The 139,338-nt window shown below is 53.5% G+C and overlaps 5 protein-coding genes across 6 annotated transcripts; 3 read left to right on the top strand and 2 right to left on the bottom strand.

Moving 5' to 3' along the window:
* Positions 1-29,803: 29,803 nt before the first annotated feature.
* On the bottom strand, positions 29,804-76,468 carry CNGB1 (cyclic nucleotide gated channel subunit beta 1). The gene is made up of 32 exons (XM_087827419.1): positions 76,292-76,468; positions 75,299-75,356; positions 74,939-75,011; positions 74,055-74,172; positions 73,907-73,949; positions 73,679-73,715; positions 73,383-73,458; positions 73,090-73,129; positions 72,528-72,687; positions 68,794-68,869; positions 67,556-67,592; positions 63,834-63,981; positions 62,962-63,015; positions 58,813-58,900; positions 58,204-58,231; positions 53,619-53,781; positions 51,310-51,417; positions 49,757-49,914; positions 48,521-48,676; positions 47,342-47,550; positions 46,019-46,069; positions 45,674-45,760; positions 45,264-45,328; positions 44,394-44,516; positions 41,057-41,198; positions 40,210-40,369; positions 39,418-39,515; positions 39,241-39,324; positions 37,943-38,061; positions 37,525-37,671; positions 32,302-32,518; positions 29,804-30,046 (listed from the first exon to the last, which is right to left on the bottom strand). The coding sequence occupies exons 1-32, from the start codon at positions 76,466-76,468 to the stop codon at positions 29,804-29,806; spliced, it is 3,543 nt and encodes a 1,180-aa protein (XP_087683545.1).
* Positions 76,469-81,630: 5,162 nt separating this feature from the next.
* On the top strand, positions 81,631-85,819 carry SPMIP8 (sperm microtubule inner protein 8). Its single transcript, XM_087827219.1, has 7 exons — positions 81,631-81,855; positions 82,901-82,962; positions 83,232-83,406; positions 83,838-83,899; positions 84,138-84,202; positions 84,519-84,551; positions 85,656-85,819. Exons 1-7 carry the CDS (start codon positions 81,633-81,635, stop codon positions 85,684-85,686), a joined length of 651 nt encoding a protein of 216 aa, XP_087683345.1. The 5' UTR covers positions 81,631-81,632; the 3' UTR covers positions 85,687-85,819.
* A 2,653-nt stretch (positions 85,820-88,472) lies between these two features.
* On the bottom strand, positions 88,473-94,485 carry ZNF319 (zinc finger protein 319). Of its 2 annotated transcripts, none has more exons than XM_087827218.1 (2): positions 94,397-94,485; positions 88,473-92,427 (listed from the first exon to the last, which is right to left on the bottom strand). In XM_087827218.1, the coding sequence occupies exon 2, from the start codon at positions 92,172-92,174 to the stop codon at positions 90,417-90,419; it is 1,758 nt and encodes a 585-aa protein (XP_087683344.1). In that variant the 5' UTR covers positions 92,175-92,427; positions 94,397-94,485; the 3' UTR covers positions 88,473-90,416. The 2 variants fall into 2 exon arrangements, with proteins under 2 accessions (XP_087683344.1, XP_016062021.1); XM_016206535.2 differs by lacking the exon at positions 94,397-94,485 and adding an exon at positions 94,109-94,137.
* Positions 94,486-95,464: 979 nt separating this feature from the next.
* On the top strand, positions 95,465-104,168 carry USB1 (U6 snRNA biogenesis phosphodiesterase 1). Its single transcript, XM_087827217.1, has 7 exons — positions 95,465-95,568; positions 96,429-96,595; positions 97,674-97,857; positions 99,764-99,817; positions 101,465-101,570; positions 101,998-102,081; positions 103,106-104,168. Exons 1-7 carry the CDS (start codon positions 95,465-95,467, stop codon positions 103,208-103,210), a joined length of 804 nt encoding a protein of 267 aa, XP_087683343.1. The 3' UTR covers positions 103,211-104,168.
* An 8,435-nt stretch (positions 104,169-112,603) lies between these two features.
* MMP15 (matrix metallopeptidase 15) lies at positions 112,604-129,135 on the top strand. The gene is made up of 10 exons (XM_016206554.2): positions 112,604-112,765; positions 120,611-120,759; positions 121,378-121,503; positions 122,457-122,764; positions 123,087-123,248; positions 124,204-124,457; positions 124,839-124,977; positions 125,610-125,760; positions 125,892-126,007; positions 127,137-129,135. Exons 1-10 carry the CDS (start codon positions 112,604-112,606, stop codon positions 127,577-127,579), a joined length of 2,010 nt encoding a protein of 669 aa, XP_016062040.2. The 3' UTR covers positions 127,580-129,135.
* The last annotated feature ends 10,203 nt before the right edge of the window (positions 129,136-139,338 follow it).

Here is a 139,338-nt window from a genome sequence, read left to right as displayed (position 1 = left end):
ACGTCTCGGAATCGGAGGAAAGAATGTATGTAAGACAATCGCGTCCGATGTCACTGCTGTGCGTGTGAGTGTGTGTGGGTTTTGATTCGGTAACGATACAAGAAGCAAGCAGTTGGTTCCACTGACGGCCAGCGCAGCTCAGTTCAGGTTCCAGAAGCCAGATTCTCTACCACGCCCCACCCACCGGGGTACATACCTCACAGCCCTCGCGCCCCTGACGTCAGGTCCCCGGAGCGTGGCTGCTGAGCCGGAGTGCCAGGCCCGGGCTGCTCCTCACAGCAGCATGGACATGCTGGGACCCTGGGCCTGCTGGGGACCCTGCCTGCAGCTGCCGCCTGGGGACTGTGAAACCAGACCCTGCACCAAGAAGGCTCCAGAGCTCACACGCTCAGTTGGGTATTAATATTTTATGCCGCAGCCAATAAGGACTTGCGGTAACCAGAGTCCCTTCGGAGAGCACAGACCGCGGTGTCTCTCAGCCAGGGTCCGCAGCAGACTAAAGAGATTCCACGAAGGAAAAGCTGAAAGGAAACCTCTGTGAAGAGCCTGTGGCTGGTCAGTCTGGTGGCGACAGTGGGCTCAGGGTCTGACTTTGGTGCCCTTGGGAGCCAGGAGCTCCCCTTGGGTCCTGGCCGCAGGATGTGGTGTGCAGCTGGCTCTGAGTCCGAGGGCACTGCCCACAGTGAAGACATGGCAAGAGCTGAAGCCAGAGAGCCAAGGGCCCTGGCTGACCATCTACCAGGCCACTCACCTGATGGAGCCCCACGCAGGGCCATTTCCACCAGCCCCGAGCAGAGCCGAACAGCCACCTGGCACCTGGCACCTGGCACAGAGGAGAGACTCAACACCTGTCACCCTTCCCCTTCCTGCCCCCGTTCCCTCAAAGTTCCTGGAGCTCAGCTCTCTCCAGAGCCTCCTCTGCCTGCACGACACCTCACAGAGATTTTCAGGACCGCAGCCTCCCGGGTAACACGGCCGTTTTCTGAGGCCAAGGAGAAGCCATCAGCTTGGGCCTTAGCAACCACGAGGCCACCCCTGGTCAGACACTCCCCTCTGCCCCCGTAGCCACAAACCTTCCAGTGGGTAGAGAAGGTGTGGGTCACACTTCGGAGAGGCTGAAACTGAGAATCCCATTTCTGGAACCTCACATAAATTCTAGAAGGTTCCGTCCTGAAGGTGAAAGCTTGTGGACCAAGAAAAAAATACCTAATGGCTATTGTGCCTCCTTACAAGCCAGGTAGCAATGTAAGCATTTTAGAGGTGTGAGCTTATTTACTCCTGCTAACAAGCCATGCCGTAAGGGTGATCCCATTTGGATCTGTATCGCAGGCAGCCCCTGGAGCAGCTTCCTGGAGGAGAGTAAAGGAGGAAGCATCATCCTCATGATGGACCCCCCCGTGGGCCTCACTGAGCAGGTGCTTTATCTCATGTCACCTTCCGCTTGCCCCTTGGGGTGGGAGGGGTGGGCATGTCCCTTTCCCAGGCAAGGAAGCCAACGTGAAGCAACCTGCTAGCATCTCAGCGGTGGAGCCGGGACTCAGCCCGGGGCTGTGCCATCTTTAGAGGCCAGGCCCTCACCAGGCACTGACCGTGGCAGCCCCCATGCAGACGTGGCCATGAGGAAACGGAACGAGTCGGGGAAAGGCCAAGGGGGCAATGTGTGTGGTGGGAGGGAGGACCGTGGCCAAGTCTTGTTATGTCTTTGCCGAGAGGATCTGCTTGTAATTGTCTCCCTGTGGGTGGCACCCTTGAAGACACAGCTTGGGGTAGGGCCCTGGGGCTCTGGGCTGGGGTCCAAGCCTGGGTTCTTGTTCCCAGCTCTGCCCTGCTCTTCGCGGGCCTGGGCAGAGGGCAGGCTCTGCCCACTCTCTGGCTTTAATGCTTTGAGATGCAGCAGGGTCAACAGCATACATTTTACCCAGAATGGCAGCGCACTCTCCAGGGGAGGCGCTTGGCCTCCTTCTGCAGCAATTCTCTCACCCCTCAGCAGAGGGCCGTGATAGCAGCACCTCCGGCTGAGCACCAACTAGATGCCAGGCGCCATGGGGGCCGCTGCCTCTATGGGAGCCACTTGCTATGGATTAAAGCACACACTGTCACTACACCCATTTCATGCATGAGGAAACTGAGGCTCAAGAAAGTCAACCACCTGCTCAAGGTAATCACAAACCCAGTAAACACAAAGCCAACTCATCCAGTAGGTGCAGTAGGCCCTGTGCCCAAGGCCCACAGTACATTTAGGGGTCCACGGAAATGTTTTAACTTCACTTAAAATCAGAAGGCAAATAAACTTTCTGGGTGAAGAGCAGCATTTCTCAGACTGCACTGTGCACATGAATCACCTGGAATGTGATGAAAAATCTTTTAATAGAAGATATAATTTACATAATATAAATGTTTTATAAATAATATAAATATAGTTTAATATATTCATCTTTAATCCAATATAGCAGTAAAATATATTTTAGATTTTGCTTTTTAGAAAATTTTTTTTATTGATCTCAGAGAGAGGAAGGAAAGGAGAAAGAGAGTGAGAGAAAGATAGAGGGGAAGAGGGAAACCGATCAGGTGCCTCCTACACACACCCCAACTGGGGATTGAACCTGGATCCTGGGTACGTGCCCTGATGGGGAATTGAACCCCCCAACTTCTGGTGCACTGGACGATGCTCTAACTGAGAGTCACACCAGCCAGGGCACATTTTGCTTTTTAATGGAAAAAGGGGCCCACAAAGGCAAAAGTGCCTAGGGCCCATGAAAGTCATCACTCTCTGGCCTGAGTAAGCAAGGCTTGAACCCAGACCTGCTCTCCTCTGAAGACCAGGGCTGCCAGGGAAACGCCCAGCCTCTCCCCCAGTATCAAAGAAACAGCCAGGGCAATTCTGGGAGCTGAGTGTGCTCCTGTCCCTGGGAAGGCCACAGCCGCTCAGCTTTGGATACTTGGCCTACAGACCACTATCCCTGGTGAGCAAGCTGCGTGGGCTCAACTCCTGACCTTCTAAGGAGCCAGCTGTTGGAGCAGCCACCAAAGGCACCATAAATGAGGCCACACCATGAGGATGCCTCCTTCCCCCTCCAAGTCTTTGAAGAACACTTTAGATACGAGGTAGTGACCTTACTAATGGAAGGGGAGTGTCGCTTTTAATTAAGGCGTCACCAGAGTTAAAAATTCACACGTGAGCTTTGCAAGCTCAGGATTGCACAACCTGAGGCAGAAACTATGAAATGGGAGCAGAGGCCCGAGGGGTGAGCAGACCTGGGGTTCCTTCCAAGTGAGCAGCGCTGTTACCCAGCAGGTGAGCTGTCTGCCACCAGGCTCGGTGCCATAATTAGAACCACATCTGCTCACACCAGGGAGGCTGAACCCTGGGAACCAAAGAGGTGTGTTTCTCAGGGGGGTTCCATACGCACTGGGCAGGAGGCCACCTCCTCAGATAACAGCATTCCCAGCCCCTCCCCAGAGCAATGTTTTTTCAAACTGCACGGCCCACAGGAACTCAAGTGAAAATGCAGCTTAAGATTCTGCATCTCTGACAAGAGGCCTGGTGACACCAATGCAACTGGAGAGAAAAAGGACCTAGTCATCCCTCTGGTTCCACTGACACCTGGGGCTGCCCTTCACCAGGTAGACCAGGGAGCCCTGAGCAGTTTGCAGGCCAGGGCTTGGGTTTCAAGGAGCCAGCAGCACTATCATAAACTAGGTCCTTGTGGTTTCTTTTGGGGGAGGATGGGGGAGATGGGGTGCAAAATGAATTAAATGGGAATATTTGTGGCAGGATAATTTACTGAAAGGTTAGTCCCTGCCCCCCAGCATACCCACTTGCCCCCACACCCTTTTCAGGAAGCTAGCAAGACCCTTGGGTGCCGTTTGTCACAGAGATTTTTAAATTACAACTAATTGTAGCGGTCAGAGGCTGTCCTTTTGAAAACAGAAGGCTCTGGATAAAGTTGAGTCCTCTCCCATCACCTCTTCTCCTAACCCAGACCTTAGGAGCCCCCTGCTCATGCTTGTGGAAAAGTACTTTAAAAGAGGGATTTTTGCAAAATCATCTTGGAGTGGCTCTTTTTTTTTTTTTTTTGTCTTCTCCAAGGATATTTTTTTCCATTGATTTTAGAGAGAGTGGAAGGGAGGAAAAGGGAAAGAGAGAGAGAGAAACATCAATGTGAGAAAGACACATCCATTGGTTTCTTCCCATACTTGCCCTGACTGGGGCTGGGGGTCGAACCTGCAACCCAGGTAAGCAGGACCCAAAGGCTGGGACGCCCATGGTGCGAGCATCAGAGACAATGACACTGAAATGTGGAGACCCTACCCCTGGGCTTCCCCATTCTGGTGATAGCTGGAGAGGGGGACAATGTTATTGAAAGGTGGCCACCCCCCTGCAAGGAGCTTGGGGACAGAACTAGAGAGCACCAACAGTAATTTTTAAAGCGGTGTCATATCCACTGTATATACTTAGTTTAATGACATTCGATATTTAGGAAAGTATTTACCATTTTACTTTTAAAGTAATGCATGTGCTGTGCTTTAGGAACACATTATCAAATACATTTCTAAGCCCTGGCCTGCATGGCTAAGTGGTTGGAGTGTCGGCCTGTGCACTGAAGGGTCGAGGGTTTGATTCCTGGTCAAGGGCAGGTACCTGGGTTGCCGGTTCGATCCCCCAGCCCCAGTAGGGGCACGTGCGGAAGGCAACCAATCCATGTGTCTCTCACATTGATGTTTCTCTCTCTCCCTCTCCTTCCGTCCCTTCCACTCTCTAAAACTCAATGGAAAAAATATCCTTGGGTGAGAATTAATAACAACAAAAATACATTGATAAAAAATTGCCGAAGGTTACCATCTGTTAAAAAAAATCTTGGTGGGGAGCTCTCTTTGTTTCAACTGTTCCAGGCCTAGGAAACACCAGTTTCTCCCTGAGCAAACTGTGCTCCTTGACGTTATTTAAACACACACACACACACACGCATATCTTGCAAAGGTTATATACATTATACAGTTCATTCATTATTCAGTAAAATATTCACCTTGATCTCTTTTTTAAGTGTTAAAATTCTGATACGTCTATAAAATAATAATACCTTTAGATGCCATGTAGAATGGGTATCTCTCGGCCACCCCCCCCCCCAACTCTGCGGAGGCAGCAATGCCCGGGCAATGCTCAGGCCTTCTCTGTCACTGCTGCCTCTCGTTCCTCCCCAAGGACACAGATCTAGGGAACAGTGGGAGATACCGGTCTGGGATAGTAAAATTCAGAACATAGAAAGCCACCCAAAAGCTTCCTTCCTTCCATGTCCTCTCTGCCAAGACTGCCTGATCCCTGCAGGGACCCGCCCTGTGAGTAAGAACAGCGGCTGGCTCCTTCTTTGGCCTCGGCACCCGGTCATGGGAGAGAGACCGCCTCTTCCCCCAAGGCACTCCAGCCCCCGCATCTGAGCTGCTGATAGACGATTTCATCACCAGGTTTTGGCAATGGAAAAAAATAACTTTCACAAACAAACTCATAGTTACAGACACAGGATGGTGGTTACCAGAGGGGAAGGGGATGGGGGAAGGGTAACATGGGTAAAGGGGGCAAATCTATAATAACAGAAGGCAACTAGACTTTTGGTGAGGATACAGGTATTGAATTATCCTGTTGTGTGCAGAAAGTGTACATAATGTTATTAACCAGTGTTACCTCAATTTTAAAAATTAGATACAAAAATAATAAAAGAATTTAAAAAAAAATAAAACAGCCCTGGGACGGTGTTGCTCAGTGGTAGGGCATCAGCCCATGCACCGAAGGGGCGTGGGTTCGATTCCCGGTCAAGGGCATGTACTTGGGTTGAAGGTTCGTTCCCCAGCCCCAACCTGTGTGCAAGTCACTCCTCTCAGGGGACACAAAGGTCACGGGCATTTTTCTCATGGGTCTTTAGCAGACCCCGGGTAGGGCCAAGAGCATATTTTCACTTGATAAAGACCTAAGCCTCCTGCTCAAGAAGTTGGAGCTTATGCAAGCTTGAAAAGGGAATTAATGTTAGAGTTTTTCTGGTCTTGGGCTGAAAACTATCTGTATTTCATTAAACGACCCCAAAAAGTCACCCAAAAAACCCCCAAAACACAAAAATGTGTACTCTTGCCCTGAAAGCATTCTCTCAGCTTCCATCTCAGCCCTTTAAAGATGCATCATCTGCTGTTAGTCTTCACAAACTGGTGGGGATAGCGTGTGAGTGCCTGGGACTCTGTGAGTGTGCGTGTGTCTGTGTGTGCTTTGAAAGGGAGGCAGAGTTGGGGAAGGAGACAACAACTGAGGAATTCAATCAGCTCCATAGGGGAAAAGACAGCTAACACTGAAAATGTGGCAGCAAACAGGAGAGCGGGTTGCCATAGCAACCATTTAATTGACATTTTCATTTTCCCAGCATTTGTTCTGGGCAGGTGTGGGCAGACAGTGTCCCGGGGAAAGAGTGAGGATGAGGGTGAGTATGCCCATTGGCTGCTGTCATTGTTCATAATTGGGGGGTCCGGGACTGCCCCCAGATAAGGCCCTTGGAATTGGGGTCTGGGACAGTCAGCGCCCAGGGAACCCTGGGCCTCCGAGCACCCATGCCAGGCACAGCACCATCACAGTGTAACAGAGCTGGGGGGAGGAGGGGGTGCTATTCTGAACTTCCTCCTGGCGTGATGGGATACTGAGGCTCCGGTGCAGGGCCATGCGGGGCCACCGACTCCTAGTGGCCGATCCACACTGGCTTGCACAGGGTCAGGAAGGAGGGGCTGGGGGGAAATGAGGTGAGGAGGGAGCAGCGTAGCACAGCTTAACTCCACCCACAGAGCAGTGTAGGCCTTTATCTTCCAAAGGAGCAGTCACGTTCTGCACCAGACCACACACTGCCGGCGGATCTGCCGCCCGGGGACAGAAAACAGAGATCTGGGGGGAAGCATCACCCTCAAGCCCAGCGATCGGAGCTGAAATCCAATGCAGATTTACCTGCAGGAGCAGCTGATGTTTTAACTGCAGTCCTCTCCGAGCAGCCTCTGAGGTTGGGCATCAGTGTGCCCTGGGGCTGCCCGGCAGTCCTGGAGGCAGCCCTGGCTGGGCCCTGGCAGCCCTGATGCACGTGGAATGCCAAGCACAGCCCGGGGCTCCCGACACGGCCACCTGGCTGCGGCCCTGCCCGCGCTTGTCTGCAGCAATTTCCCTCAAAGGCGAGGCTCCGTGCGGATCTGTAGACAGGACAGTGTGTGGAAAGCGCAGCTCCGTGCAGGAAAATATGAGCCGTCAGCACACTGTTTTTTGTGGGGGCAGGAAATTGTGCTTTGATGTCTTCCCCAGGAGGAAAGAAGGGGCTGAAGTTGCTATAGGGTGGCAGCTTCCATTTTTTTAAAAAAAGCAAAATGCCTTCTGGAAGCCCATCGAGGTTAGATGGTATCATAACTTTGCTTAATTCATTTCTTTGCAGGTTTGGCGCTGTCACCTCTGCTCTGGAACCACGCCTGCGTCTTACCACAAACCTCGTCATAGAAAGATCTGTAGCGTCTGTGCACGTGAAAACCAAACAATAGGCACCGCTGCGAGCAGGTGCAGGACGCTCCTGGTGGCATGGTGACCTGGTTGACGTGGCCCCTGGGAAATGTGGGGGAAGCCTGAACAGTCCCATGTAAGCAAAACTCAGTGGGCCTTCTCCTAAAAACTGAAAACAGCATTCTGGGAAATAACCCATAAGGCTATCCTGCCCCCAAATAATAAATAGTATTTGTAATGGTCTCTGTAGCTGAGACTTAAAAAAAAAAAAAAATCCTACAAATTGGACTCTTCCCCCACTGTCATTCTCTTCATTTTATTTTAAATTCCATTGAAATTTATTTTAAAGCACTTCCCATGACTTGAAAATATAGACATTTTGGTTAATATTATTATTTCATGCTTTGTACTTATATGTAATATAAGTATCAGGTTTATTTACCCAAACTTCCTCAGGTCTAGGTTTTGGATTTTTTTTTTTCTGGATCTCAAATTCCATGATACCTGAACAATTCATATTTGCCAATTTGACTGTTTCTCTATTATTTTAAGCACTTTCCTTTTCATCGCCATCTTTTCCCGTGTATCATGCCACTCTTAGCTGTCTGATAGACTCCTCGAGTTGACTCCACCTGGATGGTCAGCTCCCTGGTCTGCTCCTCCCCAGCTTTTCCAGCCGCAGTAAATGGTCACAGTTGCCCAAGTCAAAATCCTAGAGCAAGCCTCTCACTCGTCAAACCCACACCCTGGCCGTTAGCAAGGCCAGAGGGCCTTCCTTACACGCGAGACGATGTAAAGCCTGACCACCTCCCACCACCCTCATCCTAGAGGGCTTCAGAAGTTGCCTCTAGGATCTCTGTGCCCCCATCCCACGCCCCCTCCATGAGGCATCCAGAGGGACCTAAAGAAGCATAACCTACAACATGTCACTTCATTCAGTCTTGCATTCAACAAATATTTGCACACTTACTCTGTGCCAGCACTGTTCTAGCACTTTCCAGACCTCGCATAAACAAAATTAGGGAATGAAGCGTACAGTGTTAGAGGATAAGAAGAGCTGCGATGAAATACAACCCAGAGACGGAGGACCTGGAGTATGGGGAGTGGCTGAATTCATTCCAGTTCTATAAATAGGGGGTACAGTGGTCCGGGAAAGCCTCACTGTAAGGGGGCTTCTGAGACCTGGAGGAGGTGGGAGAGAAAGCCATTCAATACCTGGGGAGGGAGGGACAACCCTCTGATGGCTCCTTGTCACATTAAAATAAAAACCTGAGCCCGGCCGGTGTGGCTCAGTGGGTGAGCATCAACCCATGAACCAAGAGGTCTCGGTTCGATTCCCGGTCAGGGCGCATGTCCAGGTTCCAGGCTCGACCCCCAGCAGGGGGCGGGCAGGAGGCAGCTGATCAATGACTCTCTCATCATTGATGTTTCTATCTCTCTCTCCCTCTCCTCTCCTCTCTCTGAAATCAATAAAAACATATTTAAAAATAAATAAGTAAATAATAAAACCTGAATTCCCTACCATTGCCCATGAGGTCCTCCTATAGGATCTGTGCCCTCGACCCCTCTGTTCTCAGCCACAGGAGCCTCTCTTGAGTCTGTCACCAGGCCAGGCTCTTTCCCATTTCAGGGTGCTCCCCGGTCTGGGGTACACCATTCATCCCTTCACACACACACCCTGTGAAAGGGTTTCAATCCGAAACAGAACCAGAGGGTATGAAATGGCGAATCTCATGCATGTGCTCTCAGAACGGGATTCAGGAACCGAGAGACCGATTTCCTGTAAATGCCCTATTACAGGAGGCCCAGGCTTCTCTCCTGACCAGGGAACATTCGCCAAGGATCCCTCCCCTCCTCAAGCCAATGCACTTACTGCTCGACTCTGGCTGGACTCCCCCTCTTTGCACTCCTTGCCCATAAATACAGCCCACCCCGAAGCCTGGATGGGCTCGCATGTAGCTTGCTATAAATGTTTCCCAAACTGCAGTTCCTCTGCTATTCGCAAGTAAACTCACTTTCTGGTCATTCAAGCCTGCCTCAGTTTACCTCTTTATTTAGATGGGCACCCCCATGCCCTGATCTCCTTTTCTCAAGGCTGGGAATTCCTGTCCCTCCTCAGATCTTAAAGATGTCACTTCCTCAGAGAAGCCTTCCCCCACCACCCCAGCCTCCTGTCACCTGCCCTCTTTCTGTGTTTTACTCTCATCACAGTTCTTATCACCATCTGAAATGATCTTGGTTTCTCTCTGCCTCCCCTGCCAGGGAATCCAAGCTCCGAGAGAGAGCCTCGTTGGCCTGTTCATGGCCTGGAACAGGGCTTGGTACAAGCAAACATCCGATACATATTTATTGAGCAAAGAAATCAATCAAGTAGAGCCAGATAATGAACTTGTAAATAATTAATGCAATCCAGGGCAGCCAAGTGGGAGTTGCTCAAAACCGAATCCACCTCCGTTTCAGGCTCTGCCGTGTTACCAACAATAGGAATGACAACAGCAATGAAAACAATTTAATAATAATTCAGTAATTTCATTTCATGATTCAATTCAGCAATACTCATAGCTCAGCAATACTCATAGCTTCGCCCCTGGCATTTACTATGTTTTCATCCTTGTGACAACACCACGAAACAGAGTCTGCTATCCCCATTTTAATAGATCCAACAACTGAGGTTTAGGAGATGATTTGTGACAGCCAGTGTGGGACAGAGTCAGGATCCTAACACAAGTCTACCCTATTATATTTAAATTCCTCTAAAGAAACCTCATGGAGCACTTATTGTGTGCAAGGAGCTGGTATAAGAGTTTCAAAACCACTGTCTTACAAGCAAATTGGGATGGTTCAGATCAAAGGATTTTTGATTAATTCTAAACTACAGTACTTGAAAGAGATCCAACCATAGGATCGTCAGAATGAAAATATGAACCACCATTTATTGAGCGCTCAGCGTCAACCACAGGCCCTGGGCTACACACTTTACATGCATTACCTCGTTACTATGTATTATCACACACCACGCCCTATTTACAAAGGAGGAAACTGAGGCACGGAGCAATTCAGCAACTTGCTCAAGATCCCACGGCCAGGAAGTGACAGAGCTGAGTACTGAGCTCAGCCCGGCTGCACACGCTCATCACAGGGAACCCAGCGTCCTGTGGGTCAGATCTGATCAGCTGGCAGAAGCTTCTGGGAGTGTAAGAGATGCTAGAAATGCCTAATTGGGAGACCTGCAGATGTATTTGCAGGACTTGAAGGCAAACACCCATTCTCCATCCTGCAGAAGGTTTTTTCCTTTATCTGAAGGCGCTGCGCACCCCTTGGGAAGGTCCCCTCCCTCTGCTCCTTACCTGTGAGCAATGGACCATTGTCTCTGAGACCAGGACGCTTCCCGGGGAAGGGGCTTGGAGCTTGGCATGAACAGCTCCATTGGAGGTGCCGGGGCCAAGCCAGTGACATCCAGGGGCCTCTGCCTGGCCTGTGCTGGGGTGTCTGTGCCACTCTCCTCTCTGTCCCCTCCACAGGGCCCAGCTGTTGGAGCTAAGCCGCACCAGGGCTGGAACCACAGTCATGGCAGCCATGGCTCAGCTCACCCCGTCAGGCTGTGGGAACAGGCTCTTCCCCGCAGGAGCCTGTAATAGCCTGTGCCCTGGAATTTTCTGCTTGGCTCACCAATTCCTAGCTGGACCAGCAGCGACTTTGGTGATGAACAAGGCCGGCGTTCAGCCTCAATCCAGCAATTAAAAGGCTTTGAGGACAAGATCTCCTTTAGTTTCCAGGGGGATGACACAGGTCACAAGCAAGGGTCTTGAAACAGTGTGTCCTCTGAATTTTCTGGCCGGCGTGTGTCCTCTGTGGTCCATACGGTCTTGAGAAGAACTTGAATTGTGATAGCAGGGGCCAGAGGGGGGCAAAAATAAAGTTAATTAGACCCCTGATATTCAAGTGGGAACCAAAATATCCAAAATTGAACCTTGATTTTCAGCCTTCCAGAATCCTACTTCACCCCCAGTCTTCTCATCCCAGCTAATAGCAACTGCACCCTTCCTGTGACTTAAGTGGAAACATTGCAGGCATCTGGGTCTCTAACTCTTTTCACACCTCACATCCTACCAATATCACCCAGAATCTGGCCTCTCTCACCCTTGACTCACTGTCCTTGCTTCTCAACCCAGCAACCAGAGCATCCTGTTAAAATCAAAGCAGGTCGCTCTCCTGCAAAGAGCCTTTGATGGCTCCGATAATCACTCCGCGTAAAAGCCCAGACCTGACAGCAGTCCTCGGGGCCTCTCAGCTTCAAACCTTTCCCTACTCTCCACTCTGGCCCTGGAATCCACCAGGCACCCTCAGGGCCTTTGCACGGGCTATGTCCTCTACCCAGATGTCCTTTCCCCAGATATCCATATGGCTCCCTCCCTCCCTGTCTTCAAACCTGCTCAGATGTCTTTTCCTCATGGGAGCTCATGCTCATTTATTGGAAATGACAGCTCATTCCTCACCCCTCACCTCCCACCTCTGCCCCCAGCCCTCCTGGGGCCCGCACCCTGCTCTGGTTTTTCTTTTTTCCTCTATGGCACTTAACACCTCTGATGTGTACTTATTTGTTGTGCCTATTGCTCACTATCTGTTTTCCCCTGTGAAGGGGAGAGAGCGTCCATGGTGTAGTTTGTCTCTTTTGTTTGCCAGTATTTCTCGGGCAGCTGTACAGACCCTGGCACGTGGAAGGGGGTCAGTAAAGGTTTGTGAAATGAGGGGGAGGCCTGGGATTTCTGTTGAACAAAGAGGAGAGAGAAAACAGAGGAAATGTTTTGTACTTTCCTGCTGGTAAGGAGATGAGCCGGGGGAGAGGGGGGAGAGGAGGGGCTGGAGACCCTGTAGGCACCCCGCTCACCCCGACACAGCCACTTGTAAGCTCATGCCCACCCCCACCCCGGCAGACAGAGGAGGTCCTTGACCTTTAGGGGCTGGTGGCCTGGTGGAAGGAGAGCTCCACTCCTGTCCCCCACCCACTGGGTCCTCACCTGCCCTGAGAGCACTTTGGGGCTCCTGACTCCAGGCCGGGAGAGGCAGACAGAGTGAGGGACACGTCTTTCCCTACCTGTGACCTCCCAGCGGCCTCCAACCTGGACGAGGGGCCTCCCGGGCACTTAGCTCTCTGAACAGAAACATGGATCGCCGAAAGAGAGCCGCAGCAAGTGATCCTAATAGAGGCTGGCGCGCTGGAGGTGCCGGGACGTGGCGTCCCGCTGGGAGATGTTGCCATCCAGGCTGAGAGGACACTGAGCAGCCCCGGCAGCGCAAACTCGCTTGTCCGACCACCAGGGCCGGCTCCCTATCGAATCTGGTCACAGACAGCCCGTCCCCTCCTCTGTCTCCCTCTTTATCTGGGTGTTAACGGGAAAAGCAGGTTAGAAGTGTCACTCCTGCAGCTGGTCCAGAGCCGCACCGCCGTCCACCTTCGTTCCATTCTGACCGCTCTGATTTCCTTCCCCAGACACACACTCGGGGTTGGGGTTTGGGGGAACATCCTACTTAAATAATTTCATGAGCTGGACTATGACCTGGGCTCAACTTTTAAGAGCAAGGCAGAGAAATGGCCAATAAAAAGCAGGCTGTTTTCCTTTGTGATTCCAAAGAGTCTGTGTGTCACACACACACAAAGTCACCCAATTTCCTGTGACAAGCTGGAGAGGCGAGTCCTATAAGGACATTTGCAGATGCCATGGTGTCTAAGAGAAGACTGAGACTTTTTTTCCTTCATCTCACTGTTCCAGAGTGTATACTTTTAGATGCTAGAACAGTTCTTTGCAAAGACAACTTGAAAATACTCCAAAAAGTTATTGTTGGGGCATCTTTGTTGTTAATTTAAAAAATACCTCGAGCCCGGCCAGAGTGGCTCAGCAGTTGAGCATCGACCTAGGATCCAGCAGATCAAGGTTTGATTCCCAATCAGGGCACATGCTCAGGTTGTGGGGCACGTCGATCCCCAGTTGGGGGGTGCAGGAGGCAGCCCATCAATCACTCATCATTGATGTTTCTCTCTCTCTCTCCCTCTCCCTCTCTGGAGCTTCCTCTCTCTGAAATCAATAAAGATATATTTTTAAAATATATATATACATAAAAATTAAAAAATAATTCAAGGGCTGAAGTTTTATCAAGTCATCCTTTTATATCAAATGCCTTGAAACTGCGCACACTTGGGGGAGCCCACTGAACCGAGAAGCTGGATCCGTCCACACGGACGATCGCCTGCTGTCCTGATGCCCTTGGGAATGGGACGCGCCCTGGCAGCACTGTTCCTTCATCATTGTTTCCTTTAGCGTGAAGCTGGAAGCAGCGAGGAGTGATTCACCAGCGGCGGGAGGGCCACCCAGGGCGCTGCACCTCAGCACCCGAGCCGAGGTCCTCAGAAGCCCGCTTTGGGCTCTGCGCGCACACCGCCGCAGGTCTCTCTCAACACAGCGGCCCTGGGGATGACCGCGTGACGTTTTTAACCCAAACGTTTACCGTGTCTTTGGATATTATGCTTGCGAGGCCTTCAGGCAGCCTTAAAGAAAATGGGTGAGGTTCAGACATACTGCTTCAAGGTCAAACAAATTCTGTTGGGGGGGGGGGGAATCTAATGACGTTAGATTCCCTGGAGGCAGTGACCTGAAACCTGTTTTGTTTTCAAGGGAGAGAAAGTGTTCACTGGAAATCAAGCTTTGTGAGAGGAGTCCTACGATGATTTAAATTTTGTCTCTCCTTTTCTCCCCTCCACGAAAGATTAAGCCTAGGATCCTAGCTAGATGTCAGGATAAGTAACTCACTTTTATGTGCTTTTTAACTGGCAGAAAACAACAGTACCCAGCGATCCGATGGGACCGGGATTAGCAGAGATGTTAGCAACAAGCTTTAGAGGCTTATACCTGCAGTCTGAAGTCAGGCCCCATTGTGGGGGACAAAAACCCCGTTAACCAGTTCAAGGCGACCAGCATGGCAGTTTCTTGGTAATTGGTGGTCTCAGTCTAAAGGGTCCGCGGTAGGGAAAGGAGCACAGCAAGGAAGCCCAGTTTTCACTCATCAGTTATTCCCTCCAGGCCAGCTTAATGGAGATAAATTACCCTGTAGATCGTGACAACACACACTTACACACACCCGCTCAATGGAGATAAACTTCTTCGGGTGAGTACCCGAGAAAGCACTGACTTCATCACTGCGGACGGACTCATTTTCAAGCCCTCGCACGGCCGCGCTGCTCCAGGAACGGGAAAGTCGGTGTGGTTTTCAAAGGGGGAAACTTGATGAAGGGAGAGAGAAGCTGCTTTTCCTTCACCGGGTGGTGAAAATCTCTGAGTAAAACGGACTGGAAGATACCTGGGGGTACCTGAGACACGTGACTCCTTGGAGAACGAGTCATTCATGATTCTGGGCACCGAGCAAGACATTTTCCATCTAGAACTTCGTGGGTTTCAGTTGTGGGTTTCTGTGTTATTTCTTTTCTTTCTTTTTTTAAAAAAATATATCTTTCTTGATTTCATAGAGAGGAAGGGAGAGGGAGAGAGAGGAACATCAATGATGAGAGTCACTGATCGACTGCCTCCTGCACGCCCCCTGCTGGGGATCGAGCCCGCAACCCAGGCCTGTGCCCTGACCGGGAATCGAACCCCGATCACCTGGATCCTAGGTCGATGCTCAACTGCTGAGCCACGCCCGGCCAGGCTGTGTTATTTCTTTGATAAATTTTTTCTCCCCTCCATTTTCTTGGTTCTCTTAAGAATTCTTTTGGGGTCTGTTTTGTGAATTCTTGATTTAAAGCTAAATTGCTTTTCTCTTCTCTTTTTCACCTCTCTCTTTTTGTTCCAGCTCCTGAGAAATTTCCTTAGCTTGATCTTCCAACCCACCTATTGATTTCCCCCCTCACGTGACATATTTAATTCCCCAGAGATTTTTCTTGTTTCTTGACCATTCATTTATCAATAGCATTTCAAGAGCGTGATTACATCTCATCTCTCTGGGACTATTAATTGTCGGGTTTGCTTTTTTCCTCTCTTGCTGCCTGAATTTTCTGTTTTTTCTCTCTCTTTTCCTGTATGTTTTTAAAAATTTATTCAGTTTATTTAAACTAAAACAAAAAAATAGTTCACTCATTTCTCCCATCCCCCACTTAGCATAATGTCCTTGAGGTCCATCCATGTTATGGTCCAACTGTGCACTGAGGTTTTCATTTTAATTTCCCCGATGACTAATGAAGTTGACCATCTTTTCATATGTCTAAAAGGCCAGTTTTCCTGTGTGTTTTGTTTTGGTCTCTACGTTTCACTTAGAGGCTTCGTGTTAGATTGTTCTTGACTTTCTGTTCAGATGTGAGGATGAAGCACTACAAAGTCAGCTGGAAACCGTAAGTGTGGGTAGAGCTTGTGTTTAGAGAACTCCCTGCAGGGTGATGGAGTGGGGACCCAGGCCTTTCATGGGAGAGGGGAAGGGGCCTCCATTGTCAGTTTTATTAGGTCTTTTCTCTTGAGCTGGTCAATTTGCCAGAAATGAAGAGTCCCGTCTCCTGCCTAGGTTGGGTATAATCCTGGCTGCCGTTTACTTTCTATTGTTCACTGATCCACCAGCATGCCAGTTTGTTTCCCCCCCCTCCCTTAGCGAATTTAAATGAAAACACCTCATTGAATTCTCAAAACCAATTTAATTCCACGTGTATCAAGACAGATGCATGCACAGAAAATATCCTATGATGTATTCTTTGGGTTTATGACAAAAGGAAGTAAACAAAAAGACACTTTGAGACTTTGCATTCTTAGTGTCTTAAAATAAAATATAGAGGACCATATCCACCTGCCTATTTCAGGAAAGTCTTAAACCGTTTCTATTCTGGAGGAGACAGAGTTGGATTTCCTTAAAGCTGGCTGCCCTACCACTTTCCGCTGTGGTGAGCAGCAAAGATAGTCTTAAAGGCCGGATCCCAAAGAGGAAAGAAAGCCCTCCCAGAAATGTGTATGCTAAAAACACTTCTTTTCCACACACCAAAAATAGATAGTTTACTAATGTATATTCTCTGCTTAGTTTCCCCGTTTCCACTTCCAAATTTAAGAAAAGGCTGCATTCCTCCCCTCCCCCCACCCGCAGTTTGGTTAGAGCAGTTCAAGTGGCATGAATGACTTCAGCTGGGAGTAAAAAGGGTGTTAAAGATACTAATTTCAACTGTTTTCAGAAACTCCACCAGGGGGCTCAGTCATTCCTGCTGAGCTGCCACAGACCCCGAGATTATGTTGTTTACATTGACCTTAGAAACTTCCCGAAGGGAAGCACCATTCTCCACCCCCCCACCCCCACTGCAAACAACCCCCCCCAAGACAGTTACACTGGGGAGGGCAACTGTGTAGGTAACTAAAAACTCTGAACTATCGGTTTCATTTCAAAACACATTGCCTGTAGAAACAAGAAAACATTAAAACAAGGGTGACAGATGAACATCTCTTTTTTTCATTTTTAGGGTGATTTTTACTAGATAATTGTCTATTGCTGTGTAAAAAAGTACCGCAAAACTTAGCTGCTTAAAACAATAAATATATATTATCTCACAATTTCTGAAGGTCAGGAATTGGAGTAGCTTAGCTGGATGGTTCTGGCTCAGGGTCTTCATGAGTTTGCAAGATGTCATCTGGGGCTGCAGTCATCTGAAAGCTTGACTGGGGCTTGAGGCTGAACTTCACATGGCTGTTGGCTGGAAACAATAGTTCCTCGTGGAAGCTAACTTCCCCCAGAGCAAGCAGTCAGCAGCTACAGGAAGGAAATTACATCAAGGCAGAGTAAAATTTAGAAAACCAAACTGCGCATTCAAATGAAATTATCTTATATTTTTTTCACTCAGCACCCCTATCAATCTCCTATTCCCTTTAATTCTATCTCTATGAAATTTTGGATCATTAATTTGCTGATCTCATAAATTGAAGGGGGTTGACCAGGGCAAGCGACGGATCTGAATGTTCTCAAGGAAACATGGCAGGTGGGCCAAGCAGCTGGCACTTTCCCAGCAGACACTCGTGACAGTGGTATTGAGGGGCAGGAGGGCAGACGGGTGCTGTGTGACCAAAATAACCTTCCCCTACAGGTAAAATATTTTCAAGCTCCAGGAGCAGGAGGACTAGTCTGTAAAGTGTATAGAGCATCAAAGAGAGGATGAGTTTCTGGGTGCAAAACTGGGCAGGGTGGGCTCACTCGCAGCAGCCTGGGCCTGGGAGCCCCTTTGTTCCTTAGATGGTGGCTCCTTCCCATCCTTCAGGTCTCAGCTCAAATGTCACCTTCTCAGAGAGGCCTCCCTTAACTTCCTCATCAAAACTAAGTACTTGCCCGGCCGGCGTGGCTCAGTGGTCGAGTGTCAGCCCCTGAACCAGGAGATGGCGGTTCGATTCCGGGTCAGGGCACATGCCCCAGTTTCAGGCTCAATCCCCAGTAGGGGGTGTGCAGCAGCCGATCAATGACTCTCCCTCATCATGGATGTTTCTCTCTCTCTCCCTCTCCCTTCCTCACTCTGAAATCAATAAAAACATATTTAAAGAACAAATAAAAAACCCTAAGTACTTATTTAATACACGCACCAATACAGAAACAGGGCCCACCGGCTGAGCTGCGGTTTCCTGCGCTGAGCCCCATGACTAGCTGGCACAGAGCAGGGCCCTGGAGGGGCAGGGGGAGCCAGGAGGCAGCTGAGCCAAACTTTCCTGGCAGCGGAGAACCCCGGAGGACTGGATACAAAATACTAAAACTGCCTGGCGCATGCTAAGCTCTCAATAAATAGAAGCTTTTATATCTCTTGAAGAAAACCCCAAACTTGGAAATCAATGCAGACAAAACAAAGAAATTATCATGTGTTTAAAACATTGAAAAGGGCTTCTTTTTACCCGGGACTTTGCTGTACCTCTTTGCACTCAGTCCCTGGACACATCTGCAGTACAACTCAGTTCGCAGAACTTTTCATTTGGGATGTCAGTGGACGTGAAGAGCAACCATACACGTAATTAGTGCTTGAGTGAGGCAAGGAAAACAGGATGGCTCTGGACTTGGAAATTCTTAAAACGACAAGGTCCTCAGGGGGAAGTGGCAGCTCAGAGGAGTCCCCCTCAACAGCCCCCCAAGTTCTGCTCTTCCAGCTCTGAGGAAAGGCCCCGCGCCACACCCAGCAGGCCACCCCAGGCTGGTTTCGGTGACAGGGTCCAGGAGCGAGAAATGATGTCCTCAGTCATCATCGGTGGAGGGGCCAGAAGCAGAGGGCTCTGGGAGACCAAGAATTTGGACAATTGGAAGGAAAACATCAGTGACATGTTCCAAAGAGGAAGGGGATGGGGAAGGTGCCAAGGAGAGGCCTGTTTCTTCTTAATCCTAAGGAGTCAGTGCCGAGGGCCGGGCCTGGGGAGGTGGGCTGGAGATCACGTGAGTGGTGGCGGGGTGGGGGCCTCTATTGGGAGATTTTATCTACTGCAACTTGTAATGCCATCAAATTACACTTTAAAAACAATTTCAAAGATGCTATCCAAGTAATGAGTACATTTAATTAAAACGTCATTTTTTTCAATGCTTTATAAGCGATTCAAGCACTGGAACTGTAACAACCCTCTGAGGACACTGGTTACAGTCCCAACCACTGTTTTTCAAAGAGAAGCCTGTTGCTTCCACTCCCGAAATCTCTCACCCGCTTGCCTTCCTCTCGGGTCCCCACAGCACCACCCCCACCTGGCACTGCTCTGTGCCTCCAGCCTCCAGCCCGAGCCTTCCTCGCCTGGGAGCCTCCACGCAGCCACCAGGGTGCTGTTTCTGAAAAGCCATCTGGCTGCCCCATTCTCTGAGAAATAGCACTTCTTCCTGGGCTGTCCCAGGGCCTTCAGAACAAAGGGCAAATTCTTAAGGGTAACACCTCTGTGAGACCTTCACAGTCTGCTCCCTTCTTCCAGATTGCCAGCCACTCCTTTGCCCTGTTTCTCACCCTGCCAGACCCCACGTCCTTTACCCTCTAATGCTATCTCACCGAAATCTCCCCTTTAAATGCCTCCTGCAGCTGGTTTCGAATTCCTCCAAGTGACCTGCATGTCCTATAATCAATCACCTCTATTGCGGCATCTTTGATTTAGGGTGTGATTTTTTTTTTTCATTTCTTTATTTCCTAAGAAAATGTGAGTTCCTAAGGCCCTTGCTTCCTTTGTTTTTGTTTTTTTATTTTCAGTGTCTAGCACAGTGCAAAGCAAAAAGTCCATATTTAATAACTGTTTGGATGGATGGATGGATGGATGGATGGATGGATGGATGGATGGGTGGATGGATGGATGGATGGAAGGGACCCTGCTGCTGCTAGAGAGTTCTTTCTGCAAAGCAAATCTGACTGCCACACTTGGAGCTGTGTTCCTTCCTGGGCTCCTTCTCACATGATGGGGTTACGCTGGGAGCTATTAACGAAGAAGATGAAAGAAGAAAAGAGTTGGAGGGGGAGGAGGAGAAGGAGCTGGAGAGGGGAGGGGAAAGTTCTATGGGATTCTAACAAATTACTTAATTGCACTGAGCCTGCTTCCTCATTTGTAAAACAAACGTGCTTGCTCAGCTGAGCTTTGCAGGGACCTTCAGGTTCCCAAATTCCTGAGCCTCTGGCAGCTATAAACCGAGTCTTGGCGCCATCTGGTGGCCAACAGGCAGAGCAGCAGTGGGGGGACTGGGGCGGTGAACAGGGAAAAGCCGGAGCTCAAACCTAGCAGGAGGCGCGGGAATTAGCTCAAAGGGAAGTTACACCAAGAGCCTAACTCCAGTGACTTTGAATCCTTTGCCCTCGTTATTAAACAGCTACTGAACCCCAGGGCATGCAGGAAGCAGCCAGTGAGGACGCCTGGAACGTGGAAAGCAAGCAGCAGCTCCTGAGGTCTGCGGCCCCCCTGTTCTCTGATCAATTTTCCGCTTGTTACCCTAATTAAATCGTTTCCTCCGGAGGAAATGCACCCTTGAAGGACCTGTGGCATAGAAATCTAATAATCCAACAAAAAAACACAGATTAAGTATTTAATTAAGGGTACATGTGTATTTTTCAAATTCCTTTTTTAAAACCTTCATCAGAGCGTGATAAGAAACGTTAAAAATCCACACAATTAACATGATGGCAAATTTTAAGGATGATGCAGAGAGAAACAGCAAAGCAGTCACAAAACACTCGCGTCTAGATAAGTTTCGTTAAAACTAACCTAAAATTTTTATTAACCTGATATTTGATTTCTATTAAAAAAATTTTTTTTAATATATCTTTATTGATTTCAGAGAGAGGAAAGGAAAGGGAGAGAGAGATAGAATCGTCAATGATGAGAGAGTCATTGATCAAGTCCGCAACCCGGCCATGTGCCCTGACCAGGAATCGAACCCCGATCGCCTGGATCCCAGGTCGATGCTCAACCACTGAGCCACGCCTGGCCAGGCTGATTTCTAAATTACTTTCTAATTGCCCAAAATAAGAATGAGCCCTCCAAATGAACAAATTTTTTAAAAAATTTTTTTTCATTGAACATTTACTGAAGGGGAATGGCACTGAGGTTTTGCCATAACCTGATCCCAAGGGCCATGCTCCTGAGGCCACTCTCTGGGCAAAGGGTAGGTACTAAATAGTCACTTAAGTAAATAAAACCTGTAAATAGGGAAAGGAGGCAAATCAGACCTACATATACACCATCGATGAAGGGAGATGTCATTGTAGTGCTTAATTCATTAGCCAACAATAGTGACCTGCATGGAGCACGTGGCTATATAAACCGGTTCTTACACAGCATACCTCCTTGGGGTCCCACAGGACCCCCGTAACTGTTTATCAGCTGAGGCCTTACATATGCAATCACCATTCCTGCGCGACCCCAGAAACACACAGAGCACAGCACTGAAACCGGGCCACTTCCCTGCGGGGACCGTATTTTCCAAACCAAATATTAGGCCACTTGTCTTGACAGGAATATGCACACAGAGACAAAGGGGACACCGAGGCTATCTGTATGTGTCGCCTCCAGATCCTCTCTGTCATGGGAAATGTATAATCTAGACGTGGTTGGAAAACAGCGGAGACTGCAGAAGGCAAACCAAATCAGCCCGTTTAAAGCTGGAATCAGAGCCCGGGGGAGCCCTGGAGGAAGGGGTGAGCCTCGGGGCGAAGGCGTTTCAGGCGTTAACAACCTTTAAGAATGTAGCCAGTTATGGGTGACAGACTCGAGAGGCAGGTCTGGGCCTGGTTTTTATACTTTACCTGCCAGGAGCGTCTGCCTCGACCTGTTAGCTTACTAGATGCACCTCTTTTATCCCGATACAGCTACATAAAGGGGGATATATCCTATCCAGATCAGCTCTATTTTATCTGACAAATTCAAAAAGAGTTGCAAACAGAGTTGAAAAACAAACATTCTTAAATTAAGTTCACTGGGGTGACACTGGTTAAGAAGATCATGTGGGTTTCCAGTGTACATTTCCACGATACGTGATCTGTATGTATATTGCATTGTGCGCCCACCACCCAAATCAAATCATCTTCCATCACCGTACCTTTGGCCTCCTTTTATTTATTGAACAAACTTTAAATAAATAAAAATTTTAAATTCTAATCAAGCTTCTATCAGTAACCAGAGCACTTGGGGAGAAGGTCCATTAGCCCAGCGCAAAGTCATCAGCTTCGTAATAAAAGCCAAGCCAGGAAAACACCTGCAATTAATTTCATGGCGATTTAAAATGTATTAGGTTATTGTGAAAAATTACCTTCTGGGTTGGCACCCATTGAAATGTAAATGTGTTCGTATTCTCCAAACCCCAACCACTCCACCGCCTTTTTTTTTGTCCTGAAATTCCATTTGGAAATTCTGTGTATCCATAGGTGTCACCATCATTACCTCTGTTTTGTTGATAAGTATGCCCTGCTTAGAGGTTCTCATAAGAGTTATTTTTCCTGTAATGAATTCTCAGCCAATGAAGCCTGTCTTTTCAGCTTGCTGGACGGAAATGTCCCTTGATTAATGGACCTGTCAACTCGATGAGCTGATATGACACAGCAAAGGCTCAGCTGAAAAAATGCCACTTCTTATCCGGGTTGTCCAACCACCTACCCGGTGTACCTAGTATTTCATTCTGGGTTTTTGCTTCATAACGAGAAAAGTTACATTAAAGCAGATCATTGAATTATTTAATTCAACAGGAATCATTTCTTTTGTTCAGATAATGTGTTTCACAGGTGGAATTTTTTTTTTCCTAATTTTTTTTTACTCTGTCAGCTGAACTCCTCAACCATCGAAATCAATGTATAGATCAATATAAACAACATTAATTTTTTTCTAGATTCTGCCTTGAGATAAAAGCCTTGCAAGAAGAGAGTTGTTTGAGAGGGGGAAAAATAAAATCCTTAAATGAAAAGATTTTGCTTTAGTAAGTCAAAGACATAGGATCCGTTCAAAGTTAGGGCTGGATGCTAAGACAGTCAATTGTTCTGCTGCCGAATGCCATTTCACTAGAACCCAAGTGCTCCAGTTATAAATGCACCGAATTAGGACCTACTCCAAGCTTCTAGATAGACAATATTCTTTTTTTTAAATTATTTTTTAGAGAGAAAGTCTGTGATTGAACAGACATCATTCTTTGTTTCAGTTCATTGTTTCCAGGGCCATTACTCATATCAGGAAGAATCCCCCCAGATCACACCTGAATCATACAAAGTTTCAAATCTGAGTCATACGAAGTTTCTAATCTCTTTTTCTAGTCGTCAAAATGTCAAAATTTTCTTCTCTCTAGTAGTCATGTAATGTTTCTCAGGGATAATTTGAAAAAGGATCTACCGACATTCTCAGCTCTATCCTTTCAGGTAAACTTAGATTCTGACAGAAGGCAAAGTATTATTTTGGGGGACCAATTTTTGTGGCCCATGCTCCTTCCTGGCAGCTTCTTTCCCTATGGGTGCTACTCGTTACAAATCTTCCAAAAATCATCCAATATGTTATCCGCCACGGAGTTGAGGTCAATCTGATTTTAAAACAGTTTACTTATGTTAGGCTTATATATGGGTGTTTACAGTATTACCTGAATTATTCTTTTCCTCCTGTCTGGAAACACTTCAAGTTCTTTCTTCCCTTTTTTCAAGGAGTAGAGCACTTTTGGTTTCAGAAATCTGGAAATGTGAAAAGTGGGTTCATCAGCATTCTGCATGCACATTTTTATGGAGACTGACTATGGGGAACACAGTGTTCCTGGATTTCTCAGGGTTCCAGGGGAAAGTCCAGCCTCCTGCCACTCTGCAGGGACTGTTATAATTAGATCTGTGGCCATTTGTCTAGTGAACAAAGCTCCTCTGATCTCCGAAGAGCGCCAAATGGCTGCAGCTGGGCCCAGGCCTCTAGGTGAGGCCCCAAGGAGTCAGAGGACTCCAACACTATCTCCCTGGGTACTGACATCAAAGGGGGTGAAGTCCCAGAACTTGGAGGCCCTACTAGGCGGTAATAGCAGAGCCACCTGCGGGTGTCTAGCTCCAGGAGAGATTATTTACATACCAAAGGGTGGGAGGTAGGTGTCAGGCCCATTAGGTTCCCACGCAGAGTCCTTCAGGAAGGGAGGGGCATAGCTACCTCCTTCCTTTTTAGAAGCAGACATTTGGTCCTTGGGGAAGGCCCGGGGGATGTGCGGGTGGGGTGATGTACTTATTTTTTACGTTAAGGTAATTAATAAGAAATCTGTCTCTGACGCAGAACGCCTCGTGTGTGCATCCAAGATAAAGTTAATAACAATGAATATTAAAAAACAGACACCAACACACAGACTGGGTGGGTCCTTTCTCTCCCCTCCACCAATCATGACGGGCTCTGGAGTAGGAGGCATCCAATCCAGAGCCTCTCCAGGCCGGGGAGTGCTGGAATGCCTCAGGGCCAAGGTCAGCAAGCAGGCTGCCACCCCAGCCCAGGAGAGGTGCCAGATAAAATACAAGACACCCATTTTAATGCGAATTTTGGATAAATAACAAATAATTTTTAGCATAAGTATATCCCAAATAGTGAACAGGCCATACTTATGCTTAACCAGAAAATCCCTCCATTCGTTATTTATCTGAAATCAAGGCTTCCCGTATTTTTATTTGCTAAATCGGGCACTCGACTATGGTGACCAGTGAAGGCCCCTTGCAGATGACACCTCATGCCCGTTGAAAGAATAAAATAAAAAGGGCACTCAGACCTCCTTTCTTTTCATTTCTGAAGGATGTTGGAGGAGATCCTACGCAGGATACTGAATTCAGGAAATATTGACATCCACAATGGTTATGAGTCATGGACCGAATGTGTCCCCCCGCCTCTCACATTCATACGTTAAAGCCTAACATAACTCCCAGTGTGGCTGTATTGGAAATGAGGCCTCCAAGGAAATAATTAAGGTTAAATGAGGTTATAAGGGTGGGGCCCAGATCCAATCGGATTAGTGACCTCATAAGAAGACCAGAGTACATGAGCACAGAAAGGCCTTGTGAGGAATAGAGAGAAGGAGCCATCAGCAAGCCAAGAAGAGCCCTCACCAGAAGCTGAACCTGTCATCCTGGGCTTTCTAGCTTCCAGAACTGGGAGAAAATAAATGTCTGTTGTTTCAGCCACCTAGTCTGTGGTGTTTTGTTATGGCAGCCCCAGCAAACTAAGACAATGTGGTCACAATTAGGTTATCAAGCATCCACTGAATCTTAAAACAACCCTTAAGCCCCTGCCGGGTGGCTCAGTTGGTTGGAGCCTCAGCCTGAACATCCAAAAGGCTTTGGGTTCAGCTCCTGGTCAGGGCACATGCCTAGGTTCCAGGTTCAGTCCCCAGCCTGGGGTGCATGGGAGGCAACCAATCAATGTTTCTCTCTCTCCCCCCCCCCTTCTTTCTCTAAAATCAATAAATATACCCTCGGGTAAGAATTGTAAAAAAATAACTGTTAAGATGGGATTGTATTATTCCTTCCAGCTAAAAGATGGAACTCCTGAGGCCCAGAAAGCAACTGGAACAGTGCTTGGCACATAGAAAGAACCTTTAAAAATATTTATGAAATGAATGAAAGTTACCCAGCTGAGGTTACACTGAGGCCTGTGGAGGGGGGTCTTTTCTCACCTCCTTTCTGCCGCTGGCCGAGGTGCCGAGTCCCCGGGGATGAATTGCCTGTCTCGGTTTGGATGTCTTCATCTCTAGTTTCGGTCTAATAATTCCCTTCCTGACCATCTCACAGCCGCGTGGTGGGTGAGACTAACTGAAAGGGGAAGCTCTCTGGAAACCAAAGCGCCGGTCACCTGTGTGTGCTCTTAGCACTTAATGGTGAAAGACAGGAGCGAGGGGCGCATCCCTTCAAGCGCTCCTCAGTGAGGGGTCTGTCCCAGGAACTCGGCCGAGGTGGCCCTCTCCGGACAGGGCGGGGGCTGGGAAGAGCCCGCTGGAAGGGAGGCTCGACGTGAGCTAAACCGCTCTCTCCCAGTCAGCTTGCTGTCCACGGAAAAGTATTTGAACTTGATCTTGGTCAAAACAGCCTCCTCCCTCCTCTGGTCCCTCCTCCCAGGATCTCCTCCTGGTGTTTGAATTTAGAAACCACAAGTGCCTGTGCCAGACCGAAATCACACCCAGAATGGGCGGCCTAGATCTTGAATTTTAAATAACGAGGAAACTCCCCAGAGTACCTTTGTCTGTGTCGGCGACGCTTCTGTCATCATGAGCAGCAGAAACCAACTCGGGCTGACTTAAGCCGAAGGTGGATTTTTTTCGAATATACGAGGGGGCTCGTGGAATTAGGGAAAAGCAGAAGACTAGACCAGATCGCACAGGAAGGACGGGAACACAGGGAGGTTGGGACCGGGTCAGAGGCCATCCCTGGACACAAGGAGGCCTGGGGAAGTGAGTGTCGGGCACAAGGGAACAGAAGAGCAGTGACTGGCTTCCACCGGGGCCTCATTCGGGGGCTGGGCCTGCGGCTGCCCCAAATCAGGGTTTCGTAAGCCAGGAAGACGGAGCGGTGGCCCTCAGCACCCGGTGCCCAGCAAAGAGGCCACCTGGATGGGAAAGTCGCGGACAGAGAGCCGATGGGCCTAGCTGGAGTCACCGTGTTTGAGTCACGGTGCACACTGAAAGGGAACGTTTCCCAAGGAAGCAGGATCCTGTGGCTGGAAGACGGGAGGTGGGGCTGAGTGTGAGAGACTCAGCTCTGCCTCCCTCTCCCACTGGCCTTTGCAGATGGCAGGTGCCATTCCAGGGGGGCGGTATCATTCACGGGGCCCAGTGCAAATAAAAATGCAGGACCCTGTTGTTCAAAAACTATCGAGAATTTAAAGGTGGTGACAGCAGAGCATTCAGCAAGCACGGGCCCCTCCGGAGCACAGGGCCACGTGCCACTGCGCAGGCCACGGGCCCATGAAGCCCACCCTGGCCTTGCCCAGAGCAGAGTGACTGTCCCAGGACAATAAGTCTCAGTGAAGTTGTCTTAGGGGCTTTGTTTTTGTATGAAATTGGATTAAATGCATTCGTGGATAGTGGGGAAAGCCGTGATCTGTATTGTTATAATTAACATGTGTCTAGGCCTTAGTACTAACTCTCAGTAAAAGAGCAGAGAAAGAGGCGATCAGCCTTTCCATGCACATAACCCAGAGAAGACAGAGTTCTGGGGGGGCTGGGGGATGGAAGTCACTTCCATCCTCATGCCCATTCAGACTGGTGACACCAGTCTATTATCTGATTGTCACAGTGGGCCTGTGAGGTGCACTGTATTACCACCATCTTATAGATGAGGTCGTTGGGGCTCAGAGAGGTTCAAGGTTATCCATGCAGCTTGGTCAAGCTGGGGTTGGAAGCCAGGCAGCCTGAACCGTGCTCGCGGCAGTCTGCGCCATTAAGTCTAATGGGGCTGGGGAAATGAGAAACAGTTGGCTTGGTGAGACCAGGAGGTGAGGCCAGATATAAAGGGGCTGGGTTTTTTTTTCAGCGGGTGGGGTTGTTGGTCTTTGAATCCAGGGCCCAGGGAGGTTTGATGAGGTATGTCGCAGGGATATCACTCAGCCACAGGAATGCAGGCTGGATGGCAGCCCCAAAGACGTCAACGGTGGATGAGCCAGGGGGCCTGAGCCAGGGAATAAATGTGATTTTTCTCACAAAGGTGTCTGTCATACATGACCAGTTTCTCAAACGAATCCACAAGCCAGGAACATCTGTTTAAATACTTTTAATTGAAATGCATTGTAATCGGATGAAAGCCAGGGTGTAAAAGGCAGTGTGCACATTTGCTAAGAAAACAGATGAAAATATTCCAGGTAGCTGAGCACATTTTGATAATGAAATTTTAAACAGCTTCTTGGTTTTAATGTTATTTTAAATGTTTATGTAGCTTTAAAAAATAGCTTGCTCTTCATTTTCTACCAAAATGCGGAACATGCTGAGACATTTTAAACAAGTAGAGATTCAACAGACATAAATGAAGGTCCTGGTTCAGCTCCGAATTACAGCATTTCTGAGCTGGCCCACCCATCCCTTGTGATCAGCCCGTCCGATTCTATTTGGGAAAGAATGCCAGCCTCAAATTCAAGGTATCTAACCTCCAGGTTCTGTGAAACTGTCAAGTTTAATGAGATAGCTCAGTGAAATTAAGACACTGTTCATCTCATCTCAAAATCAATTTTCTGTCCGGGACAATTCTTGGGAACCTCAAAAATCTCTCGCTTTATATAATAAGCAGTATACAGTCAAGGGGTGAGATCTAAAAGAATAAATACGTTCACGTTTTTAAAAATCCTTACAAAATAGGATCTCGCAGGGAGGGGGCCCTCGGAACATTTTGCCATCTACTGACGGGCAATACGCCTACTTTATTGATATGTCTGAAGTACTTGCAGTAGTATGTTAGCATTTGTGGGGGGGAAAGGAACGGAACGAGATGAATTTCTACATTTCCTCATGAAAGCGTCAAGGATCTCTATAAGAAACTCATTACAATAACGGTTGCTTCCAGGAAGGGGGCCTGGGAGGTTGGGCGCCAGGGCGAAGAGGGAGAATTTTTACTGGGTATCCTTTCATGCCCATGTAAATGTTACTACTTATTGAAATAAATTAACCCAAGCTTTTTTTAAAGGGCAAAACAATGTCACTCATCGTTCTATTTACTGTGATGACCACTCAGATCATGGGATATGTCATCAACTAGATAAATCTGTTCATTACCCTGGGATTTGGAAATGCTCAGACTGGCCTAAAAATGTTTAATTTTTTCATACGGGAAATGAAAGTTCTGCTTTTCGGTTGATGGATAAATGTGGGCCTTGGCAAGCCCTCAAAGGCCCTTTCAGCAGTTCACAATGTTCCAGTAATTTTACATAACATGGGCATTACCTACTGAAAATCCAGCCTTCTGTGTTCACTGCGGCCGGTGGGGACAGTGGCCCAGGACTAGCTTCTGATTTTCATCACCACTCGCCCAAGAACCATTCAGTATGCAAATCAAATCCTCTCAATAAACAGCCGCTGGCTGAATCACACACATATACTTTTTTTTTTAATCATAAAAGCAACATGAGGAGATCTGGAGAGACTTCGGGAAATTCAGTGTTATCGGTTGGGAGACTTCACCTTCCAGGACCCATTCGAGTTGCTGCCATCATCTCTCAGCAAGGACATCAAAAGCAAGTAGGAGGTTAATCCCTGCTGACGAGAGTTGGGGGGCTGGCCGAGGGGACATCAGAAACGCTCACAGCCCCTGGCCGTAAGTCCACTCCCGTTTTATCTGTCCTGAGATGCTGGCGTGGACGGGGGCTGACTATAGTCTGGGGGAGATAAGTGCTCAGTCCCCTGGGCACCGGGCTCCTAACGTGACTGCCCAGCAGACAGACAGCATCTGACACGGGTGACAGGGGCCTGACGCCAAGTGAGTCAAAGGGACGGTACAGCTGCCTGACTTTCTGCTGGACATTTCCTGTCCTTGAAATGTGAGGGACAGATTCCTGAAGGGAAACCCCAACATTTAAAACCCTTGGCACCTCCAACAAAGCGGCCATGGTGTTAGAGCCCCTTCCTATCCTCTGCCTGTGAACTTTCCAAATAGAAAACATTTTGTTCTTAAAAATAATAGTCAAGGGAGGTAGGGTTCTCAAGGGATGGTGGGAACTTGAGGACACTAGGAAATTTGGTGACGTCAAGACCGGCCCCAGGAGAAGCTGAAGGGGAGCAGGAATGTCGGCCAGCAGTTAGCTGAGACCATTGAGGTCACCACTGTGGACCAGCGTCTTGGCTGCTGGGCAGGCGCTCGGCTCAGGGTGGGGGTAGGAGGAGAGGGGCGCGGGCACCTCACTCTGCCTCTTTCCTCTCCTCGGGGATCTCCACCGACAGGATCTGTTCTCCAGGGTCTACACCCGGGCTCATGTGGATCCGCACCATGTGCTCCTCTGGACCAGCGGCCTCCTTCTCGGCGCGCCCTGGGGAGGCAGGTGGCTGAGAGCCTGGAGCCGGGGGGTCCCGGGGTTCCGGGGGTGCAGGCTGGTCAGGGGCAGCAGAGCCCTCCTCTCCCACGGCGTCTTCCGAGCTCTTGGCCTGGAATCCCAAAAGGGTTACCGGTGAGGCCGAGAACGTCCAAGGGATCTTGGACACCCCCCATTCCCCGTGTCAGACCCCAAGGAAGAGGAGATGGAGGCTCAGCGGGTGCAATCTAATGGGGGGCTTGGCGGAGCTGCCTCGGGGTTATTTGCAGACAATATGTTCTGGGGGACGTTTCCGGGTGGACAGTCCCGGCTGGATTTAGTGGCGGTCCTGGGGAGACAGCCGAGGTCTCTGCTGAGCCTCAGGGCTGAGCCCTCCCTGCCCACCCAGTTCCTGGGCTGCGCGCTCCGGGAGACGGGACAACCTCCAGGCGGACAAGAAGTCTGGGGAGGGCCACAGCAGCTGCAGCCCCACCACCTTTCTGGAAGGTCTGAAAGGGTGAGATCCCCAGGGGCCACTGGCCTTAGGCCGGGCTGAGCCCCATGTTTGGGGACTTGGTGGGTACCTCCAGCTTCCAGCCCGCGGGTTCCCCATGGATGCTGGCCACGGGCTGTGTATCAGTAGGGAATTGGTTGAAAACCCATGTGTTTGTGGGTACCCATGGCCCCTCCTGCCCTGTTGGACCCCATCTCTGCATGGAAGGTCACTGGGGAGGGAGCGGCCCCCAGACAAGGAGGCCCGGGGGTCCACGGATGTCCACGTCCCACTTGAAACAGTGGTGGTGAGTTAGTGAGAGCAGTCAGCATGCTTGCGAGGGATGGACACCCCTGAAGTTTGCTTGAATCATAAGGTATTGAAGGAAGGGGAGTTGGGGGTGGGGAACAAGATGCTCCTAGAACCCAGGGCCTCCTGGGAACTTGCCACTCTCTCTGTCCCAGTGTTTCTGGGTGTTTGTTAACCTGTTCCACCCTCCCCTGTCCACTCAAAACTCTTGACAATGCACTTCCAAGGCAGGATGCCCAGGTGGTGCCCACCGTGGGACTTCCTGACGCATCCTGCTATGAATGGAACCAGAAGGATCATAGAAAGGTTAGTCCAGGGCTTCATGACCTAAATGCTTTTATAAAAGGTATCCTGCTTTATCTCTGACACATCCATGTGGCAACCACGAGGAATCAGGGTCTCAGAAGGTTTGAGGACTTACACGGGGCACAGAGCTAGGGGTGACAGAGTTGGGATTTGGACCTGTGTCTTTGGATGGCTACCTAAGAGCTCCTTGCACTCGGCCATCCTGCCCTGGTTCTGAGTTGTAAGGAAAATGCCTTCAATTGGAACATTCATGCAAATTTTTTCCACATCTCCAAGCTGCCTCGGTGAAGAATTAACACGAGGAGCCCATTTCAGATAAAGCCTGTCCCTGTCCTGAAAATAGAGCTCACGCCTCAGACTCCTGCTGTCACACAGCTTCTGATGGGTTCCCTGGACTCTGACACCAGCCTGGATCGAGCCTGAGTTCACTGGGCAACTCCAAATTGTCTTATGTGGACTGCTGCCCCTCCCTGCCACCGAGCTCCTGCCTGACCCCACCCCCCTTTCCCGGCAGCCTCCCTCAAGGACAGTAATGAGCAGCCATAATTAATGCAATCACTCTAATTGGCATGCTGGGCATTAGTCACAGAAAGCAGTCCCAGAACTAATTTTAAAATTCCCTTTAGATTTATGGGGGCGGGGGCCCCTGGCACCGTGCCTGTCGGTTGCCTTTCCAAATCTTTTAAATTGTCAGACACAACATGAACTATGAGAGCATCACTTTTATCTGAGGGGGGACATTCCCTGCCCACACCAGGACCTCCCTTTGGGAAACCCACTCCACCCCCTCAGCACAGGGAGGGGCATGTGAGCCAGGCCTCTGCAGAGCATCCTACTGAATGGCTTGGGAAGTGACATGTGATCCACTTCTGTCCAATCACAGTGAGCCCTGGGGTTTTTGCTGGAATTACTGGGAAAGAAGTGCTTTCTTTCTGTTGGGGTTGCTAAACCAGGAGGGAGTAATCCTAGAGTTCTTGTGGCCAGTCTGGGAATGGAGTCAGCCCTGAGAAAAGCAGAGATGATAGACCTCATCCTATTGGCATCATTTGAGCTTTGGGATTCAGCCTTGCCTGAACTTTTAAACTACTCCATAAAATCCATTTTATCAAGTTAATATGAGCTTACACTGTCATTTGCAACCAAACAAGCCCTGACAGATAGAAAGAAAGGAAAGAATTCCCTAAAATTAAATGTGTGGTCCGCTCTCTGAGGTCCCCAGGCCTTCCTTCTTCCTGGCACATAGATGAAATGGATGGGTGCCTGGTTCCCAGCCGCATTACCTGTTCTAGCAACTGTTGCTGTTTCGCAGCCGCCTCCAGCGCAGCCAGCTCTTTGAGCCGAGCCCTGAGGTGGGCCAGCTTGCCGCCTTTTGCCCCCTGGACACCCATCTTTCCTGCAGCAGCCAGGGCAGCGTTGAAGAGCTTGGGGGTGCCGGCCCGGGGAGGAAGGATGAGCACGCTCTTCTCCTTGGGCTTGTTGTTATTTTTCAGCATGCGCCTGAAAGAAAGCAGCGTCCGCTGATTCAGAGCATGCTCTGGGGAAGAAGAGAGGCTCGTCTGGATAGCGCCCTCTGAGTTGGGCTCGTGTGATGGAGGTTGTTAGGTGAACCACCTCTGAGTGCATTTTCTGAGCCAAGCACAACATCTCACTAAGAGATCAGAACAACCAATGTGGGTCTTATCGTCTGCACCTTATAGATTGTTGTTTCACTTTATAGAGGAAATGGAGGCTCAGAGAGGTTGAGTAACTTTTCTGAGGTCACACAGGAAATCATGAAGGGTACTTCAGGATATGGAATCAGAAATAAGATGCCCACATGAAAAAGGACCCGAAGCCTTCTGCCTCTCTTTCTTTTGCTTCACTGTCATTTCCCCATCAGCACCATGGCCAGTCAGCACTTGCTGTGTCAGGCCCTGTGCTCAGTCCTCTCCAGGCACTCTTTGGTGGCCTCTGCAATCCCCCAGCCTACTGTTCACGCTTCGGTGTGATCCTCTCCCCTTGAGGGTGAGTGGCCCATGCGACTTACTTTTAACCAACAGAATACAGCATGGGTGATCAAATGTCACATCTGTGAACACGGGATTGCAATCTCTGTCTTGCAAGGACAAGTCTTTCTGGCCTTGACGAAGCAAGTGGCCCCATGGGGGCAGGTGATCTGGGAAGAACCTGAGGGCAGCCGTGGCCAACGAGGTAGGAACTGAGGCCCCCAGTCCTACAACCACAAGAACTCAATTCTGCCAACAACCATGTGACCTTGGAAGTAGGTCCTTTCCCACTTGAACTTGAGATGAAGCCCAGCTCTGGCCAGCGTCTTGATTACAGCCTTGTGCTGGGCCTGTCCCAGCTGTCCCCAGACTTCTGACCCATAGAAACTCTAAAAATAATAGTAAATATGTGTACTTTCAAGCTACTGAATTTGTGGTCATATATATTGCTATGCAGCGATAGATAACTGACAACACAGGTAGGTCCTATTATTTCCCCTCATTTCAAATGAGAATATGGAAGTCCAGAGGGGGTGAGTAACTTTTTGCCACACAGCTAGGGAGTGGCAGAGCTGGAATTCAGACCCATGCCTCTGACCCCAGCACGCCAGACCTTAATGATCACAAAGCAACATTACAATCATGCTCTTCTTGGATGCTGACAACACTCCTGTAACATGTAAAGGGCTGGGATTATTGTACCTGTGAGGGTTGGGGAAACTGAGGCTTAGAATGGGGGAGGACCCAAAGTTGCTAGCAAGTGACAGAGACAGAATAACAACCCAGACTAAATGCAAGATATCACCCAGCTTCTCTGAAGGATGACAGAATTTTCCATCTGACAGAGCCCCAGCCTTGTATAAAGAATTCTTCACGCCACACATTTGTGATAAGTGGTTTGGCTCAAGAACAAATGAATTTCGCCTGCAATCTAGCAGAGCCAAGACTGCTAATTGGCGAATTCATTCATCAGGCTCCCAGCAAAACTTGTTTGTTTAAAAATGAGGCCGTCGCTGGCTGTTTATCTAATCAGAGGCAGTGGATTTAAATTGTGCATATTGATATTAATTGCCCGAGACTTGCATTTTCTAGCTGGGGCTCCCCCAGGAGAACACAAGCATGATAATTCATCAGAGGCCCCTTCTGTGCCCGGCACTGTCACCCATGCTATTTGAGTCCATAATTCATCGTGCACCAGTCTGCAGGAAGGCTCAGCGTGACACTCAAATGACACAGAAGAACCATCTATAGGACCTTTGCTGATTGCTGGTGGCTGGTTCTGTTTTGAAACGTTGAGAGCACTTCTGGGACTTTTCCAGATTAAGGAAACCGAGCCTCATTTTCAGATGACATGCATTTCACTGCCATCAGCATCGATTATTGACCCCTGAAGGAAGTGGCATGCAAGAGATGTTTTTGCCCCATTTTTTTGGAGGGGCCAAGTCAAAGAGCGCCTCACTTCTTTGGGGCCTCAGGTCTCCCATACAGTGGGGAGATTAGACAGAATCCCACATGTGACTCTCACGAACTCAGACATCCCCAGGCCCTGTGTTCTCAGGCCACTTCTCTCTCTCTTTTGATGGGCAGGGCTCCTAGGTGACCCCTGGGTCCCTCCTCAAGTTTGTTGTCCAGAGAACCAGAATCAGCGCCTCTTCCTTCCTCCGGCTGCCCCACCGCAGGCAGGTGAGGAGTGGGGCCTCTGCAGGATCTGGCTGATCTGGCAGACCTTCACCTAACTGAGCCAGAGCAGTGGCTTTCCTGAGCAGCAGCGGGGAGGGAGGGAAAGAAAGGGAGGGCCCTGGAGCCAGTTCTCAGACATAAACAGTCAATTCCCATTATTTGGGTAAGTTCTGCAAAGTCCCTGCAAACACTGAATTAGTGACTACTGAACCGTCGCTGCTGGGGGACGTCGGATTAGGTCTCTGCGTGCCTCTCAGCACAGCATTTTCATTAGCCAATCGATACATAGCCTGTCTTGTGTGTGTGCGCGTGTGTGTGTTTCTCTTTAAAGACATCTCATTTAATGTATTGCTGATCCATTAACAATGACCCCAGGGACAGCAGCTCTATCACTCGGGCCAGAACGAAGGGCCTGAACAAAGGCACATCCCAGCCTTCTTTTTTTTTTTTTAAATCCTCACCTGAGGATATATTTCCATTGATTTTTTGAGAGAGAGTGGGAGAGGGGAAGGGGGAGAGACAGAAACATCGACGTGAGAGAGACACATTGGTCGGTTGCTTCCTGAATGCACGCCAACCAGGGCTAGGGACTGAACCTGCAACCGAGGTGCGTGCCCTTGACCGGGAATTGAATGCTGCAGGACACTCCGGTCCACTGGACGACGCTCTACCCACTGAGCCAAGCCGGCCAGGGCCATCCCAGCCTTCTTGCCCTTAGGAACCCGAGCCAGACTTCAGTACCACACTTGGGGGCCCTTTTAAGTAGCAAAATCACCAAAACTTCTTACAAAAATATAAAAACCGTGGCACATAACAGACCACCAAAGAAGACACCTGTTTACAGTAGGAGCTGGAACAAGAAGGCAGAGCGTCCCCTCGCTCCAGCTCAGCTTGGAACTCGCACTCCGGGCGACTCAAACTTCTCACCGCTCTGCGTGTGCCTGCGAATGCGCACAGATGCTCTGGTGTGCTGATTTGGGGTGTAAATAAATCTTAGCGAGGCGTGAATTGCAAATACAGGACCAGTGAATAATGAGTGTCGACCATATTCCTCGGTCCCCAGGGAGAGGAGAGGGAAGTGGGCAATTTTGTGGGGAAAGTTCAGGTCGACTGGGCCCAGTGCCTTTGAAAGGGCCCAGGGCCTTCTCTGAGAGCAGCTGGGGAAGGTGGGTTACAGGGCAGCTTCCTTCCCCTTGTGTGTATTATGCTTTAATATCTACACTATATCCACTTGCCTGGGAGCTGCCAAGGGGCCCTGTGAAAAGCTGTCACAATACGTCACCCTCTGTATAAAACCCTGCATACCTCCTGCCTCCCTCGGAGTTCATCGGGAGGCTTCGCCTAGAGGCCCCACCCAGGCTCAGCCCCTCGGCTCCTTCCAGCCCCTCCAAGCTCTGCTCCTTTCCTGCTGGTCTGCACACACGCTGAGCCTGCGCCTCCTTGGGGCCTTGGCACATGTTGTTTCCTCTGCCTGGCACGCTCTTCCTTGCAGACAGTGCCCCAGCTCAATCCTTTAGTCGGGTGCAGGTCTCAGTTGAAATGCCACCTCCTCAGAATGGCTTTTACTTCCCAACTGATCTCAAATAGCTTCCTTCATCAACTTGTCCCCTCATGTGGCTCTGTGTGTTCACAGAGCCCTTATCCCCAGCTGACACATCACATAATCATCCATTTCTCCATTGTTGGTCTCCCTGACTAGAATGGCAGCTTTGTTTGGTCCCTGCTGTGTCCTCAAGACCCCGAACTATGTACTCAATCAATAATTGTGCCGTACGAATAGATGTTGGTCTCTGTGCCCTTTATTTATGGTGTTATTTCAAAAACTTAAGTGGAAAGCAAGAATATGTGATAAAAGGCAACGGAGGGCAGAAACCAGATGTGTGAATTAAAAAGCATCCAATGGAAAAATTATGGAGGAAATTTAATGGATAAAGAGGAACAATTATTATTAATATTTTTATTGAGCTCTCCCACAGGCCAGGCATCCGTTGGACACTCACACACAGTATTGTATTTATGGTTAGCCTTAGTTTACAGGGGAGAAGACTGAGACCAGAAAAGTTAAGTAACTTTCCCAAGGTCACACAGCCAGTACCACACAAGGGCAAGATTTGAGCTCTATCAGCCTCCTGAGCCTACTGTGGGTTTTCTACATTACCAGTGGCCTCCATCACTCAATTTAAAACCCGATCTTAAGCAAACCCAGTTTGAAAGCAAAAATACGCTTTTCTAAGAAATTACCTACTCCCCAGCAATTCACAATACAGATGTACAGGTTCTTCATTGAAGCACTATTTCTATTACAAAATACTGAAAATAGCCTGAATGCTCCTCACAGGAATGGTTTGCAACTATCAGCAGGAATGAGCACACCGATTATGGGCTGACGGTGAACACTTTTCAGGGTTTGAGGTCATGTGCAAAAAAGCAAAGTGCAAAAGAGAACCTACGCTAGGCCACCTTCTGCGCAAGACAGAAACGGAGATCAGAAAACACAGATCTGCCTAGTTTTGCTAAAGGAAACACACGAAGCCACTACAGTTATGTAAGAGAAAGTCTTAGTCCTTCAGGAATGCACACTAGAGTATATATGAGCTTTGTTAAATAAATTGATTAAAATGTTGCCCAGCTGGCGTGGCTCGGTGGTTGAGCATCAACCTAGGATCCAGGGGATCATGGTTCAATTCCTGGTCCAGCACATGCCCGGGGTTGTGGGCTCGATCCCCAGTCAGGGGCGTGCAGGAGGCAGCGGATCAATGACTCTCATCATTGCTGTTTCTCTCTCTCTCTCCCTTCCTCTCTCTGAAATCAATAAAAACATATATTTTTTAAACGTACCTGGCCTTCTTCCGGAGTAACTTCTGAGACTCGGGGTAATGCACCAAAATTTCATTCAGGTCCTTCTTGTCCAGGATGAAGAGGTTGGTGAACCCGTGGGCCGCCACGTTGGCCGTGCGCCGATTCCCGCCCCCAGCAGCCAGCAAGCTGGGGTGAGACAGGAGGCAGGTGAGTCCTCCGGAGGCTGTGGTTCTGATCGCACTGAAGTCTCCATTTCCACCCGTGCGTGAGCACAGTAGCCGCACGCAGGTGAGGGCATGTCACCTGCATATGTCAGCAGGTGCCAGGGCTGCATCCACAGCAGCTCCCTCAGCCCCACCAAGGGCCCTTGAGGATGAGGTCTCACCCGCTGGGCCATCCCCCTGCCCTTCCACAGCCCTTGCCCAGGTCCCCTCCCTTCACCCCACACCCCTATGACCTTATTTCTCCAAATACAGATCCAGCTTTCAGTGTCACCAGCACGGACTTCCCATCAGGGCCACCCAAGACCTGCACCTGCCCCGCCTGGATGATGTACATCTCCCGGCCTATCTCTCCCTGAAACAGAGAAAGGGAAAGTCCCTCTGTCGTCGTCAAAAGCAACCCCAGAAGCAGCACGATGGGGCCCAGAGGCTGGAGGCACAGTGTGGGGGAATCTGCCCTGGGGTCCAGCCCGGCCACCAATTTTGTGGGGCCTCAATGTCTCCATCTGTAGAATGGGGAGAGTGCCCCCCCCCCCCCCCGCTTAGCCTGCATAATTGACAGGATTACGGTAGGTGGTGAATGGGGTGATGGAAAATGCTAGATGGAATGGGGCAGGTGAATTTCCTCTGCAAATTCCTGGTTTTACACAGCAATGAGGGCTCAGGGGCCTGGATAGTCTCGCAGTGCTTCAGACAATAAACTGATATCTATGCCCAGCTCATATCATGTGGAGCTCCGGGAGCATCTGCTAACTGAAACAGGAATGACAACAGTAAAAATGTCCAGCCACTGTTCTAAGGGCTTTATGTGTTTGAGCCTGTAGTCTGTGGGGCATGCTTGAATCCCAAAGAGTGGGAGTAGAAGGCCCCTAGACACTGTCTAGCCCTGGGACTCAAACCCAAATGTTTTCCAGGATCAGGTGGGTGGTGTGGGGCAGTGGGGAGTGGTGGGGCCTGCGGCATCAGGAGAGAGGACAATGTCTCCCTTGAGGGGCATCCCCTTCTCCATCCCAGCCGACTCTTGCTATTTGGAAAAGTGGGGCTCAGTCAGTGCTAGCAGATGTCCTGTTTTCAGCCAGAAATATGCATTTTTATGTAAAACCTTTCATTTTTAAGGTTGGGGACTAATGTAGCCTTTTTTCCCCTTCTCTTTCCTTATTTCCCCTACAGCAGGACCAAGACCCTGGAATCAGCTCCATCTGCACAGGTAAGGCCCTGCCCCTCTTTCCTTTTCTGTAAGTGGGTTCCTCTTCCCAGCCCCCATGGTCCCATGTCCAGGGAGCAGAGCCTGAGACACACCTGAGCTCCATGCCCGGACCTGGACAAAGCCTCCCGTGCCAGGCAACCCAAGCCCTGCAGCCGGCTGGCCAGCTCATGGAGCTCCGGCCACTCTTCTCTGTCCCCTCCAACCCCACTCTCCCTGCACCCTCAGACCTCCCTGAGCCCTCACAGCCACCCCTCCAGCCCCGCTCTCAACAGCCACGGGGGCAATAAATTCCAGCCGGCGGCACTGCGGCTGCCTCGGGCCCCTCACCTTCTTGCACACGTAGTCATTGGGCAGGTAGACAACAGAGCGCAGCCGCTTCAGCATGTCGAAGATCATTTGCCGGTCACAGCCCTGTCCCGGGGAGGAGCAGAAAGGAGGCCCGGCTTAGAAGGCATGGGCTCGGGGCCTCCCAGAGCCCGGAGGGTGAGGGTCTTGTGTGGGTACCTGGAAGAGCGCCACTTTGCTGACAATGTCGTAGTTCACGTCGATGGCCAAGTCCAGCCGCATCTTGTCTGGAAGCTGCACCATCAGCTCCGATTCGTCTGCAAACGAGACCATAGCAACAGTCAGAGGCCCAGCCAGGCTCCTCCCCAAGATGTGGGCTGAGTCTACACTGCACCTGGCCCCAGTCACACCACTTCTCTGCCGCCAGAACCACCGTAGACTGGAGAGTGCCCTCTCACTTTGCAGATGTCGCTCCCTTGTGTACACTATTCTGCTTAATTCCTACTCATTCTTCAGGAATCAGCACTAATGTCACCTCCTCCAGGAAGCCTTCCCTTGATACCTCCCCAGCTATGATGTCAGCAGTCCCTGTGCTGTGGCACCTATCACACCCTGTATTGCAATTGTTTGTTCATGATCTGTCCTTCCTCCTCACACTGTTACAACAACATTAGTAAGAATTCACGTGCTTGGAGCGAGCACTGTTTTGAAAGAGTGCTTCACAAAGATGTTTTCATTCACTCCTCCCAGCAACCCAAAAAGTACCAGGACTATAATCCCCACTTCACAGATGAGGAAGGGGTGACTCAGGGAGCTGTGACCTGCCCATGGCCACACAGCCCAGGGGGATAGACTTGGGTCCCAGCTCAGGGCACCTCACAGGCCTCCCTAGATCCCTCTCATGTAAGTGTCAGGACACAGCCAAGAGAGGTCACAGGGCTCCTGCCTCAGCTTCAGAGACACCGGATGAAGGCAGGGCCGGGAGGGCAGGGGCCCCAACAGGAGTCTTACCCAGCATGCCTTGGGAGTGCCAGGTGTACTCGTACCAGGTCTTGACGCGGTTCTGCACCGACCTGGGGATCTTGTAGAAGTTCATGTACTTCACAGTACTGTCCATGCAGCTGCGATAGTAGGTCTGCCCCGCCGTGGCGGCCCCCACCACATCTCTCATCTGGGGGCAAGGGAGGGGGCAAGGAAGCCGCTGGGTCAGAGTGGGGCCATTCCGTGGGCTTTGGGGACATGTGTCATGGGTGCATCTACTTCACACAGACCAAGGGTGCATGCTTGAGGCAGCTGGGGGATGAGAGAGAGGGAGGCCCATGTCCACACACAGAAAAGGTTCTGGACATGGGTGGCAGGGGAGGGGGGAGGGGCTGCTGGCCCCTTGGTGGTCTCGGGTCCCTGGGGCCACACAAGGAGGGAATGCCTCACTGGATTGGGCTGATCCTGGCACAACAGAGCCCCTTGGTGCCAGGGGCCACTTGGACCCCACACTTCAGGAAATATGCCCCATATAATGCTCCTCAGGGCGGGGAGTTACCCCCAAAGGTAACTCTGAGGACCGCTGATTGTCACCTCCTGCACTGACTAGAACATGAGACATGCCCCCAGCACATCCTTGGCCCAAATCCTCAGCCCAGCTCTCCCGGCTATCCCAAAGGAAGTGACATTTCAGATGGAAGCCACCTCACAGAGGGAATGGCCCCCTGAGCTCCAGCCTCCAGATTCTAGTTCAGGGCTCTTTCCCAGGCTTAGTCTAAAAGGCACAGGCACAGATGGGGACAATTCTGTCTGCAGCAGGAGGGAGAGGGGCCCTGCAGGCAGGTGGGTGGGAAGCCAGACTAAGTGAGCCAGCTACCTGTCCGATCATCACGGAGAAAGCAAAGACACCGGTGAAATAGTTCAGCAGCTGGAAGACAATCTCGAACAGCGTCTTGGGGTCGGGCAGCCCACCAATGGTGATGAGGGTCTTCACAGCCCAGTAGTAACAGCGAATGTAACTAGAGGGAGGAGAGGAAGGGAAGCTCAGTCATCACAGGCCCCACTCTGCCACCCTGGGTGGCCTGGCTCTGACAGATATGCATGTGCAAGGAAAAAACCCTTTATAGCTTAGAAATGCGAGAAAGACAACCCCCATGCCCGCAGAGCTCTCTGCAGTCTGTGGGGCATGCTTGCAGATGCTGGCTGGTTTGCTGTGGCTCAGCCCCAACCCTGCAGAGATATGTGCTCATCCCCATCTACAGATGTGGAAACTGAGGCTCCAGGAGATTGCTAGGAAGAGTGGGCAGGAGGACAGACCAGGGCCTTTCGACTCCGGATGTCTGGGCTCCCTCCACTTCCCTCAATATTCTGTTCATTTCCAGTCTTCCCTTTGCTATCTTATCATGTTGGTTCATGGAAAGCAAGAGCCCCATCACAGTGGGAATATATCTCGAGGACCACATTTCTGACCCTCTCCCTTGCCCACCCATTTTCCAGGTAGTAAAACTGAGCCCCCCTCCCCAAGGGAATATCCATGGTCACCAACTCTCAAGTTCCAGAGCTGGGATTAGAACCCAGGGTGTCATCTGCTTCTCTGATCTGTTGCCCCATCATCAGTAACCCTGTGACACATGCACGTGGACCACTGGGAAGAGAAATGTGAGTGATGGGCCCTGAGCTTGTCTTATTATCACAAAGCAGCAAGAGTCCCTCATATGCCTGCCCACACCTTCGGACTGTGCCCTCCCAGGGGTCACCGGGCAATCCCAGCCGGCTTTCCTGTGCCTTCCTTTCCTCCCACCAGGGCACACAGGAGCCATCCAGAGCCTGCCCTGGCTCCAGTGTCCTGATACACCCTGCGTCCAGGGTCCCTGCTCAGCTCTCCCAAATCTAGAACATCTCCTGGCTGCAAATCATCCCGTCAGAGAATGACCGCAAATCGGTCCTCCCCTGGGCACCATGCACCAGCTTTTTATGCAGTGTTGTAGTCGCAGCATGGGCTCTGGAGCCAGACTGTCTGGGTGCAAACCCAGCTCTGCCACCTTCTAGCTGCATAACCTGGACAAATGACTCAACTTCACCAAGCCTCTCCTAAAGTGGGCATAGCAGTAGAAACCCCCCTTCACAGGTGATCATGAGGACAAAAGGAGGTGCTAGAAGAACACCTGGCCCAGGGTGGGCTCTCAGTAAATGTCAGCTATCAGAGCCTTCACTGTGGCTGGTATCTGCCATGTGCCTGCAGCGATCACAAGACGCTCACCATCTAGTGGGGACAGGCAAGCAAACATGTAATGAATGGGGGGGAGGGGGGAGGGGGGAGAACAGAGATTGTTGGGAATTGTAGGTGAGGGGTCTCTGTCTCTGACTAGCTGGAGGCCTGGGGCAGGGCCTTGGGCCACCTCCTTGCCACCTGGCGCATGGAAATCTCAGGACAGCCCAGGCCTGCCGTTAAGCCCCCTGTCATACCAGATCTGGCCACCAGAGGGTGCCTGAAACAGCCTTTAGCAGGACTGAGCCGGATGCCGCCTGGGAGCTGCTGGGCCAACAGGAGGAAAACAGGAGTGATGTCCACAAACATCAGACTTTCCCCGCAACCCTTCCTGGTTGGAGGAACCTTCCACTGGCATGGCACAGCTTAGGGACCTCCCTGAAGTCCTTGTCTTTCATGCTCCTGGGTCTGGGGACCCTGCATGCCCGAGACTGGGCAGCACAGGATGAAGGACCCAGCTATGTAGGAACGTGGGTCCTTAAGCCCTGGCCCGTAGCAGACACTGAACAAATGGTCACTGTTTTTAAATTATTATTATTTTCCGTGGTATTGGACTTCTAGAGGAATCCTCCTTCACTACTTGTGCTTTGGGCATATATCAGGGTTCCCTGTAGGATTTCATTTGGAAAAGAGTAGTGTTGCCAAGAAAGGATACCCCTCCACTGATGAGCATCGATAGCTCCGGAGGGCCCTGAAGAAGGAAGCCCCAGACAGGACATCTGTCCCCTGTGTTCCCCTCCCTGCTGGCCACCCTTCCCCGTGACTGTGAAGGGTGTGCCAGCACCAGCCCCAGGACACGGGCTCTTAGCTTGTTGGGACACAGACTCCTTTGAGAATCTCAGGGAAGACAGGAGCTTCTCCTTAGAAAAGCCGGTGTGTCCCGCACATCTCAGTTGCACTTGTGTTTCAAGTGCTCAGTAGTGCATGTGGCCAGTGGCTACAGTACTGGACAGTGAAGGTCGAGAAGGTGAGGTTGGAACTGCTCCAGTGGAGGGGCTGCTTGGAAACCTGGCCCCGCCCACCTTCCCAGGTAATTTCACACACACCCCTTCAGGGACAAAAGACACACTCAGCCCCCTAATTCCATTTTTCTGCAACTCCGCACCTTCCTTCGTGTTGCTCCCTCCCCCCAGGGGTTCTCTGCCCCTTCTTTCCACCTGCCAAGGCCAAGGTCCAATGTAACCTTTCAGAATTGACCATCCCATGCCACCTCCACAGCACCGGGCAGATGGTGCAACATTCACGACTCTGTAGCAACTCCACCTGGTTTCAAATCCCAGCTCTCAGGCTTAGGAACAATGTGACCCTGGGAAGTCACTGCACATCTGGTACCTCATCTGTAAAATGGGAGTGATGAGGTACCTCTCTATGTGATTGTTTCTAAAGAGAATTAAGTGAGTGACTATGTTAGGTGCCTAGAACAGGGCTGGTGCATTATAACTGTTCGTCAGTGCTGGTTGCTATAATAATTATAATAATAATTATTATCATTGCCATCACCATCATCATCATCTTAATTTGAGCATGGCCCACAGTGTATGGCAGCTCTCTGGATGGGCAAGTAGGTTTTGCCTTGTTGGCCAGCTCCTGCATGGCCAGTGGCACCCAGGAGCTGGGGTGAGGTTCCCCTGGCCTCCTCCCTAGCAGTGCCCTTAGGGTGGATGGGTATGCACACATGTGGTAGATCTGCCAACTCTCCTAGATGCTGGGATGCTGGAAGGATCTTTCTAGCAGGTCTTATTTATGTCTATGCCTCCTTCACCCCCCCACTCCACCCCCCGGTGCTCAGGAGATGTTAGCTTAGTGAGTATTTGGAGATATTCCTCCAGCCTCATGTGGGAGGTTCCTTGCGATGGAGGAAGCCTCGGCAACATGCAGGAATGGGCCTTCTTTATGGGAGTACTCATGCTCACAGTATGGCCGCAAAAGGAAGGCTGTGGCTCACCTGTTTCCCACGCCATCATAAACCCAGTGAGTGGAGCCGATGCCCTGATAGGCTGACGCCCAGTAATACAGACACGAGTTCAAATGCAAACTGTAGAGCAAGTAGGCGGTGGTCCTGATAACCCTGCCGAAGGAGAAGCATGAACACAGCAGCAGAAAGGGTGGCCGTGACATCTCACCCAGGGGAGGGGACGTAGGAAACAAGCCAGTCCTCACCTCTCCTGAAGCCCACCCCCCGGATGCCCCTGCTGGAGCTGCATGGCCTTGCCCAGCTGCCTGGGTGGACACTGGCCAATGGGATCAGCACTGGCTGGACCGAGCCAACCGGATGTTCTTTTGAGACCGTGCTGGTGAGGGATGGTGGCGTGTGAACAGCGTTGTCAAGACCAGGGTCTGGAATTGGCACAGTGACGTGTGCATACAGTCCTAGGCAGCGCATCCATGGGGAGGGGCAGAGAAGGGGCAGATGCGTGCAGAAGTGTCAAACCACGGGAGAGGTGGAGGGGAGCCTTGTCCCCGAGCATGGCCTGGCTGGTAGATGCCCAACCTCGGACATCTACCAGGTGGTCCACTGTGTCCTGACCACTGGTCCCCCTGTGTTTGAGCGGTCGGGGCGGGGACTTCAGTTCCCAGAGCTGAGACCAAAATGAGGCTCGGCTCCCTGGAAATATGGGGGTGAGCCATGCGTGTCAACCTACGTGTGCCCTCCTTACAATTAGGGGAAATGGGTCATTCCTGGTTCTCTAAAAAACAAACATCCCTCGGAGGAGGGCCAGGAAGAGGCCCGGCTTCCGGTGGCGGTGAGGCCTGCAGGGCCAGGGGAAGCGGTGTGGTGGGGAAGGCTGTGTGTGTGTGTGTGTAGGGGTCTCACCTGTAAACATAGGCTTTGCTGAGGATGGATTCCAGGCGGCTGTTAAACTCAAAGAAGGCCAGATACTGAGAGGAAAAGCAAGGCATCAGGGCGGCCCGCTGTCCATGGGCTGATACCTCACCCTCACCCTTTAACCCATTCCCCAGTGGTGCCAGCACTGGGCTCTTTCTGGAACGCCCGGCAGGAGGGGGCTGGAGAAGGGCCAGTCAATATCAGAGGTCCTCAGCTCTCAGAGCGGCCAGGGCCAGAGACTCCAGTTACTAATCCAATGGAAACCACACTGCCTTTCCTCGGGGGACACCCCTCACTGCCACCTCCCACTCTCCAGTTCTGCTCAGGGCAGACATTGAGATGCCAGCACCAGTGCCAATGCAGGTGAAAGCCTTGGATGGGGAAGCCACTGGTCTTACCTTCAGACAGCGGGGCAAACGCAGGAGGGGATTCACGCCGAATTTCAAGTAGAGAAAGTCCAAGGGCAGTAGGCAGAGCATGTCCATCTGAAATCCCAGCGGGACAGCACAGTGTGTACCCCCTCATCGTGTGATGGGGCCTCTACCTTCAATGGACAGCTGAGCTCAGAATGCCCCAGGAGGGCCTAAAGGTAGAGCAGAAGGCATCCCACCCACAGGCCTCTGTCTGACTGCCCCCCACCTATGCCAGCCCGGGGAACCACATCAGGCCGGCCCAGAGTGCCCAGGGCCCCCTGAGACACCACCTTCTGAGACCCCACGGACACTTGCATCCCTGGCACACACCTTAAAGCGAGGAGACTTCAGGTAGTTATTGCGCATCTCTTTTTTGTCCGTCTGGAAGAAAATGGAATAATGACAGTGAAATGGCCTGAGAGCTTGTTCCCTGATCTCAGGGGAGTAACAATGGAAATCCTGAAAGACCCTCCACCTTCCTATCAGAGTTGCAGCCCCTGGATGAGCAGGAGCCGGAATGGAGCAGCTGAGCTCAGGTGAAAGCCTCCAGATATACAGGTGGGGAGGTGAAGCCCTCAGCGCCCCCCCCCCCCCAGCTGGGAGGGAGCTGTCCCAGGTCACCCAGCTAGACTCTGACTTCTAGGATGGAAGGCAAGGCTCCTGCACTCATTTTCTCAGCACCTTGGCCCTACCTGGACCATTTACAACCTCACTGACTAAGGAGTCAGCAATGACTCTGATCAGACCAGAAAAGGGGTTGCCCAGGGAGAACTTTTTGTTTTAGAAGCACAACCTCAACTTGTCTGCACACAGAGGAGCAGTTGCTGCCAGTGTGGAATTTTGAAGTCACCTGCACAGAGACCCAGGGACCCTGCCCCCTGCTTCTGCCAAATCACAATCAGGATTTCAGTGCTCTCCCTGGTGAGGGATCCCTGCACCACCAGAGCACAGGGTCTCACATTGGTTCAAGTAGCGTGCTCTCTGCAGGACCCCCAGCAGATACCTGTGCTGAGCACTCTGCCTACATCACCTCAGTCAGTCCTCACAGCAATGCTGTGAGGTGGGAACAGTACTATCCCCACTGTACAGGTGAGGAAACTGAGGCTCAGAGAGGTGATACAGCTGGTTGTGGCAGAGCCGGGATTTGGACCAGGTCCACCTGCACTAACAGCCATTCTCTGGGCCGCTTCTCCATCTCAAATGCTGTCAGGTGGTCCAGGAACTGTTTCAGCCATGAGCAATATTTGATTCTGTAATTTGAATGTATTAAAGGTGTATTGAGCCAGGCCGGGCATGGCTTAGCAGTTGAGCATTGACCTAGGATCCAGGAGACCGCTGTTCGATTCCCGGTCAGGGCACATGCCCCGGTTGGGGGCACAATCCCCAGTTGGGGGCGTGCGGGAGGCAGCCGATCAATGACTCTCTCTTCATTGATGTTTCTATCTCTCTCTCTCTCCCTCTCCCTTCCTCTCTCTGAAATCAATAAAGATACATATTTTTTTAAAAAGATGTATTGAGCTACAGAGGCAGGCGTTCCCGAGATCCCCTTGTTGGTTTATCCTGTTGTCTGCGGAGGCATCGGGGGTCAGTGCCCAGAAGGCTCTGGCTACAGAGTCTGCCCCCAGCCACCCACCCCACCTGCCTGTGACTCACAATGATGTCTCCTCCCTTGACAAACTGCAGGCGCATCTGGAACACGGTGATGTCCAGGACATAGATGAAGTCGCACAGGTAATCCATCAGCAGCCAGAGGTGGATGTTGTCGGGCGTCTGGTAGGGGAAGGCCCAGCGCACAGGGATCAGCCAGCAGTTCCAGTTCCAGGCCAGCACCACGAAGAACAGCCACAGGATGTACATCAGGTCTGTGGGGGAGAGGGGCCGGGACGGCTGGAACCTCAGCCAGGAGGGGCTCCTCACCAAGGGGTCCAGTGGGGCTTTCTTTCTCCCACATTCTGAGCTTTCCTGTAAGCACTATGTAGATGTGACACTTCTGTACCTTGTAGGGGGTCCAACTATCTTTGAATTAAACATAAAGGTCTTAATAAATCAAGTATTCGCAGGAGGGGACATGGGGGCGCTATTGGACAGTAGACAGTCAACTAGAAAACACTTTGCTTTCATTCTTGTTGAAAGTTTTCCAAAAATTTATTTCCTGCCTCAGTAAATATATAATAATAAATAATGTGTAGAAGATGGACAGATGGATACACAGACACGTGGGTGGGTGGGTGGGTGGGTGGGTGGATGGATGGATGTCACAGGTCACCCGGTCATTTTAGAGGCCCAGTGGACACCAGTGTCCCCCAAATGATTACTTATTTGACCTTGGGAAAGTCCTGTGGTATCCTGCCCTCCTCAGAGAAGTCACAAGAGGAGAGGTCAGATAAGAAAGGCAGGGGGACTCTTTGCAAACTGTAAAGAGCTGCGCACATATGAAGGGTTGTTATTCCTGAGGAATATAAAAGGGAAGTAAGAAAGAATTCGTTTTGGATGTTGGAAGAACTCCTTCCCTTTCCTGCTCAGAGCAGCAGCTCCAGAAGGGAGCCAGCAAGAGCAGGGCAGACTTAGCCTGGAGTCAGCAGTATGTCTGCCACTAACTAGCTGTGTGTTTAGGCCAGTTAACGACTCTGTGCCTTCGTTTCCTTGTCTGTGAGATGGGTGTGATCTTGTGTTCCTATTCCAGGGATATTTTTGTTTGTTTGTTCTTGGGTCACAAACCTTGGATGTCCATGACCTCCCAGCCCACCTCTGGCACACCCCTCCGTTCCCCTCCCACTCTCCTGTCCTCTTATGTTATGTGGCAGCAATGCCCATGGCCCACCCAGGACTCACTGGTCAGTGGGTCAATGCTCTGGGGAAACTCGTACTTCTTCCAGGGGCGGCGTTTGAACTTGCAGCAGAGCATGTCACAGTAGTGCTCCTCCTCCACCTGCACCGCCTCATCTGGCTTCGTGTCAGGGGCTGGCTCTGGGGCTTTCTTGGCTGGAGCTATGGGATGACACTGGTGAGTGCCTGACCCAGCCCTGAGGCTCAGGTAGAGGATTCAGAGAGAAGGCTCCCAACTGCAGGCCCTGGAACTGGAGCTGAGACCTTGGCACCATCCCACAGCCTGCTACAAGTTCTGTGTGCAGACACCAGGGCAAACCCCCCAGCTCCCCCATCACAGTGACCTGAGCACCTGTCCAGAAACTCTTACCGGCTGCCAATCTGAAACTGCCCCAAATGAGGTGTTTCTGGGCAAGCTGGGAGTTTTAGTTGAGTATCTGTTTGTGTGTCTGCACTTGGGCCCCTCTGGCTCCCTCCGCAGGGCCGGGAGCATCTTGTACCAAGGACTTCCACCACCCAGGGTCAGAAATTAGGGCAACGATGCTCTAGGTTTGTCAGAGCAGGAATCTCAGCTCCTTCATCTCTAAAACAAGATACCAAATGGGATCACAGCCTTCCTGCACATCAATGGCAGTATTGGTGACCTAGAGATTGGCTCCTATAGGTTAAATACAGCTATGTTTCTGACTTTAGGATTGTGAAGGCAGGCTCTGCTAGGTTCATTGTTGGCACCCGGAGTTCTAAGGCACGGTCCTCCTTTGGAAAGACCTAGAAACCCCTCCCCCGCCTCCAACAACAAAGCACATTCCTTATTTCCTCTTGGCACCCTGAAAGCAGAAAACGTTCAGGTAGCCCCATACGAATATTACTAATGAGGCATCTGAAAAATGAGACCGTCTAGTTCCACAGTGGGTTATGGATACCATCTGAGTGTAAGACCATGTGATACGTCCCAGGGTAGACCAGCTGCCTACCGGTGGGGAAAAGACAGAAGGGTCAATGAGTGTATTTGCCCTGTTGGACTGGGAGCCAAGTACAACTGGGTCACTGACCTTCTTCCCTTCCTTGGGCATATAGCTAAGCCTGTTCATACAGGAGCCAAAAATCCAGACAGTGAGGATCTGAGCTTCTTTCAAACACTCTAATCATTTTGGGGGGCCACTCTCACCATGAATTGACAGGGGGCTTTAGCGGTCCCACCTTACCCCTGGCAGGATGGACCATCCCCAGCTTGGGACTCACAGGGCTTGGGGCTCTCCTCATCGGACGTGACGTCTGGGTCGATGAGCTTCTCCTTCACCTTCTCCGTGCGCTCCTTGAAGAGCTTCACCAGCTCCTGGAGCCGCTCGTTGATGATGGCGCTGTTCTGGCTGGCTGTGGAGGACGAGCGGTCCTGGCCGCTGCGGAAACACCACGAAGCCGAGCGGGCTGAGTGGGGAGGGACCGCTGTGCCCCGGGCAAGGGCTGAATCCCACCTGGCCTTGGGACATCAGAAATATCAGACCCACTTTTATATCTCTAAGCAGCAAACTTAGCCTGGGAATAACGCCCCGGGGGCCAGCTTTCAGAAAATGTACCACACGGGCTCTGACTCAGATGGACAGTTCTGAAAAAACTTTGGCTCCACTGTGATTTAGAGGAAACTCAGTTCCGGGTTGTTAGTCCCAGTGTGGGGTTCACATGAGATACGTGAAGGGGGAGACAGGGCTAGTTAGTTAGGCCTCAGAAATAGCGGGTGGGGGAAAAACAGTGCAAATATGTTATACATTCTTTTAACTTACAAGAATTTAAACTAAACCTGGCCGGTGTGGCTCAGTGGTTGAGCATCCACCTATGAACCAAGAGATCACCAGTTCAATTCCTGGTCAGGGCACATGCCCGGGTTGCAGGCTCGATCCCCAGTAGGGGGTGTGCAGGAGGCAGCCAATCGATGATGTTTCTCCCTCATGGTTGTTTCTATCTATCCCTCTCCCTCCCTCTCTCTAAAAATCAATAAAATATATATAAAAAGAATTTAAACTAAGAACGCACAGCAAGAGAGACAAAATAAGTGAATAAATTCCACAAGTTATGGATAAAAAAAAAGGCTGAAAGAAAGGCCGATGTCTCCTGTGGCCACTCCAGGAGTTGTGTCTGGGAGTGGGATGGGGATCCCAGGCCAGAGCCCTGGGAGGGGACTCACCATCAACCAGGTTAATTCTACAGGAAAACATCTCCCACTGGCCCCACCCTTGGGTTAGTTAAATGTCAAAGGCACAGTCCTAATGCCTTCACGGTGGCCTCTCAGCATTGTCCTACAGACCAGCCACATCCAAATCACCCGGGAGCTTGTGAAGATGGATTCCCTGAGGCCCACTGTCTGAGGTCCTGATCCAGCAGATCTGGGTGGGGCATGGGAATTTGTATTTTTAACAAGCTCCTGGGATTGGGATCCTCCTGGTCCTCCTTCTCCCATCTGTCCCTTTCAGGGGTTCAGTGTCAGGAGCCAACATCTACCTGTGGCTCCCCTCAGCCTCTCCTTTACCACAGAGACACCTCCCTCTCTGAGCACTGCTGGCCGTGGACACAGCTGGACCGAGTCCGAGCCCACTCTTCAGACTTTGCAGAACTCCCAGGCCAGCCAGAAGCAGCCTGGGCAGGAGACCCAGCCCCGTCTCTCTTCTTGGAAGTCTGCCTGTGGTGAAGGGCTCTAAAAACATCCATGGTTCTCCCCCACACACACTCACCTCCTCTTGCCCACACATCCCCACCCAGCCTTCTGAGTCTCTGAGACCCTAGATGTGGCCCCTACTCACTCGGTGCCCTGTGGGACGGGGGTGTCTGACCAGGCAACAACGGGGGTCTCAGCAGGTGACAGCACCTTGAGCTCTTCGACTTCGTCATCTTGGGAAGGCAGCCTCTTCCTGCAGAGACACAGATGAAAGAGGCCTTCAGCGGGGGCAAGGGCCTCAGGGGAAGTGAGCCGACTTGGACCCTTGCAGATCACCCAGAGGCAAATCTTGGGTGGGGGTGGGGCAGGAGATGATGCTGCCAAAGGGTCCTGACTTGCCTGCAGGGGGACAGAAAGGGAGAAGAGAGCAGCTGTTCTCTGGACCTCAGTCTCCACATCTGTTCAGTGGCTGAGCATAAAGTTAACAGCACTGACTTGGTCTCAGGCAAACCTGAGTTTCCATTCAGCCCTGCCTCTTACCTGTGTGTGACCTTGGCAAGTTACTTAAACTCTCTGAGCCACCTCAGTTGCCCCTTCTGTAAAACAGAACTAAATCTACCCCACTCAATGAGATACTTATCTCTCAGTTGGGCTTCAGCATAAGCATCCCTCTCCCTTCCCCATCCCAGCCTAAAGTCGCTGCCTGCCCCAGCTCCCACCCCATTCTCATTCACACCACCCTCCCAGCTGCCGTGAAGGCCTGAGGCCTCCCATTCCATCTGCTCAAACCTCCTGGAAGCTCAGCCTCCCTCCCTTTGCAGATGTGCCCCAGCGGGAAAGGTTAAAGCCCATGAGCCATAGAGTCCAGTTTCTAGTTTACAGGGTGACCCAGGGCAGGCCCCTCCCTGCCTGGAGCTCCAGGTTCCCTATCTGAAGAATTAGGACTAAATGATCCCCTATCATTCAGGCAGAGGCTCCCAAGTTTCTCAGCCACGCCCTACTCAGCACTCTCTGGAACAGTCTTGTTTGTTTGATTACTGGTTCACTGTCTCTCCCAGTCCCTCTAGAATGTCAGCTCCACACGATCAGGCCCCTGTCGGTTTCTCCTTGGTGCATCCCCAGCACCTAGAGCAGAGCTTGATGCGTAAAGATATTCAATCAATGTTTGCAAATAAAAACTGAATGAATGAATGATAGGGCTAAGAGGAACCTCACAGGCCCAGCCCAAAAGCCGAAGGCAGGAGGCTTAGATTCTAGTCTCAAGTGACCTTAGTCCCTACCCTGCCCCAAAATATCTGCCCCAACCCAGACTACAATTTCCGTACCCTAAAAGGGAGGTAGATCAGATGTCTACAGCTATGGTGGCACCATTTCTTCTGCTATCTGTACTCTGTGCATAATTCAATGAATTAAATATAAGGACTGATGGAATTATGAGCTGTGTTCTAAGGCTGGGTAAGATTATGGCTCTTCTCCACATTAAATCTGAGAGCCCTCTCTTTTTCATACATAGCCATCTCCATTCTGACAGGCTCCTGACCTTAGCTGAGAAATTACTCAAGGGCTCATGGATGAGAGTAAGAATTAATCAAGAAAAAAAGAACCATCTCTCAATCCAGCCAGTGCAGGAGGAGCACTGGCAGCTCCCCTTCAGCTTAACTATAGCCATTCACAAAGCACTGGACTGCATTTCACAGTTTACTCACAGCTGTATGCAGGATCTCTCTCCATGAGCTGGCTCAGGTTGTCCCAAACCAGCCCTAACCACGAAGCCACAAATTTATCTCAAGAGGCATAGAAATGTGTGCAACCTTGACCGTGAATCTCACTCTTGAGAAAGGAGCCCGAGGACAGAGAGCAGAAGAGCAGAGAGTTCATAGCTCCATTGTGGACAGTGCCCAGTAAGGGGGATTGAAGTCCATTCTGGTACATGGAGCTGGAGGAATGTCACACGGCCATAATAAATGGATGTTAAGGAGACAGCTGAGAAAAATGTAAAGGGGATCATTAAATGAAATGTAATCCAATCATGCCTTTGATTAAAACCACGCAAAGGCTTGGGCCCATAAATTAGGAACAGAAGAGAAAACCGAAAATTAAAACAGCACATAGTGTGGTAGGATTACGGATGGTTATTTTTCCAGGGCTCTGTGGCATTGCCATTATATTACTTCCTAATAGAATGGGGGGTGGAATTCAGCCTTGTCACATTTTTACCCCCTTCCAACATGCAGTTGAGGGTATTTGGGACAGGGCTTCCCTGGAGAGCTCTTTCCAGAGCCCCACACTGGGAGCTAGGAGAACCAGGAAGGAACGGCACAATCCCAGTTCTAACACCGACGCGCTGAGCGACCTTGGGCCAGCTGCTTCCCCTCTCTGGCCTCAGTCTCCTCATCTGCTAAATGGACAGGGGCACAGTGCTGTAAAAAGCCTAAGAGAAGCATAAAAGGTGACCTGTGGGTCCCTGCAGCTGATCCTGGGACTGTGAGGGTGTCGGATTTGGCAGGAGAAGGCGGCAACAGCTCAGGCGAGGGGGGCTTGTCCTCCACGGTGTGGGGGTGGCTGTCAGCATTGGTATCTTCTACCCGCACTTCTGGGTGCTCTTCAGTGGCAGGCACTTGGGGAGAGGAAGGAGGGGACAGTCAGAGAGAGAGAAGCCAGGTCCCAGGAGCCTTGCTGTAATCCTTCAGGGAAACCACAGAAAGCAGGCTTGAAGTGGTCACGGCAGCCACCTCCCAATAGGGCCCACAGGGAACTCCACACAGGACGTGCAAGAACACAGAGCCCAGAGGCCCCCGAGGGCCACTCGGCCCCAGCCACCAGTCCAGGACCCACAGAAGAAGCCCTGATGTCACGGAAGCCAGGAGCTCCCTGACATGGCCTGGAGTCCAGGTCTCCAAAGCCCTGCCTGGTTTGCCCGGGCTGGGGAAGCATCGGGGACCTGGAGTTGGGGGAGGGTGCAATCAGCGTTCAGAGAAGGCATGGGGAGCCTGGGGAGGCGGGTCCTATGGCCTGGCCTAGCACAGTCTGGATCAGCTGCTTCCCTTCTCTGGCCTCAGTTTCCCCATCCCAAGGTAGAAGTGATGATGCCTTCCTAGGTCTGGGGGTAGGGGAAAGGCATGTGTGGGGAGAAGGCACCATGAGGAAAGCCGGCACTTTGCAGAGTTCGGTGGGAAGAGCCTAAGGAGTTCTCAAGACTTGGGGGCATTTGTTTTACTAGGCCCTAGACTCCCGGGAGAAGGGAATGAGCAAGAATCGAGACTTTGTTTTAAATTTAATAAGTTTTGCCAGACTAACAAGAGATGCCCAGGCTACAGGAAGCAGGAGAGAGCCAGAAGGGATCTTCCCGGCAGACCTTGGGAAGTGACCTGGAGGTGGGGTGGGGACAAGGGCAGCCTCTCTGAAAAGTGCTCAGGGCCCCAGCATGCCCCCCAAAGTGGCCCCAAGCAGCAGAAAGCCCCCTGGGCTCCCCATCCAGGAGTATGTCTCCAGGAGCCTGGGAGGGGGCAGGTGCTCCCCCACCCCTTGATTCAGACCCTGCAACCTCCGTAGCCCCAGGGGAGGAGTGAAACACCTAAGCCTGGTGTTTCACTTCACATCAGCTTGGCACAGTGGGAACGCAAATAGAAGTGATGTTAGTTTATATTATATTGATGTCTAGAACAAGAATAATATTATTAAGAATATAAGGGCCTGGCCTGTATGGTTCAGTGGTTGAACGTTGACCCGGCCAGGAACATGCCCAGGATGCAGGCTCCATGCCCAGTAGGGGGCGTGCAAGAGGCAGCTGATCAATGATTCTCTCTTATCCATGTTTCTCTCTATCCCTCTCCCTTCCTCTCTCTCTAAAATCAATTTAAAAACATATTTTTTAAAAAGTGCATCCATTGAAAGCAAACAGTAAGCAAATAAAAGCACAGTTGGTACAGACTAGAGTAAAAACCCAGCAGTGACACAGGGTGGAAGTCGGGGGACCCTTTGGAGTGAGTGGATTTAGGACTTGCCCAGAAGACTGAAGCCAGGCATCATCCCTTGTTGTGAGGATGACAGCTTGCCCTCTCACCCCACTCTGTGCCCACCCCAAGTTAGGAAAAGGCGAGAAGGACAAGAGTGGATCTCCTCTCATGAAATGTTCAGTGCTACCTGCTTCCTGTTCTCAGAGGCAACCTTGCCCAGTGTCATCCAAAAATAAATAAACCAAAAGGGAAAGTGGGCAGGTCTGGCTTGAGTTAAGGCAGAAAATGACAGGGGTTAGCCCAGAGGTGCCAGTATGTCCCTGAGAACTTTGTCATTAGGCAGCAAGTAGCAAGCCTGAAGGCCACCGAGGGGACCTTGTCACAATGAAACAGATCCAGGCAGGCCCGCCCTCTGCACTGGCCCCTGGGGATGCCTTTCCTCCTGCTCTGCCTGTCAGCACCTGGGGCCTCTCATTTCCTGAAATGGAATTTGCTGGACAGATATCAACAGTCCTCAGAAATTCCAGCTCCTAGCAAACTCTCAGGGTCAGAAGATTCTGTCTGAAATGCAGCTCTACGTTCCTCTCCTGTTCCATTTCCCTCCACTTACTCTCTTCTCCCACCCAGCTCCCTGCCCCAAGCCTCTTGGCCTAGAGAGCTGACTTGTTTATACTAGCGTGTAACTGACTGCTTATTGAAATAATGATGATCTGCAGAAAGCCATGTTTAACCCAAAGAAGTGAATTGCTAATTGTGGGATTTTAGGCACAGGAGAGAAGGGGACTAATACTCCTCAAGTCACCACAAAGCATGATGAAGACACTGCCCAGCAGAGGAAGAAGGACTGGTTTTCCATACCCTAGCCATGGCACCCATGCTGGGAAACAGCCCAAGCCATGCAGAAGCACACCTCACGGGCACGAGCATGCTGGGTGGTGAGATCACACTACCTAGGCGACGGACAGAGCTCCTGGTCTCCTTGGCGAAGCTGGAGTTGGACAAGGTCGTCCTCCGGGAGATGAGTACAGGGATGCGGGTCATTGGGGGACGGTAGCTGGGCACATTGGGGAGGTTCTCCACCAGGTTGGGGGGTGCAAGCCTGGGGGCCACCTGGCCAGGTGGCTGGTCCTGGACCAGGCGATTCAGCTCCATGCCCTGGCCTGGTTTAGCCATGGTGCTGGGGCCAGGGGGTCTCAGGCAGAGGAGGAACCCTGGGGACTGCAATGAGGAGCACAGAGTTGGGGGAGGCAGGGAGGTGGGGTTCCTCCCCACCAGCGCCAACACAGATCAGCCCGGTGCCCGCCTGCACCTGCAGCAACTGCTCTCAAAGTCTGGGGCATCACTCCTGTCCCCGGAACTCGATGTCAAATGCATCACCGCCTCATGTGGCTGGTCATCCCAACAGCTCTGAGGGACAGCCTGGAGTCCCCAATCCCTTGCATTCTCTCCATTAACCAACCACCGGTAGCATTTCCCACCTCAGACTCAAAACAGTCAGAATCAAAGCACCTGGAACTCCCCAGACCCCTTCAACTCACAGACTCAAGACAAACATTCTTAGCCTGATAGAATTTTCCATCCCAAAGAAAGAAACTCTGGAGCTCAATTCAGTCCACTCCCAAAAAAGAAGTAATTTTTCCTGGGGTCTGGGTTCCCAATTGGGCTGCACATCGAACCGCCTGGGGATGTTTGGAAATGTCTGAGGCCAGGCCATCCCAGGGATTTGAATCAATAGTCTGGGGTCTCTGGACAGCAGGATTTGCAATCTCCCCAGACAATTCCGACGTGCGGTCATATTTGAGAACCAGGGCTCAAGGTCATTGCAGGTGGGTCACCAGGGCTCCTGTCACCACACAGGTTCTGGTCCAGCGGAGCTGCGTGGGGCTGGGGGTCTGCATTTCCCACCAGCTCCCAGGTGATTACAAAGCTGTTGGTTTCTGGGTCCACACTTTTGAGAAGCGCAAATGACCATGCTTCAGGGTTTCCCGGAGTGTGGATCCCAGACCCCTGCGTTAGAATGCCCTGGGAGAGTGGCGGAGGCAGCCCCCGGGGCGCGTCTGCACCCACCCGGTGAGCCTGGTCTTACTCATCCATGTCGGGGCGGGCTTAGTAGGTTTCTTACAGATTTGTGTGGAAGTTGACAGAGAGCACAGACTAAAGATCAGGTGGGGAACAAGCTCGGGACACCAGGGTGAGGACACCTGACTCCAGTCCCATCTCAGTCACTGGCTGGCTGGGACACAAGCATCACGGTGACATTGTGGTCTCCTCCCTCAGTGCCGGGTGCCTTGGACACACTGTCGCCCCACTCTGCCCAACAACCCTATGAGGCAGGTACTAGTATTGTCCCAGCTTTCTTGATTAGGGAGCCACAGTTAAGTGAAGTCACAGAACTAGCTCTGAGTCACACAGAAAGGAAGAGGGAGGAGCCAGGAGTGACGCTCAAATCTGTGCTCCTGACCACCTGGCCAAACACTGCCCACACAGAGCCTCAGTTTTCTCATCTGTAAAGTGGTCTGTCTGCCACACAGGGCAATGGAGAGCCTGTGGCCTGAGCAACGTGGAGGCTTGTAAGGTCAGGGTACGGTGTCCAGACACCCTTGGTCCCCTAGACTTTGTCCCCGCAGTCCCCAGAGTCTCAGGATGGGAGGGGTGGGTAAATAATAGCAAAGCACAGGTGCCAGGTCCAGCCTGGAGACCATAGCAGCAAGAAAATGCTCCTAAGAGAGGTGGAATCTAGAGTGTGCCCTTAGCAGGCTCCGGTCCCAGTTTTCACTGTGATATGTTACGTTTGAGCCAAACCCCCGCTGGGTGGTAGCCCAGATAGCTGTGTTCCCAGTGAGGAGGGTGGCAGGTAGGGGGGAGGCTGGCTGGAAGCAGGGCTTCCCCAGGCCTGCTGAAGTCCTGGGGCCTCAGTACAGTCCCCCTCCAGGCACCATCCGGCTCTGATAATGTGGCCCCAAGGCTCAGAGGGTGGTTTTGCCTGAGGTTGGGGCAGGTGGAGGGATACAGGGATGGTGGAGATGGAGGGAGAGGAGGTGGGGGCCCTTGCATATTGTCTGCAATTCTCCACCCCACCACACACCTACCTGAGCTGGCAGCTGCGGCTTCCTCCTGCAAAAAATAAAGTGGAAACAGAAGCTGTGACCGCCAAGCCCCCTCCCCCTCCCAGCCCTGTCCAGCCCATCTTCTGGTCATCCAGGGAGGTGGCCTCCACCCTGTAGAGGGCAGTGCATACAGGAGCCCCAGGCCCCAACCCGACTTGTCACATATAAGGAGCCCTGTGCATGTGGGGACAAAGCAACTACAACAGCCACCACAGTCCTCTCCACCAGGCACTGTGCTTCACATTGTCCAGCTGTGTCCAGCACCCAGGGGAAGGGGGTTAGCCCCACTTCACAAAGGTGGCCACTGAGGCCCAGAGTGGGCTGGTGGCTTGTCCAGGGTCACACAGTCATGTGAAGACTGAAGCACAGGTTCAGCGTCTCCCAACCCACTGTCACCTTAAGGCCCCTCCTAACACCATCTGATACCAGCAGGACTTTGCGGTCCCACCACCCTCCTCCCCTCTGTCCATTGGCATCTCATAAGTCGAAAATCCCCTGTAAATGAGGTGGACAAGGTCCCGGCCCTTCCACCGAAGCCAGCCCAAGCCTCAGAGGGAGCTGGATGCCAGACCTGGTGCTCCATACCTGGCATGAGGCCCTCCGGGTGACTGTCCTGTCTACTCCACTCGGGTCCTGGCCGGCCTCTGCCACCAGACAGCTATCCAGCAGGACACTGAGACCCAGAGGGAAAGGAGGAAAGGGCTGCCGTTAGGGGCTGAGTGCCACCTCTGTGCCCGGAGCTGAGGTACAAAGATGCCCTAGAATAGGCCCCTGCCCTCGTGAGGCTCCCAGCACAGGGAGGGCCGCAGACCCATGTCCTGCTAGTGATCTCCCAGTCTAAGACACGTGTTGGAACAAGGGGCTGTGAAGGGCACAGCCACAAGTCTGCCTAGGAAGGAGGGCTTCCCAGAGGAGGCCTGTCAGCTGGACCTCAAGGATGATGAACTGACCATGAAGAATAGGCAGGGAAGTGTGTCCAGAAAGGAGGAACAGCATGTGCAAAGAAAAGCGTGGAGGATGGTTTGAGGAACTGTCCTCTGGGATGTGATCCAAAGGCACTGTATAGTGTTCAAAATATATGCCCAGCATCTCCCTTCTGAGAGTCTCCAGGCATCCTTGGTGATGCAGGTGGGTCAGGGAGTATGAGAAAAGTGAAGCCCAGAGAGGTGGACTGACCTGGCCAAAATCACACAGCAAATTGTCACACACCACACAAACCCTCAAACACAGGCCCTGTGCTTCTTCCCGCACATGAGGTCAGAACCACACTGCAACTACTGAAGCTCTGGGGTTCCTGGCCCAGGCAGCATATGCACATGAGTGACAGGAACCAGGGGTGAGGCTATAGGGAGCACCGAGGACTGCGGCAAATAGAGAACATGTGCCCACCTGAGCTGGCAACCTCACTCCACTTGGAATGGGGTCTCAGTGGCCAGATCATCAGATTTTCAAGAGAATTCTAAACTACATATTTTAAAGTGGAATCTCCTGATGCTTATAATTAAGCCAAATTAATATGCCTATATTAATATGTAGTTATTCAAAAGAACCTGCCTCTGGGCTAAAGTGGGGCTTTTGATGCCCATGTGTGACCTCTGCGTTAAAATGTGACTCAGAACAGGGCTAGTGTGGTTTCTGTAGTTAGAATTAGATCCTTCTTCCTAATGGCTCGCTCACCCCGCAGACCCATCAGCAAGGGGCTCGCCGAGGATGACGGCGGTGTCTGCCGCCCAGAAAACCTGGATTCACTGTTCTCGGTCCTCCTGAGGCTGGAAGGTTGGTGGGACACATGTTACTATTATATATTAAAACATTCTCTTCCATCTCAAGGTTTACTTTTTTTTTTTTTTTTTTGGTCTGATTTTAAAAGAAATTAAGACATCCTTGGGGGCCCCTAAAAGTATTGTGGGAACTATGCCCTCCTTGGTTCTCAGAGCACAGGAAAGTCACTTCCCATAGTCCAGTCAGAGGCTGCCCAGGGTCTTGACCATTCCAGAATCAGGCCAGGAAGTCAAGTGTGGCTGTGGGCAAGTCACCAGGAAGCCCTCAGGCTGCCTCGGTTTGCTCATCTGTCAAATGGGTAGGACTTGCCCAGCCTATACAACCCAACTTAGTTGGGTGAGCTCAGTGGGCCACTGAGAATCTCATGGAAAAAGTCAAAAAAGACTCCCCATGTCAGGGGTCACTCTCAATTCTCCATCTCTAACAACCGATCAGCAGCTTTCCTTGTCTGTGTCCCAAGCATTTGCTTTGGAGCCGGCCTGACCTGGAACAGAGGTCAGCTCTACACTCGCCAGCAGACACCCCTGTCTTGGAGCCTCAGCTCTCTCATCGGTGAAGTGGGATTAATAACAGATGCTGTAGCACGGTGTCTGGCACAGAGAACAAGTGCTAATTCAATGACAGCTGTTCTTAGGATCGCTCTTGTCATCAGTATTATTAATCCCAGAGGAGGCAGTGTTCTTCAGGGTTATGAATCACCCACGTGGACTAGGACCATTTTGCACAAACATCTCCAGCTACTGAGACGCCTCATCAGCTTTACTGTGGTCCTGTCAGCACCACCAGGGGCTGTTTGGGGATCTATGAACCTAAAGTCAGGTTTTCTTCTGGTGGGCAGTGTGCCCAGTGACTGCCAAGACCCCTCATTGCCTGGTCCAGAAACAGCAGGCAACCAACTTCTGGAAGGTTCCCAAATCCCAGGGAATTCCAAGTGGAGAGTCAGACAGATGGGCTGAGGTGGGCATCCCAGAGGAACTCCCCCACCCCCAGTCTCCAGGTGAAAGGGTTAAAGGTGCAAGGAGGAGCAGTGGCAGCCAGCCTGCCAGGGTTTCGCAGCCCACTCCTCCCCTAGGTCACCCAGCAAGCTGTGTCCCCAAATTAAGGTCCTTGCATTCTCTTTCTGAAGACTCTTCACCCGGCACCCCAACCCCAAAAGAAGGAGGGGATCCCTTAGGGAGAAGCAGCCACCTACTTGGGTCTCACTGTCTTTGCCGACAAGGACAACCATGGCGCAGGAGTTCAGCTGGGGGCGATGACATTCGTCCCAGGGCCCGAGGCAGCGAATGCAAATGGGGAATTTGAGCAGTCTAGCCAGCCCCGAGCCTGCAAGGCTGGCTCTGGAGCCAGTGCGACTCTGATGACGGATGAGCCACCAATTCTTCCTGCTTCTAATCAGATTGAGGGGATGTTTGGGGAACTCTGCAGAACCACCCCCAGGGAGGCCAGGTGGGGACCAAAAGGCTGGGGTTGCTAGGAAAAGCGGAGCTGTTGTGAGCAGAGACCTGGTCGCTAGGAGACCAACTGCCAGCATCATCAGTAACCCCTGTGCCTCCACAAAGCTGGCCAAGAGCATCCTTCCCCAGCCAGTGACAGCCCAGCCCTTTGCCCATGCAAAGTGCTCACAAACCTTCAATGGCTCCCCACTGCTCCAAGGAAATCAAGTTCAAGGCTTTTTACAATGTGGCCCCACCACCTCTGAAGGATCATCGCCCACTCCTTCCACAGCTACATTGTCACTGTTCCCCAGACACGTGGGCCTCTCTTGAGACAACACTTTCCCTCACTCCCTCCTCCCTCAAAACACTTTCCACTCTCCTGCCTTTCCCCTCACTGAGCCTCTTTCTCAGCACTTTCTGGCTCCTCCTCATCTCCCTGGCTTTCATCTGGCCTTTGGGCCTCTCTTCTGTCCACGCCACAGGCCTTCAATTCCACCTCCGCCCAGACTCCCGACCATCAGTCTCCAGTCCAACATCTCGCTCCCTTAACTGCAGGCGCAGGCGCCAGCTGCCTGCTCTTCACCTCCCTGCGTCTCCACCTCTGCATCCAGCCTTCCGTCCACCCCACATGCCTAAAAATCTCCCTCTTGGTGCTTTTTTCTTTAAGTGAAATCTGCTTGACATATGACATTGTGTGGGTGTAAGGTTGATTTGTTAATGTTAATATAAATGCTAAAACAACATTTATATATCGTGGTTGCCATTGTAGCGATAATTAGCACCTCTATCACATCCCCTAATTATGATTTCTTTATAGTGGTCGGAATAATTAAGATACAGCTTCTTAGCAAGTTTGATGATTCTTTCAGTGGTTTCTGATCTCCATTTCTTAACATTTATTGTAGCTGAACTCTTCTGTGTGTGTTAAGATCTTTGTGGATGTCGGGGAGAATCAGCCATTAAGCACACATGTGGATGTGCTGTGTGAATCCATGGCAGCCTCACTGGGCGGCAGAGACAATCGGGTGGGAGGAGGCTGGACCTCTGGGGAGGCTGTGAGGAGGAGGCAGCTCTGTGCCTTGGCTCTATTGACTACTGGGGAGAAATGGGAGGCCACTGCCTGTGTCCCTTCGGTCACCCATCCATGCGCTCAAACTACATTTATTTGGTAGCCACTGTACCAGACACTGTTCTAGACCCTGAGGACATGGCAGTGAACACAATAGACAAAAATCCGCACCCCATGGAGGTTGCATTCTAGCTTTTGTTTGCATGTATGTGTGGGGTGGGGTTGGGGGGTTGGGGGGTTGGGAGGGGTGGGTACTATAAGTCGCAGGCCATTATGAACACCAGGGGGGACCCTCAGCTTCCCCCAGCCTCTCTGGTCTGTGCCCAGTGGCACACAGCACAAAAGAAAGACAAGCAGCAGAGAGCACCCCACCCCAGTAGCCTGGGGCCCCTCCCTGTACCCCCACCTCCCTGGGCCACTCCTTAGCCAAAGGCAGAGGTGCCTTACTCAGGCTCTTCCTCCTCTTCATCTTCTTTCTCCTCTTGAATCCAGGGAAGCTCCCTGAAATCAGTCAGAGGCAAGGGGGGAGCCCCCCTGCAGGTGCACCCTGAGCCCACCTCCTGCCCCCATTTTCAGTAAGATGTCCTGCTACCCCTTGAGGCCAGACCTGAACCGCTCAATCGAGAATCAACCTGAGGACCCCCACCTGAGCAGCCCCAGGCTCTCTCTAGCAACAAGGCCCCGTCATGGTGTGAGAGGCCTGGCTCAGCCCCCACCATCCTGATGATGACCTGAGGTCAGCCCCTGAGCCACTCCGGGCCTCAGTTTCCCCGTCTGTGCAATGTAGATCATGGGCCCAAGGACTTGAGGCCTCCCGCAGATTCACTGACAGGCATGGGCAAGAGTGTCTGCTGCGGAATTATTTATAATAATAAATCTTTTGAATCGACCTAAATGTCCGTTGACAGTAGACAGGTGAAATAAATCCTGGCACACCCATATGATGGAATGTGATGCAGTCGTAAACTAAAGTGTGAACAGTCTCTATGTAATGAAGGCAGAAAGACCCCAAGATACACTGTTAAACGCATATAGCAAGATGCAGGCAGGTAGGTGTACACTATATGTTTTGTGCGGGGGGGGGGTAGGAATGGACAAAGAGGGGAGTCCACACTCACTCGTATGTGCTCAGATGGCCCCTGGTGGCACCGGAGAGCCTGGCAGCCTCAGGGCCAGTGGGAAAGGATGGGTGTCTGGGGGAGGGGAGGGAGGGGGAGGCGAGCTGGGTTCACTCTCTATGCCCCGTTAGGCCCTCGGGGCTCTGTACTGTGTGCCTGTTACCTTCCCGGTCATTGTTCAGGGCCTTCTCTGGCTCCCACCTGTGCATCCCTTCCACGGCCTCCTCCTCTCCTTCGTGAGCTGAAGCCACCGCCTCTGAGCCATCCGGAAGCTCGCCCTCCTCCCAGGGAGGGTCAGCCCCTTCTAGGACGAGATTGGGCTCCTCTTGCCCTCCGGGGAGGATGCTGACTGCAGGGGACACAGGGTGTTGGGGAGAGCGGGTTGGGGCTCTGAGTCCAGGGACCACACAGGGAGCGCTGGCCATCACCAGCCACGCACCAGCCCTCAGCCAAGCAGTGGACGCGCACCATTATCAGGGGGACCATTAGCAGCCAGATCAGCGCTAACGTGACGGGCTGAAGCCCATGATCACTCGCCCTGTCTCCTCCCATTGGTTTCCCTCTTTCTATCTCTTGAGACAGAACCTCCATTACAGTTAGTCTTTGTCTCTCCTTGGGGTCTCCTTCTTGGAGTTTGTCCAGAAGCAGAAACAACGCTTCTAACCACAGAATTGCAGGTGATGCCAAAAGACCCAGGCTCAAGGTCCACCTGCCACATCCAGGTGCAGGGTGCCTGGGATGTCCCGAGGGATACAGAGAGAGCTTACCCACTACCTGCGCTTGAGATGCCACCCCCCTGGTGACAGCATACTATACGCCCATAATCTCAGCACCTGTTTCTGGGAGTCTTTTTCTCCTTCCTGGACCTAAGGCTCCACCCTCCAACTTTCTCATGGAGGTGATCCCACCTCCAGAGAGGAATCTGCAATTTTCAAGTTCTCCATGTACCCAGGTCCCTGACAATGTGGGGCTGTGAGCTTGGCAGAAGTGGGTGCAGGGGAGACTCATCTGGAACCTATGCCCACCTCCAGGCAGGAGAAAGGAAGAAAGGGGGAGATTGCCTGGATACCAGGTGTTTCCAAAAAGCTCCAGGGGTCTAGGTGACCCTCAAGCCTCTCCTTCTTCCAGGCCTCTGCTCACTTCATTCCCTCTCCCAGGACTACCGTCCCCTCACCACCATTTGGAGACCTGAGGGGTCTCATACTCAGGGGCCCACCAGCCAGGCAGATGGTGTACATGGGAGAGGTGGTATGTCTAGTGTGGGCCTCTTACAGCCCAATCTTCCCAGTTTTCAAGAGAAGCCAGACTTCATAAGCCACCTGCTTTTTAAATGTTGGCAACTAATTCTAATTTTTTAAGACATTCTTAAAATATATTTTTATTGACTTCAGAGAGAGGAAGGGAGAGGGAGAGAGAGATAGAAACATCAATGATGAGAGAGAGTCACTGATCAGCTGTCTCCTGCATGCCCCCTACTGGGGATCGAGCCCACAATCCAGGCACGAGCCCTGACTGGGAATTGAACCGTGACCTCCTGGTTCATCGAAGCTCAACCACTGAGCAACACAGGCCGGGCCTAATTCTAATTTTTAAAATCACTCCTTGCCCCAAACACAGACATCTGTGGGCCAACTGGACCCAGAGCAACCAGCACAGGACTCCTGGCTAACTTCTCCCACCTGCAACTCATACACCACAGGCCACATTTCATCCACGCACTTCTCAAAGCGAAGTGCTCATTTTAGCCTTATCTGGAGTTGTAATATTACACAACCACAGGTTCAGCATGCTGCGTATGCTCTTTAATGTCAATGGAAGCTTCTGCTGTTGTCCACTGTGATCCACCACCGTTTGAGGGAAGGAACGTGGCCAAGCCTGAGAAAAACCTCTTCTGGGAAAACCTGTGTTCCATGGGGACACCACCTACGTGGCAGGCACCGTGCTGAGGGCTGCGCAGGCGTCCTTTCAAGGACAGTCCTTCATGGGCTTTCCCAGTCTCCCAGTGAGAGTCTCCCTGCTGTCTAGCCTCAAGGCCACAGGCTGCCCTCGGCTGACCTGCCCTTTGCTCTGGTGGATGGGGGCCAGCCTTGGTCCCTGAGAGGCAGCTCTGGGATGGTGGAAGGGACTCTGATTCCCCATCTCCCTGCCTGTGAGCCTGCGGAGGGGGAGGGGTTACTGTTGCAGGAAGGGACGGGGTCCATAGCCACCCTTCTCCCTCCCTCCCCTGCAGGTCTTCTCTTCAGGACTCCCTTCTTTCCTTCTATCCATTTTTCCATCTGTGCTCTCCCAGGATCCCTTCTCCCTTGTTTCAGAGGCTCCCAGCTGCTGGCACCCCTGAAACAAAGGAGAAGACAGAGGGTGGGTGGCTAGGTGGACAGGCGGACTGAATGAGTGGGTGCCGAGTGGGTGAAGGCTGGGGAGGCTGGGGGATGGAGTGGGGAGAAGGGGGAACACTCACCCCCAGTCCCTCAGAATCATCTAGTGTCCCCCCAAAACAAAAATCAAGTCCTAACTCCTCTTGCCTATGAATGTGACCTTGCTTGGAAATAGGGTCTTTACAGACGTTAGTTAAGGATCCCAAGATGAGATCATCCTGGATCTAGGGGGAACCCTAAATCCAGTTACTAATATCCTTATAAGACAAAAAAGAGGGTGATTTGAGAGAGAGGAAAGGGCAGAGGTCGGAGGCAGCTGGAAGCCCCGGGGCACCGAGGATTGTCCGCAGCCACTAGAAGCCAGGGGACAGGCATAGACGGTGTCCCCCTCAGAGCCCCAGGAGAAACCACCCCTGCCAGCGTTTTGACCTTGGACTTCCAGCTTTGTGAACTGTGGGCAAATACACTTCTGCTGTTTGAAGACACTCAGTCTACGGCCCTGTGTTATGCAGCCCTGAGAAACTAATGCTGGGTCCTGGCAGGAGCGTTGAGCTGCTCCACTGCTGCTCCAGTATCCACCACTGACCTCTGACCCCTGACCCCTGACCCCTGACCCCATGCTCAGGCCTAGAATTCTGCCTCTTCCAGAGGAGCAGAGAGAAGGTTAAGAGGAGCCGGAGGCTCCATCCTCAAAGCTCTCAATGACCCCTGGGGGATGGGAGTCTCTGTTCCAGGGAACGTTTTCCACTTTGTTGGCCTCAGCCTGACTGAGAAGCTGCTGCCAGGCCCAGTGGGCTCTAGTATCCACCTCATGAGAACTTGCTCTGTGGCCTTGGGCACTGCCTGTCCCAGCAGCCATGGGGAGCCCTGCTCTGTGCCCTCCAGGGCAGCCACGAGCTCCGCAAGACTGGGCGAGCCCCTCCCAGCGTCGTCACAATTACCCAGACCGCCTCGCCTCCCACAGCCACTCTCACACCCGAGCTCCCCAATCAGCTGGCTGGCTGTGCCCCAGGCCACAATGGCTGTCCCCAGCCTCAGAGTTCTCACAAAGACCACCATTGGCCTAGTGGGACTGGGATTGGACGCAGCCATAGGCACAATGAGACTCAGCTTTGGGAGGCCCTGAGGCCCAGAGCCCCAGCTCCCCTCAACCACAGCCTCTGCTCACCCAAACCCACCAGCCCAGCTGCCAGGAGCAGTGGGGAGCTCTCTCCGGGTGCTCCCAGCAGAAAAGGAGGTTCATCTACTTGGCCTCATGGGAGCTGAACAGCAGGCCAAGTCCATCCCCTCCCCCATCACCCCAGCCCCCAGCAGAGGCCTCGAGCAACCATCTGGCTCTGGGCCGGACTGTGGCTCCCTGGTGAGGCTGACCTGAGGTGGGGCTCGCAGAGCAAGGGCTCCCTCAGCTCCTGGTCAGGGGACCCTGACTGTTCCCCCTCCCCTCTAGCTACTCTAGGCCTGGCAGGGGACGGCCCCATTGCCCATGCGTGCTCAGACCAAGCAACCCTCCCAGAAATGCACACGGGGACCCATCAATGTGTCACTTACTGGACTGCACGTCACATGTCACAGGGGAGTCAGGCTCCTGCATGGGGAGAAAGGGGGAAAAACTGCTGTGGCCTCCTCACCGGCTTCCCTGCTTCCACCATCTCGCCTTCTCTCCCACTGGACTCCCGCAGAAGATGCCCTTGCTGCCGGCTCCACTCTTTTCTGCTCCTCTCCTGCCTCAGAGGTTGCCTTCTGCTCTAGTCACTCTCCCACTGGGATCACTGCTTGGTCCCCCCTCAGCTCCTTTGCCCAAGCTGGGCCCCCTGCCTGGAACACCTTCTCTTCAGTTCTCTGTGCATGAAAAACCCTGGAGGGTTGTCTCAAAGCTCCATCTGCAGGAAGGCACCACACCTTCCCTGTCCCCTACTTCCATCCTCAGGAGCCCCTCCTCTCTGAAAGGGCTTCTTCATTGACTAATCATTTCTCCACCAGGCCCCCTTTCCTTCTCGTGGAAAACTCCAAAGCTCTGCCTCCTCTGCCACCCTAGAGGCCTCAGGAACACGGAGCCTGAGGGCTCAGCCTGCAGGGCAGGGACCCGGTCCACCCCCTACTGCAGCAGGACTGGGATCCAGGCTTCCCACATCCCGTTCCAGGTGCTTCTATGAAGATGTCCAATTGTCCTCAAGAAAGAAGGGCCAGGGCCAGATTCTTGGAGGGGAAGCAGTAATAGAGGCCCTGCTCCCAGCACCCACCCATGCTGGGGTCCTAGGTGACAGGAGGGACACAGAGCACTGGGTTTCTTAGAGCCCGGCTTCTTGCCGGAACATCCCAGTCCTCTCATCTCTGGGCCTTTGCACAGGCTGGTCCTTTGCAAACCACCCACATTCACTTTCACCAGGACCACTTCCTACTCCTCCTTCAGGCCTCAGCTTACAGGCCACACCCACTGGGAATCCTTCCTTGATGCTCCTGGGAGGCTCTTCCTCTGCACCCTACATCCTCTCTGCTCCTGCTCCACCATGGTAGCACCTCCCCCACTGACTGTGACCTCTGGGCAGGCAGGGCTGAGCCAGCACTCTCAGTGCTGTAAACATGGAGCCTCAGTGTGCAGACCCCTGAGCGGGACTGACAAGCGGGGGGGAGGGGGGGCGAGCTGGGCCCCCTCCTGCAGCAGGCTCCCTTCTTCCTTCTGTATGACTGCTCCCCCCAGACACAGGTTAATCGTCCCACTCTTGCCTGACTTCTGAGACACCTCCTGCCCCCATCCAGGGCCCTTGCTCCCCTAACCCAGCACCCACCTGCGCCCCAGCCTCCTCACGGAACACTGGCTGTGGCAGGACCATCTCCAGTCTATGCAGGAGCCACGCCACCAACCTGTGGGTGGGAGAGAGCGGCCATGTCCGGGTGGGAAAGTGACACCAGAGTCTGATCCCCCCAACCCAAGGCAGATGGCAAGCCCACCAGAGGCTGACCAGAACCCAGGTCTCCAGCCCCAAAGACTATAGTCCCCCTCCCTGGCCGCCTTATTCCAGTCTCTGGCTATTGCTCAGACCCCAGCAGGTAACTCAGGCTGCACCCACCCTCTACCCCACCCCAGAAGTGCATCTCAGGCCCCTCACCCACTGCCAGGGTGGGGGGACTTGTGAGCACCTATCTCGATTTTAAATGCATGTATCCTTTGGCCCAGCAACTTCATTTCCTACACATTTGCTTGCAAGTGGCAAAATGATGCCTGTACAAGGCTATTGCTTGGAGCAAAAGAGTGGAAACAAACCTAACTGTCTACTATGTGGTTAAATACAGCTGGTACATCCAGCCCTGGCTAGTGCTGCTCAGCGGTTAGAGCAAACGCCTGCAGACCAAAGGGTCACAGGTTTGATTCCTGGTCAAGGGCATGTGCCTCAGTTGCAGGTGCGGGAGGCAACCAATCGATGTGTCTCTGTCACATTGATGTTTCTCTCTTCCTCTCTCTCCCTCCTCCCTCCTCTCCACTCTCTCTAAAAAAACCCCAAAATCGATGGAAAAGAAATATCCTTGGATGAGAATTAAAAAATAAAATAGGGTGATATCAAGATGGCGGCGTAGGTAACAGCTGTGCCCGCTGCCTCCCGCAACCACATCAAAATTACAACTAAAATACAGAACCACCTTCACTCAGAGGCTCCTGAAATCTAGCTGCACAGAAGAACCAGGAAACTGAAGGAGCATCGAGAGCAGTAGGAGGGGCAGAGACACGGGCGGGTCGGGGCTGAATCTCAGAGACGCGGCCGCGGTTTAAACCCGGGAGGGAATCTCGGCGGCAGAGGTTTCCCGGGGGAGCGAGGGGTCCCAGCCCCACAGCAGGCCCCCAGCCCAGGGCTCCAGGCCGGGAAGAGACGTCCCCACAACTTCGGGCTGTGAAACCAGCAGAGACTGTCGCTGAGGGACCCAGAGGCTGCGGGAGCCCCAGCAGCTCCTCCTAAGGGCCCGAGCGCGGACTCACTCGGACGCTCCCTCTGAGCCCAGCGCCAGGCAGCAGCCGGGGGACCTGGGACACTCGGGGAGGAACTAACCTGCCTGGAATCGGGGCGAGAGCTGGAGGGGCGGCTTCCTCCCGGGCAGAAGGGCTGGCGGAGGCCATGGCTCCCGTGGCGAGTCCTCCCCACACAGCCGGCAGGCAGGCGCCATGTTTGAGTCGCCAGCACCTGACGCACGCCGTTGGCCCCGCCCCGTGATTCCCGGAGGCCCCGCCCCTCCCACCTGCACCTCATCCAGGCCATTTCCAGGGACTTTTCTGTGCAAGGGGCTTCTCGAACCTCATGCTTAGGACTTTCCTAAAATCTCTCAAACAAGCAGCAGCGGGCCCCATACGGCTTGATAAGTGGCCCAGGCCTGGCACTAGCGGCAGCTGCATTGGCTCATAGCTTGGTCTCTCCTGGACACCTCCAAGCCCAGCACAAGTAGCAGCCAACTACGGTTTGCTGTGTAGCTCATGCTGGGTGGCCCTGGGCAAGGCACTGGCACAGGCTGACTTTGCACCTCCCGGGGGGCCCCAGAGACAGTGCACCTGGTGGTCAGACTCGACCATGCTGCATTACAACCCTACCGCATCCCCGAATGACACACTCAAGGGGCGCACTTGGTGAACACCAAAGCTCCACTGAAGTAAATCCTGCTCCATAGGGGTGTCTCCAGCATAGCAGCTCTTTGGCTGTAGTTGCAGCTGGTCCTCACAGCTCATTGGCGTGGGGGTCAATTCCTCCCAGTGATGCCAACAGCAACCAAGGCTCAGCTACAACAGGACAGTGCACACAGCCCACACAGAGCAGCACCTAGAAGGCCCAGCTCAGGTGACTGGGGAGGCTGAGCCACTGGACCCTACAGGACACCTACTACACAAAGCCACTCTACTAATTCCAGGAGACATAGCAGCTCTACCTAATACATAGAAACAAACACCAGGAAGCAGCCAAAATGCAGGGCAAAGAAACATGCCACAAAGAAAAGAACAGAAGAAATCTCTAGATAAGGAACTAAATGAAATAGAACCAAGCAAGCTAACAGATACAGAGTTCAGAATTTTGTTTATAAGTATATTTAAGCATACTATTAGGGAAATAACTGAGAAAATCGATAACATAATAAAGTACCAATTTGAAATAAAGGCTACACGAACTGAAATGAAGAATAATTTACAAGGAGTCAACAGTAGAGTAGAGGACACTAAGAATCAAATCAGCAACTTGGAACATGAGGAAACAAAAAACACCCAACCAGAAGAGCAAAAAGAAAAAAAGAATCCAGAAATATGAGGATAGTATAAGGAGCCTCTAGGACAACTTCAAGAGGCCCAACATTCGTATTATTGGGGTGCCAGAAGGGGAAGGAAGAGGCCAAGAAATTGAAAACCTATTTGAAAAAATAATGACAGAAAACTTCCCCTACCTGGAGAAAGAAATAGACTTACAGGTCCAGGAAGCACAGAGGGTCCCAAACAAGAGGAACCCAAAGAGGCCCACAGCAAGACACATCATAATTAAAATGCCAAAGGTTAAAGACAAAGAGAATCTTAAAAGCAGCAAGAGAAAAGCAGTTATATACCTACAAGGGAGCACCCATACAACTGTCATCTGATTTCTCAACAGAAACCTTGCAGGTCAGAAGGGAGTGGCAAGAAATATTCAAAGTGATGAAAAACATGAAACTACAACCAAGATTGCTCTACCCAGCAAAGCTATCATTTAGAATTGAAGGTCAGATAAAGAGCTTCACAGTTAAGAAAAAGCTGAAGGAGTTCATCACCACCAGACCAGCACTACAGGAAAAGTTGAAGGGTCTTCCTTAAGAAGAAGTTAATGAACAAAAGAATCTGATGAACTAAGTAGATCCGGAGACATTTACGCAGGCAACAGGAGATCATATTTCAGAGGAAAGAGGGAAGGGGGATGGAGGGTGGGAAGAGATTAACCAAAGAAGTTATATGCATAACCCATGGACACAGTAAATAATGGGGTGAAGGCCTGGGGAGGGGGTAGGAGCAAAGTAGAGGGGGTTAATTGGGGGGGAGGGGAAATGGGACACCTGTAATACTGTCAACAGTAAAGATAAATTTTAAAAATAAATAAATAAAAACAAAAATAAAATAGAGTGACATCTTGGAAATTAAAAGAAAACTTTAAAAAATCTGGTATATCCATATAATGGAGTACTGTGCAGCCATGGAAAGAATGAAGAACTGGATGCATAAAATCACCTCAGAGAGGCATTTTTGGGTGAAAAAAGTAAGGTGCAGAACAATATATCTAGTTTTCTGTTGTCGGGTGGGTGTATTTAAAGTGAAACGTACCCGCAAGCTTGTCTGCCTAGACAATGCTGGGAAGGCTGAGAAGCTGCTGATGGGGCTGCCCTGGGAAGGGGTCCTGGAAACCCCTTTGAGTTTTTTCCCAGGAGCATGTGTTACTTTTATAATTAAAAAAAAAAAGAGTTTGGTGACGGTTGAATGTTGGGCTGATCCTCCCATGGGAGGGAGGTGTGGCATTTAGGGTGAGCTCACCTGGCAATGTCCCCAGGGGGTGGCAGGGAAGAAGCCTGGAAGCTGGGCTGGGGCTCTGGAGTCAGCTCCTCCTCAGGCTCTGGGGGGCCAGGAGTGGGCAGGGGATGAGTCTCCAGGGCCTGCAGCATGGGCTCCATTTCCAAGGCACATCCTGGGGGCTCTAAGCAGAGGGAGAGCAGGAGACTAAGATGACATGGCAGAGTCCCTGACCCCTTAAGGCCACAGGGGGGCCAGATTTGAGGGGCAAACACGGCTAAGCGGGAAGCCCCTTGGGATCAGCCAACCACGCCTATCATAAGACAGACATGGGGCTGAGGCCCAGGGACCAAAAGGGACTTGACCAAGAATTCACAAAGCTGTCCCAGGCCACGGGATTTCCAGCCTGGACTGGGGAGGGGGGTTCTAGTGCCCCCGACAATAGACCATTCCCGGCAAGCCCTGAACCCTCCCTAGCCTGGGTGAGGGCTAAGGTCCTCCCCTGGGATCCCTCAGGCCCCAGTCATACCCCCAGCCCAGCCTGTGACCATCTCAGACAGCCCCCTCCCAGGCCCCCTCCCTGTACCTGGGCCCATGGCAATGTCTGCAGGCTCTTCTCTGCAGCCCTGGATCATAAGCAGGGAGAGAAGTGATAGAACAAAGCAAGCCCTGCGCACTCTCTCCCCTGGCCAGCTGTGGGCTGGCCCATCCTTCCCCTGAATCCCATGTCCCTCCTACAGTCACTCCTCCCATCAGCAACCCTCTGAGATCCCAGGGAGGGGGTTGGGGAGAGACTACTGGAATAGGCAGGCCCCTCCTGAGCAGCCCAGAAACCCTCCCAGGTGGTTGGCTTCCTGCTTCCCTGTTTCCTCCACTTACCTCGGAGGTTTTTGGAGGCTGAGGCAGCACTTTCTCCAGATTCTGCTCAAACCACCTGAGCAGCCAGGGCCCAGGCCTGCAGAGGGGCCTGTGGTCAGCCGGGCGGCCTGAGGAGGGCCAGCCACACCGTCCTGACCACCACCTGTGTCCCAGACCTCGCCCAACCCCTCCTCGCCGTTGGCTCCCATTCTGCACGGTGGGGCCTTGTACGGGATACTCTCCAAGGAACTCAGGGCGGGGGGAGAGGGATGAGGCTCAGGGGGCTCCCAAACCAGCGCTCAGGGACAAGGGCTCACCCAGTGTCCTTTGCCCTGGAGGCCTCACTGGATCCATCTGCAGAAGGAAAAAAGTATGGCAGTCAGCAGCAGGCCTGCCCAGGACGCCCCGGTCAGCCCAACTCAACCAGGCTTGGATCCAGGGCCAGTCAAATGAAACTCAGCTTGTGGACTCTGCCCAGAGGAAAGGCCCATGCCAATCGCCCCTCAGCAACACCTCTGTAAAGCTATCCTGCCTTGTGGCCTTACCTGAGGCCCTAGTGCTGCAGTGCCCAAGGATCTGTGCTCCTGCCTGCGGGGACAGACAGACAGACAGCATGGGCAGAGAGCGAGGTGTGTCAGCCTCCCCCAGCCCCTTCCACACCCGACACTCTGCAGCTCCCAGCCCCCGCAGTACCTGATCTGGGCCCTCCAGGCTGGCCGCAGTGCTCTGGGCGGGCCCACGGCTATGGACAGGCTGTGGGACAACCTTCTCCACGCCCTTCCTGAGCCAGGTCAGCACCCAGGTGCTGGGACTGCAGAGGGACGGAGGGACAAAGATACAGGACCACCCTCAACCTCCCCAGGCCCAGGGGGCCGGACTGGCCTGCTACAGCTAAGGATCTTGCTTTTTTCAACCTAAAGCAATTGGTTGGAATTGCAAACCTTTATCTCCCCACTGTGAGACTCCAGACACATCATCTCCCTCTGAGCCTTGTGTCCCTCTCTGGAAAGTGGGAACACCAACTCTTTGTGAGTCAGGTATGCCCAGTGCCATCCTGAGCCCACCCCACCATCCTGTCTCCCCCTTAGCCTGGCTCAGGGGTCCCCATCCTGCACTTGGCACACATTGTGCCCCAAAAGGCTTGAGGGTTTCCTGGGAGGTGTTTCCTCATGGCAGAGGCTTGTCATCCTAAATATGAGGCTCACAAGCTCACTGCCTCTGCCAGCCCCAGCCACGGGCGTGCTCACTTGGATAATGGTTGAGCCTACTGGGAGATCTCATGTAAAAGTCTGGACTTCTGGCATCCTGGGAAAATCAGAAGCTCTGGCCACTCTGGATCTCATTTCACCCAGGCACCAAGACACTTCTGGCCCCACCCTTCACTTCTCTTGGTCACATTGCCCATTTGGCCCAGGAGATACCCACCCTCTGCCTGAGGTTTTCTTCAGCCAACTCCCCAAATGTTCCAGACTTGGCCTGGGAGTGACTGTGGTCTTGAGAGCAGTGCGGATCCCCACCCCCAGCAGGTCCCTAGCTTGTGTAGGGGCTGGCCCTAAGGAGGGGAGGTGGTACAGTACCTGTTCACTGTGGGAATCACAGCAACCTGGGCCTGAAGACATGTGCGTGGAGTAGAGGCAGCCTTCTGGGTCTCTGGAAAAGAGTCCCCCACACTTTACACCTGGGGCCTCGGAGAGCCCATTTCTACCCTGCTGGGGAGGTCAAGTCAGAGGCAGAGGAGAGGGGAGAATCCCAAGGGGGTCAGAAGGCTGGTATTCCGGCTCAGCTCAGCTGAAAAGTCCCCAGGAGCCACCCTTAGCTTCTCTGAGCCTCACTGTGAAATGGACCTGCCAGCATCGTGGTTCCTCTCCAAGGCTCTGAGGGAGAAACGCAGCCCCTTCCCACCTGGGACCCTGCCATCCTGGGCTTCCAGCACTCACCCTGAGGGTTTGGGTCAGCCGCAGCTTCTTCCTCCCCTTCAGATGGCTCCTTGGGTGGCTAGAGGGTTCAAATAGTACCGTGTAAGCCCTCAGAGAGACCAGTCTGGTTCAGGCAGGAGCAGGCCCTGACCCACCCATAAGGGACCTTTCCACCCCCCCACAGGACCACACAACTCTATTCTCATAATCACCTCTGTAAATCCTGCTGGGCTTAGCTTCCCCCTGAGACACTCCCTTCCTCCCAGCCCCAGGGCCCCTTATCCAGGCTGGGCCCTCACGCTCCCCTAAGGTGGTCCCCAGGCCTATCACATCACCCAGGAGGCTGCCCCGTGCCATGTACACCTGACTTAAAAATACACATGCATGCACAAAGATACCACTAAGGACACACAGAGTACACCTCTAGGTACACACACGTGTGTACATGCACATGCAAACACATACACACACAAGCTCTAAGCCTGGGTAGCTCACTGTTTACAGACCGGCAAGATTTGATGGGCTCGAAGGAAAGCTCTAGAGCAGTGCTGCTCGGAGTGTGGTCCAGTCTGCAAACTGTTACTGGTCCACAGTGAATAGGCAGTTTGCACCATAATGTTTATCAACACACTGTTTTCTTCGCTGAGAAACTCTTACTGCCAAACAACTATAACTGACGAAGCACTATGTTTAGTCCCATAGTAGGTTTACATTCTAGCAAGCTTCTAAACTCATCATGGGCTGGTAACAAACAGTCCATGCACTGGCTACTTCAAGTAGCTCTGTTCTAGACTCTAGAGACTCGCAAACAATGGCCCATGGGCCAAATCCTGCCTGCTGCTCATTTTGTTAATAAAGTTTTATTGGAACACAGTCATGTTCACTTGTTTATGCATTGTCTGTGGCTGTTTTCACATGCCAATGACAGAGTTAAGTAATTAACAGAGATGGCATGACCAGCAACGCCTAAAATACTTACTATCCAGTATGTCCTTCCCCACCCTCCCTTCTTACCAGGGACTCATCTTCTAGCTTGGCCTCCTGGGGGGCTCTTTCAGGCTCTGGCACTGGTTCCAGCTCTGCCTCCAGGTCAGGCTCTGGCTCTGGTTCTGCCCCCTCCTCCTCCTCCATCCTGGTCTTCTGAGGGGTCCCTGGGGGCTGAGGCAGCACCCTCTGGACCCAGCCCAACATCCTGACACCTGTAGGGGATGGAGTCCTTAGACCTCCCCAGAGTGCTCACAGTTGCTCCCACCACCTGGGGGCCACTTTTGTGGATTACACATTTCTCTTTCCTCTCATCTTTTAAAATATTTTGCCAATTATATCTCCAAGTAGAAATACTCAAACCCACAAACACATGTGTATAAAGAGGCTGTTCACAACAGTGTTATAGCAAAAAGATGAAAAACATTCAAATATCCATCAATAGGAGACTGGTTATTGGAAAATACCTAAATGTTCACCTGTAAAGAGGGGCGCATGTTAAATAAATTACACTACGTCCAATAATGGAATATTATGGATCTATCTGAACTAACATGGAAAGGTGTAACACTCTGGACTCCAGACGTGAGCAAATCAGTTAAACTCTCAGTTCCTCAGTTTGCTTGTCTGTAAAATGGGATAGTAGGGGTGACGGTAAGGATGAAATAAACTGATAAGAACAGTGGCTTGTACACACTGGGAGCTTAATAAATGGCTGTGATGATTATTTGGAATCAAGTAAAAATGCTTGTGTGGAATATCATGTTCAGCATAATCCCCTTGTAAATTTTTATAAATACATCATAAATAATATGTAAATGAAAAATCTGTTTTACTATAGACAAAAATTAACCTTTGCAAAATGTTAGTTAAGCCCCCTTTTCATGGTTTACTGTGATATTTCAGCCTTACCTTATATAGGTTCAGTTTCTGGTATCATTTACCTTTAGGGAACGGGGAGCCCTGCACTCGTGATTAGATCCCTGCAGGATGGCCTGGCCCAGAGAGCACCACACAGGTCAGTGTGTGCAAACTCCCAGCCCTGAAAGGGCCCTCCTGGGGCAATACCCAACACGGCATGCCCCCCCACCCCACCATGGGCCCCCCAGCTGTTGGTAGAGGGCTCCTCTGACCCCCTCCTCCACCTGGGACCCTGGACCCAGGCTGCGGGCGGGTCCTGGGAACCCTTTTCCAGCAGCAAGCTATTGTGACTCAAGTTTCTGAACCTTCTGGAAATGACAAGGGAAGCTTTCCTCACTCCCAGTTTTAATTCTTCCCCCAGACTCAGCCATGTCCTTCTACATGGAAACTTTTGCAGGTCCCTCCCATCTTTTGGCCACATCCTTGCTGACTCCATTTGATGACGGTGGCTCAGGTAGGAAAGGGGACCTGAGAGAGGCAGCCCAGGACAACAGTGGTGCCTGGACCACCAGCCTTTCAGATTCTTCTGGGGAGCTGGTAAAATACCGATTCCTAGGCCCCTTCAAGCCCCCTGCGGAGCCTAGAGTCTGCATTCCACAATCTGCCTCTGGGATCCAGATGCACACTAGGGTTTGAGCCGCATGGGGAGGTAGGGGTGAGGGAAGCCCCAAGGTTCTCAGCCTTGCCCAGTTCTCCATGTCTAAATGCCTGGCTAGAAGGAGAGCGTGGGGATCCCATCAGCCGTCCCACTGCCACTGAGCGGCCACCTCAGCCCAAGTTACCTGTTCAGATACTGACCACCAGCCAGGAATTGCCTTCTCCCTACCACTCACAGCTGGCCTCTTGAATACAGGGGGATTAATTGGCAGCACGAGCCGTGTGCAAAGGATTAGCAGGTACCAAATGGGGGTGGGGAGGTAGCAGTGGAAGAGAGGAGGTGGATGCCCAGGGAGCAAACAGCAACCCCCTCGTGGCTGTTGGGCAGTGGGCAGGTGTGGAAGCAGGAAGCTGGTCAGGAGGCTGCAGGGAGACAATCCAGTTTGGGACTGGGGGACCCCTGGGCTCTCCTTCCCACCCCAGACCTCTGAGCTACAACTCCAGAGGCAGCTGTGTGGGAGAAGACTCCTTCCGCCGAAGCTGAACACCAGTGGCAAAGCTCAGGGTGGCCCTGCCCCTCCCCTGTAAATGTACCAGGCTACAGGGATGAGGCACCTCTGCCTGGGCCTGCATGGCCTCGGTCATTGCTGATATTCACCCTTCCTCTGGCTTGACAGAGGCCAGTGCAGAGATGACAGGGCTTGGACGAGACAGCTGGCAGTAGAGGGAGAGACAAAGGGGAGGCGTAGGAAAAGGGGTGTATTGGGAGGCTCAGCTTGGGCAACTGGGTGGGAGGTGGTGCCATTTACCAAAATGGGGAAACCTGGGGCTGAGAGGGAGAAAGAGCTGTGGGGGGAAATCATGACCTCTACTTTGTTTAGATGCCTGAGAGACATCCATGCAAAAGTGTGCAGGAGGAGATGGGGGGGGGTGCAGGAGATGGTAAAGTGTGTGTGTATATGTGCAGGACGCAGTGAGGTGTGTGTGTGTGCAGGAGGTGGTAGGTCTGTGTGTGCAGGAGATGGTAAAGTGTGTGTGTGTGTGCAGGAGGTGGTGAGGTGTGTGTGTGTCTCTGTGTGTGTAGCTTGGGGACAGGTGGACTGGAGATGGAAATGTTGGAGGCATCAGCTCAGCTTGTAGGTGACTCTTAAACCACAGGACTGACTGAGGTCACCTGGGGAACCCAGGATAAAGAAGAGAAGAGAGCCAAAGATGTCACCTGGAACATTCTGGCACATTTTGAGGTTGGGAAAAGAGGAGGAGCTAGGACAGGAGACTGCAGGAGCGGCTAGTGAGAGAGGAGAGCCAGGAAGCGGGTGCTCCTCAGGTGCTCAGGTGTGGGGAGCGGGAGGAGGGGTCACATGAGACCACTGTGTGTCCCCTGGATTGGGCAGCCTGGAGGCAATGGAGCTACTGGGGGGCGGGCAAAGTCAGATGGGCTCTGGCGTGAGGAAAGTGAACGAAGCTCAGCTGCACCCTAGTTGGGACCCTTTTGTGCATCTATACGGAAGGAAAGGAGCCAGACTCAAAAGACCCCAATGACCCGTGCAAAGTTCAAAAAGGGCCGCGTTAGCCTGTCTTGTCTCTGGCTGCGGACACAGGCAGTGAAACTATAAAGACAAGTCGTGGTTATGTATGCAGAGTGTTTTTGTATCTGAATTCTCTCACTTAGCGTGGTGTTTCTGAGGATCGGCCACATGGTAGCACGTATCGATTCTCCATTTCTTTTTCATTCTCAAGAGTATCCCACGGTCTAGACACAGCACAGTCTGTTGATCTGTTCACCAGTCAGCGGCCACTTGGGTTCTTTCCACTTGCTGGCCACTATAAATGCTGCTCTGAACATTTGCGTGCAAGTCTTTGTGTGGACATATCTTTTCATGTCTCTTGAGAAGATTCCTAGAGGCAGAATTGCTGGGTCATATGGTCAATTCATGTTTTACTTTTTAAGAAACTGCTGAACTGTTTTTGCAAAGTAGTACCCCATGTCTTGACTTGAGTGGCAGTTACATGGGGTCTCACGTTATAAACTTTGGGTTACATTATTTATGCACGTTCTGTATTTTGTTACATTTTACAGCTTTAAAAGAGTTAAAAAATAAATGGGGGTGAATGAAGTCAACTCTGGGAGAGTTTTCTGTAAGCAGTGGACTTGGGGATGCTGCCCCGGGGCTGTATGGAGCCCTGCAGGAGCAACTGGGGATCCAAATTCTATGTGGTCTCACAAGCTTGGCCCCTGGGCAGGTGCATGCAAAGCAAATGCCGATATATGTAAATAGGTTAGGCTCTCCCAGGGTTCCCTCACCTGAGGGTCTCTCTCCAATGATTGTGACCATGGCGGTGGACAGGCCCCAGGGGCTTCAGGGTGCTGGGCTTAGGCATTCATGACCTTGCTTTCTGGGAAGGAGGGAGGGAAGCTGTGGGCCTGCAGGGGGCTGGGGATGATGTATCACCTGCTAATCCCTGTCCTGCTGAGGCCACCACTCTCCCTGATCCCCTTATACTGACCCTGGATAATGACTGCCCCTAATCTCCATCCCTGGAGCCCCTAGGGCTGGCAGGCAGGACAGTGCCCTCTTCCCTGAGGTTTGCAGGGAGGGAAGGGCCTCCTCCCAGATCACAGACATCCCCCAGGGCCCTTGCTTAACACAGATGGGAGCCTTGAGGCCCAGGGAGAGATAGTAACTAGTCTAGGGTCACACAGCCTGCCCTTGCCAGCCCTGGCATGGCCATCCCCAGGGAGCCCTTCTCCCTGTTTGACATTTCCCAACATGCCTGGCCTGTGCTGTGGCCCAGGAGACAGCAACCTTCAGGAAGATTAAAATGGGATGGGGGGGCAGGGTCCCTGGCAGCAGGCTTTTCTCCCCAGAGCCTGTGGTTGCCAGGGTTGCCAAGGAGTGGGTGCCCTCACAATCAGGCTGCAATGGGCATTGTCTCTGCAGAACATTCTTTATTCCCCTACTGTCTTGTATGGCACTGGGGCCTGGCCCATCTCCCTGCCTCTTCTCCCCACTGAGTAGCAGGAAGAGCAAAAAATCCTTAGAAGCCTGTGTACCTGGGTCCTGTGCCCTGCAGATCAGGTAGCCACTATGGGCGGGTCAGGAGCAAGGAGTCCTTCCTTCCCTTCTCTCCCTGCTCCACTCCCTGTCCCTCCTCCTCCTGCAGGCCTCTCCCCTGTGCCCTCTCCCTGCTCCTCCATAGCCTTAGGTCCTCACCTCCTGCCCACCTACCACCCACCTCCATTTCTCATCTGTAACAGGACTCAGGAAAGAAATGAGCTGAGTCAACTAATTCTCACTAAAGTTGAAATGGCTAAACGGCTTCTGAGAATACTTGCTTTTTAAAGAAAGGCACTGTCTAGCCAGCAATGTTTCCTAATTTGTATCTATCATGTCTCTCCCTTTCTTTAAAATGTTTCTGTCCCCCTGTAGAATTTTGAGTAAATGCCAGAGGCCTTAGCTAAGGCCAAAAGTCCATAATTAGTTACCAATCTGAGCTAAATCTGAACCCACTTGCTGCTGCTGCTTCCTGTTCTTTATTTAAGAATAGATTCAAACGCCACCTCCTTTAGCCATTCCCTGAATGCTCCAACCTCAGCCACCCCAGACACACAACACCCTGTCCTGAGCTCTACCAGAGTCCCTAGCACATCCTGTGTGTGTCATGTTGTCTGATTGTCCCTGCCACCACATGGGGAGCTCCTGAAAAAACAGGATCTGGCATACAGTAGATGCTCAATAAATGTCAGACCACCAGACAAATAAGCACTGGCCAAACTTGCATTCCCACGTAGAAGGGTGTCTGGCTGGCCTGAGCCCAGGATGAACCCCTTTGTACTCTTGGCTCCCCAGCCATGGCCCGCATCATTGACCTGGTGCCCTGGGAGGATGGCTCTGCCCACGTGTACGCGTCCCCAGCCATCCTGATCCCCATGGAGCGGCAGAGAAACCAGTTGGCGGGCGTGAAGCAGCAGATCTACCACCCGGCCCTGCCCACCCTGCGCCGCATGGACATGGACTCTGTCAGGGCCTGCCTGTCAGACGAGCACTGCCAGTCCACTACCTACTGCCGCAAAGGTCAGGCCACCTTACCTGCCGCTGGGGGCCCTGGGTCTTTCGGGAAGGGGTAGGTGGTTTGGAGGAGAGAGACCTGGGAGTGAAAGGCCATGAGTGGCAGGTGAAAGCATTCAAGGGGCTTGTCCCAGCTCTGCTGCTTCCTACCCAGGAAACCTCGAAAGGTCTGAGCCTGTTTCCTTATCAGTTAAATGGAAGTGATAATGGGACCTGCCTCACAAGGCTAGTATGAGGTTAAAACGAGGTAAGGGAGGAAATGTACTTCGAGTAGTGAGTGTATGGCACCTAACAGATGCTCAACGAACTGAGCACATTGTTATTGATGTTGTTGTTATTATTATTATTATTAATGGAGAGAGAGCTGTGCAGAGGTCAGTAGTTACAGCAGTAGGAGTAATAACAAAAGCAATGATAACAGCTTCTGCCCCATCTTCTCTCCATCTGAAAAATAAGTGGAAATATTTTCCCCATTCTTTTGACTTCTCATGTCATTTTTGCAATGTGCAAGTTTATGTTTATGTAGCCAAAGTTATCAACCTTTTCCTTAAGGCTCCCAGATTTAGAGTTGGTACAGCCTTCCCCACCCCAAGGTTAGGATGGAATTTACTCATGTTTTCTTTCTTTTTCTTTTTTTCTAAAGATTTTTTAAATTGATTTTTTCTTTTTTTAGAGAGAGAGGAAGAAAGTGGGAGAGAAATATCAATCGGCTGCCTCCTGCACGCCCCCTACAGGGTGGGAGTGGGGAAATCAAACAAGCAACCTTTTGGTGCACAGGATGGTGCCCAACCAGCTGAGCCCTACTGGCTACCGGTGTTTTCTTCTAGTACTTCTGTGGTTTCACTTTTTTTGTATTGAAATGTTTGGTCTTTTGAAGTTTACTGTTATAAGTCATGTTAAGTAAAAATCCACTTTATCTTAGATTTTTTAAAGTTGTCACATATTCCCCCCCCAAAAAAAATTTAAAGCAGTGTGAGCCAGACCTCTGGTGTGTGGGCCTGTGACTGCTGGTGCACAAGACACCCCTTCTCCCTTTCCCTTCCTTCTTCAGCTGACTTTGACAATGCCTACTACACACTCCTCGGGGTCCCCAACAAACCCCTGCAGTGCTTGGTGAGTGTCCCTTGCCCCTGGCGCTCAGGGGAAAGGAATGAAGGCCCTGCCTGCACCCAGCCCCAGGGCACCTCTGGTCTTGGGCTCTACTCCGTGTACTTCCTCAGCTGCCCCCTTGGGACCCGTTTCCCTTCCCATCTCCATCAGGGGCTTCAGGCGCCCCTCAGTCACATGAGCCAAGTGTCAGCTCCGTCCTCTGGGGTGGTTTGGGCCAGCCCCCCAGGCTTCTGCATCTCCCCCCGGGGCCCTGACTCCCATGGCCCTCGCAGGACATCACCGGGACTGGCCAGAGGCTCCGCCGCAGGTGCCGCGAGGGAAACCTCGTGCCCATCGCTCGGGGCATCAACCGAGTGGACTGGCCCTGTTTCACGCGCGCTATCGAGGACTGGTCCCGTTTCGTGTCCTCTGCCGGCGAGTTCAAACTGCCCTGCCCGAGCAAGAGGGGTCAGTCTGCCCGGCGCGGAGGACGCCCTGGGGCGCGACAGACCCGGAGCGCTGACCTCGGACTGGGGACAAGGGGGTGGGCTCCAGCAAGGACAGGGCGGGGAACTGGGGAGCAGGGGGGCACTTAGAGAGCGAAGGGCTGAGACGGATTGAGGCACGTGGAGGCGGGGCTCGTCTTGGGGACCCGGTGGGAGCCAGGTCCGGGCCAGCAGCCCTTGGATCTGAGGCTGAGCCCGGGGTGGCTTCTGCGACCCCAGGAGCAGTGTCTGGAGGCGGGGCTTGTTCTGGCCCCGCAGTTAAGGCGGGACCCAGCCTAAGGGCAGGTGTGGGCGGGGCTTGACCTAGGGGCGGGGCTCAGGTAAGGTGGGGGCGGGGCTCGTTCCGGCCGCGCTCCGGGGGCGAAAGACGCGCGACGGGCGCTCTCTCCGCAGTGGAGAGTTTCAGCGGCTACGCGGTGCGCTACTTGAAGCCGGAGCTGACGCAGAACTGGCGGGTAGGGAGGGCTGCGCGCTGCCCGTCCTGGGGGCTCCGCAGGGGGGAGGGAGGAGCGGCTAACCCGGGGTGGGGCGGGGGGAGGAGGCAGACAGCGGGGTCCCCCAGTCCCCGGCCACAAGACCTCCCGCAGAGAGCGCGGGGTGGGCGGGGAGCCGCGGGAGGGGGCCGAGGGGGGGCGTCGTCCCTCCCCCCCCCCGCGCTCACGGACCACCCTCCATCCCCCTGGCCCGGCCCAGTACTGTCTCAACCAGAACCCCAGCCTGGACCGCTATGGACAGAAGCCCCTGCCTTTCGATTCCCTGTAAGTGAGGCCACAGGCCCCGGACCCCTGTGACATCTGGGAGAAATTTGGTTGGCTCCAAATAGATCAGAAGAAAATCGCAATTTCAAAATGAATGAATGTTTAACTCCTACCAAATGGAGCGCCCTGTCCTCCATCCAGTCCCTGGCAACTTCACCCTTTCGAGGTGGAGGCATTTAGGTGGGCGAAGGTGCAGCGTAATCCTTCTGGTGGCCTGGAGCCTCCCGAGGGGCCAGCGAGGTTTCCAGAGAGGGAGGTTCCCCAGGATGGGAGTGCGCCTCCCCACCTCGGGTTCACCCTCCTTCCTCTTTCGCAGGAATGCTTTCCGATGCTTCGGCTCCAGATACAGGCAAGGAACTGTCCCCGTGTCCCCGCCCCACACCAGGCCTTGCCACCCTCGGGCCTCTGGCTTCCCGGATTCTCAGACCCCTGCTCCGCCTGGGGACCTGGCGAGGGGGCCTCCAAGGGGTGCACAGCCCCCGATGATGTCAGAGAGAGAGAGAGAGAGAGAGCGAGAGCTGCTTCCTTCCAGAGACCCGCCCTGGCAAAAGTGCAGCCCACCTGTGGAGGGAGCCCAGAGCTTCTCCCACTCAATGTGTCCCTGATGTTCCCAAGGGGAGGGGGGGGCGGCAGTTTACCTGGGAGAAGAGCAGGGGCCAAGAGAACAAACAGATATAAGAAACATGATGGAAAGAGCCAATTTCTGTCTTCCAGGATGCAGAGAGGTGGTAAGAGCTGGGGCTAGTGTTTTCAGCTGGAGTGTGCGAGATAGTCAAGCATCTTCGTAACTGGGCTGGCTCCCACCTCTCCAAGTCCATTCTCTACGCTTTAGCAGTCTCCTGGTGTGACCCAAACCACCAGTGCAACCAAGCATTCCACGCCTTCCCTTGTGCTATTTCAGCACCTAGATGATCCTTCTGTGCCTGAAAAACTCCTTTTCCCAGCCCAGATGTCCCGTCCTTGGAGTCTTCCCTGACCCTCTGCCTCTCCCCTCCAGCTCAAACCCCCTCCATTTGGTCACTATGGATGTGTATCCCTATCTGATGGCACACAGACTATTGCATTATTATTATTGATGGAAAGCTTGCCTTCTCTCACCCACTCCGTGCACACCCAAGAGAACACTTGCTATTTTTTTACTACTATATGATGCTTGCCAGAGTAGGTTCACTAAAGGGTTGAAAACGAGTAATGCAGTGCATGGTTGGGGATTAGAGGGAGCTAAAGATGAGACAAATTGAAGGGAGGGGGGCTTGGAAGTCAAGCAGAGAAACTGAAAAGTTATCATAGGAAATAGGGAGCCATTGAAGGTTCTTGAGCCAGAGAGATGGGGTGGAAGCTGTGTTTTCCGAGCTTTGAGGGCAAGGTGGGTTTTGTGGGGTGGCCTAGAGGACAGCCTGATTTTTCCCTAGGATACCATGGAGATCCCCACCTCACCCCTCTTTCTCCACAGTCGTGTCAACTACCTAATCCCTTGGCGTTAATCTGTGAAAAGGAGGCTGATCCTCGGCTGCTGGACCATGCCGCCGCAAGTTTCCCAGCTGAACAGAGGATGTATGTTAGCATCCCCCATCTCCCTAAGAGTTCAGCCTTACTGGAAATAAACCTAATGCTCCCACAGGGAGGCAACAGGCCCGCGTTATGTGTGTATGTGTGTTGGGAGGGATGTTTTGCAGGGGCTGGGAGAGGGTCAGGACCTGCGGATGATAATATCTTACCCTTTCCTTCCCCCTACCAACTCCTGGGGGACTGGTGGGGGCTGGAGAAAACCATCTGGTGACCCCAGGTAGAGAGTCAGGATCTAAACCCCAAGGCCCGGGAGGGGGTGAGGTATAGAATCAGGCCTGAGAATTGGATTTTCCTTGTGCCCCTGTCCCTTGCTTGTAGCCCCACCCCCTCCACCTCAGACAATGAACTTGAGCCCTAAAGAAAAAAAAGGGGTTCAAAGGGGATTTTTAGACACCTCATATCAGGCTCTCTCACCATACCAGTGCACCTGGGGCCCCCCTAAAGAGGAGAGGCAGGCTCTGAAGGTCTGGCCAGGCCTGGGGACTCTTCCCTATGACATAAGCAGAGTGTAGAAGTAAGATGAGGTGCCCCAGGTCACTCAGAGAAGAAAGTGTCCTGCTCTGCGAGGCACAGCCAATGAACATATTATGTAAGCAAAAAGTTGTCTGCTCTGTCCACATAGCTTCAGGACCAGACCTTTTCTGTCCACCAACCCACAGAAAGGAAGGCATCATGTCCTGGGGACAGCCAGGGGCACTCCTGGGCGAGGCCAGGCTAAGGTAGAGTGTCTGTCTCTGGCAAGGTTAAAGGGTAACCCACCCCAGCAATTTGAATAGGTTCTTGCCCACCAGTTGTACATTGAATCCTGACATCATAGATAAGAAAATGTGTGCCCAGGGATAAAGGCAATGCAGAACAGATGAGCATTAACAAGCCTGACTTTAGCCTGTACTTTCCATATTCTAAATGCAAGGCAATGTGTTAAGCATTTTGCAGGCCCTATGAGGTGAGTAATTCTGTACCCACCTGACAGATAATGAAAGGGATGCAGAGAGTTTAGGTGACTGGCCCAAGGTCCCACACAGCTGGTGATTGACAGAGCTGCGAATTGAAGCCAGCCTGCCTGACCCCTGAGCCTGTGGCCACCACACTCTGCTGCCTTACTGCTTTGAGAAAGGTGCAAGCCAAGAATGGGGAGGAAACCAGAGGGGGCTTCCTGGAGGTGGGGACATTTGACCAGGGTTTGGAAGGAGCTACCCCACCAGAAATCTCTCTTGGAGTGCTGGCAGTGGTAGAGTCTGCAGATTAAAAATCCCACCCAGAGGCCAAGAAATGGAAAGCCCTACCCTCACCCAGCTGGGCCACTGTCTCCTGGCCTAGAAGCCCCCTCAGCTGCAGGGGTTTTTTTGCTCATTATAAATAGATTACATTAGAAATCTTCCCTGCAGCAACTGCCTTGGGGACAGCGCAGCCTCCATGGCCTCAACTCCAGGCCTTCCTGGCCTGGCCCCAATCTACCACTCTGGCCCTGGGTGTGAACATAATACCCAACACGAACCCCACCACCAGCCTCCTTGCTATTCCAAACACCCAAGGCGTTTCCTGGAGGCCTGACCTTCAAGGAACAAAGAAACCCACCAGCTTGAGGATGAGATGCAGACCTTATCACAGGGATCCTGACCCAGGCTGAGAGGCCCTGGGCAAAGTTCCAAGGCCTGAGCAGTCCCTGGTCCTCTCTGAGGCCCACTCTGAAGGTGGGAATGGGGAGTGGGGAGGCCTGAGAGGTCAGGATGAAGGATTAGACTAGAGAAGTCCCTCTACAAGGCACCTACAGGGGCCTGGGCTCTTTATAAAGCTGCCCCTGCACAGATGGGAAGACAGAGCACAGCGGCTTCAACCTCTGAAGGAAGCAGAGGGCTGGCCACTCCCTCTGCCTATTGGGAAAGAGCTTTCCTGCTCCCCTGGCCAGACCCAGTGCCAGCACCAGTCCCAGCCATTGTTCCAGCTTCCTGGTCAGTGAAGAGTGGGTTGGAGCCAGAGCCCTGGGATTCAGTGGGGGGAGTTGGAAGCCTGTGAGGTTCAGAGGCCAGGAATGTCCTGGCCCCACTACCTGGCCCCCACCTGGACTACCTGGCCAGCCCTCCCAGTTCCAGGCCCCTGGATATCTCAAGAATTGGGACAAAGGGAGTGCTCAGGTCTGCCCTGTCCATCTTATAGAGATAGTATGAGGCTCAGGCCAGCTGGTGGAAGGGAAGGGTCTTGGGAACAGGGTGTTGGAGGGGGTGGGGACAGCCCTGACACTCAGATGGGAGTGCTAGGCTGGCTCCCTCTCACTTCTCCCCTCCCAGAACTCTGCTCTCCTGAGTGTCCACTACATGCCAAACGCTGCACACAGGTCATCTCACTGTGCCCTTGCCCTGAGCCCAGGAGAGAGCATTACTGGCTCCATTTCACAGGTGAGAAAAACAAGGTTCAAGAAGTCCAACAACCTGCCCAAAGCCTTGTCACTAATGAGTGGCACAGACAGGATACTGGCCAGCTCTGGCTGTGGTGACCAGACCACTGTCACCATGGTTCATGGGCACAGGCTCCACTCCCAGAGAACAGGGTCCCCTCCCACTGTCCCCCTGCAGGGCTGAACACAGAGCCAGCCACACAGTGACTTGCCCAGTCACACAACCAGAATGTTCAAGACTCAGGATCCAAACCCAACCTCTGTCCCAATCTCAAGCCTGCCACCCCGGCCTGCACACCTCCCTCTCCCTCTCCACTCCCGTCATGCCCGTGGAAGGATGACCAGAACACGCAGTGCTTTGATCTGTGATGGTCAATGTCTTTACTTCTAAAGCATACATTGGACTCACTATATATTAACATCAAAAGGGGCTATCTAAAATGGAGTCATTCTTTTTAAAAATCCAAATTCTCACATTTTTGTGTAAGATCCAAAATGACATGAAATTAAAATAGACAATGTTATGAAGAGTGTAACAGATGCTTTTAGAAAGCAAAATGAGAAGAAAAAGTTAGCCATTGGGACTGTTGTCAGCCTGGGTTCAATGTCTTTTGAGGCATTGAAAATGTCTTTTGGGGCCAGTCCTTCCTGAGGGACGTACCAGCCCCGCAGAAAGGCAACTGGTCAGATAAAGGAGGTGGATGCGCACTTTTCAGACTTGTAAAAGGGGAGTGGGACGCGGTGGGGCTCCCTGCTCCTTTGGGTTATTGGTGCACTGATTAAAGTCTTCTTTTAAGACCAAAGACCAGGGAAAGGGGCTGGAGGAGGGCAGGGGCAGAGCTGGGGTCAAAATAATCATTTCCATAATAAAGGTCCTCTGGGCTTCCCAAGGGCTCCAGACGGACATCCAGGGACACCCGTGGACTCCACCCACCCACTGATTTCCTTAACCTTCTTCCCCCGCCTGCTCTCTATGCCAATACTTCTGCTCGACAAGCCCCGTGGGCAGCCAGAGACACGGAGGGTGCTAGGAGGACCCAAGGGAGAACTCTCAGGCCTTGGAAGTAGCTGGATGTTATCCAGGGCATCTGGGAAACGCAAGATCGCTGGGGGCCAGGCCAGCAGTGAGCCTGATGGGGCGGGTTTCCATGGGCTGGGAGGGCTCGGTGCCATCAGAGGCCATTCACACAGCCCTTTCACCTGCCCCACCCTGGATGGGTACACAGGCCTAGTCTGGGCCCTGAAGCAGAGGCTGGGAGCTGATTGAGGCCACACCCTTGACACTTTGGTTCACACAATTCAAGGGGGAGGACACCTGTTCACAACCACTGGGAAGATCATGGGCTTGGCCCTGCCTCCTCCCGGGCACCAGGCGGTCTAATAATCCTCCTCTTTCAGATCGGCAGTTCTGTCTGGCTGAGAGCACGTTCCCCACCAGAGCTTGGAACCATGCCACAAATGCGAGGGGCGCTTCCAAAATATCAGGATTACACCTCCATACAAAGGCTGCCTTTCCTCCTTTCCCTGTGGATGGCACTGTGGCCACTGGCCCTGGCTGAGTGTTCTCCCTGGAGAACTTCTCGGCCTCCCTTCTGGCTAGGCCGATTGCTCTCAGGCACACCCAGCCCACAGATGTGCAGCCGTATTATACATCTCACCTATCCAAAACCTGGAGCAGACCTTGGAAGTAGCTGGATGTTATCCAGGGCATCTGGGCAATGCAAGATCGCTGGGGGCCAGGCCAGCAGCGAGCCTGATGGGGCGGGGAGGCCTGTGGCTCATGGTGTGCCCTCCTGGTCCCAAAGACTACATCATGAAGCTGGCCTTCTCCCTCAGATAGCAACCTGAAGGGGGGTGCCCTACACCCAGCCCACCTCTGGAGTCCAGCCCTTCTCCTAGACCCTACCATGACCATCCTCTTTCCTAACCATCTGATTTCTAATTGGGCTAAAAGGCTTGGGAAGGTTGGACAGGTACCAACCCCTCCAGTCTGGTTCCAGGCCCCCAAAGACAAGGGAGGCTGATGGCTCTCAAGAAAACGAATCCTATCATGGGAAAGAGGTTTGTGGAATCAGGACCAGCCACAGCAATCTGGCTCCCCCACCTCGAGGCAGGTACCAGAAGTGCCAGGCCCCTCCACCTGCCCAGTGCTCTCTGTCCTCATGCCCAGAGCCTCGGAACATGGAGCTGAGTGAAGGGACCTCTGTAGGAGGTGGCTGGGCCTGGCCTGGTGGGGACTGTGGCAGGGACTCAGGGCAGGCAGGCGGCTACCTGGTAGGCACCCTCAGCAGCGGCAGCAGCGGCACTATGCTGCGCACTGTGCTCCTGCAGCAGGGTCACATCCAGGAAGCGCTCGCCACACCACACGCACTTGAACTGCTGCTCGCGCGCGTGCACGCCCTGGTGCTTGTTGAGATGCTCACGCTGCTTGAAGGCCTTGTCGCAGTTGGGGCACTTGTAAGGCTTCTCGCCGGTGTGCACTCGTCGGTGCCGCTGCAGGTCTGATGCATACTTGAAACGCTTTTCGCAGTCCGGACACTTGAGCGGCTTGTCCCGGGCTGGGTCGCAGCGATGCTGCACGAACTCCGAGGATGAGAAGAAGCGGCGCTCACACAGGGTACAGCGCAGGGGCTTCTCGGCTGGGGAGCAGTGGGCCAGCTGGTGCTTCTGCAGCGCCGACGCCCGCTTGTAGGCCTTGTTGCACACCGTGCACTTGAAGGGCCGCTCAGCCGCACCGGGCACGCACTTGTGCCGCAGCAGCTCGGCCGACTGGTCGAAGCCCTTCTGGCACACGGGGCACTTGAAGAGGGTCTCCAGGGTGTGCACGTGCTGGTGGTACAGCAGGTGGCTGGGCTGCCCAAAGCCCTTCTCACACAGCCCGCACTTGAAGGGCTCCTCAGTCTTGTGCGTGCGCCGGTGCCGCATCAGCGCGTACTGCTGCTTGAAGCCCATGGGACACAGGTCACACTTGAAGGGCCGCTCAGCACTGTGTGTGCGCTCGTGCTGCCTCAGGTCTGACGGCCGTTTGAAGGCCTTCTGGCATTCGCCGCAGCGAAAGGGCCGTTCGCCGCTGGGAGTGCATGGGTGCTGCAGCAGCTCCGAGGACTCCTTGAAGTGCAACTCGCACACGTTGCAGCGGAACAGGTGGTGCTCGCCCGAGTGTGCGTACATGTGGCGCACCAGGTGCGAGCGGTGCTTGAAGGTCTTCTCGCAGACCGCGCACTTGTAGGGCCGCTCAGAGCTGTGCGTGCGCTTGTGGTGCACGAGGTGTGACGACTGGCTGAAGCTCTTGTCACACAGTGTGCACTTGTACGGCTTCTCACCCGTGTGGATCCGCTCATGCCGTGACAGCTCTGAAAGGTGCTTGAAGGGCTTCTGGCAGACGGGGCAGCTGTAGGGCTTGTCAGCCTGCTCAGCAGGGGTGACAACGGTAGGTGGGGGCTGTGGGGGCAGCGAAGGGGCAGCAGTGGCTGCTGGCTCTGCAGCCTCGGTGGGCTTGTAGGTCTTCTCACAGATGGAACATTTCACCAGGCCGCCGGTGCCACTATGCGCGCTGTGGTGCTGAGCCAGCGAGGTGAGCAGCGAGAAGCCCATCTTACAGACACCACAGACAAAAGGCTTCTGCTCAACCTGCACACACTGGTGCTCCAGGAGGTCAGTAGCCTGGTGGAAGATCTTGAGACACTGCGTGCACTGGAACGAGCGGTCGTGGCCTGCCAGGCACTGGTGCTCGTGGGGGCTGGACAGGTGTGCAAGGTCGTGACCACACACACCACACTTGGGGCCCGGCTCACCTGCTGCCTGCAGGGGCTCATGCTGTGGGGGCTGCAGGCCGGGGTCGGGCTGCAGGAGGATGCCATAGACGGCACAGCCCAGAGGGTTCTCAGCCGTGCCTGGAGGCAGCGTGTGCTCAGCTAGGGCTGGTGGTGGTTCTGCGTGGTGCTGAGGCTGCGGTGGCTGCGGCTGCTGCGGCTGCGTCTGTGGCGGCTGCTGCCAGCTTTCCGACATGCTTGGGAAGATGAAACAGGGCTTGGAGAGTAATGGCTTCAGTTTCCCTGATTAAGAGGACCAACCCAGAGAGAGAAGCAGCCCTGGATCAGGGATGGACAAGGACCTCAGACAAGGCACAGAAGAGAGACCAGTCAGATGGCCCAAGTCATGAACCAAGACGGGCTACAAGGCTCTGCCTACAGGACAAGGGGCTCTTCGAGGCACGGTGCCAACAATGCCAGGGAGGCTCCGCCTTCCCTGATGATGGGTTCTGTAGAAAAGAGAGAAATCATGAGATTGAGGCAGGGACACTCAGCTGGGCGCTCTCTCTGTTCTGCCTGCACTTGCCACAGTGACATAAACCACACCAGGGAAGAGAGAGAGGCTTAAGGCTGGGAGATCTGCTCCCTTCACACACCACCAAAGAAGTCTGCTGGCAGCTCAGCTTCTCCAGCAAAGGGGACGGTGGCTGTCTCCACCCCACCTGGGCCAGGGAGCCCCAGCCTCCCAAGTACTGCCAACCCTCTTTAATCAGCTGCCTTGCAGGTGAGAGTCTGGGGTGATCTGCCCACAATACAAAGAAGTCACAAATTCTGCTCACACTCCAAGAAAAGACTGACCAGTTTGGGCCACGGTGTCCAAAGTAATAATTTTAGCAGCATAACTTTTTTTGCAAATAAATTCTTACTTGGGAGCCCAATATGTGAGGTGGATAAAAGCAGAGAGGCTCTGGTTGAGGCCTCCCTAAGGCCTGTCAGCTTCTCTCCCGTTGATGCCCTGAATCTCAACTCAGGACATTACAGCTCAGGAGAACAGCCTACTGGGTGGAAGAGAACAGGCCTCCCAGATATGTAGGCCCAACAGCAAACAGCCTCAGTCTGTCAATATTTCAAACAATTGCATGGAACAAAGGACCATCTCAAAAACCTTCTCTTATGAGGGGCTGGCTCACATCCCTCTCAACTATCTCCCAGGCCCTCCACCCTGACCATGTGCCTGCTTTCTCTCCACACACAGGTTGGATGGTCTTGCAGGGACCAGAGCCAGTGCATGATGGGATTCAGTGATAGGTCTACAGACCCACCCAGCTTCAATGTCTACAGCAGAATTTCCCCACTCTACTACTCTCCCAGAGCACCAAAAAAAGTGCTAAATCCTTTTATCTGAATGTGTCAAGGCCTGCAGGAAGATATAAGCAATTACGAGTTTGCCTCTGCAATGCGGGAAGCAACATGCTAACCACAGAGCACTTCTCCTCATCGCCTTTCCAGAGACAATCCCGTTCCCTTGCTCTAAGTCTATAACTTTCTGAGTAATCAATGGAAGGTAAAAACCACCCAGCCCAGGCAAATCTCTAACTCACCACTTTGTGGCAGCATAAGGTAATGACAGCGAGAAGGAGGAACTTTTAGAATCAGATGTAACCCACTTACAGGTTCCCAGCTTTTCTGCCTCTAACACTGGAAAGTTTCTAAGTTTTCTCCTGAGGGAAAGAGGAGAGAAGTGGATGCCTTCCCCGGACAGCCTGGCCTCTAACTGTTCTGCCAAAAGAACATAGGTCAGGCCAAAAGCTGTCATCCTCCCCATCTTCCGGAAAAGGGAGAAGGAAAGGAGCCATTGCCTTGGGCAAAGGCAGCAGGTTGCATGAGCAAGCAGGTGCCAAAGGCTCCCCAGGAAAGGGGGAAGCGGGGCTACTCCAAGGGCAGTGTAGGTTAGGCTGCGCCAACACAACTGTTTTTTCCTGCATGAATGGCTGCCAAACATAAGGTCTCTGGCCCAGGGCCCCCAGCTCCACTGCCCACCCACTCCAGGAAGCTGCAGCCACGAGGCCTCTCAGATCTCCCTGCAAAGAGAGAGAGTAGGGTAGGGGAGCGAAGGGAGGCCCACACCTGTGCCCCACCCCAGCCCTTCCTCCTCCCGGGGAAACCGAATGAAAGCCATCGCCTCCCCACCTGCACTGCCCGCCAGCCCCGCTCAGCTGCCTCCTGTCAGCCCTCGGCGGGTACGGCCAGGCCACCGCAGCCGGAGCGCCGGCCCGGCCAACGGGCCCGAGGAAGGCCCCGGGGCCGCCGGCAGGCCCAGGAAGCAGCTGCGCCTCGAGGCCGGCATGGGCCGCCCGGGAGCTCAGAGGCCGCCGGGGCTGGCTGGCTGGTTGGGGGGGCGGCCGGGCTGGCTGGGGACGAGGGGCGGCGGGCGCGGAAGTGGCCCCCAGACTCGGCCCCGGGCGCCCCGCCGCTCACCTGCTCCAGGCCACCAGCGGCGTCAGGCGCGGGGCGAGAGGCGACCCACTGCTCTCTCGGCCGCCCCTTTATTCCGGCTCGATCGGCCGCGGCGCGGCCTACGCGCGCTGCCAATCCCCGGCCTCGCGTAGCGGCGGCGGCGGGCAACCCGGGGGCGGGGAACCGGCTAGCGATGACCCGAACCGAGGAAGCGATGAGTGCGGCTGGGCTAGCGGTTCGGGGCGGAGGAGTGCCGGGAGGACGGGAGGACGGACCGACAGCCTAGCAGACTGGAGGACAGGCGGGCGCGCGGGGGGGGGGGCAAGGAGGCGGGGCCGGAGGAGGAGCGGCCGCCGGGGCGGTGGCGGCTGCGGGAGGAGCGGACCGCGCGGAGCGAGGCCGCCCCCTGCCGGGGACCCCGGGGCCCGGCCAGGCGGGGTTGGACTGCGGGGGGCGCGGGGCGGCTTTCCAGCGTCCCGGCCCGCACGCCTCGGCTGACTCGGGGGGGGGGGGGGTCTGCTTCCGACCACCCTGCTCAGCCTTAGGGGAGGGGGCTCTCGGGACCCGGCCCCCGGCCAGACCCCTGCCCCTGAGAGGAGGGGCCTCCTAGACCCTCAGGTCTGCTGGAACTGACCGGCCTCTGACCGCTCAGCTCGCTCCTAGGGGAAGGGCCCCGGAGCCCGGCCTGTGGGCCGGCTGGAGTCGGGGGCTCCGGGACCTCGGATTCTGCCGGGCCGCGAGGGCAGGGAGCTCCGCTGTGTCTAGTGCGCTGCCCGCTGACTTAGAGACCGCCCGTGGCTGGAAGGTCAGGTCCGGGCGGCTGCAGACAGAGCCCCAGAGCGATCTGTGAAATGGGCGCACGGAGGCGGCGGCCCCGGAGGCTCCGGGTTGCCCTGTGCGGCAGCGCGTGGCGGGCAGTGCGGTCGGGTGAGCAGCCTGGGCTGGGCCGCGCCGCGCGGGCCCCGCCTCCCGGCCCCGCCCCGAGGCGGTGCTAAGCCAGGCCCCGCCCCCGGAGGCACTTCCGGCGCAGCGGATTCCGGGTGCCGAGGGCGGCCGGCGGCGCCGCGGTGCGGTCGCGCGGGAGGCCCCATGAGCGCGGCTGCTCTGGTGGGCTACAGCAGCAGCGGCTCCGAGGACGAGGCCGAGCCCGGGCCCGGGGCTCAGGCCCTGCCGGGGGCTGGATGCCGCCCTCGGTGAGGAGCGAAGGAGTCTTTGGGGGGAGGGTGCGGGTTGACGCGAGACCCCGACGGCACCGGAGTGCCTGGGGGAGGGTGGCAGAGCGCGGAGCGGCGCGGCCGGGAAGGGGAAGGGGCCCGGGGGGGGGGGGACATTCCGCAGCACAGGCCTGGACGAAGCCCCAGCTTCGGGGAGAGTGCTCCCCAGCCCCAGCTAGGCCAAGGCTCGGAGGCGAGAAACCCGTGTTTCTCGGGCGGCTTCGGCCGCTCGCTGACTCTGCCTCCTGGCGCCCAGCGCTGTACCGCCCTAGGTCTGCTTCCTCATTTAACACAGTTGCAATAGTAATAGCTAAAGCGGTGGAGAGTTTTTTTCATTCATCCAATAAATATTCACCGAGCACCCACCCTGCACCAGGCTGGGACTGGGGGACTCTGCAGTGAACAAAACCAGCGAAGCCTCTTACTTCGTGGAGCCTCGGCTTTTAAGTGCCAGGCCGAGTGCTTTTCGAGCAGCATCTCGGTTGATCTCACAGTGGCGCCATCAGGTAGAAGTATACTTTACAGATGAGGAAACTGAGGCCTACGAAGGGGACAAGACTGACCCGAGACCACAGAGCTAGGAAGCGCTGCTCCAGCTCAGTCTGCCCCTTTAAGGAAGGTGACCTCTGAACGCACACTGCTCAGTTGTCCCGGGAGGACCATGCTCCCTGCTGAGGTCTGTCTCAGAGTCATTAGGAGACCCCAATGAGAGTACTGGGGAAAGAGCTTTGTAGAAGCTGCTTACAGCACCTGGCGGGAAATAGATGTACAGTCACCCTGTACGGAGGTAGAGAATGCACGGAGGATGCAAAAGCTCATTTTCTTCATTTCTGTTGCAGTGGCCAGAGCCCCCTTCCCAGCCAGAGGTTGCCGGTACCAGACAGTGTGCTGCACATGTTCCCAGGCACCGAAGAGGGGCCCAAGGATGACAGTGCAAAACATGGGGGCCGGGTGCGCACCTTTCCCCATGAGCGGGGCAACTGGGCCACCCATGTCTACGTACCGTGTGAGTACCATGTGAAAGGCAAGTGGCTGAGACCGATAGGTGCCTCTGGATGGGAGAAAGCTGACTCCAGCTGGGAGGAAGAAGCCAGAAGCCTCTGACACTGATGGTGGGAAAGATCGACTCAGCACAGAGAGAAGCAGGTTCAAGAATTGGGGAATTTTTCTGTCCACTTAGTTTCAGTTTTCAAAGCATTGCCTGAAGGCTTTTATTAACCCTAGGTATCATGTTCTCTCTGCCCATGCGGAGGTGAGCAAGAGAGGGTTAGGGCAGTGTCAAGGCCATCCCAGAGTACAGCTGCAGCTGACACTTGATTTCTAAGAGGGTTCAATTCCCACCCCCACCCTAAGAAGTAGGTGGTAGGCAGAAAATAGAAAATGCCCTGTCTCCAGAGTCAGTCCTCGCTCCATGACCCACTACTCTGGGTGCCCTTTAGTAAGTTACTGGACTTCTCAGAGCCTCAGTTTCCTCATCTCTGAAATGGGGATGATAGCCCTGGCCAGTGTTTCTCAGTGGTAGAGCATCCGCCTGAGCACTGAAGGATCATGGGTTCGATTCCCAGTCAAGGGCACATACCTAGGTTGCAGGTTCGATCCCCCGCCCCAGTCGAGGTGCATGCGGGTGGCAACCAATTAATGTGTCTCTCTCACATTGATGTTTCTCTCTCTTTCCCTCCCTCCCCCTCCTTCCCTTCCACTCTCTCTAAAAGTCAATGGAAAAAATAACCTCGGATTAGGATTAAAAAAAAAAAACACATTTTGCAAGCTTGTTTTACTAATGGCCCGTGTGATCACAATAGTTTGGATACCACTGCTGTAGGTGATGGCATTCCAGGGACCCCTGCTTTCTCCTTTGCATAGGTCTTTTTTACTTGAATTCTTTACAGTGGGCATAAGTGTGTTACTTCTATAACCAGAAACACGTATTAAAATATTATTAAAATACATGGATGTAGGCTGCTGTTGAGGTAATTTTCTCCTAAAACCCAGAGTGAAAAAGGCCTTTGCCTTCTGGGCTTCTCCGCTCAGTCATGCCACTCTGGCTAAGAGAATGGCCCACCCCCTTCACTGTCCCCCTCCAGATGAAGCCGAGGAGGACTTCCTGGACCTGCTTGACACGTTGCTGCCCCACGCCCAGACATACGTGCCCCGGCTGGTGAGGATGGAGTCCTTCCACCTCAGCCTGTCCCACAGTGTGGTTCTGCGCCATCATTGGATCCTTCCCTTCGTGCAGGCTCTGAAAGACCGCATGGCCTCCCACCAGAGGTGAGTGCCCAGTGCCCCTGCCTCCTCTCCCCTTCCAAGGCTCCTCTTCCTGTCCTGAACTACCTCTGGCATGTCCTGTTGGTGTGGGGTGAATCACCCAGCAGGCAAGCCAAACTTCCAGGTTAGAATACTAAACACCTCCTGGAGCTGCCTGCTCTACACTTCATCCCTGTGACCTAGGCCCGCCACATAGGCTCTGGAAGCTTTCGAGTCCTTATCTGTGTGCAGGTCATGGGAGTGGGGGTGGCTGCCTCAGAGGGGACTTGGGACTTCCAGGCTGCCTGTCCACTAATCTGGAAGGACAGCTCTCTTTTCTAATAGCTTCAGCAAATATCTGACTTGACTAACAGGCTCTCCAGAATTCCAGAAACCCCAAAACCAATTCAGAAAACTCATCCTTAAAATCCTGCTCCTCTAAAACACTCTCATACCAAAATCTGTATTAGGGTTCTCTAGAGGAAACAGAACCCACAGGATACAGATACAGATATAAATATGAGATTTATTACGGGAATTGGCTCATGTACTTATGAAGGTCAAGAAGTCCCACAATCTGCCCTCTGCAAGCCAGAGAACCAAGAAAGCCAGTGGTGTAATTCAGTCCAGTCCAAGTTCAAAGGCCTGAGAATTCGGGGTCGAGTGCGGGGTGGAGGAGACTGATGGTACAAGTCCCACTATGAGCCTAAGAACTGAATGCTAGATTCAGAGGACTGGAGAAGATGATATCTCAGCTCAAGCAGAGAGAGGAAATTCACCTTTCCTCCGCTGTGATGCCCACCCCAGGGGAAGGGCCGCCTGCTTTACTCAGTCTAGCAATTCAAATGCTATTGTCTTGCAGAAACACCCTCCCAGAGACACCAAGAGAAAATGTTTCACCAGCTCCCTGAGCGTCCCTTAGCCAGGTCAAGTTGACATATAAAATTAACCATCAGAGTTGGGCACAAACATTCAATGTCCACTCCAGGAGGACACTTCCTAAACTGTACATTTAACCAGTCTCCTGTTGGCTCTACTGTCCCTGACATTTCCCCTAAAAGGGATGTATTGGGAGGCCGAAGGCTGATAGAGAAGCCAAAAGTCAATAGATTCTATGCAGACTCTGGGGTGTTGTGTTCCCTCCCATGGGGTGAGACCTTGGCCTGCAGGCTGTAAAATGATGATCCTTTCCTGTAATGGCATTTGCCAAGTTGGTCCACAAAGGACAGCAAGCCAGTCTTTCCCTTCGAGATCTCCTGGTATCCCAGAGAACACAGCAGAAGCAACTAGAGTCGAAGCACTGTCCTGGCAGAAGCTGGTGGTCCCTATGCAACTAATCTGAGTGGTGGGTGGGTGTTTCATACCAACAGAAACCTACTAAGGCATCACAGGTGAAAGCAAGGACTTTGGAATCAGGCAGACTAAGGTTCAAATTGTAGTTCACCCAATTCAACCTCACCAAGCTTCAGTTTTCCTGTCTGTAAAATGGGCATAATTATAGTGCCTGTCACACAGGGAATGTTCTTATCATTGCTTAGGCTAGATCAGAATTGTCTTTTTTAAAACTGCAAGGAACAGTTGTCCCTTCTATGATCTCTTATCCCTACTTGATGAGTAAGACTTTCTCAGTCCCCATCAGTAAGTTGAGATCGTCTCATATCGTTTAATGGAATGACAGTTTATCAACAAGGTAAAATTTTTGCTAGCATCTGGGTGAACTATGTGTTATTTGAACTGGGTGATTATTCAAAGCGTCTTGTCCAGCTCTAATATTTTAGGGTTCAATTTACCACCTGTATAATAGGGTGACAATACTGAGTGTGAGATGAGTGAACTATATCTTCAAAGTGCTATTTTTTACTATACACCATTTTTTTCTGATTTTTTTTGTTACTCTTCCTGAAATGTGGCCTTTTCTTCTAACTTTCAGATTCTGCTTTACTGCCGACCGGGTAAAGATTTATACCAATGAAGAGAAAACCAGGTGGGTCTTCCCCCTTGGCCCCATCATTTCCAGAAGATTAACCTACTCTAGGACTACAAAGGCAGTCATTCCCAAATCTGAACCTTTCATGAAGAGATATAATAGGGGAACTTGAGGGGAGGGGCAGAGGTAGAGAACACATCTCGGTATAGTGAAAAAAGCCAGCAACTGAAAGAAAACCTGGTTCTCACCCAGCTCTGACCCCAGTTTAACATTTAGCTCATATCTTCACCTCTGCGACCTTCCCTTTCCATGCCATCACACGCCTGTCCTGGCTGCATTCATCACTGGGCACTTGTGAGGCTCAAGTGAGCCAAAAAAGTTTTTGATGAACATAAGAAGTTGTTATTATCATGGCTTCAAAGCCAGCCTCCCTGTCTGATCCCCTCACCAAGCTGCCTGCCCTGAGCATCTCTGAGAGGAGGGCTCATTCATTCATTCACTCTCTGCTGCAGACATCCGTTCAGCACCAACAGAGTCCCCAGTGAGAAGGTCACACAGTGCCTGCCCTGAGGGATCTCATAGATGCAGGGGAGACAGGTAATAAAGTGAATGAGATTGGTCATGACTACTATGTGATATGATAAGGTAGTCAGGAGCAGATGCTCCTAGGAGGGCACTAGGGAAGTGGCCAGGGCGGTGGCGTTTGCTGGGGACCTGAGGAAGAGCTGCCACAAGAACCTTCAAGCAGCCGTGGCCAGTTTTGCTCAGTGGTTAGAGCATCAGCTTGTGGACTGAAGGGTCCCAGGTTTGATTTCAGCCAAGGGCACAGACCTCGGTTGCAGGCTCGGTCCTCGGCCCTAGTCAAGGCATGTGGGAGACAACCAATCAATGTCTCTCACATCTATGTCTCTCTCTCTCTCCCCCCCCCTTCCACTCTCTCTGAAAAAGCAATGGGAAAAATATCCTTGGGTGAAGATTAAAAAAACAACAAAACCAGAAAAATAACCTTCAAGCAGAGGACACAGCTAGTGAAGTAACAGAGGCAGGGAAGAGCTGGGCACGCGAGGAGGCCAGTGAAGTAGGACCCGGGGAGCAGGTGGGAGGGTGATAAGTGATGACTTGGGCGGGGTTAGCTCATGCAGGGTCAAGGGAAGGAGTTTGGGTTTTCTGTGTAATGGAAGCCTTTGGAGGGATTGAACAGAGGAGGGACATGATAGCGAAGTCATCTAAAAGAAGTTTTCCTGGGAATGCGGTGGAGGCTGGCTAAAGGTGTGCGCTCCAGGGAAGCTTGTTAAAGATGAGAGAGAGCGTGTCTGAGTGCTGATGGGACAGTAGCTGGTGCCACGGAGCCAAGACCTCGAGAAAGGAGCCAGATTCCGAAGTGATGACGGAGAGGAGAGATGGCTGCAGGGGCTTTGGGTCTGTAGACTTGGCAGTGGCAGATGAAAGCATCCCTGCAAGTGTTATTAGACCCTGGGGAGGAAGGGGCAGTGTGTGGTTAGAATTAGGGAAGGGCAGCTTCCACACCAAGGAGGGGAGGGTGATCGGGAACACGACCTGCCCAGGAGACCACTAAGAAAGCACTCCTGGTCCAGTCTGCTCACTTTTGGTCCATCACATCCTCCGCCCCATCACAGACATTCGTGTTCTCAGAGGCCCCCGTGGTCTCACGGCCCTGTGGTCTCTACTTCTGTCTCCCCACAGGACCTTTCTTGGGCTCGAAGTCACCTCCGGGCACACGCAGTTCCTAGACCTGGTTTCAGAGGTAGACAGAGTCTTGGAGGAATTTGACCTCACCACTTTCTACCAGGTAATCAACGGGTAATCGCCAGTGGCCCATCTTTAACTTGAGTAAAACCAGCCTTCAGTTAGAGCAGGAGTGGGGAACATCCGGCCCTCCAAATCATTTGGTCTGGCCCTGCCAAGGCAACCACAGGCAGAACTCAAAATCCAATAAATCTAGGAGCTTTTTCATAGATAATTTTTAAGTTGATAATTTTGTATGGCCCACAATGATGTTATAAATATCCAAATGGCCCTTGGCAGAAAAAGGTTCCCCACCCCTGCTGTAGAGGGTGCTTGGGACCAACACTGATAGACGTTGAAGGTCTAGTCTCCCATGGAGCCGTCTAGGATCCAGCATGGATGCCGTGACAGCTCTGTCACAGATCTGCCATGATGCCCGGGCCTGCCATGGCACCTGGGTGACCACCCACCTCCCTGCTGTTCCTCTGCAGGACCCTTCATTCCACATCAGCCTGGCCTGGTGTGTGGGCGATGCTCGTCTCCAGCTGGAAGGGCAGTGCCTGAGGGAGCTGCAGGTGAGTTCCACAAGCAGGAGCTCGGTGGGGAGCTGATTGGCCCTGGGGGTTAGGTATGCAAACCTGAATCCCCGGGAAATTACTGACGTGTCCGGAGACCCCACCACCTTACCTTGCTCCTGAAAGTGCAGCCCTGGACCAGCAGCACCTGGGAGCTTATTAGCACTACAGACTCCAAGGCCCCAACCCAGACCTGAAAAATCAGAACTGCATCTTAGCACGATCTTTAGGGATTCCTGTGCGCGATGAAATCTGAGAAGCACTGCCTTAGAGCACTGATCCTAGAGGATGCTGCGGGCCTGCCCTGAAGTCCTAGCCCCTTACCTGGAGGTCAAAGGCTGGGATGCCCACAGGGGCCTGGCTGGTGTTGGAAAGGAGTGAAACGTGCCAGATGTAGGGAATATCCACCTTCAGAGCCTTTCTCATATTGTGCAAAGTAGGTGAAATATTTCACTTTCCCATCAGTTTAGAGATGGTGGTACTCCTCCTTGGGTCAGGGAGACAGTGGGGAGTGTTACCATGCAGAAATGTGAGCCTAGTGTTGCTACTGCTCCTGTTTTTTCCAGAGAAACCAGAAATCCAGACTTTTATGGATAATCTCCCCATTTTCTAATGTTGGCAACCAGTTTTTTACTTTTTTTTTCAGTTTTGCAAACCAAACAAAACGTGCATGCTAGGTATAGCCCATGGGCCATCATCAAGCAGCTACCTCTGCTCTTGGCCCCATCACGCCAGCAGTGACAAAGAGCTCTGGTCAGGGGTCCAGCAGACCCGGGTCCCAGTCCTGGTTTTTATTAGAGTCTTTACTCCAGGGTTCTGAGCAGCCATTCCTCCTCTGCAAAGTTGGGGTGGTAGGATCAATCAACTCCATGAGGTTGCAGAGCTGATAGGGCCTGGAGCCTGTGTGGCCCTGGGTCTCCCTTCAGCCTTGCCCAACCTCTGAAGGATTTCAGTAGGCTGCATTTGTTTGCAGCACCCTCTGAGTCCCCTAAAGTGACTGTCCTCTTCTGTCTCCTGGTTTAAGGAAATTGTGGACGAGTTTGAAGACTCTGAGATGCTGCTGCGTGTGCACGCCGAGCAGGTCCGCTGCAAGTCCGGGAACAAGTTCTTCTCGATGCCTTTGAAGTGAGCTCCAGAGGCCCTCCTTGTCCCAGACCCCACTGCAGGCCAGGCAGAGATGGAGGAGCCTTCACAAACCGTCCTGGGAGGCCTGATGGGCCCTGGGGGCTGGTTCTCTCCTGGCCCGTTTTTTGGGTTGCAGGTCCAGCGCTGCTGTGTTGTGGTCATTCCCAAAAATCACCAGTAGAGGGCAGACCGTGCTCCCTAGTTCTAGGTCTGTGGTTCTTGGGCAAAAAATAAATAAAAACGGGGTCACCCGGTGAGCCCACCCATACTCAGCCAGAATCCCCACTGTAGTCCCGCCAACAAATGGCCCCTCCCCACACTCCCCCCCAGGGCCCCGTCAGCTGTTTGCATTGTGATGCCATTGGCCTCAGACCAGCGTTTTTAAAACCATTGTGTCCTGGCTCATCCCTGCTCAAGCCAAGACATAGGGTCCTTCGATGGGTCTATCACCCTCCCTCTTTGAAGCTTGTCAGTCTTATTTATTTCTGGCCCCACCCCTCCTATGCCAGCAAAGGCCACTTCAGGGCCAAGGTGCAGGGTGCTAATTTGAGGTTTAGCATCAGTTTTCTCCATTCCTTCCTCCCACTCGCCCCCAGCCAGGTGCCTGGGGAGACTTGAGCAGATGTTTCATTTTGACCTCGTTGGTGGCTTTCAGCCAGGCCTCCAACGCTCCGTGACCTCTGGTTTCCCATCAGCTTTTCCAAAGAGGCAGAGAGGCGCCTTCCCCCATCAGCGTTCACTCTCTGCAGCCTCCAGCTGCCCGCTGTGGCCTGCGGGCCTGCAAAGGGGACATGGACAGAGGGCCAGGGGCTTCACAGGGTTTTTATTCTCTGAGCCCTCATGAGAGCAAAAGACCAGTCCTCTCCAGTTGCCATCTGGATTTCCAGTGATGGATGAAGAGATATTTTTATGTTATAGTTTTAAATTATGTTCAACGAATAAAAATTAGTTTTTATTTTGGACTTGGTTTTGGACTGCTTCTATCCAACTAGGTGTAAAGGCGATTCTTCTCTACCCCCCTTCTTCAGGTGCTTCACAGTTTGGGGGACCCTGAGAGTATCTGTTATGACTTCTAATGTGGCCACGAGAGACAATGTTGGCATGGGGTCACCCAGCCTGCCAGGCCTGCATACCGGCGAGGTTGCACACACATCTAGCCCAGAAGTCGGCATGTGGCCAGGGGTCGCCGCCCCCATTCCTCATCGGTGTAAGTGTAGACATTTAGACCTGATACTATAACAATTTCAAATCACTTTCTAAGACCTCATCTGGTCCTCCCAATAAGCCCCCTGAAAGGTGAGCTGGGTAGGAATGATTGTTCCGCTTGTACAGAAGAGCAGGCTCAGTCACTAGCCTGAGGTCACATGAGAAATCAGAGGTGAAGCCTAACCTCCATCCTGCCCTGGTCAGACCTGAGGGAAAGGTGGGAAATGGGGGCCTGGCTCCCACCCCACCTCCTGCCCCTGTACTTCCCGAGGGGAGCTCCCAGTCTCTGCACTGAAGGCCCCTGAAGTCACATTCTGTGCCTTGTTCCCCATCCCCACCACATTGATCTGCTGATTCAACTCCAACTGGTCAGTCAGTTCTTCTGACTTTTGAGGTCACGCTGGAGATGGAGAAGCCAAGCAGCCTTCCTGGCACGCAAGGAACACAGCAACCCGGCTGTGCAGCCAGTACTGACTGCCACCTGCTCTGTGCCAGCCCTGACCTGGGCAGCTGGGGGAATCAGGCTCATCTGGGCCTCTGGGTGCTCACAACAGGGGGTGGCAGGGGCACAGGCAGGGTGCACGGAGGAGAAGCCCCATCCCAACACTGTACCGATAGGCCACCCAATTTCCTGCAGGTTCCCATTTCAGGATGGAAGCCAGCCTCCCACAAGGCAGGTTCTGCGGGCACAGACCACCTGCCTTTCCTCATCAGGGACACCAGCCTCTATCTTGGGTGCTCACCCTTCCTGGCATGGAACTGGGTGTGTAGAACCACCATCCACAAACCTGGGGGTGGGGGTGGGGGGACTGACCCTTGGGGCCCGGGGGCAGGATGTGGCGTGGATGGAACTAGAGTGCGGCAACTTTGAGAAATGGGCCAAGATCAATAACCTGCTGTCAATGGAGAATGGAAGGTGGTGACAGAGGAAGGAAGTAGGAGATTCACTGGGGGAGGGGCGGGGGCTGGGCTGGGCTGGGCGACAGGGGCTTGGCGGGCGCCCAGCCGTGCAGTGCTCCGCTGACGGTGCAGAAGCAGCTGGGGCTCCTCCTTACGAGGCGATGCGCTCAGACGCTCCGGAGACAGAGGCTCCACCGGAGCGGCCGGGTCCACCCCAGGCCGGCTGGCGCGGAGTAAAGACAAGCTGGAGATGGGGATGTTATCACACCAGGGAGGGTGCAAAATCAACACATCTGGCCTCGGTGTCCTCAGATGTTCCCTGCAGGGCAGGGAAATGATCATCCCTCGGCCTGTTTGGCCCATTTCCACCTGGCACCCTTGGCTCTCCACACAGCTCTCCAGACCACCCCAGCTTTGTTTCCCAGGGAGAGGGAAATTACCTCGGCTTGTTTATTCCTGGTCTTGTGGTACCGGGGACCTGAGCGGGGCCTGGGGGGGTGGGGAGACAGGGCGGCCAGGGGTGGGGGTGGGGTCCTGGGTCTGGTTCCCATCCACAGTGCCTTTGCTTTAACCAAATGAGGGGCCTCAGCCACGCATGACCTGAGCCAGAATCTTCCTTTTACAAATCCGCAAGGAGACGAACCCAAAGAGGGGAAATAACTTGCTCAGATTGCGCAAGAAATTAGTGCTGGGGCAGGAGCCCCGTGGCCAGGCTTCTAATCCAGAGCTGTTTGGACAACCCCTCGCACCACATCAGGGTCTCAGAAGGAAAGTGTGCTGTGAAATGACGAGTCTGGGCTTGAATTCAAAAGACTCCAAGGGAAAAAGGGTGGAGGAGGTTAGGGGATCTAGGAAGTGATATTGGCAAAATGTGGATGATATTTAAAGTTGGCTGACCGAAGGGCTGGGGTTCACACATCCCAGGCTCTCCGGACCTTGGGGGCTGGCCAGACCCGGTAGAACGACAGACCCCTGTGATGGATGGATGTACAAACCCACCTTGGGCCCAAGCTACCTGTAGGAGCCAGAACCAATGACTGGGAGCTTCAAGGTCTGGTCACAAGGATGCCATCTCCTTAAGATAGGATTTATCCCAAGAGAGGAAGCTCCTACCAAGAGAAAGACAATGACCAAACTAGTCTTCCCATAGGCCTCTAAGCGCATTGCTCACAGTCCCTAGGCACCTCTCTTTACTAGGTAGCACCCTAAATTCAAACTTTTTTAAAAACTGGCTGATTGGGAAAAGATAGTGTGAAAGATGGCGAGGCATTCAGTTAAATGGAGACAACCCTGTGGTCCATTTCTGACGTCTACTGTACATTTCCCAAAAGGATATTCAAAGCAAAAAATTTAGAAATCCATTTCCAAAAAGGAGGGACCCCACTGAGAAGTCTATCTGTGGAAATGGGTGAAATTGCCCGGCCAGGCGCGGCTCAGTGGTTGAGCATTGACCTAGGATCCAGGAGATGGGGACTGGACTCCAGGTCAGGGCACATGCCCAGGTTGTGGCTCGATCCCCAGTCAGGGGCGTGCTGGAGGCAACTGATCAATGACTCTCTCATCATTGATGTTTCTATGTCTCTCTCTTCCTTTCTCCTCTCCCTCCCTCTCTCTGAAATCAACAAAAATATATTTTTTAAAAAAAGAAAGAAAAGAAATGGAAGAAATTGCCTCAACTTTTTCTCCAAACCCCCACTTCCTTTCCTGGAGGAACCTCTCTCAAACAGGTGCTGACAAAGGTTCTTTGTTTGACCAAACTTTAGTCTGGCTCCTCTCAACCCTCTACCCAAGGCCCAGCCATGTACTTCCTCCTAGAATCAGTTTTATCTAGAATCCTGCTAAATCAGGTTAGCAAGAAATACCCACCCTTGATTAGCTAATCAAACTCCCCATCTCCACTGCCCCCCAGGAGATATCTGATCACCCTGGCCTGCCTTCAGCCTGAATTCCCCCAGACGTCGCCTTCTCTGAGTGGCTTTCCATTCATCAACCCCCCCACCCCAGTTTTCTCCTCAGTGATAAATCCCCACTTGTTCTGGTTGTATTTGGAATTGAACCCCATACTATACTGGTATCTCTTTGCAATAGTTTCTCTCTCTCTCTCTCCTTTTCTTTCTGCAAGTTTGTTGGGTAAAATCCATCTTTACCAGTTTAACTTCTATCTAACTCTGGATCCCTTGAACAGTTTTGGTTTTTTTTGAACAGTTTTTATTGCTGTGACTCAGGTCTGGTTCACAACCACCATCAGACCCTCAGCTGAGACAGCGAGTGAGACCTAGACCCTTGTCTCCAGTTTGCTTACCCCTCCCCACACTTCCCAATGTCATTCAAAGGCAAAAGGACTTGAGGGACTCTGACCAATAATCCAAGGTTTGTTAGGCAAAACATTCTGGTCCCCACTTCTAGTCCATGCAATATTCCCCATTTGGCCGTCAAAAAAAACAAATAAGCAAGGATATGGATTAGTCCAAGATCTGAGATCTATCAATAAAATCATCAAACCCAGATTTGCCTTGGTGCTTAAACCTAACACGATCCTGTCTGCTGTTGCTTCCAATACCCAGCGTTTCACAGTCCTTGATTTGTGTTCTGCCTGGTTTAGGATCCCCCTTCGGAAGGAATCCCAATACTTGTTTGCCTTCACCTGAGTTGATCAACAATATATCTGGACTATTATGCCCCAAGGCTTTACTGAGGCTCCTCTGCTTCCTTCTTGCACTCCCTAATTGCCAATTGGAGGGACTTAAAATTCCCAGGAGACTACGCTTTAATCCTTCCATGTTCTGACAGCTGTGACAACTCCTCTGGACAATGAACACCTTAAGCCATTAGTGAGAAAGGGCCACAAGATGGCTAGAGACAAAATTCCACTGTTCTGTGTGTCTGAAATCCGGGTCATGATATTTCAGCTGCAGGTGAACCTGTCTCCACAGACAGAGCCTCTGCAATTCAACCTATTCCTCTCCCTGACAGAAAACAACAGCTGAAAAGTTTTTGAGGTCTTGCAGGGTACGACGTGAAAGCCTAATTTCTCTATGATTGCCTCACTCCTCTCTGCCATGACTAGGGAAGTATCCCCAGATCCAGGGGTTGGGGATCCCCTACCCAACGATGCTCTCAGGAACCTTAAGGGCCCCCTAGGTTCACCTCCCAGCCTTGGACCTCCCAATTACTCCCTGCCCTTTCCCTTGTTTGTGCATAAACCAGAGGGTCATGACCTTGGCATGCTATCCTAGAAACATAATGGACACCAAAGACGCCCGGGATATTATAGTTTGGCCTTCGACCCAGTAGCCAAGGCATATCCCCCTGTGACCCACAGCTGCAACCACCAGACTTGTCCAAGCTACCTCTGATTTAGTATTCCGTCATTCGCTTGACATTCACGTTCCTCAGGCTACGCAGACCTCATCGCTTAATAAAATATATAGCACTTTTCTGCGTCTCGACTTACCTCCTATGAAATCTTACTCCTCTCTCCCTCTCCCATCGCCATACATCACTGTCATAATGTTAACCCTGCCTTCCTTTACCCACTGATGGGACGCCCCATGATTGTACCATTAACTAGTACAATCAGTTATTAACTGGTACAGATCATTACTCTGTCCTAGGCTGGCCTGATCAGAAAACCCCCTCTCCCGAGTGGACCTTACTCTTCATGTCAATGACCCTAACCTCCTGGAGGAAGAAGGGGACCTCCAGGCTGGATATTCCATTACAGACCAACATAAACTTCTAGAATCCCAAGCCCTGCCAAACGTCAAATCGCCGCACGCGACTGAATTTATCGCCCTCTGCCGTCTCTAGTGACAGGATCACGTTTCATTGGGAAAATTATACAGGAAATCAAAAAGGCAACACATTAGTCAAAGTCAACACTGCCCTTACTGTCCTCAGTCATCAGATGCCACAGAAAGCCAACAGCACCCTCAAAACGGAACAGGCTAAACCACGGGGAAGAGTTGGACTTACCATGGCTACCCACTGCTCTTAGGATTCTCAGATGTTCGCCCCTATCTCCATGTAAGGGACCACTTTCTTAAGTTGTCACAGGAAGGCCCATGAGGACAACTTATTCATCTGTCAAGTGGAATATTCTATTAAGTGTCTAATGATCAGGTCGCGTGTACATCGTGGTGATGCTGGGCAAAGGGATGATTCACATTCCGAGCAAGACAGAGCAGGACCGCACGAGATTTTATCACACTACTCAGAACGACTACAATTTAAAATGTATGCGTTGTTTGTTCCTGGAATTTTCCACTTAATGCTTTCAGATCATGATTGACCGTGGGTAACTGAAACCATGGAAATTGAAATCACAGAAAGGAAGACAACCTTACTCATTGCTTAAGCAATTCACCTTGCAACTCACTTTGCCCCCGGTTAACCACTGGGGCCTTGAATTGGTGTCTCGACAACCGTGAGAAACCCAGCTTGCTATTCTCCATGATGGCATCGCCCTTCATGTGACCCTGGCTGCAGAAGGGTGCACTCCCATAGTGATCGGAAGCCACTGCTGTACCTTTGTCTCCTGCAACCTACCTGACATCTTTGCCATAACCAGGATGGTTCCAGAGGTGAACAGAGAAAGGTGTGTTATCACCACCATCTCGCTCACACCACTGAGGAAGGACGATAAGTCATGGATTTCTTCTGGTCTATCCTTGAAGATCTACAAAGTTGGGTACACAGGCCAATTCAGCCTTTAATCTTGTTCTTTCCATTTATCTTCAAAGTATCCCTCTCATTAAATGTCCTATGGGTTGTACAATACAGCAATTATCCACTGTCACCAAGTCTCAACAGATGGTTCAGCTGGTTCTAAAGGAATAAAGGCAACCAAGTGAGAAATGGACTTATATTGTTCAGAGCAAAAAAAGAATGCCTCGCCTGGCTGGCATGGCTCAGTGGTTGAGTGTGGACCCATGAACCAGGAGGTCACGGTTTGATTCTGGGTCAGGGCCCACGCAGGGGTTGCAGTCTCGATCCCCCCAGTAGGGGGCGTGCAGGAGGCAGCCTATCAAGGACTCTCTCATCATTGATGTTTCTCTCTCTCTCTCTCCCTCTCCCTTCCTCTCTCTGAAATCAATAAAAACATATTTAAAAAAAGAAACAAAAAAGAATGCCTCTTCTTCCCTTGAACAAGTAGGGAACTGACAAAGACTCTTTGCATGATCAGACTTTAATCTGGATCCCCTGAACCCTCTCCCCAACAAGGTCCAGGCCTGTGCTTCCTGTAGGATCCAGTTTTAGCAAGAAACCTGCTAAGTCAGTTTAATGAGAATTCCTCACCCTTGATATCTGGTCAACCTCCAGAACCCCACTGCCCCTGCCAGGTGAGATCTGATCACCCTGGCCTGCCTTCAGCCAGAATCCCCCCAGACTTGATGTCTCCTCTTCGTCATTTTCCATCCACCAATGCCCTACCCCTTTGCTCCTCAGCTGTAAATCCCCCCTTGTTACTGGTATAAACTGGGAATCAGGCCCAGCTCTATACTGAGTCTCTCTTCCTCTATTGCAACAGGTTTTTGTTTTGTTTTTCAAAAATCTATCTTTGCTACTTTAACTTGTCTGTTCTCTTTAACGGTACTTTTTTTTTCTTTCCGCCTGGCAGATCCCCAACAGGTAAACTTCTCACGCTCTGCCAGATCTCTGCCCATTTCCGGGAGGTGAGGCCAGAGGGGGTGGTTTCAAGAGAAATCTCCCTCCGGTGAGGAAAGCTCCCATTTCCGGGGCTGGGAGGTGGCAGAGGGGAGGGAAGGTCTCTGCCCTCCTGCCCTGCTGGGTGCCTTCACATTCATCCCCGGACACCCATCTGTTGGGTCAGGATTGTCCCTGATGCGACCACACAGCCTCTCCAGACTTTAGACCAAGGCCTCCCACCTCTAGGCTTCGGCATCCACACCCACGGGATCCCAAGCTGACCCTGGAATCGACTTAAATCTAGCACTCTAAGCTCCACTCGGTGGGAAGATCTGCCTACCAGCCAGCCCGGCACCTTGTCAGGCAGAATTGTCACATCTCACTTGCACCAAACAGTGTCCTGGACTTGGATACCGAATGTGTGCTGGGCCAGGGAACCGAAGCAGATCCAACCCTCAGGCCACGTTCCGGATAAGAACAGGGAGACTCGGGACAAGTTAAGTAACTCGCCCACCTGCCCCAGGTGAGAGGGGAGGCAGAACTGCCACCTGTGCCCCCTAAACCCGCCCTGGTCACACTGCTGGCATCCACCACGCACCCAAGCCCTCCCTTCGCCACTGAGGGGAGCCACCTGAAGGCCCAAAGACTGGGAGGGCTTCTGAGAAAATAACAAACCTCTAGATTTTGTGTATCTTTTTTGTTTATTTAAGCCTAAAACACTGGGGCCCCTCCTCCCCCAGCCCTCCTTCCTGCCCACCCGCGGTCTCAGTATCCCCACCAAGAGAAAGAGGGATCTTCATTCCCCCTCACTCTTTCGCGGGAGGAGGGGAGACGGGAGGCGTCACTTCAGGGATCCCCCCATTCAACAAAAGCCAGGCTAGGAGTGACGGAGGTGGGCACAGAGGATTCCCGACGTCTGGAAAGAGTGAAACGGCCGCCTGCCCGGCTGCACCGCCCGCACCTGCTACCAAGAAGCCTCCGCCTAAGACACCGCCCCCCGCCCCCGCCCCGCGGCCGCGCACGGAGAGCGCTGGCCCTTTAAGAGCGGAGGCGACCGCGGCGCGGGGCGGAGGGCTGGGAGCGCCGCGAGCTGCGCCGGAGTCGCCGGGGACGTCGGGCGCCGGCTCCTGGCGGCTCACTCGCTCCCACCCGCTCCCTGCGCCTCCTCCGGGGACCGCGCGGCGACCCGGGCCCGATCGGGCGCGGGGCGAGCAGAGTGCCCGGGCGGGAGGCGCGCGCTCTGGGCAGCGCCCGGCCCCGGGCATGGACAGAGGGAGCTGGGCGCGCAGGGGGCGCCGCGGGACCGGGCGGCCGGAGCGCTGAGCCAGACAAAGAGGCTCAGGAGTTGCAATTGCTCTCGGGAGCCGGGCCCCGGGCGCCCAGGCTGCAGGACCCGGAGGCAGGCGGCTCCGGCCGGCCCTCTCTCCCGTGGGCCGGCTCCGCGTGCCCGGATCTGCCCGGCCCGCTTCTCCTCGGGCGTGGGAATTTGCCGCGGGGACCGGGACCGGGAGGTTCTGCCGCGCGCCCGCCGGGCGGGGAGCCAGGGAGCGTGGCAAGTTTCCGAGGCGCGTGAAGGGGCTCGGCTCGGGCGGGCGGGCGAGCTCCGCGTGCAGCGCTCCGGGCCGCGCGGGGCGCCGAGAGCATGGGAGGCGAGCGGAGCGCGCCCGGGCGGCCGCCCCGGGCCGGCAGCCCCCTCGGCGGCCGGGAGGCGGCGGCGCGGCCGCATGTGCTGCCGCTCTTACTGCTGCTTCTGGGCTGCCTGGGCCGCGGCGCCGCTGCAGAGGACGCCGAAGTCAACGCCGAGGTAAGGACCCTTTCGCGAGCCTTTGCCGCGCGGGCTGGGAGACTGGGGGGGCAGGAAAGGAGCCACACCCGCAGCTGGAGGGAGGGGGCGACGAGACGAGACGAGCCCTCCGTCCTAGGGGAGGGGGCGGGCGGAGGAAAGGGGCCAGGCAAGCTGCCCCTCCCCAGCTCTCCCTTTGCGGCACCTCTTCCCAAACCCCGGAGGGCGTAGGGCGCGCGCCCACTCTCTACCCCTACAGCCCTGCCCTGGGCACTGACCCGCCCCAGCCCCCTGGGAGCGGCTTCTGACGCCCCCAGCCCTGGCTCCCCTCCTCCCCTCCCCCCGGCGGCGGATTCCTCGAGAGCCCTACGGGCGCGGTGACGTTCTTTGCGAGCGGGGTGGAGGCTGCCCTGGGGGCCACGGGGGAGCCGGCAGCGCTCGCGCCTGGGAAGCGTCTGGTCCGGTGACACGGAGCCACGCGCGGCGGGCGGGGATGGGGGAAGGGATGCGAACCTCCGAGACCGCAGCCTCGGTCGCTTTGGTGCTTTGGCGACTTTCTTGGGCTCTTGGACGGAAGCCGCGCCACGGCCAGGTTGGGTCCCAGAGAGAGAGGGAGACCCAGTCCCCCTGGCGTTTCCTACGCACCAGAGTTTCTGCGCCGAGGCCCGTGACGCAGAGGACGGGGCTCCGAAGGTCCTTTCACCGGAGCCTGCCGAGGTCCCACGGGACCCCCTCTCTGGGTCGGTCCCGTGGGCGATCAGGCGCGGCCTCCTGGCGCAGAGCTGGGTCTACTAGTGCCCGCGGCTCCATGGAGTCGCCCAGCGCCGTCCTTCCGAGCTGCGATAGTGAGGGCGCCAGCTCCGCTGCCCCAAAGTAAAAGCGGGTCCACTTTTTCCCCGACTTCTAAGACCCGGCTCCTTGCCGGGACCAGGAAAGGAAAGTGGGGGGGGCGGGGAGACCGCCTCTGCTCGGGCCCGGCAGGCTCGCGCCTCGGCGCCCTTGGCCCTGCCCGGAGCCTTCCGCCGCCCGGCTGCGGCCTGAGCGCCGGTTCTATTTGCAGTTGGGCCGGTGCTCTCTCCCAGCCCCCAGCGGCTTCCCCACCTCTCCCTGCTGCCTGGGAGATTTTTCCGATGGAAGCCTGCCCTTCCCCGCCCTGCTTTAATAAAAGCGTGGAGGAAGGGCAGGGAATTCCTCCCAGCTCAAGTTACACCTCTCAGCCAGTTCCCCACCTGCTCTTCCCTCCCTCCTTGGCCAGGCCAGGGAAAGCTGCAGGGAGCCAGGTCCTGGCAGGAGGTGGAGTGGGAGCCCAGCCCATGCCCAGTCCAGCTGCCACCCCCTCATTCATACAGACAGGCAAGCAAGGGGCTCCTGCTGGTGGGAATTGCCCCTCAGCCTGTGTTCCAGGTGCCCAGTGAGGAGTGCTTGGACCCACCTGCCACTCTCTGGAGTGGAGTACCAAAGAATTGCAAGTCACAGACCCATCCTTGAGCCGTTTTTAATCTACTTAGGAATGGCATCTCTGCACAGGAAGTAATTATGGAGCGAGCTGGAATTTGGTGGCCATGCATTATGAATTGTCATCTTAGATGGCCAGGATCTGCAGCGTGGGGACCTGTGATCTGCAGGGCTTCATTCTCTTTCCTTTGCTTCTGCTCCTCCATCACTCCCTCCTCTCCCAGGGCCTGAGTGGGGTCACAGACATGGCTCTAAGCCTTTGGGAGCAGTAGCTAGAGATTCTGAGAGTGACCTGCAGCCTCTCTTCTGGGGGGGAATTTGGGTTGGGCTGGAAGAGACTGTTGAAGGCTTAGGGGACTATGGATGGCTAGACACAAGTGGGTTGTCCCTGTTCTTAGAATTGGCTTTGGGGTACAGGCTGTTCTTTGCAGTTTCGTCAAGTCTGGCCAGACCTAAGGCCCAGAGTCGAATGGCTTCAGCAGCCAGCACATTTGCCAGGAGGCTGTGGGACAGTTGTCCCCAGGTCCACGCTCTCCAAGGACCAGCCTCAGACTCCTGGGCCTGGCTTGCACCCTGTGTCCAGAGCCTCCCGCCCTTGGAGAAGGCTCTGGTCCTCGCCCCAGAATCTTTATAGCTCCAGACTTCAGGTCAGGTCATGGCTGGGGCCTTCTCTGAGCATCCTGGTAACTGAGCCAAAGCCAGCCCCTCTCCCTCCCAGGGCAGAAACCACAGGAGTTTCACTAGACAGGAATCAGGGAGGCTGGCCTGTGCTAGGAGCTGGCAGACACCTGCAACCTGCCAAGCCCTGCCTGAAGAAGGCTGTCTTTCTTGAAGAAGCCGCCGCCGCCGAGTTACTCTGCCCTGTCCCACTTTCTCCCTTGGATGTCAGTTCCCAGTCTCCAGCGTTTCTGGGCTGGAGCTCCACTTCCCTGCATAAATGCAGGCCTCACCTGACTGAGGTGCGAGCTGGAGCTCCTGGCCTCCCGCACCTGAGAGTCCGGGCCCCCCTTCAGATCTGTCCTGCCCTGCTGGCTACAGCACCTAGCCTGCTTAAGTGCCTTTGGTTTTCCCCAGAAAAGCTATGGTCTCTTTTCCCACCCCCACCCAAACCCCCTTCCTCCCCAAGCATAACCTCAGGCCCTCAGCCCGCCCCATACAAGTGACTGAGGCTGCCAGAGTTCACAGGTCTAATGCAGCTGCTCCTAAAGCATGGACACACTCACCTTCCCTGAACAGACTCCCACATACCTACCTGCTGGCTGCTCAGGATGAGCAAAAGGAGGAGTGGGCAGTCAGCTTGAGTTCTGATTTTGACCTTCAGATATGACTGGGGAGCCATAGCCCCAGGCTTCCTGCGCTCCAATCTCCGCTGGCCACACCCTCCCCAGGGCCCCTGCACCTGCACTCTTATTAATACCTTTTCTTAAATATGGAGCAGAAACTCCAGAGGCCCCATGCCCACCCTTGAGGAAAAATGTAAGACCATTGTCTTTGGCAACCTACAGAAGCTGAACCTTCTCTTCTATCCATCCCTGCTTTTTAGTCTGTTCTCTTTTTACTAACAAACCACCTCTTCATAGTCTGTCTGTGAACCCCCAGAGAACTGGGCTGATGGATGCAGCCAGGGACTAGGATCTGATTGTGCCGCGCCCCTCATTACCAGCCCTCTGCCAGGTCCCTGCGCTTGGGCTGCTCCCGGGGTCCCCTTAGGCAGCCTCCTCCTTGCAGTGTGCACTTCTTGTTTGAATAGTTTATCTGTCCAACCTGCACATTCCGACCTTTGGACAAACACCTCACTTTGCCCCACCCAAGGAGGGTGGAGAGGCAACAACAGAGAAACACACCCAGACCCCCACCCCCCATAGAAGCCTCTCTCTAAACCCCAGCACCCACTGCCCATGTTCTCTGATGCCAACTAAGAAGGGCAATGCTGCCAAGAATGGAAAAGCCCCTCCCTGCTAATTGCTGGGTTCTGGCTGCCCCCTCCATCCCCCTCTCGTTGCTGATCCAGATGTTCTCTGCCATCGTCACCTCTGCCCAGCTGGGAGGTTGACTTCTGTGTGAGGCCAGCTGCGGTGGTCACTGTGGGGAGCCTCCCCAGCGCAGATTAAAGTTGGTGCTATAGACTGAATGTTTGTGTGTCCCCCCCCCAAATTCATATGTTGAAACATAACTTCCAAGGTGATGATATTAGGGCCTTTGGGAGGCGATGAGGTGGTGAGTATAGAACCATCATGAGTAAGATTAGTGCTCTTATAAAACCTGCCCAAGAAAGCTCCTTGCCTTCCTACCGTGTGAGGACAGTGAGAAGTTGGCAGTCTGCAGCCAGGAAGGGCGCCTTCACCAGAACCTGACCTCCCTGGCACCCTGACCTTGGACTTCCAGCCTCCAGAACTGTGAGAAATAAATGTTATAAGCTGCCCAGCTTATGGTATTTTTGCTATAGCAGCCTGAATGGACTAAGATAATTGGCATCTTCAATATCCCCCCAAGATTTATGCGGCTCACTCGGGCAGGGGAGTGAAAACTCGGACCCCATTTTGCTGAGGTGGGGCAGGGGCTCGGAGAGGTTGTGCTTGTCCTTTTCTGTTACTCGGAGGCCGGCTTCTGTGGACAAGCAGTGGGAACCAAGGAGACAAAATGGGCTACCTTGGTGGCAGTGAGCCCCCCACCTTTCAGGGGTGTAGGCCTGATGGGTCCCTGGCCCAATTGTGGTCCGTGGAGGCTTCAGTGAAGTAGCTGGGCTTGATGGCCTTGAGGTCCCTTCCAGCCTGAGACTGGAGGGTCTGTGACTCCCCCAGGCTTATCATCCCTTGAGCACCCACTCTGTCCCCCCACATGGCCTTGGTTTGTTCCCAAGAGCCCTGAGACCAAGACCCCGGGTGCTGAGATGGGCACAGCGAGGACCTCACAGTGCCCTGAAAGGTCTGTTCGTCACCAGCAGGCCTGACAAGACGCCCTTTGTGCCTGTCTGGGCAGCTCTGCCAGAGTCTGCTCAGACTGCACAGAAGCCATGGATGACAGAAGCAAAGCAGAGCCCTGCAGAGATTGTCCTTATCGCACAGGTTCTGACAAGGCCGATGGGAGGAGCTGGCTGAGAGCTGGCTGTGGTGATAGCAGCAGCCCGCGCCCCCTGCCCCCACGGCTGTGCTTAATGCACAGTATTGATCCATCTGGAAGCTCCTTTCCAGACACACACCCCCTGCGGACCTGCCTTGGCATTGTCTCAGCAGTCCTTGGGGGGCAGCCCTGCTGACATGGCCCAGCGCCCAGACCCAGCCAGAGATGTGGAACGTGGGGAGCATGAGACACCTTCCCCCAGTGCTGTGCTGGGCACTGTTCCTGAGAAGGACCTGAGCCCGGTGTCCCCAGCCTCAGGCCAAGAGGAGCTGGTGCTATTTTACAAACAGCCAGGTCCAGTAGTACTGCTCCTGGGCTCTAGTTCTAGCCAGGTCGGCTGTGCAACCTTGAGTGGGCCACCTCTCTGAACCTCACTGTCTGTGTAACAGGAATGGCGTTTTTGTGAACATTAAATGGGATGGTGAGTGGATGGCCAGCCCACAGCAGATTCTCAGCCCTCAGCTGCTGCATTTATGGCCTCTCCTAGGGCAGGGGGCCAGGGATTCCCCCTCCAACTCCTGATAGCCCCATATCTCCTTGCCTGGGGACAGCCACTCACCTGAAGCATCTATGCAAAGAAATGGCTGAAAGAACCAGGGTGGGCTGCAGGTAGGAGGGGCCCTTGTGGCTCCGGAGCTCTCTTCAGAACCTTCCCTGCCTCCCAATGGACAGTGACCCTCGTGGAGGAGGTCCCCCTATTCTGCTGCTTACTGACTTCCCCAAGCCTCAGTTTCCTCACCTGAGAAACAAAGCTTCATCTGCCTGGCACTCCAGCTGTGAGAGCAGGTGAGGGGAGGAAAAGGAGGCACGTTGTATAAGGGACAGTCTTTACAGTCAGTCACCAGTGGGAGTAGCAGGAGCGTGAACACAGCCCCTCTCCCACTTTGACACTAAGAGGTCAGTCATGACCTTTTAAATCGCTCCCCACTTTTGTCCATGGCAGCAGAGCCGTGCAGGGAGCTGGGGCCTAGGGTGCAAGCGGCCTACCTGTGCACCCCTGTCCCATGCTGTCTTTTCCTCCACATCCTCACCTCCTGGGCTTGTCACACTGAGCACAGCAGTAGGACTCAAGAATATCCCCCCCGGGCTCTGGGGCAGGAAAAGCCCACAGCCCTATTCGGGTGGTGTAGATGGATTGGTACCGGGTGGCCAGCCCCAAGTGCCTGTTGGTCAGTCTCCACCTTGTCATTCAGAGGTTCAGCTGCTCTGGGCCAAAACTGTGTTTCTGCTTACCCCACCCATGCCACCCATCTGTGGTGCTGCTTCTCACCCTGGCAGTGGCCTGGAGGCATTTGTCACCAGGAGGCTGAGGGTTTGAGGCTTGGCTGATACTGAGATGGAAGCTCTTGGCTTCCAAGAGATCTGGGTGAAGGAGGGTCCATAGCCACCCTTGGGACCTTCCCATCAGCCCCTGAACTGCCCCTAGAATTAAAGGGCCCCCCACGCACCCCATGCCCTCTGCTGGGCGTTGGAGCTCTTCCCTGCGGACAGGCCCAGCTCCCTCCCTCGCTCTTTCCTCTCCAGGGCATCAGCGGGAGCCTCCCCCTCCTTGCCCTCCCCTGTCACTCTGCAGACACTGCTAATCAGCCCCTTGGTGGCCTGTGATTGAGCTCCCTGAGATATTTTTACCTCATGCAAATAAGCAACGTCAGGTGCCCTCCAGTGTCAGCAAGCAGCCCCACCTCCCTTTGGATCCCTTTCCCTGCTGCTGCTGGCCGAGCGTCGTGGCCTCGCCTTCTAGATCTCTCCAAGCTTCTTCAGGAAAACTGTCCGGTGGGCATCCCCCCTTACACACACACACACACGCACGCACGCACGCACGCACGCACGGGACTTCAGGAAGGGTTTCTCGTGCTTGGAAAGAGCAGGAGCTGTGGGAAGGTGCCCATGACAGTGCCGGTGTCTGGCCTGGGCACATGGCTGAGTTGGGCTGGCAGGGGAGGCCACCTGCCTTCACCTGAGGCTGCACAGCCCTCAGGCCCTGTTGGAGCCTTGAGCCTTCAGCCCTGTTGGCAGAGGCAAAAGTCTGCCGCTCCAGGGACAGCCAGACAGCCACCCCCACCTCTGTCATTAATGACACATTCATTGAGCACATTCCCCTCCCCAGCGCAATGGGAGCACTAGTGTGGACGTCCCCATGTAGTCCTCACAGAAACCCTAGATGTGAGGCGGGTCCTAGTATAACAGCCACACCTCAGAACTGGCTTGGCTGGATGTGACCCCAGCTCTTTCTGTCCCCGGAGCCATGGTTGTTTCTCATCCCCGTGGCTCTGCCTCCCTGTTCTGTGGCTGTTTTCTGGGCCCTGAGAGGCCTCGCAGCTCTGCCACCATGTGTCTGCGCTGCCCTCTTGGGCTCAGCGGTGCTCCCTCCAGCGGCAGTCTGGGTGCTGCTGAGCCAGGGGGTGTGGCCGGGTGCTAGGGCTGGGGTGATGGGTGGCACTGAGGGAGCAAGTATCTGAGGAGTTGGCTGTGACACTGGTGGCAGACAGATGTGGGCGTGGCCCTGGCCAGCTGACACATGGCTGTCAGCCCAGAGTAGCCACCATGTTCTGTCACCATCCTGCCTGTGGGCCCTTGATGCATAGCCCTTACTCTGGGGGCACCCAGAGACCCAAGGTGAGCCAGGAAGGTGCAAAGGACACATTTCCATGTGGCCAAGGCCCACAAAAAGTCCCTGGCCTCTGTGCCAACAGCCTCCCATAGTAGTCATCATGCTCTCAAGGCCTTGGGGCCATAAGGTGGGCAGGTCAGAGTCCCCTTTCTCACCATAGCAGGGAGACAAATGATAAACACCTAAGTGAAATATATGGTATGTCAGATGGTGACAAGTACAAGTAAGGAGAGGGGGTTCAGGGCACAGCAGGTGGGGGTCTTTTTTTAGTATTATCAGAGAACACCCTCCAGTAAGATGAAGCTAAAGCAGAGACTTGAAGAACATGGGGGTTGGGGGAGTGAGCTATGCACATGTCTGTGAGAGCAGCATGTGCAAAGGGCCTGAGACAGGAAAGTGCCTGGCTGGGTGCATGGGAAGAGTGTGGTCTGAGAGCTGAGGTGGGGTCAGGTATCTAGGGCCTGGTAGCTTCTGTAAAAATTGGCTTTTCCTCCGAGATGAGAAGACATCTCATGAACCAGACACCTGACTTGTAAAGGCCATTTGCTCTGGCTCTTATGTGAAAGCAGGAAGGTGGTGGCAGCTGGGGTGATGTGGTGGGCAGTGGGCTGATGCAGGCTGTATGTATCGGGAGCCAGCCATGCCAGGACCTGCTGACTGTTGTAGTCTCTCCTTTGCAGAACTGGCTGCGACTCTATGGCTACCTGCCTCAGCCCAGCCGCCACATGTCCACCATGCGCTCGGCCCAGATCCTGGCCTCAGCCCTCTCTGAAATGCAGCGCTTCTACGGGATCCCTGTCACCGGCGTGCTCGACGAAGAGACCAAGGCGTGAGTCCCTCTGTCAGGCCCTTCCCAGACCCCTCTGGTACCTGCCCTCCTTCTGGCCTACTCTTATGAGGTCTTGGCATGTGGAGCTACCAGAAAAGACTGGTCTAGATAAGAGATGACAAATGGTTTGATCTTCCATGCTGTAGTCTGATTGGGTGGGAGTGGCTGCCTAAAACCTTGTGTTGAGAAAGCACCTGAGCCCGAATCCCAGCTTGGCCACAAGGAGCGTAGGATTGATTGGTGATGTCTGCCACAGGAATGGGAATGGTGGGACACAGTGCACATGCCCCGATGGGACTGAAAGAGGGGATATGATCCAAAGCCACATCCTGATGAGCATGCAAAGAGCATAACGTATCCAGGTCAGGAGGCCTCAGGAGTAACTGTCCCATCCCTGGGTGATTCTGATGAGAAGGGGATCACCTTTGCAGAGCTACCACTGGGCATCCAGTCTTCCAGTACGAGATCATTGTACCCATTTTCCTGGTGAGGAAATTGAAGGTTCGCTAGTCTCCCACCACACCCTAAGAGGCAGCTGAAGGCCAGAGGGAGGAGGGTGGAAGGAGGTGGACTGTCAGGGGGAGGCTCTGTGCTCACCCATCCATGCCCATGAGCCAGGTGGATGAAGCGGCCCCGCTGTGGAGTGCCAGATCAGTTTGGGGCGCGTGTGAAAGCCAATCTGCGGAGGCGGAAGCGCTATGCCCTCACCGGCAGGAAGTGGAACAACCCCCACCTGACCTTCAGGTAGGGACCCCGGTTTCCCAGAGTGGTGTCCCTCCTGGAGCGTCACCTGGTCTGAGGCTTCAGGCTTCCCAGTGGACTCATCTGGACGGTTTCCTTTCCCAGCAGCCCCCCAGGGTGTCCAGTATATAGACAGTCCAAACCCACTCTAGCTCCCACACTGACTGCGGCTGCACACCCGAGGCCGTCTTCCTCCTGAGAAGGTCAGGACTCTTGGAGCTGCTTCCGCTCTCCCTCCCCCCCACCCGCCAGCTGCCTGGGTTGGCCTCACTGGCCCAGATGGATTCCTGCACCAGTACAAACTGGGGGCCTCCACAGTACAGGACATGGGGTGTCAGGCACCTGAGTATGGGGGAGGGCAGGGGGACCGGAATCCAGGCACCTGTCAGGTGGGTGGGCAGTAAGTCACCTATAAAAACCCTCAGGCACCCTCCTCCTTCACGCTGAGTCCTTAAGCAAGAACCTCCTGTGAGCCTTTAGCATGCGGTGGTCCCCAAGGGCTCCTCTTCCTGTGTCTGTCCAGCGATGGCCCCACCAGTGCTCCATCTCCCGAGGAAGAGTAGCTCCCACGGCCTCTTAAACCCCAGGCCCCCAGAGTGAATTCATGGTCCAACCAGCTTTAGTGGCAATCTGTCCAGCACACAGACACTAACTCTGATCTGATGAGTTCATTCACGTTATCCTCACAGGGACACCACGATGAAAGCACTAACCTTTACCCGTTTTACAAATGAAAAAACTCAGATTCAGAGAGCTAACTCACTTGCCCAAAGTCACACAGATAATGTTAGAGCCCGGCCTTGAACTCAGGTCAGCCTGACCCTGGAGCCCAGCATTCAGAACCTATAGCTCCCGGCCTCCAACCACGAGTCCTGGCCTCCAACCCAGTGGGTGCCAGCAGTGGACAGTAGCCCCAGGCCCTGGGTTCACTGGCGTGTCTCCTCGCCCACCTGCAGCATCCAGAACTACACAGAGAAGCTGGGCTGGTACCACTCGCTGGAGGCGGTGCGCAGGGCCTTCCGCGTGTGGGAGCAGGCGACGCCCCTGGTCTTCCAGGAGGTGCCCTACCAGGACATCAGGCTGCGGCGGCAGAAGGAGGCTGACATCATGGTCCTCTTTGCCTCCGGTTTCCATGGCGACAGCTCACCCTTTGATGGCACAGGCGGCTTTCTGGCCCACGCCTATTTCCCCGGCCCTGGTATGGGTGGGGACACCCATTTCGACGCAGATGAGCCCTGGACCTTCTCCAGCACGGACATGCATGGTGAGAACAGCTGGCCAGGGTGAGGGCGGCGGAGGCAGAGCTGGAATTGCAGGGTCGGGAGGGGAAAGCTTCCCCTGCGTGGTTCTCTGGAGCACTGACACTTGGTCTCAAGCTGTTGTCCATCTTCAAGGGATGGCAGTGAAGAGATGGGATCGTTGTACCCATTTCTCAGATGGGGAAGTTGGAGGCCCAGAAAGTCAGAGCAGCTCAGCCTCTTCTAAGAGTGAAGCGAGGGCAGGCTCCCTGGCAGCCTCAGGCCCAGTGTGGGGCAGCCAGGTCCTGGGCCAGACCAGAGCTGACCATTCTGCTGGCCTCACTGCAGGGAACAGCCTCTTCCTGGTAGCGGTGCATGAGCTGGGCCATGCGCTGGGGCTGGAGCACTCCAGCAACCCCAGTGCCATCATGGCGCCATTCTACCAGTGGATGGACATTGACAACTTCCAGCTGCCCGAAGACGACCTCAGGGGCATCCAGCAGCTCTACGGTGAGCGGACAGCACGGACACAGCCGGTGGGCTCTGCACGCCTGCCCTCAGCTCCCAGCCCTACAAAGACATAGGTGCTACTGCTGTCCCATTTTGTAGATGAGAAACTGAGGCCCAGAGAGCATTAGTGACTTGTCCACGTCACTCAGATGATGCTAGAAATCAGCTGGCCCACCCAGGGTCCCACACCCAGAGCCCTCACAGTGGCTCCAGACTGGAGCTTGCAGGGGCCCCAGGTGGCCCCAGGTCCCATCTCTGACCCCCTGTCCTCCTCAGTCTCAGTGATATTCTTAGGCCGAAGGTTCCAGGACCCCATTCCTCCTACTGTCACTCCCAGCCCAGTCCTGTCCTGGACTCTCTGCTAAGTATTGTTGGTTTATCACTTCCCAGTGTCCTCAGGCAGGTGGCACCCCCAGACCCAGGCCCCAACCAAGAAAGCCTCCAGCGGTGAGGTCTCCTGAGGGCCAGTTTGGTGGGTCAGGGCCTGTGCTCAGTGCCCACACCGAACCCCTCACTGGGGCTGGCAGTGCCCACCTTGCTGGGCACAAGGCAAACACTAGCAGCCTGGTAATAAGAGGGGAACTTGGCAGAGTTGGTAGAGCCGTGTTCTTGCCTCTGTGTGTGTCCCTTGTGTCCCGGGAGCCTCCAGTGGAACAGGCTGGCATCCTCAGGTGAATGTCCCCAAGGGAAAATGGAGACAGGGGCCACCTTGGGGGCACAGTGACCTAAACCCCATGTTGGAAGGTCAAGGAGGAGGCTCTATGGAGGATGGTGGTCCTCCTGAGGGTGGGGTGGGGTCTGCAGTGGACAGGCAGGGTCCTCACAAGGGGCATGTGTTTTTCCAGGCGGGGGCCCTGGAGAGACCCTGTTCTCCCCAGGGTTCTGAGGAGGACACCCTGGAGTCCTGGCTGGGTTCTGGGGCTTACTTCTTGCTCCCCCTTCCCTGGCTCTGCAGGCACCCCAGACGGTCAGCCACAGCCTACCCGGCCCCTCCCCACTGTGACACCCCGGCGGCCAGGCCGGCCAGACCATCGGCCCCCCAGACCCCCCCAGCCTCCACCCCCAGGCGGGAAGCCAGAGCGGCCCCCAAGGCCAGGCCCCCCAGTCCAGCCCCGAGCCACTGAGCGGCCTGACCAGTATGGCCCCAACATCTGCGACGGGGACTTTGACACAGTGGCCATGCTGCGTGGGGAGATGTTCGTGTTCAAGGTCTGGCCCCTGCCTATGCCTCCCTCAGCCCCTTGGCCCAGACTCAGAGCAGGAGAGCAACCCCCCCCAAGACTTGCCCCACCTGGCTGCCAGGCACTCCCACCCCTCCACGGAGCTGCCCCTGGGAAGCCAGCAGACTCTAGACTGAGGAGCCACCAGCCTGAGGGATGAGGGACTTCCCTGGAGTCATACAGCAAGCCCAGGGGTCTGCCCCGCCCATTCGCCCCTTCTGCCCAGGGCGCTCTCCCTGGTGCTGCCCTCAGGACCTCAATGGCCTCCCCTGGACCCTCCCTCATCCAAGAACGGGTGGTCCCAGGTGGTCCCTACACCAGGCCGAGGCAGCGTGCATGCTCTGCCCACTCACACCCACGCCCTCCCCAGGGCCGCTGGTTCTGGCGGGTCCGGCATAACCGTGTCCTGGACAACTATCCTATGCCCATTGGGCACTTCTGGCGTGGTCTGCCCAGCGACATCAGTGCCGCCTACGAGCGCCAAGACGGGCGCTTTGTCTTTTTCAAAGGTGAGCTGGGGTCGGTGGGAGGGGATGAGCAGTCTTCCTGCCCCTGCCCCTGACCCAGCTGGGCCTGAGGAGGAGAGCAAAGGGGCACTGCACCCATCGGGGCAGCACCCCCGGTCAGCTGGGTCCCCAGGCACCTGGCCTGAGTTTCAATGAGGCAGAGCTCCCCTAGGACAGGGTTGGCCCAAACCAAAAGTGGGGAGCCCTGGGCCATGTGCTGGGGTACCCCAGGGAACAGCCCCCAGACTCAGAAGCCAGGCAGGACTCCCCAGCTTTCCTCTCTACAAGAACGGTTGAGGGGTGAATGTTCACATGGGAACGCAGACCCATGTATAATGTGACTGTATGTTGTGTGTACAGGTGTGAGCAGGTGACGTGTGTATGTAAACGAGTGTGTCACAGTTGTGCAAGAGTATAGAGTGGGTGACACAAGGGTCAGCTGCATTGTGTGTTGTCATGGGTATCAGTGCCTGTCCTGTGTGCAAGGGTGTGAGTGTGGTTGTGTGTGTGTGTAATGAGTTTGGCAGTGAATGTGAATGGATGTATGGGCCCAGAATAACATTCCTGTGTCCCCTCCCCGCTCACCCCCCTCAGCCCTCGGCTCCTTTCTCACCTGCCTCCCACTCCTCCCACAGGTGACCGCTACTGGCTCTTCCGAGAAGCGAACCTGGAGCCCGGCTACCCACAGCCGCTGACCAGCTATGGCCTGGGCATCCCCTACGACCGCATCGACACAGCCATCTGGTGGGAGCCCACGGGGCATACCTTCTTCTTCCAAGCGGACAGGTGAGTGCCCTCCCCTAAAGGGTAAAGGCCCAACTGGGCCCCCTCCTCCCAGGCTACCCAGAGAACCCACTACCCGTGGGGAACAGACTCCAGGCCTAAGCAGGCCCACAGCCTGGTGCTTCTGGTCACAGGTACTGGCGCTTCAATGAGGAGACACAGCGTGGAGACCCTGGCTACCCCAAGCCCATCAGTGTCTGGCAGGGGATCCCCGTCTCCCCCAGAGGGGCCTTCCTAAGCAACGATGCAGGTACCAAAGCCAGCACTCTCCAGTCTGCCCAGCACTCACCATCCCCCTCCACACACTGGGGACAGGGCTTGCCCCAGGCCGTCAGACATTGTGGGGGACACATAGCTTTGCGAGGCCCTGGGCTTCTGGGAACTTCTAGAGCATGACCCTCCTGGTCCTCCCTTCATCGTCACCTTTCTGGTTTACAGACAGTCATACTAAACCACGGAGCTTGAGTAAAGGGTCCCAGATCCCACAGCCAGGAAGTTGTGGAATCAGGAGTCCCACCCAGGCCCACCGGTGTCTAGAGCTGGTGCTCAGAGCTTCCCTGCCCCCCGGGCAGCCTGCAGGGAGCCTCAAGCCTGAGCTCAGCTGAGAGCGATGGGATGAGCATCCTCCCAGGGTGCCCACCTACCCACCTGGAAGGGAAGCCTGATCTCTGTCATTATAACCAAGTGACAGGGAGCTGGGGCTTTTATTTCTCCAGCGTGGTCTCTGGTGAGCTTAAGAAAGGCCATAGCCCCGAATCTTAGGTTCCAGGCTCGAAGGCGTAGGGGAGACCCTGCGGGCTTTGCCATTGCTTGGGCAGTTCACACTGCTGTGTGTGATGGCATCGCTCTGCGGCCGCTCTGATCTTGCTGTGCTCAGCAGAGCACAGACTCACCACATGATTCAAACCTGGCCCTTCCTGGGGCTGATGGGACGTGGCAAGATGCCCAAGGCCAGAGAGCTGGGCCAAGGCAGTGTTGGGCTCTGCTCCAGGTCCACTGCAGGCTGGCTGTGTGGCCTTGAGCCAGACTGTCTCATGTGGGGTGAAACCAGTCCTGGGACGGTAACAGGGTCCCCTGGCTGCAGCCTCCAACCCAGCAGGCTGTGGGACCCTTCCCCCGTGCACTGCCCTAGTCCATGTGAGCCCAGCCAGGAAGCACGGTACTCAGTGGTGCCCTTGACCCAAACCCTGCCCGTCTCTGAACCCGGTCTGGCTTCCTGTAAGTTGGGAAGGGGCAGATTTGAAAATGCTCAGGGAAGCAAGTAAAAAGGAGGGTGTTTTAAAGCCAGGGCTCCTTCAGCACGTCTTGGTCTTCTGCAAGGGTCCCTGGCTGGTGAAGGGCCCCACCCTGAGACCACTCCCGCCTGCTTGCCCCCACAGCCTACACCTACTTCTACAAGGGCACCAAATACTGGAAGTTCGACAATGATCGCCTGCGAATGGAGCCCGGCTACCCAAAGTCCATCCTGCGGGACTTCATGGGCTGCGAAGAGCCAGGACCCCGATGGCCCGATGTGGCCCGTCCGCCCTTCAACCCCGACGGGGGTGCAGAGCCTGGGGCAGGCGGTGAAGGCCAGGAGGGCGACGAAGACCAGGGGGCCGGCCCGGGTGCTGGGGAGGGGACAGATGAGGATGGGGGCAGCCGCGTGGTGGTGCAGATGGAGGAGGTGACTCGGACAGTGAACATGGTGCTGGTGCTGGTGCCGCCGCTGCTGCTGCTCCTGTGCATCCTGGGCCTCACCTACGCGCTGGTGCAGATGCAGCGCAAGGGCGCGCCCCGCATGCTCCTGTACTGCAAGCGCTCTCTGCAGGACTGGGTCTGACCCGCCGCCCTCCTGCTCCTCACGGTGCTAGGCTGGCGGAGCCTGTGGTTTGAGACTGCTCCTGGGGCACCCAGCAAGAGCCTTCGGTGGCTCCCTCAGTCCCTGGGTGGGCCCCGCCCCCCAGGCCCTCCAACATCCCTGCCAGCCCTGACCCCATTGTTTATTTATGCCCAGGTTTTTTTGTTTTTTTGGTTTGTTTTTTTTTTTTTTTTTTTGCACACTAACTGAGCATTGGTTTCTACTTTCCCAACCAGGGGCAGTCAGTCCCTCAGGGCAGGGGGTTAGAGAGCTTTCTAAATGGAGTTTTGCTCCAGACAGGGAATCAGGCCCCCACCCACCTCTGGCTTGGCCACAGCCAGCAGAGGGAAGGGTCAGAAGGCCCAGGTGGGAGAGGCTGACTTGAGCTGTGAGCTGTGGAGGTTCCTCTGGAGCTGGGCCCTCCACAGCCTGAGTCCCAGGGCCAGACCCTGAGCTCTGCTGGAGCTCGTAGGGCCTGACTGGTCTCCACCCACCTAAGTCTTTCTCTGCCTTAGGAACAGCTCTCACCCAGGGCCACCCCAAGTCAGAGGGAATGGAAGGGGAGGTAACCCTTGGCTATGAGTCCATGTGGAGTTTTGGTTCCTTCCCAACCAACCTCTAACCACCCCAGCAGCCCAGGCTCTTTGTGCCTAAGAACCCTACACCCTCCCCTGGCCAGCCGAGGGGCCAGCAACCCCCAGCTCCCATGTACCCCTTGAGCCCACACCTCCTTTTCCATCTAGAGAAGGGGTCCTGGGCCCGCCTTACCACGGACCAAAGGAGGTCTGCCAAGGCCCCTCCACCCCAGGAGCCTTGCCTCCCTGGCTGGGCCTCCCGCCCCCGTCTACCTTCCCTCTCTAAGCTGTATGACCCATCCAGGCTCCTTCCCTGGGCCTAATGCCACCCTCTCTCACCCACACCACCATCCTCAGGGGTCTCAGAACCCCACCAACCTCAGGCTTCAGCTGCCAGTATCCCGGCCCTCCTGGGGAGAGAGAAGGCTGATGGGTGCCCGGGCTGGGGTGCTAGATGTCAGAATATGCCCACCTGTGTGGGTGCCCACAGCCCACCATGTACCAGGCTTGGAGAGGGCTCCTCCCCTGCAGTTCCCTGTTCCCCAGGGCACTAGTGGGAGAGGCGAGCAGGAACCCACTGTGGCCTGAAGACTCCCCTGCTGCTGGGCTCAACCCTGAGGGTGGACATGCTTCCTCTTTTCTTTCCCAAAGCAAGCAGAGGCGAGCTGCTGTGGGAAATGGTACTGTACAGCCGGCTCTGTCTACTCCGCTCCCCCATAGCCCTGAGCACAGGGGTCTGCCACCCAGAATCCCAAGGCCCCTGGAAGGAGGGGCTTCTCATGGGCTGCCCCCCATCCCTCCCCTCACCCCCCCACTCCCCCCACCCCGTGCAGGTCCAGCAGCTTCCGCCCCCTCTGTTCTTGGGACTGGGGAGCCAGCCAAGGGGTGGAGGGGGGTCTGTGTCCACCCCCATATGTTTCGTTCTGTAAATAATCTGCACTGATTAAATTGTGCGGCCGGCGAGTGTGGCCTCATTTGTAAGAGGCCTTGGGCTGGAGCTTACAGCTGGAGGAGCTGCAGGTGACTGGGCAGAGTCCCAGCACCTAAGAGACCTCGTTCCCAGTTCTGTGGGGTTTTCTTCCCAGTGGGCCTGGAAGGGGAGGAGCTGGGGGAAGAGTAAGAGGCAGCTGCCCTCTAGACTGGATGAGGGCAGGACAGAGGACTGGGGGTGGCCCCACTGGAGTGGGACAGGGGAGGAGTAGGGAAGACGCTTGTCATTCATTCATGGTGAGAAGGGGCAGCCCAGCTTCCCACACAGCCTGCACATCCAAGATGGGTGAGAGACCCAGGCCAGGCTATCTGGCCCTCCACCCTTCCAGACTGGGTTCTGAGCAGCCTGCAGGCCCAGCTTGGCCAGGAAAGAAAGGGAAATGACTCCACTGTGGCTCCAAACTTCCCCTTGTCACATGCTCTGCTCAGAGGGTGAGAGGCACCCAAGATCTGCCCTCTCACCTTTGAAGTAGCAGAAGGGCTTGCCCAGGCAGGGTGCAGATGACACCCAGGAAAGCAGGAGACAAGCATTGCTGTCCCTCAGGTCTGGGCCAGCCTTGGACCCTGTCTGTCCTCTGGGCTGTCCTATGAGCACCAGCCTGCACCCCCGGGAATGCAGTGATCAGCTGGAGTGGGGTCCCATCCCAACTATGGAGCAGGCCCAGCCTCCACAACTCAGGGTCCTTCAACATGTTCCGGGCCCCACCCTCCCTCACAGCTGCGTACCCCCTCCCCAGCCCCCCTGATCCCACCCTTTCCTCTCTTTGTATTGAAAGCTGGCTGAGGAGAGGAGGAAATGCTGGCCCTGGGAAGCCCCAAAGACCTCTCAGGCTGAGCTAGGAAACGGCCTGCAAGCTCCCCCACTACCTTTTACTCATGAAAAAAGTGGGGCTCAGAGAGGTGAAGTGACTTGGCCAAGGTCACACAGCTAGGAAATGGCCGTGCAGGGATTAGAACCTAGAGGGACCGACTTCACAGCAGCCCAACACCCCACTCCACCCTGGTGCCGCTGGAGGAATGGGACAGAGATGAGGCCCCTGCCCACCCTGGCCTTCCCTCCCCACACATTCTAGGCATCGAAGACCCCAGGGCCACCAACAGAGCCTCCTTTCAGGCTGGGGCAGGGGCCGCACTGGCCACTTCCTCCCCCTCGGACTTGGCAGAAAAGCCTTTTTGTTGTGGCTCACACAGAGGCCATTCTCCAGCTCACGGGAAGGAATGGCTGGCTTCCTGTCCATCCACAGCCGCCCAGACTGCGTGGACTGCCCCATGTAGGTCCAAGAGAACCAGGGCTCCTCCCCTCCACGTCCTCCAGCCCTGCCTCGGACGCCCGAGGCTGCCAGGCTTTGCCTCCCGACCCATGAAATCACGTGACGGGTAGGGGTCAGCCACCCCTTGGCCATTCCAGCAAATGCTCAGGATTCCAGGCCTCAAGGCACTTTCAGGGCACAGTAGTCCCATCCTCAGCCCACTGCTCAAGTGACCTCATGACCCACAGAGCACTGGCAGAGGCCCCTGCCAGGCTGCTTGCCCTGTCCCAAATAAACCCTGCACTTGCTTGTCTCTGTGACTTTACTTATGCTGTTCCTGCTTGAAAACCCTTCCCTGCATGTTTCATCCTGTCCAAATTGCACAGATCCTTCAAAGGCCCAGATTCAGGCTTGCCCTTACAGATTCCCACCCTCTCTCCTCAAGGTGATTGATTTTCTTTCCACCTGTGGCCCACCCAGCACTTGTGTCCCTGCCATTCCTTGCCTTTGAGCTCAGCCTGCCCATCCTACAGGCATCCAGATGCTGACTGTGGCTCCCCTGCTCACAGGCTGTGTGTCCTTGGGCAAGTCACTTCACCTCTTTGAGTGTCTCCCCGATTCTCCATTGGTAGGATGAGACAAATCACGCCTGATTCATACAGTTGTGAGGCTGGACTGAGCTGATCCTTGTAAACACTTAGAATGGCCCCTGCCCACTGCGGGCTCTCAGTGGTTTGTTACTAGTATCTCTGTTTTAGGTGCAGGTACCTCGTGAGCACTGTGGAGGAGGCTTCCCTCCTCGCCTTTCTCCCCAAGACTGTTTGTGGAATGGGGTCAGTGGTCACAAGCCTGGGGACAGGTGCCAGGAGGAGAGACATTCATGTCCCACCAGCTCCTCTCCCAGCTGCTGAGGTCTCATCCTGCAGACCTGGGGGCAGGGCTGTCCTGGCCACCCGCAGCACCAGCCCTTCTCCCCAGACCCTGGGGCATGAGGCCCCGCTCAGGTTTCCTCCCCAAGCTGCCTGACACCTCCCACCCCCACATTTTCACCCACCTCTGTCTTGGCCAGAAATAGCCTCCAAACTCCACTTACAGCCAAGCTAACAGGCCCCTCCTGGAAAAACGATATCACAACGCTGCCAGCATGGATCACAGCAATAAACTGGATTCCATTAAGAGATCATCCCAAAGTCAGTGGAAAGGGAGGGGCAGCTATCCCCAATCATCTCATCAAAAAATATACAGCACCATCCTAAAACCTATGGCTTCAGCCACATCAACCTTCCTCTACAGATGGGGATACTGAGGCCCGGACACTGACTCTGAGCTATGTCTTCCCATCCCAGGCAGGAATCTCTTCCAGCCTCCCCCCCTTACACTCCCCCTCCACCTCCCCACCCCCATGTGGGGCCTTCCTCTTCTGCTCTTCAGCAGAGCTGAGGACAGGGTATTCTGATTAATCCAGTTTTCTTGATAAAGGGAGTTTTGTGCTTCAACACGCTGGTGGAGAGGAGCTCTGCCCTCTGGGAATAGCCCCTCCGCTGTCCTGTGAGAACAACCCCTCACGGTTCCTGGTGGAGCTGACCCCATCCAGCTGAAGGCCAGGTGAGCTTGTGGACCAGGACCAGACAATCAGCATCCAGTGCATGCTTCAGGGGCGGGCAAGAAACCCAAGTCTGGCCAACCAGGGCCACCGTGTGACTTTTCCTGGAGCTTTTGCGGGGAGAGAAGCCTTGTGTCTGGTGGGGTTGCTGAGCTACCAGAGCATGAGCCTAGAGCGGCTGATGGGTCATCTTGTTAGCACAGGGAGAGAGCCTGCCTCAGAGCAGAGCCAGTAAAAGAAAACAGAGCCTTGAAAATTCTGGAAGGCAGCATCTGAGCACCTAGATCCAGCCATTCCTGAAGCTCTAGGGCCCTGGGTTTCCAGTTACATATACCAATAAACTCCCCTTAGTTCTTAAGCCAATGTGATTGGTTTTGGTATTGGTTTTTTAAAATTTTTTTTATTTTTAAACTTTTCTCCGATCTAGGACTCTTCTCAGGGTAGCACCCAATCCCAGGACCACAAGGCACTAATCTCTTCAATCCTTGAATGTTTACTAAGAACCAGGGCTCACCTCTGGGGTCTTGATACAACCCCCAGCTGCCTAAGGCAACACAGGACACCTGATCTTCTTAAGAGGCCCTGGGAATCAAGTAGCCAGATGGTGGCAGGAGGGGTTCAGGGGCTCCATTAACTGTCACATGGGCTTTTTCAGATTGCAAATGGTCATACATAGTTGGCCATCAAATGAGGAAACCACAGAAAAGCCAAAGGTGACTGAAAAATGCCAGTAATTTCTGCTCTATTCTATTCTACCTTAACCTTTTATTGTAAATCCCACAGGCTTGCCCTTATGAGTATATATTAATATATTTTATTTGTTAAAAGTGAACTCATTGCAGTCATGCCTTTTTCACTTAATATAGCATGAGATTTGGATGAGAAATGTGAGGTATTTATTTGTTGCCTGAATTGTTATGAGCATGTGTTACAGGCCCCGGATGGGGAAAGGAGCGATGAAGCAGTATCTCTAATCACCTGTCATGTTCACGAGTTGTTCTCTACAACATCCTTCTGGTGGGTGCATCCTATGGATGCTGGATGCTATGGAGGGGCTTCCTCAGCCCACTGCAGGACAATCACAGATAATACCTTGGAAATATCCATAATTATCACAAATAGTTCTCAAGGGCTCTCTTGCACCAGATTTGATATGATTTACTGTAGTTAATCCTGATAAGAACCCCACGGGGCAGTTCTTCTGTTTGCATTTCCCATGAGAGGAGCTCAAGGCTCAGAGAGGTGCAGGAATTTGCTTAAGGTCACACAGCTAATCAGTGGGGAAGCCTGAACTCAAGCCTCTGACCCCAAAGCTCACGCTCTTAACTGTTCATTTATTCAATTAACATCTGTTAATGTCAGGGGTCCCGCTGAGGATCCAGCTGTGAATCATACAGGGACCCTCTCCCTCATGGGGTTTACATTCAAGGGAGATGAGCATCCAGACAGAGGGAACAGCCAGTGCAAAGGTCCTGAGGCTACACAAGGCCTGACATGTTTGAGGAACAGAAAAGAGACAGCAGGGTCGTAAAGGGGGTGAGAGAGAGGGAAAGAAGGGAGCAGCAGGCTATAGGGTCAGGAGCTGGATTTATTGTAAGCCTGACAAGAAACCTTCAGAGCATTTTAAGGGGTGGGGAAGAAGATGGCGTGATCTATGGTTTTAAGAATATTTCTCTGGCTACTGTATGTTTTGCTAAGCTACCTTTGCAGACCTCCATGATTCTTGCCTTCCGAGAGAGTCCTAGAAGTAGAATCACCCGCCCACAATGTGCTAAGGCTTTTATTACATATGAGAGGTTCTCCTCCAGAAAGTAGCACCTGTTTCTACTCCTCCCCCAAGTGGCTGAGTGTTCATCCCCACCCACCACACACTAGGCATGAGATCATCTTTATCACTGCAATCAGGGAAAGTAATATTGCTTTGCTGGTTTTCCCTGCAGTCCTTTGATTGCTGCTGAGTTTAAACTTTTAAATTGTTAACTATTGGAGACATTTGTTATTTTTATTTCTTTTAATCCTCACCTGAGGATATTTTTTCCATTGCTTTTCAGGGAGTAGAAGTGGGGGGAGAGAGAGAGAAAAACATCGATGTGAGAGAGACACATTGATTGGTTGCCTCCCAAACACGCCTGGGGATTGAGCCTGCATCCAAGTCCGTGCCCCTGGCTGGAATCGAACTCGGGGCCCTTCAGTCCGCAGGCCAGAGCAAACCGGCTAGAGTTAGGGGGATTTTTTAGAGGATTGCCTGCTCAGGCCCATGGCCTACCTTTCCTTTGGGGTATTTCTTCTTATTGATTTGTAGGAACTCTTTATCGTGTGAGGAAATTGGCTCTTTGTTATTCAATGAGATTTATTTAGTGCTAGAACATTCTTTGCCCAAGCCCCTGTGTACAGATGGGTAAACTGAGGCCCAGACAAGAACAGGTATTGGCTCTAATTAGCGTTCCCAGTTCTCTGGAGCCAGGCTGGTTCCAGCAGGATGACTGTCAACTGTGTTCATAGCCTAGAGAGACCCCCACCTTTCCCTCCAGCCCCTATCACTGTCTATAGGATTCTTTCCCTGCCCCCACCCCAATTCGCCACCACAACCTCCTATTTGGTTCCTAACAGAGAGGAAGACATTCTGCAGACAACTGGCTCTGAGTGAGATGATGTCACCCGTGGAGGAATGGGTCCCAGGGAACAGAGCTTAGTTTCCTGGGTGGGGTGGAGGGTGGGAGGGGGTGCAGGGGTGGTGCCTCTGTCATTTCCTTGTCCCCAGATGCCAGGAGGGGCCTCATAATTAGGTTGGAAGGCTTCCAGGAGCAGACCTTCCAACTTGAATGGGGCATCAGAGAAGGGGCAGTGGAGTGAGTCAGAAGAAGTCCTGATGGGGGCTCGGAAATCCTGGGCTGGAGCCCAGCTCTGTCTGGGAACTTACTGGAGCTCTAGGCCTTTGCTGTAAGATGGGGATTCAGTTCCCAGAGCTGGTGCTAGAATCAGCTGAATGATGGATATAAACGTGTGCTTACTGTGGTGGCATCAGTGTCCTTGCCTAACCAGCACCCCCCTCCCATCTCTTGGCTACGACCTTGATTTTCCTCTGGGGAGCCGCTCCTGCCCCGCTCTGAGTCATGAGCTGCAGAGAGGCTGCGCTTACCCTCAGTGGAGGGGCAGGTGAGACGCAGGGGGAGTCAGTCCCCTACCCCCCACGCATCCCTGCCGGCAACAGGCAACATCCAAGTCCTCTCTGGCCTTTGCCCCCACATGGGAACAGCTGCATGAAAACAAGCAGCACACAGGGAACAGAAAGACAGAAAGATGACACTGCTCGAGCCCCTGGATACAGCCAGACCTGATACTGTTGCTCCTTACTCTTTTTAAAAAAAAAAAAAGTTTTTGATTTTTAGAAAGAGGAAGGGAGAGGGATAGAGAGTTAGAAACATCAATGAGAAAAACATCATCAATCGGCTGCCTCCTGCGTGGGTCCCCCCCCCCCCAGGGGGTTGAGCCTGCAACCCCGGCGTGTGCCCTGACCAGGAATTGAACTGGTGACCTTTTGGTTCCTGGGTCAATGTTCCACTGCTGAGCCGTACCGGCCCGGTGCCCCTTACTCTTTTGTGAGAGCCAATAAACACTCTTTGGTCAGTCCACTTTGACTTGGAATTTCTGTGATTTGTAACTGAAAAAAATAAGACAAATACAACTGTCACTTAATTCAGTCCTTCATTGCCAAAGTCTGGGGCTCAAGGAGGGGAAGAGACCGGTCCCAGGTCACATATAACTTAGTAGCAGAGCGAGGGCTCCGGAAGCCCAGACACTCCCTCCCCAGCCACAGGGCCCTGCTCCCCAGGGTGAGCTGGTTTAGGCGATGGGGGGCCCCAGCCACTCTCCCTCACATCCATGTGAACTTGCCAGTTCACAAAAGGCTTTGCACACATGAGCTCGTGCTCCAGTTCAAAAACAAATGGAGTCATTTGAGAATCGATACTAAGGAAGTATATGCTCAAAGCATGGGAAACCCTTCGTGCACAAAAACGTTTATTGTTCTTTATTTGCAATGGGCATAACTGGCAACAAACAAGAGGTCCAACAACAGGCCATTAGCTGAATGAGCTGTGGCGCGGTCTTTGGTGGAAACCATGAAACAAGCTTGATGCGGCGATTCTGGAAATCATCCCATCAGCTACATGGACTAGGGCAGCCAGGGCAGGAGGGGCTCCTCTGGGACTCACAGGGGAGGGGAGGGGAGGGGAGGGGAGGGGAGGGGAGGGGAGGGGAGGGGAGGGGAGGGGAGGGGAGGGGAGGGGAGGGGAGGGGAGGGGAGGGGAGGGGAGGGGAGGGGAGGGGAGGGGAGGGGAGGGGAGGGGAGGGGAGGGGAGGGGAGGGGAGAAGGGAACTTGGAACCCTGGAGGGAAGGGTCTAAGTGGAAAGGGGCCTTCAAGAGCAAATGGTTCATTTTCTAGTTACAGAAACGGAGGTCCAAGCAGATGCCTGTGGCTTGCTTGCCCAGGACGTTTGTGGCGGAGCTAGACTCAGATGTGGCTCCTGGAGGAAGGTATGGGTCCCGGCCCTCGCTCCTAATTACTCAAGTGCAGCGTGTGCACATATCCGAGTGTGTAAAGTGAAAACACTGCCGGCGAGGCTGGAATCCAGACCCCCCTCACTCCCCAGAGGTGATTTACATGGTCCCACCTCACTTCTGTGCAGTTACATACTATACATCTATCTTTTCATAACAGTGTTTGTTTTGTGACTGATCTGTTTGCGTGGCCTAAATGTTGTCACACTGTGTGCAGTGGTCTGCAGCCTGCTTTTTCACCCACTATTATGTCCCGGCCCTCTCTCCATGTCACCACCTAAGGAGCCACCTCATTCATCTTTTTTTTTTTTTTTTAATATATCTTTATTAATTTCAGAGAGAGGAAAGGAGAGGGAGAGAGAGAGAGAGAAACATCAATGATGAGAGAGTCATTGATCGGCTGCAGCCCGCAACCCGGGCATGTGCCCTGACCGGGAATCGAACCCTGATCGCCTGGATCCTAGGTCGATGCTTAACCGCTGAGCCACGCCTGGCCGGGCAACCACCTCATTCATCTTAACCGCGAGCCTTTTGTGTAGACAGGATTACCAGGGATAAAGCAGCAAGCTTTCCTCTCCTCCCTGAGCGCCCAGGAAGGCAGCCCTACCTCCTGGATCCTTGGGGGTCGGGGGAGGCAATGGACTGTGAGTACAAATGACAAGTGTCACTTGTAGTGAGAGGCAGTTAAAAAAAGGGCTTCACCCCTCTTCTTCTCCCCCTGGAGGGTTGATTCCCAAAGCCTCTTGGTGAGGAGGTGGGACCTATAAGATGGGAGAGACTGCCTTAGCCTGGGTCCCCAAGTCACTGTATGGAGCCGAGGATGTGCCTTCCCACAGCCACAGCCCCCGTTGGACACATAGGCTGAGTGATAAAAACTGTGTTAAACCATAGAGATTTCAGGGCTGAGTTGTTTCTGCAGTTTAATGCTGTCCTACCTGAGGGACACAGTCTGGGTGTAATTGCTTTGAAAACAATTCCCTCCACTGGTAGGCTGCTCCTAATGTTTCCATTACAGACAAAGGTGCAATTGCTATTTCCGTACACTTCTTAGTCTGCACTCCCGAGAGCATTTCTCTGGACTAGTCTGGTACCTCGACTTCCCTCGTAGGGTCCGGTGACCCTACCTGTCTGCAATGACTTTTGTATCCTGTCAGGGCTCTGACTGATCCAGCTGGAGAGAAGGGGAAATTCTCAGATCCCAGGAAAGTGTGTTGTCTACTTTAACACGTGCTCCCAAACTGCCCTTCCAGGTCACACAGGAGCTGACCGACGGGCAGCCCTGCAGAGAGATGGGGACGTGGGGCCCCCTGCACGGGGCTGGGGGGTCAGCTCCTGAGGTGCGACCTTAGGTTCTGGAGCCAGTGTCCTGGCTGATCAACAGTTGCACACTGGGGCACCTGGGGCCACTCCTGGCTGGATGCGTGCCCAGGAGCACGTGAGGGGCCCAGGCCCTGCCAGCCACTAACGGCGCTGCCAACTGAGATCAGCCTGGGGCACCTTCCCCTGTCCTGTTCAGAGGCAGGATGAAAACCTGACAAGCGTGTTTTCACCAAGCTGAGTTTCGGCCCCTCTTTGGAACTGTTTGTGTTTCGGGTCACACTGTTGGCTGCCCCCACCCTCTTCTTTCCTCTGCCAAAGTGACGTTCCCTGGGCTGCCAGGCCTCCAGGAAGCCGGCCGCTCCTGGCTGAGCTGCCCGGTGGGAATCTCCTTTCCTATTCCAGGCACTTCCGTAGCCTCTGCTGCATTTCATTCTCTCGGTGGAGTCCAGCAAAGGGAGGCAGTTGCCTCCGTCTTACAGACGGGGGCTGAGACCCAGCAAGGGATGCCAGCTTGCCCAAGGTCACACAGCAAGGTAGAGGCTGGGGTAACGTGAAAACTGACTCTCGGCCTGGTGTCCACCCCACCCACCCAAACTGAACCACCAGACAAGGATCAGGCCTGGCATCAACCCCACCTCCAGGTCATTCATTCACTCAACAAATACCGAAACTCACTCGCACCAACTGCAGAGGGCTGCCCGCCGTCTGCTTTTGTAACTAAAGTGTGGACCGTGGCCACTCCCATCCATCTGTGCACATCCCTGACTGCTTCCTGCAGTTTTCAGAGCAGAGTTCAGTCACAGCAGAGGCCACCTGGCCCCAAGCCCAATATATTTACTATGTGGCCCTTTGCAGAAAAGGTTTGCCCATATTTTGCCCTTTGATGAAGCCCTTCCTTGTAAAAAAAAAAAAATTATATTGCCCTAGCCGGGTTTGCCCAGTGGTTAGAGCATCGGCCCATGGACTGAATGGTCCTGGGTTTGATTCCAGCCAAGGGCACTTACCTTGGTTGCAGGCTCGATCCCTGGCCCTGGCTGGGGTTCGTGCACGAGGCAACCAACCGATGTGTCTCTCTCACATTGATGTTTCCCCCTCTCTCTCCCTTCCACTCTCTCTGAAAAGCAATGGAAAAAATATCCTCGGGTGAGGACTGAAAAAAATTATATGGGTGGGTGGGGTAGAGGTGGAAGAGGGCATAGAGGGGAAAAATGATGATGGAAAAAACAAAAATAAAAAAAGAGGTAAAGAAGAAACAAAAAAAATTATATGTATATTATATAATATATAATATATTTTAACATAATGTTATACAACTATAATTATGTAATCTAAAATAAATGTATAATATAAAATAAATATAAAAACAAGTATATGTAATATTTAACATAATATGAATTATATATAATTATATGTTATAACTGTGTTGGTATAAAGACAAGTAT

Source organism: Miniopterus natalensis, chromosome 18 (assembly GCF_054644295.1).
Source record: "Miniopterus natalensis isolate mMinNat1 chromosome 18, mMinNat1.hap1, whole genome shotgun sequence".
NCBI classification, from domain to species: domain Eukaryota; kingdom Metazoa; phylum Chordata; class Mammalia; order Chiroptera; family Miniopteridae; genus Miniopterus; species Miniopterus natalensis.
This window is presented reverse-complemented; position numbering and strand designations above follow the sequence as displayed.

Excerpts from the sequence above, each read along its gene's own strand:
- USB1 (XM_087827217.1), top strand. The coding sequence starts at position 95,465 with ATGAGCGCGGCTGCTCTGGTGGGCTACAGCAGCAGCGGCTCCGAGGAC. Across the intron at positions 95,569-96,428 it reads GGGGCTGGATGCCGCCCTCG|TGGCCAGAGCCCCCTTCCCA; the intron begins GTGAGGAGCGAA and ends TTTCTGTTGCAG. Across the intron at positions 97,858-99,763 it reads CGCATGGCCTCCCACCAGAG|ATTCTGCTTTACTGCCGACC; the intron begins GTGAGTGCCCAG and ends TCTAACTTTCAG.
- MMP15 (XM_016206554.2), top strand. The coding sequence starts at position 112,604 with ATGGGAGGCGAGCGGAGCGCGCCCGGGCGGCCGCCCCGGGCCGGCAGC. Across the intron at positions 112,766-120,610 it reads ACGCCGAAGTCAACGCCGAG|AACTGGCTGCGACTCTATGG; the intron begins GTAAGGACCCTT and ends TCTCCTTTGCAG. Across the intron at positions 120,760-121,377 it reads CTCGACGAAGAGACCAAGGC|GTGGATGAAGCGGCCCCGCT; the intron begins GTGAGTCCCTCT and ends CCCATGAGCCAG.
- SPMIP8 (XM_087827219.1), top strand. The coding sequence starts at position 81,633 with ATGGCCCGCATCATTGACCTGGTGCCCTGGGAGGATGGCTCTGCCCAC. Across the intron at positions 83,900-84,137 it reads AGCTGACGCAGAACTGGCGG|TACTGTCTCAACCAGAACCC; the intron begins GTAGGGAGGGCT and ends GGCCCGGCCCAG. Across the intron at positions 84,552-85,655 it reads TGCTTCGGCTCCAGATACAG|TCGTGTCAACTACCTAATCC; the intron begins GCAAGGAACTGT and ends CTTTCTCCACAG.
- CNGB1 (XM_087827419.1), bottom strand. The coding sequence starts at position 76,468 with ATGTTGGGCTGGGTCCAGAGGGTGCTGCCTCAGCCCCCAGGGACCCCT. Across the intron at positions 47,551-48,520 it reads GAGCATTGACCCACTGACCA|ACCTGATGTACATCCTGTGG; the intron begins GTGAGTCCTGGG and ends TCTCCCCCACAG. Across the intron at positions 46,070-47,341 it reads TCAAGGGAGGAGACATCATT|ACGGACAAAAAAGAGATGCG; the intron begins GTGAGTCACAGG and ends ATTTTCTTCCAG.
- ZNF319 (XM_087827218.1), bottom strand. The coding sequence starts at position 92,174 with ATGTCGGAAAGCTGGCAGCAGCCGCCACAGACGCAGCCGCAGCAGCCG.